General features: G+C 42.0%; 1 protein-coding gene across 1 annotated transcript; it reads right to left on the bottom strand.

Moving 5' to 3' along the window:
* Positions 1-31,683: 31,683 nt before the first annotated feature.
* On the bottom strand, positions 31,684-90,995 carry cd9a (CD9 molecule a). The gene is made up of 8 exons (XM_072241084.1): positions 90,609-90,995; positions 54,370-54,472; positions 43,141-43,238; positions 39,218-39,292; positions 34,359-34,460; positions 33,194-33,283; positions 32,355-32,438; positions 31,684-32,271 (listed from the first exon to the last, which is right to left on the bottom strand). The coding sequence occupies exons 1-8, from the start codon at positions 90,669-90,671 to the stop codon at positions 32,206-32,208; spliced, it is 681 nt and encodes a 226-aa protein (XP_072097185.1). The 5' UTR covers positions 90,672-90,995; the 3' UTR covers positions 31,684-32,205.
* Between the last annotated feature and the right edge of the window lie 53,184 nt (positions 90,996-144,179).

Here is a 144,179-nt window from a genome sequence, read left to right as displayed (position 1 = left end):
CATTAGATGCACTAAAATGACTCTTAGAAAGGCACATGGTAGAAAAACGGAGAGCGACGTGGGAGAGAAGGGCTAGAATGATCTTAGAGTGCGTTAAAAGGTCAGACAACATTGTGGGTTGAAGAGACTGCACAGCACTGTAGTGTTTTACATTCTATGCTCTACAGTGTTTAAATTGGAATTTCAAAATGATATCTCAAATGCTATGAGTAACCTTTGTATGTTCTTTGCAAATTTCCAAAGCTTTACCTATACATGAGTTTCCCTATTGGTAACTTCCCTGATAACATTTTTCTTACAATTTATCTCTGCATTCTCAGCTCCTTGTTTGTTTGAGAATTACAAACACAAATTTGTGTTGCATGGTGAAGAGGTGGAGCTAAGTGAAGATGGCGCTAAATGGCGACTCCTTTGCTTGCATCTTCGGAAACAGCTTTATTCCTTTTTTTAATGTCTCTTTTTTTCCCTTTCAAGGTTCTTTTGAAGACCCCTGACCTGGAGTTACACTCTGACTTCAGTTCTTTGCGGGAACAGGACCCGCTCTCAGGGCATCACAACTGGCCACTTTTCAGTATGCCAAGGACACGGCCTGGAAGGCTAGTGTACGTTCAGGGCGCCGGATTTTCATGGCTCTGGAGGCGGGATGATTCAAGGCTGGTGTCCCTGCCGGCGACTGATGCGTCGCGGAAGAACAAGGAAGATCGGAAGCAGCGATCGGCACAGAGCTCGGAAAAAGCTGCACAACAGACTTTTAACACCATAAATCGGTGAGTTCTTTTGCTCTGTCTCCCCTCTCGCTGTGAAACGGGGACACCTTATTAGGGAGAGAGGGAGAGCCTGTGGTATGTCGAATTACCGGGTGAATGAGTAGTCTTTGGGGTACTGAAAGTCTGTGTCTTTACTGATGCTTTTCTGCACGCTTGAGTGTTTGGTGGGAGGCGCCGATGCTTTTTTGCTGGTGGGGGAGGGGGGTGTGATTGCCTTATGTGGATGGAGTGAGTTGGAGGGGGGGCTTTGGGGTTCTAACATTTAATTGTCATTCATTCTTTGGGGCACTCCTCTGTTTTCATGGATGTTTGTGAAGAAAAAGAATTTCAGGATGTATGTTGTGTACATTTCTCTGACATTAAATGTACCTATTGAAACCTATGAATCTCCTGACGAGTTAAGAATATGATCAGCTGGAGGAGATAGTATTTCCAAATGGCAAGAAATCTGCCTGAGATTCCAGTGATTTGAGAGTGAATTCTGGTCCTTCACAGGCTATAATATGCCTACACCAATCACTGTTTCAATCTACCAGACCGGCATTTCTGCACCTTACAGTCAAAGTTCAAAGTAAATTTATTATCTAACTATGTATGCCACCTTCCTTTTTCTTGTGGGCATTTACAGGAAAGTAAAAAAAAGCAATCAACCATTGTGCAAAAGAAGACACATCATGCAAATAATAAAAACATAAATAAATAATGTGTTGGCGCGTGGCCAAGTGGTTAAGGTCGGTCTAGTGATCTGAAGGTCGCTAGTTCGAGCCTCAGCTGAGGCAGTGTGTTGTGTCCTTGAGCAAGGCACTTAACCACACATTGGTCTGCAACAACACCGGTGCAAAAGCTGTATCGGCCCTAGTGCCCTTCCCTTGGACAACATTGGTGTCATGGAGAGGGGAGATTTGCAGCATGGGTAACTGCTGGTCTTCCATACAACCTTGCCCAGGCCTGCGCCCTGGAAACCTTCCAAGACGCAAATCCATGGTATCACGAGACTAACGGATGCCGATATAAATAAATAATATTGAGCACATGAGTTGCAGAGTCCTTGAAAGTGAGTCCTTTAGTTGTGAGGTCAGTTCAGTGTTGGGGTGAATGAAGTTATCCATGCCGGTTCAGGAGCCTGATTGCTTAGGATAACAACTGTTTTTGAAGCTGGTGATGTGAGACCCAAGGCTCCTGTACCTCCAGCCAATGGTGCTAGTGAGAAGAGATATGGCCTGGATGGTGAGGATACTGATGACAGATGTTGCTTTCCTGTGGCAGCACTCCTTGTAATTGAGGGCTTTGCACTGTATCTACCATTTTTTCCGGATTTTTCCAATCCTGAGCATTGGTGTTTTCATACCAGGCCATGATACAACAGGTCAGGATAATCTCCACTGTGCATCCATGGAAATTTGTCAGAGTTTTAGATAACAGGCCAAACCTGCACAAACTTCAAAGAAAATCGAGCCGCTGACCTGTGGCCTGAAAGACTGCCGGTTCCCTGATAAAGACTTCAGCAACTCAGTTATCTCTGTTACTGTGAAATCCTTCAAAATTTTCATGAAACTGACTTCAAAAAGAAAAAAACTGACATGAATCCAGAATGTGAAATAACATTGGAAAAGAAAAGAAATTAAAACAAGAAGTTGTTGGCTTCCCATTCAGTTTCCTTCAGAGAATTACCAAATTGTTTCTGCTGCTGAACTAAAGTGTGCTCAATTATATCAGCACAAGAATTGACTTTGTGTGCATTCTGCGTGAGCATCTTCCCCACCCCTCATTTCCAAATTCCATCAGTACATTTTATATTATTCGCAATATTGCTCAGTAATTACTTTCTTTCTCAATCTTTTTATTAAGTTTCGAACAATAATAATGATACAAAGAGATCAGGATTACATTAATAATGGTTAAAGTATACAGACACAGACTCCGAGTAACATATATAATTTAAGCCTCCCAATCTCTTAATAACTGAACATGAAAAAGATTCAAAAAATTTTATACAAAGAAAAAGCCCCTCTACACTAAAACAAAACAAAACAAAACAAAGGCTGGGCTGGCATGCTTCATTGGTTAAAATCATTATTTGTCATTAACTCCGCTCCTCCATACACAAACAAAAAGTTATTGAAAAGGATTCAGAAGAGGTCAGCTTACATCATATGAAAATGTTGAATAAATAGCTTCCAAGTTTCTAGGCACATCTGATAAAATTAAGAATGAATGGGAAAGAGAACTTCTGGCATCTTTACCTATAGAGAAATGGGAGAAAATTCTCCAGCTAGTTAACACTTCTTCAACATGTGCTAGACACGCTTTGATACAATTTAAGGTGGTTCATCGGGCCCATATGTCCAAGGATAAGTTAGCTCGTTTTTATTGCTATATATATCCTGTCTGTGACAGATGTAATTCTCAGGTAACTTCCTTGACACATATGCTCTGGTCTTGCCCTCTTTTGGAAAAATATCGGAAAGACATTTTTCATTTTTTTCAGTAGTTTTGCTCAGTAATTACTTATCCTTAACTGGTTTTGAAATAATTCCTCAGATTTCTTTTGTGTCTCTCTCAACATTGCTTTGGTTGCTTAGTGTTGGTGGACTGGGCCATGTACATGGATTCAACAGAGGATCTGAATGAATTCACCGTGATTGTCATGGATATTATAAAGACACTCATGGGTGAGTGTGTCCGACTAACACATTCAGAGTCGTCCCGAACCAGAAGGTCTGAATGAACCAAGAGATCTGCAATCTACTGAGGGCCAGATCAGAGGTGCTCAAGTCTGGCAACCATGGAAAGAGATCCAAGTACAGTACAATCTCTAGAAAGCCATCGCACATGCAAAGCAGCAATTCCAGACAAAATGTCAATCACAGAAGGATACTTGACAGCTATTGCAGTGATTAAATACTATCAGCTCCTGCAAGATAAAGCAAGGAACATATGGGACAAAAAGGTTTCACTGATGAACTAAGTGCCTTTTACGCTCACTTTGGCTGACAGAACATGGAGGTACCTTTACAAACTCCCACAGTACCCGACAACCATGTAATTTCAGACTTTGAGTCTGACGAAAGAACATCATTCAAGAGGGTGAACTCACAGATAGCATCTGGCCCAGATGGTGTACCTGGCTAAGGACTGAAGACCTGTGCTAATCAATTCGTTGCAGTACTGAAGTACCACCTGCTTCAAACAGGCTGCAATTTTTTTGGTGCCCAAAAAGAATGTAATATTCTGCCTCTCCATCATCCAGTAGCACTTACATGTTCTGTGATGAAGCGCTTTGAGAGGTTGGTGATGAAACATATCAACTCATGTCCGAGGAGTGACTTGAATCCGTTCCAATTTGTCTAGTGTCACAACAGGTCAACAGCAAATGCCATTTCACTCAGACCTGAAACATCTGGATAGTGAAGATGCATACATCAGGACTACATTCAACACTAGCATCCCCTCAAAACTAATCAATAAGCTTGAAGACCTAGGCCTCAATACCTCCCTGTGCAAATGGATCCTTAATTTCCTCATTTGCAGTCCCCAGACAGTTCAGATTGGCAACAACATCTCCTCAACAGTCACCATCAGCACAGGTGTGCCACAAGGCTAATCCCCCACTGCTCTACTCACTGTGAGGCTAAGTACAGCTCTAATCCCATGTTTAAGTTTGCAGACGATATCATTAGTGTTGGCTGAATCAGAGGTGGTTACGAATCAGGAAGGAGATTGAAAATCTAGCCAAGTGATGCCATGACAACGACCTTTCACTCAAGTCCAAGGGGCTGATTATTGACTACAGAGGGAGGAAATCAGAGATCCATGAGCCAGTCCTTATCAGAGTATCAGAGGTGGAGAGGGTTAGTACATTAAATTCCTCCGTGTTTTTATTTTAAAGGATTTGTCCTGGGTCCAGCACTACAGAGAATGCACGGGCGCACCTCTACTTTCTCAGAATTTTGCGAAAGTTTGGCATGTCAACTACAACTTTGACTCACTTTTATAGGTGTGCGCTGGAGATTATGTTGACTGGTTTCATCACGCCCTGATATGGAAACACCAGTGCTCTTGAATGAAAAGTCAACGGAAGATAATGGTCACAACCCTCCCCACCACAAAGCACATTTGCAAGGAGTGCTGTCACAGGAAAGTAGCATCCATCATCAAAGACACCCCCCCCCCCCCCCCCCCCGCATACAGGTCACGTTCTCTTCTCACTGCTGCCTTCAGGAAGGACATACAGGAGCCTTGACTCCCACACCACCAGGTTCAGGAACAGTTATTACCCTTCAACCATCAGGCTCCTGAAACAGCATGGATAACTTCACTCACCACTACTCTGAACTGGTTCCACAGACTATGGACTCACTTTCAGAGATTCTACAACTCCTGTTCTCAATATTATTTATTTATCTATTATTATTATTTTGTTTTTCTCTTGCATTTGTACAAATTGTTGTCTTTTGCACATTGGTTGTTTGTCTATCTTTGAGTGCAGTTTTTCCATTGATTCTACTGTGTTTCTTTGTATTTATTGTGAATACTTGCAAGAAAATGAATCTCGGAGCAGTTTATTGTGATATATATGTACTCTGATAATAAATTTACTTTGATCCTTGAATCTTGGACATCATCCAAAAAGCCCATTTAAATGCTTCCTGTAGAGCAAAAATCAGTTCCATTTTCTTGCCACATACCTTGTCACACTCAGAAATCCTATCACCACCTCTTCACTCAAAGAGCTTACATTTTCAGATTCCTCTCACAACCACTGCCTCATCTTCCTTACTCTCCAAAACCTATGAGTGCACCATTGTCTCACAAATATAAGTTTCTTCTGTAGTTCCAGCTCTAATTTTTTTCAGTCCACTGACTACAACTGTCATCGAAGTCTGAGAATCATGGAGTCATAGCATTGTAGAACACAACATCAGGCTCTTCATGTCAATTGTTTTGCCCATCCACACTAATTCCATTTGCCCACAGTAAGTCTGTATCCTTCGATGTCTTGCCTATTTAACTACCTGTCTAAATGTCTCGTTTACATGGTAGTCATATATGAATCTACCGTCTCCTCTGACACTGAGTTCCAGATATCAACAATGTTTAAATGAACTTACCCCACCCCCCACAATGATTATAAAACTCTATTAAATAGTTTGTGATTTCCCAAAGTCAATCAAATACAAGATAATTACTGAGAGCTAATGTTGCAGCTATACAGGATCCTGGTCAGACACCACTTGGAGTACTGTGTTCAATTCTGGTTGCTTCACTATAGGAAGGATGTGGAAACTACAGAAAGGGTGCAGAGGAGATTTACAAGGATGTTGCCTGGACTGGGGAGCATGTCTTATGAGAATAGGTTGAGTGAACTTGGCTTTTTCTCCTTGGAGTGACAGAGGATGAGAGGTGACCTGATGGAGATGTACAAGATAATGAGAGGCATTGATCGTGTGGATAGTCAGAGGCTTTTTCCCAGGGCTGAGAGGGCATAGTTTTTTTTTGTAATTTAATTTTTATTGAAGTTCATCATCAGACAAATATTTCCATAAGATGTATTTCAGATATTGTACATATATATCATATAATCATATTTTCCACAAATCTCCACATCATATTTATCTGAGGTATACACCTATAGAAAAGAGAGGAAAGAAAGAACAAACAAAAGGAGAAAACTATGCACAAGTAGGGAGTGATCTTTCTTTTTACAACATATTCATTAATTTGTGAGAATAAAATCAGGCCTATGAGGTGTTATGTAGTTGAACAATTTTTCCCAGTATAAATCAAATTGTTCCAACTTATGATTAACAGATGCTGTTATCTTCTCCATTTTGTAAATGTCCATTGTAATTTCCATCCAGGTGTTTAAATTTGGGCTCTTCTGTGATAACCATTTCCTGGTAAGAGTCTTTTTACCAGCCACCAGCAGTATATTCATTAAATGTTTATCTCTTTTCAACCATTCTTGAGGTACATACCCAAAATATATGGTCTTACTTTCTAAGGGTATTTCACATTTAAAAATGTCTTGTAGGGCATTGTGTATCCCACTCCAATAGTCTTTGATAACGGGGCAATCCCAGAAAATATGATAATGGTTTGCATTTTGATTTCCACAATTTCTCCAGCAAACAGGGAAGTTACTATCATAATGGGATTTCTGAGAGGGTGTAATAAAATATCTTATTAAATTTTTCCATCCAAACTTTCCATTTCTGTGAACTGGTACACTTCCATTGATACCTCCATATTATTGTCCATTCTTCCTGAGATACCATTATCCCTCTTTCCTTCTCCCATTTGTTTTAATGTATGAAGTCGAATGTATTTTAAGTTTTGATAAACCCATACACGCCTGAAATGATTCTACTACCATTGTCTGAATTACATGCTTTTCTAAATAGCTCTATCAAACATGTACCTGCCTTGGTTACATTTTTAACCCTCCTATTAACATACTGTCGCATCTGTAGATACCGATAAAAGTCTTGTTTTTCTAATAAGTGGTTCTCTTTAAGCATTTCAAAACTGAAAAGTGTTCCTTCTTTCATTATATTGCAAAGAACTATTATTCCTTTAGCTGTCCAGTCCTTAAATCTAGCCTCCAGTTCATTCAGCGTAAAATCCGAGTCATATGCACACCATTTAAGAATTGCAATAGCTCCCTCTAGTTTATATTCTTTTTAATAGAAAGGGCATAGTTTTAAGGTGCTTGGAAGTAGGTGTTGTTCGTCCATCATCGTCAGTGAAGACCTCAACACCATTAATGATGATGATGGTGTTGAGACTAGCGTATGATTTGGATTTAAGTGAGGGAGAGTTGTGCAGCATCAGCCTCACTCTCTCTTCCCAATTCCCATCTGGATCCAGTGGCAAGACAAGAGTTGAGACGGCTGGAGATGTGTCTAGGCACAGTGGATGACCAGTACATCTTCTCTGTCTTGTCATTCTCTACGCGTTCCACAACGCTTGCAGAGACTGCCTTCTTGACTGTTGGACCTTCCATTGGTCTTGCTCGCTCAATCCGCTGGAGTCTGTCTTCACATGCTGGGATAGACAACTCCCTATCTTATCGATGGTTTGAGACCCGTCGGCTACCCTCACCTGGTTTAGCCGGCTTGTTGAGGCTGTTGCCCGAGGTGTGGCCGCTGTCACATGCAAACAGCTATGGGGAGCCACAGGTGAGAACTGAGTGCCAGGTGGGGACAAAAGGTGGACAAACCTCCTGAAAAGGACGTGACATGTTCCCCCACCAGAGGTGCTAACGCTCCCTCACATCTCATACACCCCTTGGGTACAGGGAAGTAGGTACAGAGGAGATGTCAGGGATAAGTTTTTTACGCAGAGAGTGGTGAGTGTGTGGAATGGGCTGCCGGTGGCGGCGATGGAGGCAGAAATGATAGGGTCTTTTAAGAGTCTCCTGGAGAGGTACATGGAGCTTAGAAAAATAGAGGGCTATGGGTAAGCCTAGGTAGTTCTAAGGTAAGGACATGTTCAGCACAGCTTTGTGGGCCAAAGGGCCTGTATTGTGCTGTAGGCTTTCTATGTTTCTATTAGTTAAAATGCACTGAATTTCAAAAGAAAGATTTAAGAATGCTTAGCGATGGAAAAGAATACAGTCAGCGTTTCGAGCAGAGACCCAAAACGTCGACTGTACCCTTTTCCATAGATGCTGTCTGGCCTTCTGAATTCCTCCAGCATTTTGTGTGTGTTATTTATATTTCCAGCCTTTGCAGATTTTCTCTTGTTTAAGGATGCTTAAGTTCTTGTTTGATTTAAACACCTAAGAGAAATTTGGATAGGTACATGGATAGGAGGGGTATGAAGGGCTATGGTCTGTGTACAGGTTGATTGGACTAGGTGGAATAGATGGGTTGAAGGGCCTTTTTTGTGCTATAGTGTTCTGTGATTCAATAATATTGGTGGGTGGCTGGGTGGAGATACGCCCAGACTATGAAAGGAGGTGTAAGGTGCATCTTCCCTTTGCTAGCCTGCAGGTCACTGTTGGGCAAGGTGTAGCACTTGCTTAGCAACCCCCTACCCCGGCCAAAACCACCCTCCCACCCCCGATCAGGGTCACGTGAAGCCATGGGAGCAGGCGGTCATTAGTCGTATGAGCAGCTGGTGCATCACACAAGTCCTGGTTATGCGACCACCAACGGTATTGATAATGGCTGGGGACACCCATTTTATAAAGACACTGCCCAGAAGAAGGCAATGACAAACCACTTCTGTTGAAAAAATTGTAAGAACAATCATGGTCATGGAAAGACCATGATCACCTGAATCATATAATCATAATGATGATTCATTCTGAGATTCATGCGACTGTGACACTTCATGATTGAATCAAGACATTTCTGTCTTTACCTACTGAACTCTGATTCTAATATAAATGAAGTAATATAAATTGAAGTACTTTGAGCTGTAAACGCCTTGTGTTCCACAGAGCATATTTCTACAGATTATAGAAAAAGGGATAATGCTGTCACATTTATTTTCACTGAACATACCTACCTGCTGGAATATGGGATTGGTAATCTAGCCTTTCATATTAGAACATCAGCTTTATATTTTTGTGCTGTGCTGATAATTAAACATGCTTTACAACTGACATAGCACCATGCTTTTGAAATTGTCCACAAATTCGTTAACCCAAGAGATTCTGCAGATGGTGAAAATCTTGAAAAATAGACAGAAAATGGTACAGGAACTCAGCAAGTCAGACAGCATCTATGGAGGAGAACAAATAGTTGACATTTTAGGCCTAGATCCTTCGTCAGGATTGGAAAGAAGGGGGACAGAAGCTGAAATAAGAAGGAGGGGGAGGAGGAAGGGGAGGAAAAGGTGGCAGATGCTAGATCAGACCATGTCAGGAGCAAGGTGGGTGTGTGGAGGAGGGGGATTAATTAAGAAGCTGGGAGGTGATAGGTGGGAGAGGTAAAGAAGAAGGCATCTAATAGGACCATGGAAGAAAGGAAAGGAGAAGGGGAACCAGAAGAAGAAGAGAAGAAGAGAAGGGGTAAGAGGGTAACCAGAATGGGGAATGGAAAGAAATTACTGGAAGTTAGAGGAATCTCCCCCTGTCCTTGAGTCTGGTGGTGCATGGTTTCAAACTTCTGTATCTCTGCCTTATGGAATGGGGGAGAATAGACCATGTCCAAGTTGGTGAGGTCTTTGATAATGTTGGCTGCTTTCTGAGGCAGCGGCACGTGTAAGCAGAGTCAATGGAGGGGAGGCTGGTTTTTCGTGACAGACGCCTGTGTTCAGAATGATGTAAATGATTTTGGTGACCATTTCACCTCATTTGGAAGCCTCATGTATGCAGAGAAATGTATCAAGTAGTGCTGGCTCACATCATTTACAATGAGCTCCACACTTACATGGGACTGGGACAGTTACTGACGATTACTGCACCCATCAACTCTGCATAGGAGTCTTGGCATGTATTGCTCATCATTTATTACCTTGTTTGAGGTCATCTGGCGATCAAGTTTGAGGTGGAATCCTTATCTGATTATAATAAAGATCACCCACTCACACTGCAGTATTTTCACTAGCATACTGTGATTTCCTGTTTCTTCAGCTCTTTTGCTGCCTGTACCTTGTGAAGGAAAAGAATAGGCTAAAAGATTTGTATTTTGAATATGGCCTATACATCCTTTAATGCCACTGAGAAGAAATTCATTTTTCCATTAGAACTTGACCTGAAACCAAATGAGTTAAGTTCAGACTTCTTATCGGGTTTCATTGCTCAGCCAACCAATCTCAACCCAGAGATAGGTTTGCCAGTTCATCCAGCCCAAATGAATCAATTGTTTAACATCTTGGTCACAGTGAGGACTTGCAAATACAATCAGTTTCAGTGCCTTGAGTTTTCTATTTGTACTTATATGTGGTCTTAAATTCCACTCCTTAAAAGGATCTTGCTCAAATTCTTACTGTAAACCTCTTTCCCCAAGACAGAGCAATGTACTACGATGTCTTTGCTAACTTCAAGGTTCACTAATACAGTTGCTTTGAAATCACTGCAATTTGAAATCATTCCAGCTTTTCTATCATTTTCCATTGTGTATATGTTACTGAAAGTACATTCTTTGTTGTCAACCATGTGTAGAGTGCTACCTCGCCATTGGTTACTTGATTAGCTGCCTGGGGCAAACCACAACCATTACGGCTGGTCTGGTTTTGTAGGTTAATGCTACAAGTCTTTTTGCAGTTAAAACAAGACTCTACCTTGTGTGAATGCAGTAGAGGTAAATAATTGGCCTTAGAACAGAGGAAGAATTTTTGAATTAAGCTATCTTATTCACTAAGGTAACCCTGGTCTAATGAAACAACAGCTGTTGATACGGTAGGCTGGGGTGTATGGGGTGTCAGGGAGGGGTAGCACCTCTGGTGGGGGAACACGTCGCGTCCTTTTCAAGGCGGTTAACCCACCTTTGGTCCCCACCTGGCACTCAGCTCTCACCTGTGGCTCCCCGTAGCTGTTTGCATGCAACAGCGGCCACACCCCGGGCAACAGCTTCGACAAGCCGGCTAAACCAGGTGAGGGTAGCTGACGGGTCTCAAACCCTCGGTGTGATAGGGAGTTGTCTATCCCAGCATGTGAAGACAGACTCCGGCGGATTGAGCGGACGAGACCAATGGAAGGACCAACGGTCAAGAAGGCGGTCTCTGCAAGCGTTGTGGAACGTGTAGAGCAGGACAAGACAAAGAAGACGTCCTGGTCATCCACTGCGCCTAGTCCCATCTCCAGCCGTCTCGACTCTGTCTTGTCACTGGATCCAGATGGGAATTAGGAAGAGAGAGTGAGGCTGACGCTGTGCAACTCTCCCTCACTTAAATCCAAATCACGCGCTAGTCTCGACACCATCATAATGGTGTCGAGGTCCTCATCGACGTCAATGATGGACAAACAACCAGGCTGGTATACTTTTAGTGTATGTATATCCTTTATTAGTGTCTTTTGTTGCCATGGCAGCAGTGTATTTACATAGCCCACCAAAGGTAAAATTCTTACAAAGGTTTTCCCTCAATATGCTCATTTGCATGTGCACACATAACATCCATTCTTCAATACCTGGTCCAAGCACATTCCAAAATTACAGGAATGTGCCAAATTCTTTGATTTGCTTATATTGTTACAGCTTATTTCAAAGCTCAAAGTGAATTTAATATCGAAGTTCAAACGCGTCAATATATTACCTAGAGATTTATTTTTTGCAGGTATTTACAACGAAAAGAGAACAATAGTATTTATAAAAAACTATACATAAACAAAGAATGACATACAACGAACATGCAAAAGAAGACAAACTCCAAATTTTTTTAAAAAACTAATAATACTGAGAACATAAATTATAGAGACCTTAAAAGAAAGTCAGTAGGTGGTAGAGTCAGTTCAGAGTAGTAGTGATTGAAGTTATCCATGCCAGTTCAGGAACCTTTCATTTAGTTATTGTTTAATTTACTTTTTGAGATACATTGTGGAGTAGGCCCTTCTGGCTTTTCAAGCCTTGGCGTCTAGCAACCCCTGATTTAACCCTAGCCTAATCATGGGACACTTTACAATGACTAATTAACCTACTAACCGGTACAGCTTTGGACTATGGGAGGAAACCAGAGCACCCAGAGGAAACCCACACGGTCATGGGGAGAACGTACAAACCAGACGAAGGGTCTCGGCCCAAAACATCAACCGTACCTCTTCCTAGAGATGCTGCCTGGCCTGCTGCGTTCACCAGCAACTTTGATGTGTGTTCCTTACAGGCAGCGGCGGGAATTGAACCTGGGTCGCTGGTACAGTAAAGAGTTGTGCTAACCACTACGTTACTGTGCTGCCCCAACCTGATAATGAATGTCCCTGAACCTGGTGGTGAGCAACCCAAGACTTCTGTATCTTCTCCTAGCAGTGAGCAGACGGCATGGCCTGGATGGTGCAGATCCTTGATGGTGGATGCTGCTTTCTTGTGTCAGGCCTTGAGGTGCAAGTGCCAAATTCACAATGCATAAAGATTTCTGATGGCACTGGATTGAAACAGCTGGAGTGCTACAGCTGCCACATTGAAAGATTCATTTGCAGGACAACGTTGAGTAAGTACTCAAAGCTAGTGATAGGTAGGCCATTCTTCATTCCTTACCGCTTGTATTAGCACTCTTGACTGCTACTTCTGTAGTACAGACACTGAGAAGTGTTTTGTGCACATGCTGAATAACATCCACAGTTATGTAACTGCTATGATAACATCATAGAAGTTGATGTGCCTAGTCTGAATCTGACTTGCCATTTGCTTTCTCACTTGCTGACACCTACATGAAATGCAACAGGTAATCTAAGCTGTCATAGTTGCAGTGGCCAATACTTTCAAATGAAACACCTTTGATTTTAATAGTTCTGGTCTATCTCAGATGAAGATTTACACAATATCAACAAGTTGGCTTGAGTCCTTACAGAAGTTAATTTTTCTGGCTCTTTTCTAAGCACACATTTAGCCCACAGAGTGGCTTTTGCTAAACAAAATCATGTGATACTCTTCACAACCTTTCTTCTTTGTAAGAACTATTCCTGTGTCTTGTTTTATGTACTTCAGAAAATTATGTTTCTTCATATTGGTCTAAAGATAAAATCATATTTTGAGGACATTCCTTCTGGTTTTGGAAAATAGCTAGATTAAACAACTGACAAACTTTATCCATATGTACAGAGGAAGTTGCTCCCATGGGCTTTATATATTTCTATTTGAACTTCCTTCTGTATCTGTTCATTCCAGACCTCTTGTGTGTGCATGGAAAATCTGGGTGTGGTGGCTGTAAAGAAAATTCAACAACTGCTGTTTACTTCTCAGAAATACCATAGGTTTTTCATTAACATCGCCTTCATCTGCTGGCTCAAATTCAGCTGGTTGTTGCTCTGTACAGTTCTACCCAATAACTATAATGAGCAGTTACTTAAAAAATACCTTCTGGAATAGAATAAGATGATATTAAGTATGACCCTGTTCTGTGTGCAACAAGTTGCATTAGGACAACAATTTTCATTTAACTGGAGTGTTATCCTCTGTTGCAGTTGATGGAGCCTTTATTTGATTTACTCCACTTTCCACATCAGATGGCTCTTCCACGTAAAACAGAATACCACCTCTTCGGTCTTCACCTTTCACCAACACCAGCCTCTGTGTGCAAGATGTTACCTTCACCACACCCCTACCACCAATGTACGTATCCAAACTTCTCTTAAACATTGAAATCGAGTTCACATGCATCACATGCGCTGACAGCTCGTTCCACAATCTCATCACCCTCTGAGTGAAGAAGTTTCGCTTCATGTTCCCCATAAACTTTTCACCTTTCACCCTTAACCCATAAACTCTAGTTGTAGTCCCACCCAACCTCAGTGAAAAAAGCCTGCTTGCATTTACCCTATCTATATCCCTCATCATTTTGTATACCTCTATCAAATCTCCTCTTAATCTTCTACATCTCAAAGATTAAAGTCCTAACCTATTCAATTCTTTACTTATAACTCAGGTCCTCCAGACCTGGCAACATCCTTGTAAATTTTCTCTGTACTCTTTCAACCTTATTGACATCTTTCCTGTAGGTCGGTGACCACAACTGCATATGTTACTTCAAATTAGGCCTCACTTCTGTCTTAGAAATTTCAACATAACATCCCATCTTCTGTATTCAATACATTGACTTATGAAGGCCAAAGTGCCGAAAGTTTTCTTTATGACTCTATCTTCCTGTGACATCACCTTCAATGAATTATGGACCTTGGTTCCCGCAACTCTTTGTTCTACCACACTCCTTAGTGCCCTACCATTCACTGTGTAAGACCTACCATTGCTGGTCCTACTGAAGTGCAACACCACACACTTGTCTGCATTAAATCCCATCTGCCATTTTCCCAGCTGGGCCAGGTACCACTGCAAGCTCTGATAGTCTTTCTCACTGACCACTACATTCCCAATCTTGGTGTCATCTGCATATTTGTTGATCCAGTTAACCACATTATCATCCAGATCATTGATATAGATGACAAATAACCATGGACCCAGCACCGACTCTTATGGCACACCACCACTCACAGGCCTCCAGTCAGAAAGGCAATCATCTGCTACTGCAGTCTGACTTGGCCCATAAGGAATCAGAATCAGGTTTACTGTCACCGGCATGTGACGTGAAATTTGTTAACTTAGCAGCAGCAGTCCAATGCAATACATAATCTAGCAGAGAGAGAGAAAAATAATAATAATAAATAAAATAAGACATAATAATAAATAAACAAGTAAATCAATTACCTATATTGAATAGATTTTTAAAAAGTGCAAAAACAGAAATACTGTATATTTGAAAAAAAGGTGAAGTAGTGTCCAAAGCTTCAATGTCCATTTAGGAATTGGATGGCAGAGGGGAAGAAGCTGTTCCTGAATCGCTGAGTGTGTGCCTTCAGGATTCTGTACCTCCTACCTGATGGTAACAGTGAGAAAAGGGCATGCCCTGGGTGCTGGACATCCTTAATAATGGACGCTGCCTTTCTGAGACACCGCTCCCTAAAGATGTCCTGGGTACATTGTAGGCTAGTGCCCAAGATGGAGCTGACTAGATTTACAACGTTCTGCAGCTTCTTTTGATCCTGTGCAGTAGCCCCTCCATACCAGACAGTGATGCAGCCTGTCAGAATGCTCTCTACGGTACAACTGTAGAAGTTTTTGAGTGTATTTGTTGACATACCAAATCTCTTCAAACTCCTCAGAAAGTATAGCTGCTGTCTTCAGTGGCGTATCTAAGGTATGGCAGGTATGGCTCGTGCCCTGGGCACCACTTGAAGGGGGGCGCCACTGAGCAGTTTCTATTAAAGTCAGACAAGCCATCCTCAGATAGTGACAAAAGAATTTTCTTCAGATGTATGATCTGTCTTTGATTATCATGGGTGGGAAGCACTAGGATGGCCTTATTTCAGAGAATTGTGTAAGAAGACCATGAAACATTTCTTCACGAAGAGGAAGGAAAGTGGATCTGAAGGACGGAAGAGACAAAAGTTGGAGGCAGAGGAAGCCAAGAAGTCGAGCAAGTTCTTCATGCCCTTCTTTGAAAAGCCCGGAACAAGTAGTTCGACATGTTCCATGGAGTCACCTGCGCCTGCTACAAGATTGTTAGTATCCGAAGGTGGATCAAGTACAAATGCGTCACAAGCCGAGGAGTAAGTCAAGTCAGGTAAATCCGAGTATGATGAGATTAAGAGTGAGGCTGCCACGGAGAATGTGGACATGACAGGAGGGGAAGACGATGGTGGTGGTGATGTTGAGTTTATTGACGAGATTTTACCTGACGAGATTGAAACTGACGACACTGAACCTGGTGAACTGGATGGAACTCGAACTGTCATACCAGAAGTGACTGAACAGCATGATATTGGACTTCTGAAGTTCGACAAGGATACTGGAAAAGCAATTCTGCCTGACGCGTTGAGAACAGAAATAATAAAGCCTGGTTCAAAGTATTTCCAGAACAGTGAGGGGCCTTTCCTACCAACAAATAACTGCTCAATGAACAAAACTTGGTTCAAGAGGAAATTGGGAAATGGTCATGGTGAGGAAGTGACTCGCTCATGGCTGGTCTATTTCCCTTCTAAATGTCTGCATTTTGTATCTGTTGTCTTCTCTATTCCCGGTCAGACCATCAATCCTCATTGGAGCAGGAAAGTGGATTCAACCAGTGGAAAGCACCGGAAAGGATTAGTGTTCATGAAAATGCCAATTTCATACAGTGGAAAGAAATGGAAAGAGATTTAGCTGGAAACAGAGGAATTATTGGTGCAGTTTCAGCCGCAGATTGAGAAGGAAAAGCAGAAGTGGCGTGATATCTTAATGAGAATCCTTCACTGCATAAAATTCCTTGCGACTCAGAACCTGGCTTTGCAAGGACACAGGGAGTCACTTCAGCTAGACGATGACTCCGATGTGGGAAATTTCCTTGGCTTACTGAAACTACTGGCCATCTTTGACTCTGTCATAAAAGAACACCTCACTCATTTGGAAAGTTATCCTGGATCCACGTCTTATCTTTCACCGGCTGTCCAGAACGATTTCATCCACATGATGGCATCCACTGTTCGCCAGAGTTTACTGAGAAGCATTCGTAAAGCCAAGTACTATGGTCTCATGTTTGACTCGACTCCTGATCAGGCACTCCGTGAGCAGATGTCAGAAGTAGTGAGGTATGTGGAAGTTGATTTTGAGAGGAAAACAGCCTGTGTTAGAGAGTCTTTCCTTGGTTTTATCCAGATAAGCCAGAAGGATGCTGAGAGCTTGGTTGAAGATATTTTGAAACAGCTTGAGAAAGACGAAATGAAGCTACGAGATTGTCAGTCACAGTGCTACGACAACGCTGCTGTGATGGCTGGACACAGAAGTGGTGTTCATCAAAGAATAAGTGAGAAAAACAACCTGGCAGTGTTTGTGAATTGCGACAATCACTCACTCAACTTGGTGGGTGTACATGCAGCCAAGCAGGATACAATGATGATTCTGTGTTTTGGAACCATTGAAGCTCTCTACGTGTTTTTCTCTCGTTCAACCCAGCGCTGGGAAAAACTCAAAAACGCCGTGCCTGTGGTTGTTAAGTCGGAATCCGAAAACAGGTGGAGTGCAAGGACAGAAGCAATGAAGCCTATCAACAAGTCCCTTGAGGAGATACTTCAAGTTCTCCAGGACATGATAGACAATGAAAACGAGACCAGTGAAACAAGAAGTGACGCAAGGCAGCTGTACAACCGTATGTTGAGTTATGATTTTCTGATTTTGCTAGGATTTTGGAACAAAGTACTCATTCTCATTGACCATATTCAAAAGAGGCTGCAGGATCCCAGCATGAACTTCCACGATGCTGCCCTGGATTTGAAAGCCCCCCGAGATCATTTTTATGATGAAAGAGATGTGTTGGTCAGTGAGTCGCTTGAAGAAGGAGTCGGTCTCTGTCAAGAATGGAATATTTGGAATATTGAAGTTGAAAGACATTAGAGACGAAAGAAATGAATGGCTGATGAGAACTCGAGAGACACTGGGTTAACAGCTGAGGAGGAAATGGAAAGAGTCATGAATGGAACACTCGACCATCTTCACAAAGAAATGGATGAAAGATTCGCTCGTTTACATGACACTGATGCCAAGTTTGGGTTCCTTCTCGATGTCGAGGGACTGTGTTACGGCACCGACAGTAACGACCTAAAGAAGAAGTGCGAAAATTTGGGCGAATTATACAGCTTTGATGTTGATGGACAGCAGCTATATGAAGATGGAGACAGATGTGAGAGTACGGAGGAACATCTGGAGAAACTTCTGAAATGCCCGCTTCGCTGCCGCTGCTACCGTGTGGTCTGGAATCTCCGGAGGAGAAGGCCCCGGAATCCTTGGCTTTGCTTGTTGCTCGGCGGCCGGGGCGAGGTTGAAGGCGCTCAGCAGAGGATGGTGCTCGGGAGGCTGTATTGGAGGGGCTGGTTGGAGGTTCGAATTTTTTGGACGGACGGACTCAGTGTCGGCTGTGGTCGGGTGCTTCCAATGCATCGGCAGTTGTCGGTGCCTGGAGGTTTATGGCAGGGAGTTTCTCCCTTTGCCGCCTGCTATCGGGGACTCAGAAGTCGATCGACTCGGGACTTTGAGACTTTTTTTTACCGTGCCCATGATCTGTTCTTTATCAAATTATGGCATCACTTTGCACTGCAGTAACTATATATTATAATCATGTAGTACTGTCAGTATTAGTCTTTGGTCTGTCCTGTTTTTCTGTGATATCACTCTGGAGGAACATTGTATCATTTCTTAATGCATGCATTTCTAAATGACTATAAACGAGGACTGAGTGTTCTCAGAATCTAAAAAATTTTGGATTACAGAATGTTGCTATCAAGGCGGATCAACGTGAAAATATCAAGACCTGAAGAGCTTTTTGAATTTATTGTTCAGTATAGAGATGAGAGCATCTTCCCCAATCTTCGCATTGCTATTTAGATAATGCTAACCATCGCAGTTTCCATCGCCAGCTGTGAGAGATCATTCAGCAAGCTAAAACTAATACTTTCATATTTGGGAGCCTCCATGGGTCAAGGCAGACTCTATGATCTTGCTCTGCTGAGTGTAGAAAGAGAAGAAACTGAATAAACTGACTTGGATCACATCATAGACCAATTTGCATTAGTGAAAGCAAGGAAGGTGCAGTTATAATTTTCATGTAGTGCCATAATTTGTTAATTAGAAGATTAACGAGCTTGACTTGTATTTTTGAGCTGATATTATGGTAAAGTTATCTAAAAGATGGGTGTCAGATGTTTGGACAGGGGCGCAATTTCAGATGCTTGCCATAGCTGCTATTTTCTGTAGATACGCCCCTGGCTGTCTTGCCTTCTTGTTTACTACACTGATATGTTGGGACCAGGTTAGATCCTCAGAGATCTTGACACCGAGGAACTTGAAGCTGCTCACTCTCTCCACTTCTGATCCCTCTACGAGGATTGGTACCTGTTCCTTTGTCTTACGCTACCTCGATGACTTCTATGCTCACTTTGACCACCAGAACAGGGAGGAACCATTGTGCACCCCCATGTCTCTGAATGATCCTTTGGTGGAATGATGGAGGAACTTAAGGTGGGGGCTTATATAGGAGGCAGGGTTTGAGGGTCTGCACAACATTGTGGGCCGAAGGACCTGTACTGTGCTGTACTATTCTACGTTCTATCCCTCTCACTAAAAAAAATGGAACCCCGGAATATTGAGCTGCAGGTTCTGGCCCTCCTGCAACCAAGTCTCACTAATGACTACAATATCACAATTCTGTGTGTTGATCTATGCCCTGAGCTTATCTGCTTTCCTAAGATACTTCTTGCACTGAAAGATACACAGCTCAGGACATAAGTTGCATCATGCTTATCTTTTGCTTCCTGACTTCACCTGATTTCTTAACAATGTGTGTCTCCACTACTTCTCCACTATCTGTTCTGGCACTCTGGTTCCCAGCCCCCTGCAACTGTAGCTTAACACCTCTCCCCCGTGCAGCACTAGCAAACCTTCTCACTAGGATATTAGTTCCTCTTCAGTTGAGGAGCAAACCATCTCTTCGTACAGGTCCCACCTTCCCTGGAAGCGAGCCTAACCATCCAAAAATCTGACACCCTTCCTCCTCTCACCAACTCCTTAGCCATGTGTTAAACTATAATCTTCCTATTTCTGGTCTCACTAGCATGTGGCATGGGTCACAATTCTGAGATCACAACCCTGGAGGTCTTTCCCTTTAACTTAGCACCTAACTCCCTGTACTCACTTTGCAGAATCTCATCACTCTTCCTACCTATGTCATTAGTACCTACATGGAACATGACCACTGGTTGCTCTTCCTCACACTTATGGATGCTGAGAACTTGATCCAAGACCCTGGCACCAGGGAGGTAACATCTTGTTCTTGTCCACAGAACCTCCTTTCTGTTCCCCTTGCGAAGGAAGTTATCACCACAGCTCATCCCTTCTCCCCACAGACCCTGACTCAGTGCCAGAAACACGATCACTGTCACTTTCTTCTCTTAGATCATCCCCCCTAACAGTATCCAAAGTGGTATATCTGTTGTTGAGGGGGATGGCCACAAGGGTTCTCCACACTGGCACCTTAACCCCTTTCCCCTTCCTGACTCTCACCCAGTTTCCTGTGTCCTGAAACTTGTAACTACTTTTCTATATGTCCTACATATTACCCTCCTCAGCCTCCTGAACGATCCAGGGTTCATCCAGTTCCAGCTCCGGCTCCTTAATATGGAGTGTTAGAAGTTGCAGCTGGAAGCACTTCTCACAGTTGTAGTTGTCAGGGACACTGGAGGTCTCCCTGCCTTCCCACATCCTGCGAGAGGACCATTGAACCATCTTACCTGGCGTCCCTGCTGTTCTAACTGACCAAACATAAAGAAGGACAAACAAATAAGCTGTGGGAAAAAGAAAATCTACCTACAGCTTTTTCATCATCTCCCACTTAAGCCTCACCACGCTGAAGCCCCAAAATCCCCACTGCAGCACTGTCCACTCCAACAATGTCCGCTCCAACAAAGGCTGCCTTATTTTAATATTGTCTTGCCAACCAATCATGATCGCTGACTGGCCAATGCTCAACACACCAAATTGTTGTGATTCGATGCCTTACGTACTCAATCTGCAAATCTGTATCAACTACGTCTTCTCACACTTCAGATCTCTGATTGGCCATTGCTTAAAAGCTCTGTCCCACTTTCTGCTTTCCAAAGGGATGACCCCCTCTGCGCTTCCCTGGTTCCTTATCCTTTTCCACCAACTCTCCACAGTATCCCTTGATACTTTCTCTTGCTGCTGTAGGAGGTAGAATATTTGCTCCAGTACCACCTCCACTATACTAGGACATAAACAGCTGTTCGAGGAAAGACAGATTTACATGCTTATCTTCCAGAGTAGTCCATTGCACTTGGTACTCATGACGTGACCTCCACTACACCGATGAGGGTAAGAAATCATTTTGCAGAACTCTGTCTGCAGCAGCCATTTCGAGTTTCCATTTGCAAGTCAATTATTTGCCACTACTTTGAATTTGAAGTTCTTATTTTTGTTCACCGTGCATCATAAGTCGAAATTCTGTATGGTTTTTAGGTAATGGCTGGAAAAGGAAAGAATGGCTGGGGATGTGGTTGGGGAGCCAGGGGGTTGTAACCCCAAAAGGTTTGGGAACGACTGTACTGAATTCATGCAGCAGTTTCTTTTTTGCAGCTAATTATGTTTGCTTGAACATCTGAAACAATGAATTTTTCACCTTCCACCGTGCAGCACCACCACACTCTTAACATGTCGGTGTGGATAATTGCTCTTAGAGAGGTATATGGGTGACAGAAAAAATGAAGCGCTATGTGTGTGGCAAGGGTTGGATTGATCTCGAAGTAAGTTGCAAGGTCAGCACAGCCTCCAGGGCTGAAGGGGCTGTTCTGTGCTCGACTATTCTATGTTCTATATCTCTGATGTGGAAATTAAACCCACATCCTTCTGCAACAGAGATATCAGTGTGACCCCAAACCAAGGCTGAAAACTTCTTAATTACACATTTAGAACAATAATCTCTGCTGGAAGTTCTGGATGCCAATGAAGTCAGTTAGTTATTATTAACTGTTAACACCATATTTATTACACCGATCTGAGTTTGCCCTAAATATTTTCTCAGGTTTGGTCACAAAGATCAAGCCATGCATTTTGTTTTTATTGGATGTTGACTTGGGCCATCTCTGCAAACACAATAACATAACCAGAGGGCAAAAGAACAGCATTCCCTCAAGATCTGAGTACTTGTATCATTTGTACATTCACTTCTCTACTCTCCAAGGGACAATACATGTCAAGACAAAGCTTGATATGAATAATCGAGCCATGAATATACAGAGGCAGAGTAAAGATCAGATTCAGGACTAGTAGCCACCCAGCTGGAAGTAATTCAAATATTATGAATTCTCTATGCTCGTGCGTGACCACACTTGACCTAAATTCACAGCTAATTCTACTTCATGACATGCTTTCCTTCGAAATTTCTGACTTCTGTGACTAGCTGCATTTTAGTGCACTTTTCTTCTTTGCTGCCGGTGGCCAGAAGAAGGGGATGGCTTGTCCTGTTAAGTAGTCAGAAGCAGGTCCCCATTACATTCTTGGGAACACTATGAGAGGCAGATCTTATATTTTATTTATTTGCCTCTCTTTCAAAAAAATAACTTGCAGGAGCATGTTCTTGATAAAGACAAGCAGGAGCACATTCTATTATCTCTGCGGTAGAAAGAACTTAAAAAAAATATGACTCAAGTTTAACACATTCTTTGACTGGCCTGAAAATAAATTACCATTCAAAAATACAGAAACTAGCTTAAAAAATTATTTTCTGCTGTAGAAGTTCTTGCATGCACAGGGAAGGTCAATATTAGATAATTAGGAGCCCCCTAAGAGAGAAATGATTGCATTGACTTCAGAAAGGACCAGCACACCTTTAATAAAACACTCACAACATGCTGGAGGAACTCAGCAGGTCGGGTCGCATCCATGGAAACGATGAGTCGACATTTCTGGCCGGGACCCTTCGTCAGGACTGTAGGGGGAAGGGGCAGAGGCCCTATAAAGAAGTGGGGGGGAGGGTGGGAAGGAGAAGGCCGGTAGGTTCCAGGTGAATAACCAGTAAGGGGAAAGATAAAGGGGTGGGGTAGGGGAAGCAGGGAAGTTATAGGCAGGAAAGGTTAAGAAGGAATAGAGGAAAACACAATGGGTAGTAGAAGGAGGCAGTACCATGAGTGGGGTAGTAGGCAGCTGGGGGAGGTAGGTGTTGTGGGAGGATGGGGTGAGGGCCGAAGTGCGGGAAATGGAGGAGATGCGGGTGAGGGCATCATTGATGAGAGCAGAAGGGAAACCACGATCCTTAAAGAAAGAGGACATTTGAAACGTCCTGGAACGGAAAGCCTCATCCTGGGAGCAGATGCAGCGGAGACGGAGGAACTGGGAATAGGGAATAGGGACCACAACAGGGACAGAGCTCCCCTTGCCCTCACCTACCACCCCACCAGCCTCCGGATCCAGCACATTATCCGCTGCAACTTCCGCCACCTTCAACAGAACCCCATCACTAAGCACATCTTTCCCTCTCCACCCTTCCCCACTTTCTGCAGGGATCAGTCCCTCCCCACGGATCTCCCACCCGGCACTTATCCCTGTAAGCGAAGTGCTACACCTGACCCTACACCACCTCTCTTACCACCATTCAGGGCCCCAAGCAGTCCTTCCAGGTGAGCCAACACTTCACTTGTGAGTCTGTTGGGGTCATCTATTGCATCCGGTGTTCCCGATGCAGCCTCCTCTACATCAGTGAAACCCGACGCAGATTGGGGGATCGCTTCGTCGAGCACCTCCGCTCCGTCCGCCACAACAGAAAGGATATCCCGGTTGCCACCCACTTCAACCCTGCTTCCCATTCCCATTCAGATATGTCCATACATGGCCTCCTCTACTGCCATGATGAGGCTAAACTCAGGTTGGAGGAGCAACACCTCATATATCGTCTAGGTAGTCTCCAGCCCCTTGGTATGAACATAGAATTCTCCTAGTTCCGGTAATTCTCTCCCCCTCCCTTCCCCTATCCCTATTTCACTCTGCCCCCTTCCCCAGCTGCCTATCACCCCCCTCATGGTTCTGCCTCCTTCTACTACCCTTTGTGTTTTCCCCTATTCTTTCTTCACCTTTCCTGCCTATCACCTCCCTGCTTCCCCTCCCCCACCCCTTTATCTTTCCCCTTACTGGTTTTTCACCTGGAACCTCCCAGCCTTCTCCTTCCCACCCTCTCCCCAACTTCTTTATAGGGCCTCTGCCCCTTCCCTCTTCAGTCCTGACGAAGGGTTCTGGCCCGAAACGTTGACTGATCATTTCCACAGATGCTGCCCGACCTGCTGAGTTCCTCCAGCATGTTGTGAGTGTTGCTTTGAACCCAGCATCTGCAGAGACTTCATGTTTACACCTTTAATATTTTAGGATATCATTTTATTTTAAGGTACTATTTTAGCTACTACTTGATGTCAAGGTGAACCCAGGACATTGCTGAACTATTATGATAAATAACTTATCACAAGGCCCAGTTTTACGCTGGCTTTCGTCTGTGCTACACTCAATTGCCAGTATTTGTCCCAATGCATTAATTGTGTTCAGTTCTGGTTGCCTCATAATAGGAAGGATGTGGAAGCTTTAGATGTGGGTGCAGAGGAGATTTACCAGTACACAGCCTGGATCAGAGGGCATGTATTATGGTGAGGGTTTGGGCGGGCAGAGACCTTTCTCTTTGGGATGGAAGAGGATGAATGGTGACTTGATGGAGGTGTGTAAGATGATGGAAGGCATTGATGGAGTGGACAGGTAGAGACTTTTCCCTTGGAGAAAAATGGCTGATATGAGACAGTCCATTTTAAGGTGATTGGAGGAAAATATAAGAGTAAGTTTATTATTATTTATTTACACAGTGTCGTAAGTGTGGTGGCACCAGGTACATTAAGGCCATTTAAAGAGATTCTCAGATAGGCACATGGATAAATGAAAAATGGAGGGCTATTTGGGAGGACAGGGTTGATCTTGGAGTGGGTTAGAAGATTAGCACAACATCTGAAGGGCCTGTACTGTGTTTTCATTGTTAACCATACAATTTGTACATACATTAAAAATAAGTGAAGCTTACACATTAGCAGTGACACCTGTGAGATTTTCACTCTTTTGGTTGGATCAAAGTAAGTGGGCCCATCATTTAAAGCAAGTAATTCCTACAGAAAATTTTAAGTGGAGAGGTTGACCCATGAGAAAATTTTCCATTAAGTGGATGCACAATTCTTATACATTAAGGCTAAATTCTCAGCCCCCTACTTACTTCCTAAGCATTCACACTGCATGGCCAGAATCTGTCCAAACCCCACCAGTAAGGTGACACCAGTATAGTGAGCTTGATCTCAAACCATAATGAGATAGAGTAGCTGCCTCAATATTTCTTCGGGCAGCTTAGTACATATACATATCGGTTGTGTGGAAAAAGTGTCTCTCAGGTCCCTATTAAATCTTTCCCTTTTCACCTTAAATCTATGCCCCTTCTTCTGGACTCTACTGCACTGATCTTACCAACCAATTTACCCAAGGCTCTCATCAATTTAAACATTTCTTTAAAGTTGTCCATCTTCTTAAGTTGTGAGGAATAATGGCTTAGTGTGGTCAACATTTCCCTTTAACTCAGGCTCTGCAGTCCTGGTAATATCATAGTAAATATTTTCTGCAAATATTTACAATTGTAAATATTTCCAGTTTAACCATAGCTTTCCAATAATGGTGCTCAATACTGTAGTCAGTACTCCAAGTGCAGTCTAATGACTGCAACATAATGCCCCTGACTGAAGGAAAGCACAGTAAGTGCCGTATTCGCCACCCTGTCTACATGTAATGTTGCTTTCAACAATCTATGCCTTTGAACTCCCAGTTCCTTCTCTTCCATTACTCTCCCTAGTGTTCTACCATTCACAAGTCCTACATTGGTTTGACTTTCCAAATTCCAATCACCTCACACTTATGTGTTGAAATGTATATTCCATTCCTCTGCCCACTTCCTTAACCGATAAAAATGTCCCTGTATATGGCAATCTCTTTCAGAATTACTGACACCTCCCGATTTTGTGTAATCTGCAAACTGACTCTTCAAGTCTTGTACATTTGTAGGCAGATCATTTAAATAAATAATTAACAAGGACTCCAACTTCTTTTTCTTTTTTAGCCTTTACGAACTACCTTTTTCTTCCCACCTCCATGCTAGTTTTGAACTCTAACTAGCATTTCCCAGATTCCACAGGACCTACCTTACCAGATCAGCCTACCACGTGAGACCTTCTCGAATGCCTTGCTAATGTCCAAATAGACAATATCCACAGTCCTTTGTAAATTGTGGAAACTTTATGGTACAAATTGGAACTACCATTCATAAGTCCTACATTGGTCTGACTCTCCAAATTCCATCACCTCACACTCATTCCATTCCTCTGCCCATTATAGGTTATTAAGTTGAAAATTTAAGTGCTCTAAATTTTGATATTTAGCTGCATTTCAAAATCTAGATTTTTACTTGCCATTCTTATACTGTATGCATGACTACCGGAAGGAAAAATATATTGAAAGGGTTATTTATTTACAAGGTTACTCTAAATAAAATTCAGTTGTTATAATTGTTTTAAAAGTTTATCTTAATTAATAAACAGCTTTCCTGGAGGAGGTTCTGTTCTTTTTAGCTGGAAGAGTGTGGCTGGATACTGAGAGTTTCAGTTCTTACCCTGCTGTCTGTCAATCAAAATAAATTCTGCAAGTTGTAGTTAGAATGGTTACGTAGGCAGATACATCAGGGATATTTTCAACTCAATTTCCTTGTTTAGCTAGGAAGCTCCATAAATTCTGGGCTCTGACTTCTCAGAAACATACACTGTAAAGGATAGATAAGATGCTTCATATCCTGACACACAGATACATACAATTATTTAAAATCCACATTTTCAGAGTTGTGCTATAATGTAACTGACTTGTTAGGGCATACAATTCTGATTTACAAATCTATTTTATGCTTTCATGAATGGTATGTCACTCTCCACACACGGCAATATGCACCAAGTGCTTCACCTGGCTCAATTTATGAAATTTCACTTAATGTTGCACAGAATGGAGGATATTGTAAATAGAGAGAAGACTATAATCCAGAGAGTTACAACTAATGATCAGTAAATAACTGGAATTTAATTTCAGTAAAGTATCTTTAATTAAAAAAAAATCTACTATCAGTAACAGTAACTCCCACTTACATCACTAATATCTATAGGGGATGGCAACGTGCCACCCTTGTCTTTTCTGACCCATATATGACTTCAAAAAGAAGCAAATGCTCCATCCTTAGCCCTCTTCTGAAGTGGCCTAGTAAGTTGTATCAAAATATACACGTAAAGACTAACACTATGCACCACCCTGCACTCAATTACTACATTGGGAAGAAAAGTACGACCAGCTAAATAGATTGAGGAAGTCCTTTCTGAGGGTCAAGTGTTTAATACTGGAAGAGCTGACATCAATCTATCCTTACTTTTCCGGACTTTGTCACCATCCAGCATCCTAAGCACACTGTCCAGGCAACAATCTATCAAAATGTCATCTGACAATGCTTCTCTATTAATGCTGCCTGACCCAAGTTCCTCCAGCATTTTGTGTGTGTGTTGCTCTGGATTTCCAGCATCTACAGAAACCCTTGTGTTAATTTCTTAGTAACATAGGAAATGTTGCATTCACTTTAGTATACCAAATCCATGCCCGCCATTTAGTTTCCTCCACAGAGTAGACTGTATTCAGATTGGTTATAACTCCATGGCACCCTTCTAGTCAGCAAAGATGTTTACTTTCAGTCACTTGTTATCTTAACCCCACATCTCACTTCCATTCTTTCTTTAAGGCTGATTTATACTTGTGCGTCAACTCGATGCCGTAGGTACGGCGTCACCGTGAACCCTACGGCATAGCCTGACGCGCACCTCTCCCAAAATGTAACTACGCGTCGCAGCAACGTAGACCACAACAGCTGTGATTGGTCCACCTGGTAGCATCGCATTTCCTCGTACGCTGCAATAGCTTCCCGTTGGCTGACTGAAGGGCAGGGAAGGAACTCTGGCTGCAATGTTTTCCATAAAGCTTTACAGACTCCAAAATTATGGAGGACACATTTCGCTTTTACGAAAAAAGACGCTCGCTTTAAACTTGTTTACCCCGAGAAAGACTACCATGACCATGAAGCCTTGCATGGGCAGGTGTGTGCACATGCACGACATGCCCGAATTGCAGAGCAATGCATATACACCAACGCACAAGTATACATGCTCGCAACGCACGTAGGCCACTTGCGTAGGCTATGGCGTCCATTTGACGCACAAGTATAAATCAGCCTTTAGCCTCCCTATTCCAACAAAGAGCAATTTACACTCAAGGATCTCACTGATGCTCAGTTTGGATTTTGGCAGGATAATATAGCTCCTCATCTTATGACAACCATGTTCCAAATGTGAACGACAGAGAAGAATTCTTTGGGTGAGGTGTTTTTTTCTTGACAGGGTGACAATTGACAATGTTTGACAGAGCGTGGCATTAAATTGAAAGCATTAGGCAAAGGAGAAAACATTCCACTAGCAGAAATCATGCCTTACACTGAATTGTGCTCGTCAGTGGTCCTACATCCCGGCCCCAGGACATTACAGCAGTTGTTTCTCAGGAAACTCTTCTAGAACCAGCCATCTTCACTTGCATCATCAGTGACTTTCCTTTACGTTGGGATGCTTACATTTAACTCGCGCTTATGAATGGAATTGCATGATCCATTCACAACTCAGTAAATGAACCAGGTCCTGCCTGCATGCAGGCAAGACTGGACAACACTCAAAGGCTGAAATTTGGCAAGGAAACACTCCTTATTTTGGCCAACACCGAGTAAAAGGAGCGTCACCAGGAGAGTACAAACTATCCTTCTAGATTCAAAGCAATTACATCAAGTACTCATTACTCTCAAACATAGGCATGGATTCCACTGAGGCTGTTTGAAATGATACCCGCCACTACCATTTCCCCAACAACGCAACAGCTTCCAAGTTTGTTTAACAAAAGCAGACCTATAGAAACATTCTGCTCCTTGGCTCTTGACAATGCAAGCACAGGCACACATTTCTGTTCTGTTGTTTCCTCTAGGGAAAATATGAAGTGATACTTGACGCAGACCTTGTAAGTACACTGATCCATGAATAGCAAGTCAGCAGATAACAGGGGTGTGGTCTACCACCGAATTCCTAGTCATCAACATGCTGATGAGGTTATCACAAACAAAAGCAATGATGCCATCCAGATCAATACAGCAGATATGGGAGCAAGTTGGCAGTTGGGCATCAGAACTGAAAACATCATCCTAGCCAAAAGTCTTTCTATGCCTGGATGACTGCAAATCTCAAAAGGACAGCTCAGCAAGTTGAACATAATTTATAATTTTAAAAATAAGATCACTGCAGCAAGTAACTGAGAGCTCTGTGAAATACCAACAAGTTTCCCTCCAAGTTCTCCTAAATCAGGAATAAATCAGCATTTTCTAAATATCGCTTCATCAAGCTCTCAGAACTTCATTGCAGGCATGCCTTCAAACACACTTGCATGGGTTTAAGAGGATAGTGCACTATCGCCACAAGGGCAAGTAGCTTCCGGGCAATAAATGCCAGCAACACCCACATCTGACAAAGGAACAACAAAACATAGCAACTTCTGGCCCATGCCAAATAAGAGTTTGAATTTGTTATTTAATACTGTAGTGTCCATAAAGTTATGATTACAACTGCTCTGTAATCAAATCACCATTATAAACAAAATAACAAAATTTAATTTTTATAATATTGTAATTTGTGGCTTAAATGCTGTGAGACTATTTGAAGGTCCAACTAGATTTAGAATTACTGCAGAATGACAATAGTAAACACTGGGAATGATACAAAAGTGGGAAGGTGCACAGAGCAGTGTGGAACACTACAGTTCGATACACAGTAAAATGAAAACAAATTAATACAAATATACATTCACAAACAAGAGTAAAACTGGTATTCCAGAATGCTCCAGACCTTGGTAGTCCTGGATCAGTAAATTGTCTGAACAGTTTGATGTTATTCCCAGTACATTTTAAATTCATTTTCTCGGTTAAAAACAACTCGACAGTGTAATAAACTTTAAGGTGAACCCAACAAGTTTCAAGGTAGGACAAGAAATACTGGCTTGCCAAGTCAGAATAACCCTTGGCAATTCTGGATATAATTATAGCAGATTGCTGGAGCTGTGCACAGAACTCTAATAGTCATATGCAACAAAGAACTCAGTAAGTTTAAATGTCTTTAGGAAGGAAGGAATTGTGAACCCAAAATATCGAAAACTCCTTTCTTCCTACAGATGCTGTAGAGTTCTTCCAGCAGTTTGATTTTTTTTTATTTCAAAATATACTTTATTCAAAAATAAATATATACAATAAACCATTCAATAACTTTTCATCCTTTACATACGTTTCCATTATACTCAGTAAAATATCCGTGTTTATAGCCACCCACGTGGCACTCCAGTAGTTCAGCTTAGCATCTCATTGTTGAGGGGTATACTCCTCGATTTTTACTCTGGTTTCCAGCATCTTGCATCTCCAGGGCTATGCAATTCTCCTTAAAAACCTCAACAATACGACCAAAGTATAGCATATTTGACTTGTGTTGCTGTTAAAAAACGGCACTGTTTTGGAGGTGGTAGTATAGGCTGGTGCAATAGGACAAACATGACACATATTATTATTGTGACTAATGGAATAGCATCTATTCAAAGTCAAATCTGCAATATATTCAAATTAAAATTGAACACAAATGTCAGTTTCCTGCAACTTCTTAGGACAGCTATGCAGAAAATTAGATTTCTCTTGGACTAGCTCAATGCACCGCTTTTCCGATCTACCAGGAATCTAGAATGAGTTCCATGATTTATAAAAATCCTTAATCACCACTCAGGCAGGCAAGGCTTGGCAGCAACACAACTTCGTCAATCATCCAAAAATCTCACAATAACTTTGCTAATATTTATGCATTTAAAATGTTGCAAAAATGTCTGTGAGGGTGGCGTTAGATTAAAGGGAAGACTACATCTCCCTCTTAGCTTCTTTCATTTCCATTCACTTTCAAAATCCTTCCAAACAGCTCATTTATTTGGCTAAGCTCTGCACTTTGCTGAGTTCCCCCCTCCCCCCCGTTTCAGACATTATTCTGAATATCTACAGTAATCATCTTTGAGTTTCTCAGTCATGCTTTTGCTTTTCCTACAAATTTGAAACCGATATCAAAATGTTCTTGTGAACATGACTGGAAGGATTATAAAATGCTAATAGAAATGATGCAGAAGCAAGCAAGCTTATGTGATTAGAATAAAAGACACCAAGCTCTTACAATTCACAATTTGTAACAGTTTGGTGTCAGTCAGGCTCAGTAAAAAGGAACATATATATTTGCTCAGAAACAACTGATGATTTTACTAATATTTAAAAATAGACAGATAAAGGTCAGATGAAGTCTCTCTATATAGACTTAAAAAATCAAATATTGAGGCATAAAATATTTCCTATGCTGTCAGAGGTTGATTGCATTAATCAATGCTCTAGATTTTTTTTGATCTTTGGAGCTCAAGGTGTATTAAGTCTCCAAGTAACTGAACAAAAGGACAAAAGTAATTATAGGCTAACTGATTTTAATAATGTTCCTATCTGCCATTCAAGCTTCAAAATGATACACACATTTTCTGGAAGTTCAAATTTAAACTTTATTTTCCTCAAAGGAACAAGTACATTTTGCTATCTACATGTTGCATCTCTTTCCTTAAGTTCCACAAAATATTTTAAAAGGTTTTATTAAATTCTGGTAAGGCCAACATTGAACATAACATATTACTGTTTCAAACATGGACTGACAATCATAACAGCTATGTAACTATATTGGCACTTTAAATTCAGAACGTAAAGTCTCCTCTCCTAGAATTTTCAATTTAAGTCAATATAACAGATACATTTAAAATTATTGAAAAACTTAAAGAAAACTTCAGATTAGAGTTTGTTGTTCTTTTCATCCAACTTATACAAAACATTAAACAAAATGTGAACTTGTTAAATAGATGGAAGTTTTATTTAAGATTAGGTTATACAGAGATTTTCGACTGAATAGGTGAAAAAAATGTTTATTAAAGTCAAGCCGTTAACAAATAGAAGCAAGTGAGGTTGAAAAATCCATTCCTTTGCTGAAAGGCATCACTTGACACATTCCCTAAATCATCTCCCTGTTATTACGGATGGCGCAGCACAACACCATGCTGAAAATCATGCCAAAGATCTGGGGAAAGAAAACAAGTTACAATTTCAATTCATAAATTAAAATTGACATTTTTAATCTCCCAATTTCAGAGCCTTACTTACCATTACAATTCCAATACCAATCCCAACTGCCCCAATGATGTAAAGCTTTCCATTGAATATTTCCTCAATTGCCTGTGGACATGACTGCAAAAGTAAAAAAAAAATATATTGCATAATTCAAACTCAAGTTCAATTGTAATTCATACATGAATACATGTGATGAGGCAGCACCACTATGGGATCAAAGTGAAAAACACAGTAACGACAGTGCAATGCTCAAATGGTATTATAATTAAAAGTTTAAATAAGGAAGTTGTTACTCAGTCTCACTAAACATTTGAGCAAAAACTTAGGTAACACTGAAGGTTTTAACTATGATAACAGGAAAAGCATGATTCAGAAATGAAATTCCGGGCTAATATCTTAGCTCTCAACTGAAGAATGAGATCAGAAGATCAAAAGGCTAGAATTTGACAAGCACAGAATTCTTGGGTGGGTTACGGGAGTGGATGTGGTTAAAGATAGGGATGGACACAGAGATTTGAAACTAAGATGAGGATTTTAAAATCAGTGCATTGTTTGAATAGTAGCAATTGCAGGCCAGTGTAATGCAAGGAGGACATGGCAGAAATATGAATAATCTGAAGTTTAATGAGGTTGCTAAGAGTCCAGGATGTAATAAAAGCATGGCTGAGGTTTTCGGTAGATGAGATGAAGTAGGGGCAAAGCTCAGTGAGGTTATATGAAGAGGGATGGCGCAGAAGTGTTAAATACTCTTGTGGTCCAATCCAGCAAGACTAAGAGTCTGCAATAGTTTTGGCTTGTTGGAGGGGCATCTGAAGAAACCAATGGCCAGAAAAATGCCAGGTGCTAGACTAAATCAAAAAGGGGAACAATACCTGTCTTCGAAACTCTTCCAAAAGTGATTTCTCGGGGCAAGTTCCTCGGATAAGTGGTTCCAAAGCGCCTCCCTCTCCACAGCAGTCCAGCTGAAATAAAAGAATTTTGTTAAACATTGGTTCATCATAAAAAAAACAACTTCAGTCCTGAAAATTAATACAAGTTAAAAATACTTCCAGTTGCATGCAAACAATTAAATAGCATTTTAGTTTCACGTTGAAAAATAATGCTACAGCAAAGGACTTGCATTCGACTTTCAACTACTGCGTTCTCACATTGAAAGGTCACCAGTGAACCTTATTGCTAGGTTGTAGGCTCAATGACTTGGCGCCAATAACATCTGCACACTTTCTTTAGATGGCCTCATTTGGTTTAACTGTCATATTACTCAACAATTATGGCCAGAATGCCAAGAAAGCCATGTGACAGCTCACTGGTAGTTCAAAAAGCAAGAAATTCGACTAAAAACATCTTATTTGAAGTAAATTGTGATAAATTATCACCGCAAACAATGGAGAAATAAGTGAGGGTGACAAGAGTTCAAGGGATAGTGCGTTGCAGAATCAACGCAGAGGGAGCGAGCCATACTAAAAGGAAAAGCTGAGACTGAGTTCCGGGAGACATAGAACTGACCTAAAGGTGAGGTTTTGATAATAAATGTACCTTGAAACTTTGAATTTACATTCTTTGTGTTGTTGGGGAAAATAGAGAAGCATTGAATGTTTAAAATGTCGTCTATAGTACCAATATTTACATTTTGAAATTTGTGAAGTGTGGGCTCAACTATACAGACTCAGGTCTCTAACGTTGCAGAGAAAATCTAGCTTTACTAACCAAATCAATGGCAGCACAGTCATGAGCTTGCTGTCTCAATTGGCCCAATGCGGAGGCAAGGAATTCACACACTGGTCTACAATTGGTGCCAAGTTAATTTCACACACAGGGAAAGTTGAATTCAGAGCTCAAAAGACTTCATCTCAAAAGGCAGCTCACGTCTGGGTGGAGCTTCAATGATGGGCATTAAACTTGTACAATGTCCATTCAAGGGTAGATAACACCGATAATTATGATACTATCACACAACAAATATTTTAAGCAACTTTCTCAATTGAACTGGTAGCTACATTTATATTACAAAAGGATTGGAGGAAATTAATAACTTACTCCCTTCTGAATTGCAATTAGAGCTGCTTTCTTGCTTTCCTCTTTATTAAGTAAGTATTCAGTATACAGAGAATTGTACACACTCTGCACTTCCTTCGTAACCTGTGGATACAGTGAGAAATTATTATTTATTTACTGGAACAGATTTAAGCAAAACAGATCTCGCAATTCAGATGTTATGAGTAGATTCACTGCTATGGGAACAAAGATCAAAATAGGCCACTTTCAATGTCTAAACACATTACATGAAGTCTGTTCATGATTGAAAAGCATTATTACTGAGTTACACATTTGCTGATAGTAAATGTACTGCTACACTAAGGATAGAGCACAACTGGCAGAAAATGAAGCAAAGGTTTCCTTAGGGACAGAGATGCATTTGTGTTCTGCCAGAACCAAAAGACGGGTGGCAAAAGGCACCAGCACCTGTCATTTTGCTGCTGGGCTTTCTGCAAGTTGGACTCAATCCCGACTTTGTGTCCACATAGAGCCTACATGCTCTCTATGATATGCTGCTTCATATTTGTGCTCCAGTTTGCACCCACATCCCCAAGGTGTGCGATTTGGTAGGTTAATTCGCCACTGGTGTGCTGGTAGAGATGCTGGAGTTGACGGGAACGTGAAGAGAATTAAATGGGACTTGTGTATTTGGGTGTTTGATGTTGGACATAGACCCAGTGGGCTAACTCACCAGTTTCTGTGCTGTGGACTAATGTTTTTAGTTCCTATGATCAGGGATTTTGAAACCTTGCAGGAATTGGAATGGCTTTCCAAGCTGCAATGCAAAGGCAATGCATTCAAACCCAAGCAGGATTTTGACAAGGAATTCAAAATAAACCACTGTCACTGGCAATCAGAATTTAAGATTCTTGAGAAAAGGATCAATCGAGAGGGGGAAAGGGGAGGGAGGAGGCCAAAAAAAAAAACAATTTTCCCTCAAATTATTACTTGCTTCAGGCAAATCTTAAAGCAGTAATGCTGATGCAAGTTTTAATCTCCTTTAGGTAGGCTATCAAATTAGAGGATGATTTGTTTCCGCTCCAGTTCCAAAGTGGCTGAAGACACCAACAGAGCAAATACAGCAGGAAGTGCCAGACAGAATAGTTAACTGGCAGTCTGCATGCTGGTCTGCTCCTCCTGCAACTTACACTAAGCATTTGAGTGCCCCTAATGCATGGACCCAAACTTTTTAAACTCATCCCAAATGTTCTTTCTTCACTTCAGGCAGCCATGGGCTAAAGTTTCTGGGAATTAGTGGAGATGCTGCATTTCCTGGGAAACATGAGCCCATCTTTAAATCTTTTCCTTCGTCTACCAGGTAATGTCATTCCAACAGAGCTCAGAACAGAAGTGTCTATGGTGGAAGCTGGTATCAAAAATACAAATGACATAGCCTACCCAACACAGCTCATAGCATGTTACTGGCTAGAGGCCTGGGAGAGGATACTGATGTTGGTTCACTTATCCTTCCTGTGAATTTGCTGCAATTATAAATCTTAAGGTACAAGGTATAAGGTAGCCAGGAAGAAGCTTGAGAACAGGAAGCTAGGGAAGAAATTGCAGTGCCTTTGTGATGACCTTTGTGTCAGCACTGGCCACAAGAGTAGCATCAGAAGATTGGAGGATGACGAATGTTATTCCTTTCTTCAAGAAAGGTAGTAGGAATAATTCTGAGAATTTTAAACCAGTGACTCTTACGCAAGTGGTGGGTAAACTACTAGACAGGATTCTTAAGAGATTTATAAGCATTCGGAGAAGCATAGTCTAATTAGGGGTAGTCAATGGCTTTGTGAGGGGCAGGTCGTACCTCACAAGCTTGACTGCGTTATTTGAGGAAGTGACAGAACAACTGATGAAGGCTGAGCAGTGGATGTAGTACACATGGATTTTAGGAAGGTGTATGACAAGGTTCCGCACAACAGGCTCATACAGAATGCCAGGAGGTATGGAATCCAGGAAAGCTTAGCTGCATAGATTCAAACTTGCCCACAGAACAGAGAGTGATGACCAGTGGTGTTCCACAGCAATCTGTTCTGGGACTCCTGCTCTTTGCGATTTGGATGAGACACAAAGGGACATTGGTAGGATACAGAGCTGGGCTGAGAAGTGGCAGATGGAGGTAAATCTAGAAAAGTGTGAAGTGATGCACTTTGGAAGGTAGAACTTGAAGATAGACTACAATGTTAAGGCATGGTTCTTTGCAGTGTGGAGGAACAGCGATCCATGTCCATATATTCCTTAAAGTTACTGCGCAACTTGATGGGGTGGGGGTGGGGGGGTTAATATGGTATATGATGTGTCAGCATTCATTACTTGAGGGATTGCGTTCAAGAATCATGAGGTAATATTGCAGCTCTATAAAACTCTGGTTAGACCACATGGAGTACTGTGTTCAGTCCTGGTCATCTATTTCATTACAGGAGGGATGTGGAAGCATTAGAGAGGGTTCAGAGGATACTTACAAGGATGCTACCCAAACTAGAGAGAATGTCTTATGTGTGTGTGTGCCCACTTATGTGAGAACATTAATGCCCATAAAGCACAGACTCATCTTCCTGGTCACATCAGCTGTTGGGTCAGCACCTTGCTCTGGTTGCAAAGTTATTCTACATTACAATAAATCATGGACAGGCAATTTTCACTCCATGATATGAAGTTCAGGATGTGCAATAGTTTGAGTGAGCTTGGAATTTTCAATTTTGCGCAGAGGGTGTGAGGTAGCTTGAAAGAGGTGTATAAGATTATGAGAGGCATGGATAGAGTGGACAGTAAGCACCTTTTTCTCAGGGTGAAAATGGCTAATATGAGGGGGCATAATTTTATGATTGGAGGGACATATAGGGGGGATTTTTTTTTCTTTAAACAGAGTGGTAGGTTGGTAGATCTGGCAAACATCCTGCTAGAGGAGGTGGTAAGGGACAATTAGGAGACTTTTAGATAGCCAAATGGATGAAAGAAAAAAATGGAAGTTAATGGGAGAGGGAAGGCTTAGATTGAGCAGGTTAAAAAGGTGGCACAATATCATGTACTAATTCTATTGATATCAACTTCCCAGGGCATTAACCCACTCTCTGCTGTGGGCCGCCCACTTGTAGGAGAAGGTGGGAGTGCAGGGATTACAGCTGCTCAGTTTATCATGAATTTTGTGTCAAATATTTCACAATTCTGCCGGATTCTGGAAGTCAAAAGTTTGAGAGATTGATGGATGCCATATATCATGGATGGTAAAGCACCCCATTTCTTCCTTTGATTATGTCTACTGTGAAGAACATAATCCACACTGTAATTAGGGGAACAGCCCAGACTATGAGGAGGCTGATCAGAGGAACTCATGGTACAACCCACAGTTAGACCCATTGCTTGTTTGAACATGACCATGTTTAAGACATCTTAAGATTCCCTGGTATATCTTATTCCTCCAATACATGGATGATGTTTTTTTCTTCCCCTGGCTTGTATAAAATAGTGCTGGTGAGAAATTTAATTACAATAAAATGTTATCAGACTGCTCATGGAAAATCAAGATCAACTCTATTAAAACGCAAGAGCCAGCATTTTGATCAGTGATCTTGCCATGAATTCATGTTTTGTTATTCTGATGAAACAGAGAACTCCTTATGCAGAGACTCTGCACAGAGTATGCTGTCAAAAGAAAAACATGCTAATCACTCTTAGCCCTTCCTCCTGATCATGACCATAGACAGTTGTGTTTGGTGCTGTATTTGCTCAGGATTAGTTTGCTCCCCTTTTGGTTGAGGAACAATCTTTTTCCCTCCTACCCCTTACTTACACTCCATTTCAGGTCACAGCAAGTCCTTCTTGATTCCACAGAAGCTTTCAGACTTGGACTGTAGCCACTTCAGCCCATGTTGGTTCTGTTTTTCGTGACGGTAAGGTCAAAATGCTTGCACCTTCTCTACAGCAGATTAAAAATGGCACTTTTCTTCTGGTTTACCCTTTGAAGTGTTGTATCTACTTTCAACCGGCCACCTCCTCTCCAGACTGCCCCACTCAATTGGGGGATAGCAATGCATTTGAGATTCTGAGGTAATGTACCAGAATGCGGTCCAGATTCACCACTGGAGGAACTGCTCATGTTGATCCTGGCATTACACATCCTGAACTTCATATCATGGAGTGAAAATTGCCTGTCCATGATATCTTGTAATGTAGAATAACTTTGCAACTCGAGCAAGGTGCTGACCCACAGCTGGTGTGACCAGGAAAATGAGGCTGTGCTTCACAGGCGTTAATGTTCTCACACAAGTGGGCACACACACATATGCCATCTGGCATGTAGACACTCTCAATAATGGTGGAGGGAGTTGGGATGTTGTGGCCACAGCGGTGACATTAAATACGGAGAGCTGGAGCCAGGACCATTAAGTATGTGGAGAGGAGAATCAGGGAAATCAAATATCCTGAGCAAACAGAAAATTTATAAAAAGAACATTTTTGTTTTCAATGTAATGTAACGTAATGGATTTTCTCATTGGATCCAAAGACCAACAAGAAGATAGATGAAGAATCACCAAAGGATTTGAAGTTCTCCAATGATTACTGACACCTGGCTCCAAATTCAGTTCAGACTAATAGTCTACTGTCTACACAAACCCCAAATGAGGAGGACTTTGATTGGCACTGCATACATACTACTCACATACCTTTCCAGTCTCATTAATTTCAGCTGGAGGCACATCAGATTGTTTGGGTGTAGGAACCAAACATTAGCACATGCCCAAAACAGGAACAAGCTGCATTGTTGTGGTAAGGTAGAGGAAGCAGAAAACATTTAACCTGGAAGTGCCAAGGAAAATAGATGGCCAAGAAATGTTAAAGCTCAATTCTTTAGTACCTACCTTATCTTTATTCAAAAAGCCCCATATTCCAGCTGCAATTTCGACTGCAAATATGACCAGAAGGAACATGAAGAACTGAAATAGAAGATTGTAAACTATGAACTATATTAATTCAAAAATCAGTTTAATTGAAAAAAGTCATTAATTCCAACGATGAATACATTTAAAGCAAAGCTTTAAAGGCAAACCACTGCAGGTACCAATCGAGTCAGACCCTGTCATGACCATAATGGACTAGCTCTTTAAAGGACATTCCCTCACCCTACTTCAATTCACAAATGCGTCACCTCGAATCACCTAATGAATATCCCATATTTTCATGTTGCTAATATGAAACCATACAACACTAAAATTAAAGAATACATTCACCAATTTTTTCTTTGGCTTGTATCTCCTAAAATAAAGCTGGTGAGAAATTTAACTACAATAAAATGTTATCAGACTGCTAATTGAAAATCAAGATTTATCAAGATCAACTGTATTAAAATACTTATTAATAAAAATATACTGTGGCTACTCAACCCCACCTTCGCCCTGCCCTCACTCATCATCCCAGATGTTACTCATTGGGAGTTAGGTGCAAAACAATGAAAGATTTCTTAATGAATGTTTATCAGTTTATCACATTAAGGAGTTTCTCACACTGCAGAGACTTTTTTTTGGTCTAAGATAAGCACATAGGAACCACATTCCAGGATTAGTCAGACTGGCTACTTTGGAGCTTAGGTGCGAGAAGGAAAGATACTTGTAAAACAGCAGCTTCCTGCTCCAACACCTCAAGCTCGTAGTTAGGAGTGAAAGACAACCCATCTCAGCCCTCTCAGAAATAGCTCATTGCAATTCCCATGAGCTACTTCTCAAACTTCAGAACATATACTTTCTATTGATGAAACCACATTGGGCCTATTTTATTCTTAGGCCAGATCACCATGAACTGTTCACAAGTGACAGACTAAATGCACCTAGAAACACAGAAAACATACAGCACAATACAGGCCCTTCGGCCCACAAAGCTGTACTGAACATGTCCTTACCTGTGAAATTGCCTAGGATTACCCATAGCCCTCTACTTTTCTAAGCTCCATGTACCTATCCAGGAGTCTCTGAGAAGAGCCTATCATATTCACCTCCACCACCATCACTGGCAGGCCATTCCACGCACTCACCACTCTCTGCGTCAAAAAAAAACTTACCCCTGACATCTCCTCTATACCTACTGTTAGAGTGATTTTTGGGTTTAGGTCATTTACATTTAGCAAATGGCTTTGGCTACCAGTCTTCAGTTCCTTGATAATGTATTGTGGATCTAATTTGGAACAATGCTTTTCCTAAAAGCTGTGGGTCCCAGTCCAGATGCTGCTGGCGCCAGTGGGATGGATGGGAATCAGAAGATGTGAAGTTTGTATGTAGCTTCAAAAGAAAGCATTGTCTATACTTCATAAATATGGAATTATCCTTTGTGTTTATCAAATAGATAGAGCCCCATGCTGGGCCAGCAGACCTTTCCACTAAAAGCGTTTCCGTATGATGCCTGCTGTACCTTATTTTGTTGAATAAAGAAACTGTTCTGTGTCTACCAGTAACTCTCTCCGGTGATTTTATCCACGCAACAACACCTACTTCCAAGCACCTTAAAACTAGCCATTTCAGCCCTGGGAAAAAGCCTCTGACTATCCACACAATCAATGTCTCTCATCTTATACACCTCTATCAGGTCACCGCTCATCCTCTGTAGCTCCAAAGAGAAAAGGCCGAGTTCACTCAACCTATTCTCTTAAGGCATGCTCCCCAATCCAGGCAACATCCCTGCAAATCTCCTCTGCGTCCTTTCTATGGTTTCCACATTCTTCCTGTAGTGAGGCGATCAGAAATGAGCACAGTACTCCAAGTGGGGTCTGACCAGGGTCCTATATAGCTGCAACATTACCTCTCGGCTCCTAAACTCAATCCCACGGCTGATAAAGGCCAATGCACCGTATGCCTTCTTAACTACAGAGTCAACCTGCGCAGAATCTTTGAGGGTCCTATGGACTCGGACCCCGAGATCCCTCTGATCCTCCACACTGCCAGGGTCTTACCATTAATACTGTAATTCTGCCATCATATTTGACCTACCAAAATGAACCACCTCATACTTACTTGGGTTGAACTCCATCTGCCACTTCTCAGCCCAGTTTTGCATCCTATCAATGTCCTGCTGTGACCTCTGACAGCCCTCCACACTATCCACAACACCCCCAACCTTTGTCTCATCAGCAAACTTACTAACCAATCCCTGAACTTCCTCATCCAGGTCATTTATAAAAATCACGAAGAGTAGGGGTCCCTGAGGCACCCCCGGTCACCAACCTCCTTGCAGAATATGACCAGTCTACGACCACTCTTTGCTTTCTGTGGGCAAGCCAGTTCTGGATCCACAAAGCAATGTCCCCTTGGATCCCATACCTCCTTACTTTCTCAATAAGCCTTGCACGGAGTACCTTATCAAATACCCTGCTAAAATCCATATACATTACATCTACAGCTCTTCCTTCATCAATGTGTTTAGTCACATCCTCGAAAAATTCAATCAGGCTCATAAGGCATGACCTGCCTTTCACAAAGCCACACTGACTATTCCTACTCATATTATGCCCCTCCAAATCTTCATAAATCCTGCCTCTCAGGATCTTCTCCATCAACTTACCAACCACTGAAGTAAGACTCACTGGTCTATAATTTCCTGGGCTATCTCTACTCCTTTTCTTGAATAAGGGAACAACGTCTGCAACCCTCCAATCCTCTAGAACCTCTCCCATCCCCATTGATGATGCAAAGATCATCGCCAGAGGCTCATCAATCTCCTCCCTCGCCTCCCACAGTAGCCTGGGGTACATCTCGTCCGGTCTCGGTGACTTATCCAACTTGATGCATTCCAAAAGCTCCAGCACATCCTCTTCCTTAATATGTACATGCTCAAGCTTTTCAGCTGTTTTAACAGCCATCTAAAGAATTATCTTGGCAGCAATACTTGAATTACACATAACTTGCTAGATTTGGTCATTCAATAACTGAACCAGAAAACCAACGGTACCCAGAGAGCTGTTGATGTCAGTCTGACTCCCAGAGCAACTCTAAAGAAGACAGCAGTTGCCAATATTATTGATTCATTCTCATTAGATTCACGCACTCTCATCAACTCGGCAAAATGCAGTGGAAAGTTTATTAGTGTTAGGGCATATTCTGGATTTGGGAGAGATTATAGCAAAATATTAACTGCAGAAACCAATCTTTAGACCTGAGCATGGGCTGCAGATTAAATTTAAAACGCAGCTCCAGACAATAGGTTCCCAGAGCTGTGAACAACAGAAAGGTGATTGATGTTCATTTTGGGTGTCTGGAATGTGGGTACGAAGAAGGTGGTGTGAAAATAATATGTAGTCCAAAGAAGCATTGTGGATAAATTGTAAATATAGATTTGCCCTTTGATCTTTAGCATATAAAACGTCATGAACTGTTGAGTCAAGCAGGTCTCTTCCTCTGGAAGCATCGCAATATAAGGCCTGCTGCTCGTTTTGGTTAAATAAAAGTCTACTTCATAGCTACCAGCTATGTCTCTCAACTTTGATCACGTTTCAACAAATAGCAATATGGTTAGCAGATAAAGATTTTGATCTTTAGCAGGAAGCATATTTCAACATTTCTAAGCCTTGGTCTTGTCACTCTCATGTATGCAAGTGGAATGCCTATGCAATAGGTACTGGACAAACAGAACTTCAAGCTCTGATTTTGACACACAAATTAAAAAAGTAAAAAGAGAAAGCATTGATGTAACTTTAATTTCTAGCATTTAACTTGCATATGCATCTGTAAAACAACTCCTACAAGAATGTCTTTGCTCATAGGACGGAGGTAGAAATGTAAAGTGTAAATGTTCTACTCACACATCCAAGCATGCAGGTGGATTCTTGAATTGCTCCACAGCATCCTAGGAACCCAACAATCATCATCAACGCACCAGCTCCAATCAAAATATAGACACCTACAAGAAGAAGAGGAGATTGCAAGTAGGATAGATAAAAGGGGATGCAGTGGATTTTGTATACTTGTATTTTCAGAAGGCCTTTGATGAGGTGCCACATATGAGGCTGCTTAACAAGTCAAGAGCCCATGGTATTATAACCATATAACAATTACAGCACGGAAACAGGTCATCTCAGCCCTTCTAGTCCTTGCCCAACTCTTACCCTATCCTATTCCCACCGACCTGCACTCAGCCCATAACCCTCCATACCTTTCCTGTCCATATATCTATCCAATTTAACTTTAAATGACAACATAGAACCTGCCTCAACCACTTCTGCTGGAAGCTCATTCCACACAGCTACCACTCTCTGCGTAAAGAAGTTCCCCCTCATGTTACACCTAAACTTTTGTCCTCTAATTCTCAACCCATGCCCTCTTGTTTGAATCTTCCCCACCCTCAATGGAAAAAGTCTAACCACGTCAACTCTATCAATCCCCCTCATAACCTTAAACATCTCTATCAAGTCTCCCCTCAACCTTCTACGCTCCAAAGGAACATTTTAGTAAACCTCCTCTGTACTCTCTCAATTTTATTGACATCTTTCCTATAATTCGGTGACCTGAACTGTACACAACGCTCCAGATTTGGCCTTACCAATGTCTTACACAATTTCAACATTACATCCCAACTCCTATACTCGACGCTCTGATTAATAAAGGCTAGCAAACCAAAAGCTTTCTTCACCACCCTATCCACATGAGATTCCATCTTCAGGGAACTATGCACCATTATTCCTAGATCCCTCTGTTCTAAAGAATTCTTTAATGCCCTACCATTTACCATGTATGCCCTATTTTGATTAGTTCTACCAAAATGTAGCACCTCACATTTTTCAGCATTAAACTCCATCTGCCATCTTTCAGCCCACTTTTCTAACTGTCCTAAATCTCTCTGCATGTTTTGAAAACCTACCTCATCATCCACACACCACCTATCTTAGTATTGCAGGAGAGTTACTAACATGGTCAGAGCACTGGCTGATTGGAAGTAGACAGTGAGTGGGAATAAAAGGATCCTTTTCTGGTTGGCTGCCAGTGAGTAGCGGTGTTCCGCAGAGGTCGGTGTTGGGACCACTTCTTTTTATGCCGTATATAAATGATGTAGATCAGCAGTCCCCAACCACTGGGCCGCAGACCGGTACCGGGCTGCAAAGCATGTGCTACTGGGCCGTGAGGAAACAATACGAGTCAGCTGTACCTTTCCTCATTCCCTGTCACGTACTGTTGAACTTGAACACAGGGTTGCCAACTGTATTGTATTTGCAGGGACATCCCATATATTGGGCTGAATTGGATTGTCCCCTATTTCCCCCGCTAAGGTAGAGCGTTCCTGTGAAACCTTTTGTGCTGAAATGGCGTGAAGCGAAGAAGCAATTACCATTCATTTATATGGGAAAAATTTTTGAGCATTCCCAGACCTAAAAAATAACCTAACAAACCATACCAAATAACACATAAAACGGAAAATAAATAACACTAACATAAAGTAAAATCAGGAATGATATGATAAATACACAGCCTATATAAAGTAGAAATAATGTATGTACAGTATAGTCAGGAAGATGAAGGCAAAACCGATTTCGGGGGGGGGGGGGGAGAAATCGGCACGTACGTGCATGCACACATCACATGAGCACGTCACGCATGTGCACACAGGTGCCCGCGGCAAGGCTTCATGGTCATGGTAGTCTTTCCTGGGGTAAAGTGTCCCAGGATTTGACTACTACTTTTGTCCCTTATTTGGAAGTGAGAAAGTTGGCAACCCTAACTGTAAAAGACATGTTGAGGTGAGTTTAACCCTACTTGAACACCCCCCAGTCACCCCCCCCCCAACAAAAACATTGTCAATATTAAACCGGTCCGCGGTGCAAAAAAGGTTGGGGACCCCTGATTTAGATGATGAAATAGATGGCTTTGTTGCCAAGTTTGCAGATGATACAAAGATTGGTGGAGGGGCAGGTAGTGTTGAGTAAATAGGTAGGATGTAGAAGGACTCAGACAAGTTAGGAGAATGGGCAAGAAAGTGGCAAATGAATTATAATGTTGGAAATTGCATGGTCATGCACTTTGGTAGTAGAAATAAATGTACAGATTATTTTCTAAACAGGGGGAAAACCCAAAAACCTGAGATGCAGAGGGACTTGGGAGTCCTTGTGCAGAACACTCTAAAGCTTAACTTACAGGTAGAGTTGGTGGTGAAGAAGGCAAATGCAATGTTAGCATTCAGTTCAAGAGGTCTAGATTACAAGAGCAAGGATGTGATGTTGAGGCTTTATAAGGCACCGGTGCAGCCTCACCTTGAGTATTGCGTATTGTTTTGGGCTTCTCATCTTAGAAGAGATCTGCTGGCATTGGAGGGGGTCCAGAGGAGGTTCACAAGGATGATTCCAGGAATGAAAGGGTTATCACATGAGGAACATTTGATGGCTCTGGGTCTGTACTTGCTGGAATTTAGAAGGATTGGGGGGGGGGGGAATCTCATTGAAACCTTTCGAATGTAGAAAGGCCTAGACAGAGTACATGTGGAAAGGATGCTTCCCATGGTGGGAGAGTCTAGGACAAGAGGGCACAGCCTCAGGATGGAGGGGCATCTATTCAAAACAGAGATGCAACAAAATTTCTTTAGCCAGAGGGAATTTGTGAAATTTGTTGCCACATTCAGCCGTGGAGGCCAGGTCACTGGGTGTATTCAAGGCAGAGATTGACAGGTTCTTGATTGGACATGGCATCAAAGGCCGGAGAGTGCGGTTGAGGAGGAGAGAATAAAAAAGGATCAGACGTGATTGAATAGTAGAGCAGACTTGATGGGCCAAATGGCCTAAATCTGCTCCTATGTCTTATGGTCTAAGAGGAGGAAGCAGTTGAGTCACAGTAGCACTACTTCCAAGTGTTATTGTCATTAGGTGTACATTAGAACCCTGTTATTGTCTGATGTTCTGCCTCCAACAACAATCTCAAATAACCAGATCTCCAAACACCCAGAATCTGCAAGAGGCTGCAGATGTTGGAAATCTGGAGCAACACAACACACACGGGGCTGAAGGCATTTAGCAAGTTAGGCAGCTTTTATGGTGGGAAATGAACAGTAAACATTTCAGGCCAAGATTCCTACACCTAGGGCTCGGTATTGGAATCCTTGATTATTTGACCAACAGATTTCTATCAGTAAAGAAAGGCAACACCCCCCCCTGTACAGTTACCTTTGACACCAGAAGACAGCCTACTGGCACAGTGACATGACAACAATCTTTCACTCACTATCAGCAAAACAAAGGAGATAGTCATTAACTTCAGGAGTACACACCCACCTGTACCACTGGTGTTGAGGTGCTTGAGAATGTCAAAGTCCAAGGAGTAAGTACCACCATCAGTTTGTCCTGTTCCAGCTACATGGATGCTATAGCTGAAAAGGCTCACCAGAGAAGGCGAAGGAAATTTAACATTTCCACCATGACTTTACCAATCTTTTTTGATGCATCACAGCTTGGGATAGGAATTGCTTGGCTAAGATGAGTAATTACAGAGATGTGAATACAGCCCAGACTAAACTCCCCTCTGTTGATTATCTACACTTCCCATTGGAAGGCTGCTAACAAAAGTCAAGGACCCCTCCCATCCCCATCACTCTCTCTTCTCCAATTGGGCAGAAGATACAAGAACTTGAGAGCACCTACCACCAGGTTCAAGGACAGCTTCTAGCCCACTGTAAACAGTCTGTACTTCACAATTAAACAAAAACGTCCATTGTAGAGCAAAGTGGTCATAGTGTTACTGTACTGAGATAGTGATTACAGTAACATTATGACAATTATGATTGCTTGAGGTAACCCAGAGGATGTTTGAGGGAATCATGCAAGTAACAGAATTGACAGTTCTTTGATCATGCGCAAATGATTCTGTCAGGGTGGCTATAATCTTGGCTGAACTAACTGAAACAAAATTTTGGGAGTGACAAGGAGTATTAGTGATCAAATATTTTGTTTTCGGGCAAGAAGAAAATATGCACAGTAAACCCCTCTAATTGATTTGGGGCAGCCGCTCTGCTGTAAAATTGGATTTGGGTATATGGAAGGTTGCAGGTTGGCCAAATCAATATTGGAGTGTGCAGAGTGGGGAAATGAGTAGGGGAGGCAGACAAATTAAAGGATGTACAATCTGATTCATTGTGGTGGGAAGAATGACAAGGTCATGTAAGTGGTGGAGTAGAGACGAATTACTTCAGTGGAGCAACTAGGATTGCAAACAAACATATTGAAATTTTGAGTGCGTCAGGCATTCTGTCAAGAAGAAAATGGACAGAAAACAACAGTTCACCAAAAGCATGCTCTGAGTGCTCCAGCACCCCGAGTGTGGCGTACAAAAATTACCAGCTACATCCTTTTAAATACACCAAAGCAGTGGTTTTTATTTCAAAAGTTTTGTGCACGGCTGAAATTGCAGTTCTTTTTCTTTGTACGGTGGGACTTACTCTTGATGACACCTTGAGGGCTTGTTGTTTTCGTTAACTGCAATGAGACGTCAAACAGAGCTGCCTTTTACAAGGAACAGGAAATGGTAATGCACATGAAGGATGGCTTTGTGGAAAATTTTAATCATTTACAGCAGTTGACAATAGTAATTTGTGTTTCGAACACAGATGTACATTCTGCAAGTAGCACGTTGTTTGGTTTCTGATGCCGTAATTTTAAATGTTTTTTGTTGAAAAGACTGAGATCAGATTAATTTCCAGCTACAGATTAGTTGATTAAATTGCTTGCTTTCTACGTCTTGTTATTTGATGGAAAACTACACCCAGACACTTAGATATAATAAGTGATTCATACAAAAATGCAAAGTTGCAGTTACCGCTTTCAAACTCATCTCACTGGAACTGTTAATTAGTAGCTTTGTCTAAACACTGATTATATGGACGCAAACAAGAGGAATTCTGCAGATGCTGGAAATTCAAGCAACACACATCAAAGTTGCTGGTGAATGCAGCAGGCCAGGCAGCACCTCTAGGAACAGGGGTACAGTCGACGTTTCGGGCCAAGACCCTTCGTCAGGACTAACTGAAAGAAGACTAACTTGCAAATCTCTTACTAGCTCTTCTTTCAGTTAGTCCTGACGAAGGGTCTCGGCCCGAAACGTCAACTGTACCTCTTCCTAGGGATGCTGCCTGGCCTGCTGCGTTCACCAGCAACTTTGATGTGTGTTGACCGACTATATAGAATTCAGCTGAAATTCAAGCATGTACACCTAGACTTTCACATACAAGTGTTAATAAAAAGTCAAAAACAAGTGGCTGAACTTTCCAGTAGGCGGCCTGGTCAATTTAAGTAAAAGGTTTTTAAACAAGTCAAACTCAAATTGCAGGTGCTACGTGGCTTTAGTTACCAGTTCAAAAAAGCTCTGAAGATGGTGGTTGCTAGCAATGGATAGTGCTTAGGGCAATGGGCAGATGGAACACAATGTAGGGATGTGCATGATTGTGTATACTTCAAACGTTGGTGTTAGCCTGCTTTTTGAGCTGAGGAAGTTTGTGCAATGTCTAATGCGTGAGCTATTGGTTTTATCAACGTCACTATAAAGAGCAGGCAGATCATGCCACACATAATTACATTTAGGAAGTTAAAGAATGCAGAATATAATGTTTTACTTACAGAGGACTATCAGGGCAAATAGGAAAGTAAGGCGCAAGGATACAGTGAAGTAGATTGAGAGAGTAAGAGTTTATCTTTTAGTGTATGAGAGATATTGGTGCATTATAGTCACGTGCACCAAAATACCGCGGAAAAACTAGTTTTGCTTCCTGTTCATAGAGAAAAAGAATATCAGCATAGGCATAAGATTAGCTGAATATCGGAGGCAAAGAAAGGGAATAAAAAGGGACTTTTTCTGATTGGCTGCTGGTGACTAGTGGTGTTTGGTGTTGGGTCCACATTGTATGATCATGATCTGGGTGAAGGATTTGAGGCTTTGCAGCCAAGTATGGATGATACAAAGATAGGTGAGAGCACGTAGTCCTCAGATTAGGAGAATGGCTAAGAAGTGGCAGATAGAATATAATGTAGAAAAGTGTATGATCATGCACTTTGACAGGAGAACTAAAGACAATTTTCTAAATGAGGAGCAAATTCAGAAATCAGAGGTGCAAATGAGCCTTACTGCGGTATTCCCTAAAGATAACTTAGAAGCTGATTTAGTAGTAAGGAAGGCAAATGCAATGTTAGCATTATTTCAGGAAGGCTAGAATTTAAAAGCAAGGATGCAATGCTGAAGCTTTAAGTAGTATTGGCCAGACATCTTTTGGAATATAATGAGCAGTTTTAGGCCCCTTCTTTAGGAAAGGAGATGCCAGCATTGGAGAAGGTCCAGAGTAGGTTCACAAACATGATCCCAGGAATGAAAAGGGTAAGGGATAAGGAGCATTTGATGGCTCTGGCCCTGTACTTACTGGAATTTAGAAGAATGGGATGGGGGTGGGGGGACATTTCATTGAAAACTAGTGAATATTGATAAGCCAAGATAGAGTGGACATAGAAACATAGAAAACCTACAGCACAATACTGGCACTTCGGCCCACTAGTTGTGCTGAACACGTTCCTACCTTAGAACTACCTAGGCTTTACCCATAGCCCTCTATTTTTCTAAGCTCCATGTAGCCACCCCGGAATCTCTTAAAAGACCCTTTCGTTTTCGCCTCCACCACCACTGCCGGCAGCCCATTCCACGCACTCACCACTCTATGTGAAAAAAAAACTTACCCAACATCTCTTCTGTACCTACTTCCAAGCACCTTAACACTATGCCCTCGAGTGCTAGCTATTTCAGCCCTGGGGAAAAGCCTCTGACTACCCACACGATCAATGACTCCCACCACCTTGTACACCTCTATCAGGTCACCTCTCATCCTCCGTCGCTCTAAGGAGAAAAGGCTGAGTTCGCTCAACCTGTCCTCATAAGGCATGCTCCCCAATCCAGGTAACATCCTTGTAAATCTCCTCTGCACCCTTTCTATGGTTTCCACGTCCTTCCTGTAGTGAGGCAATGAGAATTGAGCACAGTACTCCAAGTGGGGTCTGACCAGGGTCCTATATAGCTGCAACATTACCTCTCGGCTCCTAAACTCAATCCCACGATTGATGAAGGCCAATGCACCGCATGCCTTCTTAACCACACAGTCAATCTGCATTGCAGCTTTGACTGTCTTATGGACTCGGACCCCAAGATCCCTCTGATTTTCTACACTGCCAAGAGTCTTACCATTAATACTATATTATGACATCATATTTGACATACCAAAAGGAACCACCTCACACTTATCTGAGTTGAACTCCATCTGCTACCTCACAACCCAGTTTTGCATCCTATCAATATCCCGTTGTAACCTCTGACAGCCCTCCACACTAAACACAACACCCTCAACCTTTGTATCATCAGCAAATTTACTAACCCATCCCTCCACTTCGTCATCCAGGTCATTTATAAAAATCACGAAGAGTAGGAGTCCCAGAACAGATCCCTGAGGCACACCACTGGTCACCAGCCTCCACGCAGAATAAGACCCGTCTATATCCACTCTTTGCCTTCTGTGGGCAAGCCAGTTCTGGATCCACAAAGCAATGTCCCCTTGCAGCCCATGCCTCCTTACTTTCTCAATAAGCCTTGCACGGGGCACCTTATCCAATGCCTTGCTGAAATCCATGTACACTACATCTATGGCTCTACCTTCAATGTGTTTAGTCACATCCTCAAAAAATTCAATCAGGGCCGTAAGGCACGACCTGCCTTTGACAAAGCCATGCTGACTATTCCTCATCACATTATGCCTCTCCAAATGTTCATAACTCCTGCCTCTCAGGATATTCTCCATCAACTTACCAACCACTGAAGAAAGACTCACTGGCCTATAACTTCCTGGGCTATCCCTACTCCTTTTCCTGAATTAGAGAAGAACATCCACACCTCTCCAATCCTCCGGAACCTCTCCCATCTCCATCGATGATGCAAAGATCATTGTCAGAAGCTCAGCAATCTCCTCCCTCGCTTCCCACAGTAGCCTGGGGTACATCCCGTCCAGTCCCGGTGACTTATCCAACTTGATGCTTTCCAAAAGCTCCAGCACATCCTCTTTCTTAATATCTACATTCTCAAGCTTTTCAGTCCATTGCAAATCATCCCTACAATCACCAAGATCCTCTTCTGTAGTGAATACTGAAGCAAAGTATTCATTAAGTACCTCTGCTATTTCCTCCAGTTCCATACACACTCTTCCACTGTCACATTTGATTGGTCCTATTCTCTCATGTCTTATCCTCTTGCTCTTCACATACTTGTAGAATGCCTTGGGATTTTCCTTAATTCTGTCCACCAAGGCTTTCTCATAGCCCCTTCTGGCTCTCCTAATTTCATTCTTAAGCTACTTCCTGCTAGCTTTATAATCTTCTAGATTCCTATCATCACCTAGTTTTTTGAACCTTTTGTAAGCTCTCCTTTTCTTCTTGACTAGATTTACAACAGTCTTTGTACACCACAGATCTTGTACCCTATCGTCCTTTCCATGAATCACTGGAACGTACCTACTCAAAACCCCACGCAAATATCCCCTGAACATTTGCCACATTTCTTCCGTACGTTTCCCCGAGAACATCTGTTTCCAATTTATGCTTCCAAGTTCCTGCTTGATAGCCTCATATTCCCCCTTACTCCAATTAAACGCTTTCCTAACTTGTCTGTTCCTATCCCTCTCCAATGCTATTGTAAAGGAGATTGAATTGTGATCACTATCTCAAAATGCTCTCCCACTGACAGACCTGACACCTGACCAGGTTCATTTCCCAATACCAGATCAAGTACAGCCTCTCCTCTTGTAGGCTTATCTACATATTGTGTCAAGAAACCTTCCTGAACACACCTAACAAACTCCACCCCGTCTAAACCCCTCACTCTAGGGAGATGCCAATCAATATTTGGGAAATTAAAATCTCCCACCACAACAACCCTGTTATTATTACTCCTTTCAGAATCTGTCTCCCTATCTGTTCCTCGATATCCCTGTTACTATTGTGCGGCCTATAAAAAACACCCATTTTGACCCCTTCCTATTCCTAACTTCCACCCAGAGACTCTGTAGACAACCCCTCCATGACTTCCTCATTCTCTGCAGCCGTGACACTATCTCTGATTAACAGTGCCACACCCCCAACACTTTTGCCTCTCTCCCTGTCTAAAGCTTGGCACCTGAAGTAGCCATTCCTGCCCCTGCACCATCCAAGTCTCTGTAATGGCCACAACATCATAGCTCCAAGTGCTGATCCATGCTCTAAGCTCATCGCTTTATTCATGACATGGGGAGGAAGTTTCCATTAGTGGAAGAGTCTAGGACCATAGGGCATAAACTCAGAATACAAGGACTTCCTTTTTAAAACCTAGATAAGGTTGAACTTCTTTAGTCAGAGGGTGATGAATCTCTGGAATTTATTTCCACAGGGGGCTTGGAAGGCAAAGCCATAGGATATATTTAAAGCAAAGATTGATAAGCTCTTGATTAATAAGGTGTCAACGGTTACAGGGAGAGGCAGGAGAATGGGATGGAGAGGGAAAATAAATCATCCATGATTGAATAGTGGAACAGACGGCAATAGGCCAAATGGTTTAATTTTGCTCCTAAGTCTTGTGATCTTAACCTGTTTAAAAATATGTATGAACATTTGAAGATGTACCAACGGAATTGCCACAGAGTACTGAAGAACGCTAACCTTCTACCTGGTGACTGGAATGGGGGCAGGTAAATAGGGAAGTATGGGTTTAATTGAGCTGCCTTTGGTGCGGGGATTTCGTTTAAAGTAACACTGGTGACATGGCAAGACAGGGGTTAAGACAACCTTGTATATATACTGCTGCTCTCTGCCAAAGCTGGCTGGACAAGGCTGTGCAGGCCAGTACCAGGACAGCTGCATGTGATAAGCAACAATATGTCCTCTGTGTTATCTACCCATTTGGTTCTTCATTGAGCTCAAAGTTTCAGCAGCAACAATAAATTGGGAGTTTGCAGAGTTAATTGACAAGGGGTGGAATCAAAAGAAATTGTTGGGAGATAAAAGACAATGGGTCCACTTTGGAGATATCTCCAACAGCACCAGGAGGCACCACGGCCATGGATAATTCAGTATCAGGAATGTTGCTAGTCGGCCTTGCTGCAAGAGTATCGTTCTATGAGATACTATATTACCATCAGATACACGTCCTTCCTACCATCCTACACCAATTCCTCACATAACCCATCCACTTTTCTTCTCTTGCACATGGCCACTTTAAGCAACTTTGTTATATTTACTAGATTTAAATTGCTTTTTTTTCTCCCCAAACTTCTTTGTGTCTAAGATCTCATTCTTATCCCTCCTAGTTATTGTCCTGATGCTCCAGATCAAATACTCACAGGTACATATCCTGCCTTAAGGAATATTGTTTGGACTGCAGGCAGTGGCACTGGGCACCTGGTGCGACCACCTGCATTTTGCTGGCTCTCTGGCCACAGTGGTTCACTGGCAGCTCAGTGTGGAACGGCTGCCGGTGAGGGATGGTGTTGGGATGGTGAATGGTACGGTCACTCAGCACTGAGATGCGGGGCCTAGGTTAACATCCTGGGTAACAACCTGTGCGCAGACCTCTGGATGTAACTGACATGTGTCCAGCTTGTCTTCAACTGAGTGTGCATGGACAGCAGCACCAAAGAGCGACCTCAAGACATGAATGAGGCCCTGGTCCACGCCACAGCCAAGACCATGCAGCTTCCCCCACTGCCAGTCTCACCAAAGAACCAGTGAATTGGACTCACTATGTAGCAGGGTCTTGCAATCAGAACAAAAAATGTCCCAGACAACTATCCGCACTGAACAATGGACCACGCTCTATGCACTGGCAGAGACGCCGTTTTCCCTGTGTGGCTGAAGCATGCTGCAACTTGGTGCATGACAAGTGCAGATCTGTCACTATCTAACCACACACCTGTGGTGTCCACCTGTTGCTCTTGATAACCAGCAGTGTCTTGTGAATGTGGATGAACTCTACTCCTAACCTCACAGCCCCAAGCTTTTCCATCTTACCTGTGTAGAAAGTAGAAGACTGGTTTTCAAACTCAAATATGTGCTTTGTTGACTGATCAAAACGAAGCCATAATCCAACTGCCAGGACTGCAATACCTGCAAGCTGAAGAAGAGGAGAAATAATATTGAGTCACACGTCCAAAAAGAAGTTTTAGCACTAAACTTATCAGTCTGCAAATAATTTATCCCTTCTCTTTAATGGAGATGAAATAAAAAGCTGGTAAGCAGTGCAGTAGAAAACTCTTGCCTTCAGTTTGCTTTTCAACAGGAAATAATAAATTAAACAAATTATAAGTTAATAGATCTCTATGAGGAATCCATTTAAAAAAGATTTAATACATTGCAAGTGTTTTCATACTTGTAGATTGTCTTGCAGTCAACCTGAGCTCATTTTTTAAGCTCCTGCACATTTTCCAATACCTTAAGTAATACCTTACTTATACTTTACTTTATTGTCACCAAACAATTGTTACTAGAATGTACAATCATCACAGCGATATTTGATTCTGCGCTTTGCACTCCCTGGAGTACAAATCAATAGTAAATATTAAAAATTTAAATTATAAATCATAAATAGAAAATAGAAAAGGGAAAGTAAGGTAGTGCAATTTGGAGGGTACGGCCCAGATCCGGGTCAGGACCCGTTCAGCAGTCTTATCACAGTTGGAAAGAAGGTGTTCCCAAATCTGGCCATACGAGTCTTCAAGCTCCTGAGCCTTCTCCCAGAGGGAAGCGATACGAAAAGTGTTTTGGCTGGGTGGGTCGTGTCCTTGATTATCCTGGCAGCACTGCTCCGACAGCGTGTGGTGTAAAGTGAGTCCAAGGACGGAAGAGTGGTTTGTGTGATGTGTTGGGCTGTGTTCATGATCTTCTGCAGCTTTTTCCGGTCTTGGACAGGACAACTTCCATACCAGGTTGTGATACACCCTAGAACAATGCTTTCTATGGTGCATCTATAAAAATTAGTGAGGGTTTTAGGGGACAGGCCAAATTTCTTTAGCTTTCTCAGGAAGTAAAGGCGCTGGTGGGCCTTCTTGGCAGTGGACTCTGTTTGGTTAGACCAAGTCAGGTCATTTGTGATATTGACCCTGAGGAACTTAAAGCTTTTGACCTGTTCCACTTGCGCACCACTGATGTAAATTGAGTCATGCGGTCTGCTACTCCTTCTGAAGTCAACAACCAATTCCTTCATCTTGCTGACGTTGAGGGATAGGTTATTGTCTTCGCACCATGCCACCAGGTTCTTAATTTCCTCTCTGTACTCAAACTCATCATTACCCGAGATACGGCCTACAACTGTGGTGTCATCAGCAAACTCATATATTGAGTTTGATGGAAACTTGGCTACACAATCACGGGCATACAGTGAGTACAGCAGGGGCTGAGTACACAGCCTTGTGGGGCACTGGTGCTCAGAGTGATTGTAGAGGAGAGCTTGTTCCCTATTTTTACAGCCTGGGTCCTTTCTGTGAGGAAGTTGAAGATCCAGCTGCAGATCTGAGTGCTAAGGCCCAGGTACCAGAGCTTAGGAATCAGTTTATTTGGAATGATGGTATTAAAGACAGAGCTGTAGTCAATGAAAAGGAGCCTTACATATGTGTCTTTATTCTCCAGGTGTTCTAAGGAGGAATGTACGGCCAGAGAGATGGCATCTGCCATTGACCTGTTGCTCCGGTAGGCGAATTGCAAAGCGTCGAGGTTGACCGGTAGGCTGTGGTTGATGTGTGCCATAACCAATCTCTCAAAGCACTTCATAGCAATTGATGTCAGAGCCACAGGTCGACAGTCATTCAGGCATGCCATCTTGCTCTTCTTCGGCACCGGGATTATTGTTGCCTTCTTAAAACACGAGGGGATCTTAGATTGAAACAAGGAGCAGTTGAAGATGTCAGCAAACACTCTAGCTAGCTCACTTGCACAGGCTCGGAGAACCCGTCCCGGGTCGCTATCTGGGCCCGTCCCCTTCCTTGGATTTATCTTCAGGAAGGCCCTTCTAACGTCCTCCTCGGTGACGATGAATCTCGATGCCACCAGGTCCGGTTCATCCGGAGGGAGCGGGACACTCTTCTTCTGTTCAAATCTTGCGTAGAATATGTTAAGTTTGTCAGGAAGAGAAGTGCCACAGTTATTGATATTCCCAGCCTTTTCTTTGTGACCAGTGATCTCACTTAGACCTTGCCATAGTCTACTGACATCCCTTTGGTTAGCCTGGGCTTCCAACTTGGCTTGATATTGCCTCTTGGTGTCCTTAATGGCTTTCCTGAGTTCATGCCTGGATTCCACGTAGCGACTGGCATCCCTGGACCTAAAAGCCGCAGCTCGAGCCTTCAAAAGGGACTTGACCTCATAATTCATCCATGGTTTCTGGTTGGGGAAATCCCGGATCATCTTGTGATTCACAGAGTCCTCTGTGCATTTCCAGATAAAGTCCGTGACAGCTGAGGCATACTAATTGAGGTTAGCTGCCGAGACCTTGAATACTAACCAGTCCACCGATTCAAAGCAGTCACGGAGGACCTCATCCGTTTCCTCTGTCCAACGCCACACTACTTTTGACACCGTGACCTTCCACTTCAGTTTCTGTTTGTAAGCCGGGAGGAGGAGTACGGCCTGATGGTCTGATTTTCCGAAGTGAGGTCCTGGGACGGAACGGTAGGCATCCTTGACTGCTGTGTAGCAGTGGTCAAGTATATTTGGGCCTCCAGTGGGGCAGGAGGCATGTTGGTATAACTTTGGCAGCGTCTTTCTGAAGTTGGCCTGGTTAACGGCCCAGGCTGTACTGAGCAAAGCCTCCGGATACCTGGTCTCAAGTTCACTGATGTTGGCATACAGTATGTTCAGAGTACACTCCACGTCCGCCTGGGGGGGAATGTAGACCGCTGTCAGGATGACCAAGGTGAATTCCCGTGGCAGATAGTAGGGACGACACTTCACCAACAGGTGTTCCAGGTCCGGGCTGCAGGAGCTTGTCAGTGCCACTGTGCCCGAGCACCACACAGTGTTGATCAGTAGGCAGACACCACCTCCCCTCGTCTTGCCTGAAGACACCGTGCGGTCCATCCGACGGATCGAAAAGCCCTCCGGTCGGATGGCAGTTGGGGGTGGCAGGGGAGAGCCAGGTCTCGGTGAAACAGAATACACAGCAGTTCTGCATCTCCCTGCAATAGGTGAGCCTCCCCTTAAGATCATCCACCTTGTTCTCTATGGTTTGCACATTAGCTAGTAGGATGGTGGGCACAGGGACCCTGAAGCCCCTCAGCTTCAATCTGACCAGCAGCCCAGCTCTTTTCCCACGTTTCCTTGATAAGTAGTGCATCTTTCCAGGTTTCCATCGATGCAGTGTGTTGTTGTCAGCTCTGAGGTTGGTGGACGCGTCCCGTGGGGATCGATCGGCGGGTCACGTCATCCGACGCTCGGGGTCGGGCCGAGTGATGGGGGAGGCTCCGCTGCCACTTCCAGCTGCCGGGGGGCCTAGGCTGTCGATTGGGATGGGCCCCAAAGCCTACACTTAATCCCGGAGGGCCAGGCTCCTGGCTGATACAAGTCCGTGAGCTGAGTCACGGTTGCGGAGGCCTCCGCTCCAGCTGAGCCTCGAACTCAATTTCCGAGGTCGGCAGCGGAGGCCTCATTTCTGGCAGCTGTGGATGTCCACCAACAGGGCTCTACAGTGGTCACTCCGGGAAAGCGTCTGGGGCACCTTGAGGTCTCCGACGTCACTTCTTTTTGGTTATCTGCTCTGGAGAGGTGCTGGTCAGAATGGGCCGCGTCTCCAAGTGCTCCGGCACGGTAGCAGGCCGCGGGTCTCCAGGAATGTGGTGGGCCTCGCTGGTCGGGTCCAGGTGCAGTCCGGGGTTGAAGAAGCAATTCTGGCACAGTGATCTCCAGCTGGGTCAGTAGCTTCGCCAGGGTGTTGTTGATCTTGCTAGGTGTAGCAGATTGGAGGTGTAGAAGGGTTTCTAGGGTATAGGATAGTGGAGAGGGCAGTTTACTCGAGAGAGCACACGCAGAGTCGCCAGATACCGGCGCCATCTTGAAAACCGTTAATACAATCTATTGCTGATTGTGTAGTGGTATCTGCACCAAACTTTGGGACGAGTGGCACCGGGTTCAAATCTGGCCAGCTCCTTGCTCGTCTTCCATCTGTGCTGGGTTGATTAACATTTGTTTCACGAGGCTGTTAAAAGTGATGGGTAGATTGCTGCCTGATGTACTAAACAAGACATGGGGAGGAACTTACTTTTTTTTGAAAAAGTAATACAGTCCATTATATTAATAAATTCAATGCACTAAATGAACAAGAGTGACCAATAATGTACAACAGCAATAGAGAACATTGAAAATCGTATACAGGGACAAGAAAACTTGACAAAAATGAGATATCAAGGCTGAACAGAAGGGGCAAGGACATAATTAAAGACAAGAAAGCCTGCAGATGCTGGACATCCAAAGCAACACAAACTAAATGCTGGAGGAGCTCAGCAGGCCAGGGAGCATCGATGGAAAAGAACAAACAGTTGGTGTTTCAGACTGAGACCCTTCTTTGAAACTGGTCAAACCCCCTGGTTTCCTTGGCTCCATAAGTCTAGGGAAGACAACTCCCGGCCCCGCCAAACTCTTGGGGTTGAGGTACTCTGCCACTCACACCCGTTTGTGTGGATGCTGTGTAATTTGTTAACGTTACAAATTAGTGCCACAAACTAACAGATAGTACACCACATACCATTAAAAGATTAATGTTATGAATCTTAATTTGACTAAAAGGTTAGTAAAGAAAAGAACAAACAAAAGGGCCCATTTTAATGAAACAGTCAAATGTGCACAAGTTGGATCTCAAAGTTTCTCTATAGTCACCGATGCTCAATCAACCTCGCTCCGGGCTTCATAGAATCACGGTCCTGCTCCCGGTCATATCCTACAACCTATTCTCTCCTGTGTCTTCCCTCTTCATCCCCTCTCGAGCAAAAGCCCCAAGCCCAATCTTAGTGTCCCTCACCAGAGAAACCTCCCCTTAATTCAACCATCCTAATTGGATGGCACACATTTCTCCTCATCCTATATCTTCAACATTAACCCCAAAAAAGCTGAGAGTAGAACAGACTGCTCTTGCAGAACTGCTAAATGAAATACATACAGCATAACAGTAAGAATATGAACCAGGGCATTACACTGGAAAGGCAAGGGAGAATGCCAGAATTAAAAGGTGGGGGAAGATGGGAGAAGACGCTTCCTTCTCAATCCTGAAGGCGGCTCACGGCCTGAAACGTTGACTGTTTGTTCTTTTCCATGGATGCTACCTGACTTGCTGAGCTCCTCCAGCATCTTGTGGGTGTTGCTAAGGAAATAATTAAGTTAGGAAGAGAACCACCATTATCTTAACAAAGAGTAAGAAACAAAACAGCAACCCAGGCCATATGCAGACAAATAAGAGGCAAGACAGGATGAGAAAGAGTCAGAACAAGAGTAAACAAAAAGGAATAATGCCTAAGTGGCAGAACTGGTAATTATTCTGCTTTACTATTTGCTGAATAGATAGGTATACATCACTGGATAACAAAATTAGTAATTAAACAGATCCACCCCACATTACAACATCGTTCACTGAAATGTCACATCCCCACCCAGCGGAAGAATCCTGCTGTCCCACAGCAGTCAGCAAATCCAAACCACCACCCTCCTGAAGATGACAGAAAGCATGTGTGAGACAGCGAGATCCTTATTCTCCTGTGGTAGTGTAGCAGTTAGCATGATGCTATTACAGCTCAGGGGCCTCCTAAGTTAGACTTCAATTCTGGCACTGCTCTGTAAGGAGTCTCTGTACGTCATCCCCATGGAATGTGTGGGTATCCTCTGGGGCCTCCGGTTTACTCCCACAGTCCAAAGACGTACTGGGTAGATTAAAACTGGTCATTATAAACTGTCCCATGATTAGGTTAGGTTTAATAGGTTTTGTAGGGTGTTGCTGGAGCAGCATTGCTTGAGGGACCGAAAGGACCTACTCCACGTGCATTGCCTAAATAAATAAAAAGATCTTGTATAGCTTAGCACTTAACACTATTTCCCACCATTCCAATTATCAATCATCAATGGCTCACTGATATAAAACTGTGTTGTACATAATCTACCCATTTGATGTAATCTTCTCATGATCTGGTTGCCCCAAATTCTCACCCCTCCATTCAAGCTACATATTCCCAAATAAAACTGAGTGCCTTGTATTGTATTTATTAAAAAAAATCTCAATTTAAGGCAGAGCTTCGGAGGGCTAATGGCGCCTAACAACGACTCCTTCGCTTGCCTCTTTGGAAACAGCTTTATTTCTAGCTTTAATATCTCTATTTTTCCCCTTTCAGACCCTTTTGAAGACCCTGACCTGCAGTTACACGCTGACTACTGTTCTTTGCGGCAATGGGACCCACTCTCGGGGTTTCACAACTGGCTGGTGTTCGGCACGCCAAGGGCTTGCTCGGCCTAAGAGTTCGGCTCACCTTTGGAAGCCTAAGATCTCAAGGCTCTGGAGATAGGCAGCTCAAAGGTCAGAGTCACAGCAGATCCGTGTGTCATCAGGGGAGTCGGAAGATCTACGGCTGTGTGCCCAGAGACCGGAGCACAGTGCTCAAAAAAAAAAGCAACGTAACGGACTTTTAACATCGTAAACCAGTGAGTTGTTTGTTATGTCTCCCCTCTCACTGTGAAATGGTGACACCTCTTTCTCCCTTACTTGGAGGGGGGGAGAGGAGGAGGAGGAGAAAAGAGAGAGAGAGAGACACACACACACACACACACACAGAGCCAGCGGTATGTCGAATGCCGTGAGAACTATGTAGTGCAAGTCTGTGTCTTTACTAATGCTTTGCTCACGCTGGAGTGCTCGGTGGTGGGTGCCGATACTTTTTTTTGCTGGTGAGGGAGGGGGATTGTTGCTTGCTGCCGCTTACGCACGGGAGGGAGTGGAGCCGGGGGGGGTGGGGGTGGAATTTGGGGTTCTAACATTTAACTGTCGTTCATTCTTTGGTGCACTCCTGTGTTTTCATGGGAGGTTGTGAATAAAAAGCATTTCAGGATGTATATTGTATATTCTGACATTAAATGTACTTTTGAATTTCATCTTATTTCATAACTAAAGTGAACATCTGAGCTTTTGGCTCATCTTCCTCTACAAAAATATACAAAGAAAGTGAATGAATTGAACTGGAATTTTACAACAATAAAAACAAAAAGTTGGACCTTGCCATTCAGTTCCTTGTGTTGACATTGCTACTCATAAATACAGCTGCTCTCTTTAGCCCAGCGCCAATTTGCTGCACTAATCCCCTTTTTATCAACTGCAATAATATACCTACCCACCTGTCTGGAAAATACAGTCATTAAGCCCCCAGAGTCCACCGGAATACAGAAATTCCGAATGATTCACAACTCCCAGTTAAAAAAATCTTCCCATTTCAAATCTGCAAGGCTAGCAAACACTTAGTCCAAGACACTGCTATGAAGAGGAACAACATGTGTTTAACATGAACACTACTCACTCTCCTGTCAGATTCCTTCCTCTCCGGTCCTTTATCTTTCCTACCCACTTGGCTTCACCTATCACTTTCTAGCTATCCTCCCTCTCCCCGCCTCCCCGACCTTTTTATTCTGGCATCTTCCCCCTTCCTTTCCAGCCCTGAGGAAAGGTCACAGTCTGAAATATTGACTATCATTTCCAAAGATGCTGCCTGACCTGCTGAGTTCCTCCAGCTGTGTGTGTGCGCGCGCGCTGCTCTGAATTTCCAGCATCTGTAGAATGTCTCATGTTTATGATTCAACACTCATATTCCGCCCCCCCTCCCCCCCAAATTTGAGAAATTAAGCTTCATGTTCACATGCAACAAACCCACCATCTCAGGCTTCAATTTACTGAAACCTCTGATTATCAGCATAATCTCCCTCAGTTAGGAAGCTCATTTTAGGTGTTACTTCATCAAAGAGCTAAAGAAACCTCTGTTCCTATAACCAGATGTTGCTGGGTCTAGAGGACCCCAGTTACACAAGAAAAGATCAAACAGGTTACGATTTTATTCCTTGGAATGTAGAAGATTGAGCGGCGATTTGATAGAGCTATACAAAATTATGAGGGGTATAGATAGGGTAAATGCAAGCAGACTGAGGTTGAGTGACACTACAACCGGAGGTCATGGCTTAAGGGGAACACAAGGGGAATCTTCTTCACGCAGAGTCATGAGAACGTGGCATAAGCTGCCAGCACAAGTTGTGCATGTGAACTCTATTTCAATGTTAGTGAAGTCTGGAGAGGTACTTAGTTAGTAGGAGGTATGGAGGGCTATGGTCCTGGTGCAGGTTGATGGGAGTAGGCATGCTTTCATCATGGACTAGATGGGCCAAAGGGTCCATTTCTGTGCTATACTTTTTATGACTCACTGACTAAATCCTTTTGCAATTAAGGCCAACGTACCATTTGCCTTCCTAGATTCTCCTGAACATGGGTACCTGTCATTCCCAAGCCTCTCCTGATATAGACCATTTGTGGATGGCCAGCTAAAATCTGTTCAGAAATTTTGCATTGCTGTACCAATGCAATAAAAATAAAACTAATGGGTAATTAGTTTCAAAAGAACACATTAGAATTTGTTAAAAAAACAGAATCTACAAAAACAACAGGAATTCTGCAGATGCTGGAAATTCAAGCAACACACATCAAAGTTGCTGGTGAACGCAACAGGCCAGGCAGCATCTCTAGGAAGAGGTGCAGTCGACGTTTCAGGCCGAGACCCTTCGTCCTGACCCTTCACCTCTTCCTAGAGATGCTGCCTGGCCTGCTGCATTCACCAGAATCTACAAAACATAATTTTGTGGCTTTCATTTGACAATTTATTCCTTTTGTTACTTAATCACTTCAACTGATTCCTGGTTGCAACAGAAAGAGCATTAAACTGAAGCAAAATTAGTATTGATTGTAACCAAGTCTTGAATGTGTAATCAATTATGGGAATCCATTGTCCCAGTAACTCGTTACACATTGTACACATTTACTGTAGACCCCAGCACACAAGTACAAACTGACTGAACTCTTAAATGGGAACACACATAGTTTAGAAAGAAAAAAAGTTCAGAGTTCTGTGTGGCAAGTTATTTACAAAAATCAAGTTAATCATTAATTTCCCTCTGTAACAACCGACTCTGAAAGCATACTACATTATCTTTATCTTATCAAATATTTCCTCCATTTCACATTGGAGTTCTAGGACTATTTAATCTTGTCTTGTCCCATGTTAACAAAATCTCTGGCTGTTGTCCTATTCCAGTATCCCACTACTCAAGTGATGTAAGAAGTTCACTCCGCTGCCCTAGATTTTCCCACCATTTTGTGTGACCTCAATGATTCCAAATTGTGGAATCCCCTTCCCTTCTGTTATCCCCAAATTGCAGGAGAGTCCTTCTTAAAAAAAAGATTTTGCAGATGCTCTCAGTTCTTCCAGAGCAACACACACAAAATGCTGGAGGAACTCAGCAGGTCAGGCAGCATCTACAGAGAGAAATGGACAGTTGATGTTTCAGACTGAGACCCTTCTTCAGGATTGGAAAAGGAGGAGAAAGTCACTAGGGTGGGGTGGAGGGGCGAGAAGGGGAAGGATGACTAGCTATAGGATGATATGTGACGCCAGGTAGTGGAAAAGGTAAAGGTCTGGATAAGAAGGAATCTGGTAGGAGAGGGGTGTGGACCATGGGAGAAAGGGAAGGAGGGGGGCACCACGTGGACAGAGGTCAGAGTGGGGAATAGAAGAGAGAAAGGGGAGCAGAAAAACAAGTGGAAAGAGAAATCGATGTTCATGCATCAGGTTGGGAGTCTACCCAGATGTAATACGAGGTGTTGCTCCTCAACACTGAGAATGGGCTCAAGGCGGCAAAAAAAGGAGGCTATGGTCTGACATGTCAGAATAGGAATGGAGATTGGAATTAAAATGGTTGGCCACCAGAAAATTCTGCTTTTGGCAAATGGAGCAGAGGTGCTCAACAAAGCTGCCCTCAAATTTATACCAGGTTTCACCAGCATAGAGGAGGCCACATCAGGAGCAATGAATACAGTAGATGACCCCAATAGGTTCACACGTGAAGTGTTACCACAGCTGAAGGGACTGTTTTGGGTCCTGAATGGAGGTAAGGGAGGTGGTAAATAGGCAGGAGTAGCACTTCTGTCACTTGCACGGGTATGTGCCAGGAGGGATGAATGGACATGGCAATCATGGAGGGAATGATCCCTGTTGAGAAAGAAGCAGGGAGTTTAAAGCCGTCTTGATGGGGGATGGCATGTATAGAACCGGACAACAATGGTGAAAACGAGGTGATCAAGACCGTGGAAGCTGTTCAGGAGATAGAGGGCACATGAAGTGTCGCGAATGTAGAGGAGAAAAAAATAAGCCAAGGGGGATAGAATGGAGTCGAGGTATGCGGACGCGAGTTCAATAGCGCAGGAGCAGGTAGAGGGCAGTCAAGTTTGTGGATCTCAGGTAGGAGATAGAAACTTGCAGTGCGAGGTAAAGGTAGCAGTGGATGTGAGTTCTTTTTACTGAGAGAGAGGCAGACAGCTCCAAAGCCTTCTTGATGGTTTCTGTTGAGAAAGAAGTGGAGAACTTTAAGGCCTTTTCTTCTCAGTTACTGTGCACACACTTCATTCAATTTCAAACATGTGGCAAGAAACTCTTCAGAGAGCATACAAATATGACTCAGTTTACTCAGTAGTTGATTACTCCACTCTTGACTTCACAAGGTTCAAAATTATACACTTGTGTGCTCTGAAGTGTGTATACTACCCCAAAGCATACTCATGTTCCAGTGCCAAAAGACAGTCAGAACTGTACTTTAAGCCAATGATCTTGCCATATCCCTTGATGCCCTGACTGATCGGGAAACTATCAACTTCCACTTTAAATATACCCACAAACTTGGCTTCAACCGCCGTCTGTGACAGAGCATTCCACAGGTTCACCACTAGTCGGAGAGAAAAAAAATGCCTTACATTTTTTTTGTACAAGAGTGGTGAATCTGTGGAATGCTCTGCTACAGACAGGGGTGGAGGCAGGATTCCCCTCTCAGTCTAACACTGTGAAAAGAACAATGGACCAGAGTCTGCAGCTCCCCTGAAGGTAGCAACACAAGCGGATAGATGTAAATGAAGCTGCAAGGCATGGTTGTCTTCTGTCTGGGAATTGGAATATTATTGTTTGCATAGTGTATACAGATCAATTTATAGCACAGTGCACTAAGGTAGCACAAGGAAATACATTAGCAGAATGGAGAATAACTAGTAAAAACAAACAACTTCTAGCTCATCAGGAATTGTCTAATTTGTTTTCTTTCTCACAGACAGTGTTGCCTTTCCAGGAACGAGGTGGCATCTTACCAACATCATCCACATTGGAAACTGTGAGTCAATGTTACTAATGTAAATTACATGGATAGAAAGCAATGTTTCTATGGTATACAGTATTGTGCAAAATATTAGGTACATATCTATAGCTAGGGTGCCTCAGACTTCTGGACAGTACTGCATTTGCCAACGTGGAGTGGGCAGCGAGATTGTAAATCTGGTGGAAGCAAAGGACATTGGGAATGGTGAGAGTGGAACGCCACGGAAGGAGTGCGGGCCAGGTGAAGAGAAGGAGTGCCAGAGGTGGTGAGTGATGTGGGTGCAGTCTCTGTCACCTTCCCACAATAGAGACCCATATCAGAATTGGGTTTATCATCACACGTCATGAAATTTGCATTTTTATTGCTGTAGCAGTACAGTGCAATATTGAAATTACTACAGTACCTGCAAATGTCTTAGGCACTCTAGCTACATATATGGGAACCCAAGAAATTCTGACGATGTTGTAAATCCAAAGCAACACACACAAAATGCTGGAGGAACCCAGCAAGTCAGGCAGCATCTATGGAAAATAATAAACAGTCAACATTTCCAGCGGACAGCCTTCTTCAGGACTAGAAAGGGAAGATGCCAGAATAAAAAGGATGGGGAAGGAGGACAGCCAGCAGGTGATAGGTGAAGCTAGGTGGGTAGGAAAAGTAAAATGGCAGGAATCTGACAGAAGAGAATGGACCATGGCAAGAAGGGAAGGAGGAGGGGGGACAGACAGGTGAGAAGAGGTAAGAGGCCAGAGAGTGGAAGAAGAGGGGAGCAGGGGGTATCAAAAAGTTACCGGAAAGAGAAATTGATAATTACCATCAGATTGGAGGCTAACCAGATGGGATAGAAGGTGTTGCTCCTCCACCCTGCGGGTGGCCTCATTGTAGCACAAGAGGAAATCATGGACTGACATGTCAGAATGGGAATGAGAATCAGAATTAAAATATTTGGCCACTAGGAAGCTTCACTTTTGGTAGACGGAATGCTTAAGGAAGCAGTCCCTCAATTTATGAGGGGTCTCACCAATGTAATGCACTGGACACAGTAGAGAACCCTAGCGCATGTGCAGGTGAAGTGTTGCCTCACCTGGAAGGACTGTGTGAGACCCTGAACATCTCTGATGTCCTGGAAAGGAAAGACTCATCCTGGGAACAAATCTGTGGGTGGTGAAGGAACATTTTTACAGAAGACAGGGTGGGAAGAAGTTTAGTCAAGATAACTGTGGGAATGGGCAGCTTTATAAAATGTAGCGGTTGACAGATTGTCTCTAGAGATCGAGAAAGGGGAGGGAGGTGTCAGAAGTGGGCCAATGAAGGGCGGAAGTTGGAACCAAAGCTGATGAGCTCAGCATGGGTGCATGAAGCAGCACCAATGCAATCATCAATGTAATGGGGGAAAGAGATGGGGACCGTTACACAGAAGACTCAGAACTTAGACTGTTCTATGAAGCCAGTGAAAAAGGCAGGCATACATGTGGCCCATACAGGTGCCCAGAGCTACCCCTCGAGCCTGGAGAAAATGGAAGGAGCTGAAGGAAAAATTGCTGAGGGTGAGGACTAGTTCTGTCAGGCAGAGGAGGGTGGTGGCAGAAGGGAACTGGTTGGCTCTTTGATTAAGAAGCTGATAGCTTTAAGGCCTTCTCGATGGCAGATAGAAGTGGGACTGGAGTCCATAGTGAAACTCAGGCTGAACAAAGGGGGATAGAATAGAGGACACAAATTCATTGGGGCAGGAGCAGCAGAGACAATGAGCCTACCCAGACAGTCCTTTCACACCAGACCTTTACATTTCCTACCACCTGGCTTCACGTACCACCTTCCAGCTATCCTTCCTTTTTATTCCGTCATCTTGCCCCTTCCTTTTCAGTGCTGAAGAAGTGTTTCGGCTTGAAACTTCGACTGTTTCCATAAATGGTGCCTGACTTGCTAAATTCACTCAGCATTTTTTGCGTATTGCTATATATATGTGCCTAAGACTTTTGCACAGTACTGTAAGTGAGGTAATTTCATCTGGAAGAGCAGAACAAGGACTTTTGTTTAGTAAATACTGTAGTAGAGGTTAGACGATTTAAGGTTAAAGAAATATTTTCCAAAGAGTTCACACTTACTGAAATGGTGAATATCTGTTTACTGTGGGGGCAAGGCTCACAATCTTTGCAACGCATTGTAAATGGAATTTGGTTTATTATTGTCACATGTAATGAGATGGTGATAAAAACTCTTTCATATGCTAGCAATACAGGTCATTCCAAGTATCAGTACACTGATATAGCAAGAAAGGGGGAAGTCCATTACAGATGGCAGAATATAGAAACATAGAAATCTACAGCACATTACAGGCTCTTCGGCCTACAATATTGTGCCGACCATGTAACCTACTCTAGAAACTCTTGTCTCGAATATCCCTACCACATAGGCTCTATTTTTCTAAGCTCCATGTACCTATCTAAACGTCTCTTAAAAGACCCTATTGTATCCGCCTCTACCACTGTTGCTGGCAGTGCATTCCATGCACCCGCCACCTCCATTTTTAAAAAATCTTACCTCTGACATCTCCCTTGTATCTACTTCCAAACACGTTAAAGCTATGCCCCCTCGTGTTAGCCATTTCAGCCCTGGGAAAAAGCCTCTGACTATCTACACGATCAATGCCTCTCATCATCTTATATACCTCTATCAGGTCACCTCTCATCCTCCACTGCTCCAAGGAGAAAAGGCCCCAAGATCAATCAACCTATTCTCATAAACCATGCTCTCCAATCCAGGCAACACCCTTGTAAATCTCCTCAGCACTCTCTCTATAGTATCCACATCCTTCCAGTAATGAGATGACCAGAACTAAACACAGTACTCCAAGTGGGGTTTAACTAAGATCTTACATAGTAAATGTAATTTTGTGTTACATTTACAGAAAAAGTACAGTGTAGTTAAACAAATAAAGTGCAAAGGCTACGATGCCTTAGACAGGGATTAAGAGCTCATTTTCATCATATGAGCAGGTCTGCTTGAGTCTTATAATAATGGGATAGAAGCTCTTCTTGAGCTTAGTGGTTCAAGGATTGGTATTTTTGACCCAATGGAAGAGAGGTCAGGGAAAGAGAAAAGAGAATTCATGCATTGGGAGTGGTCTCTGATTACATCAGCTGCTTTCCCTAGGGCGGTGGTAGGGAGTTCCACAGATCAGAAGGGGTGTAAATTACTCTTTCGATAATCTTAATGAATTGGCCCTGCTAGCAAAGTCATGAACCACTGCAAATCCTTCCAGTGAAGGGGCTGTCTGTATTGCTGGATAGGGAGAATAAATGGCATTGTTTTACTGATGAACTCATTGTATTATCTGTGCACTGTTTACACACCAGCAGATCCTAGCTCTCAAAAGGCAAATGGAAAATTAACAAAGGCACCAAGATTTTAAAGATTACGAAAACAAGCCAAATCTAAAAAGTTCTCCACAATGCAGCAACACTTTAGCAGCTGCATTTCAAAGTTTCTCAAGAAATATTACATTTGATGAAACAGTCTTCAGTTATTGAGGAAACTGAAAGTAATGCAGGAGCCAAGAGCTGTATTTTGCTATCAAATTAAAAATAATATCAGTAAAATTCAAAAGCAACAGATATTCCTCCTAGAAACTGCTTTTCCAATATGTACCTGTTCCAGTCCAATATGGTACAGTTTTGCCTCCTTATAGCCAATGACATTATATAGATTTTGCAATCACCAGCTAAAGAACATTAAATTGATAGTGTTTAAAAATCTGTAAATTTATTCCACATTACCATTATTGGGGATCAGGGGTTAAGATAGAGGACGCTCAAAGGTTCGTCAAGCACGACTTCCCATTTACAAATGCATGTTGACTCCTAATCAAACTCTGCCTATCCAAATGCACATTGATCCTGGCTCTCAGATTCCCTTTAGTAGTTTTCCCACAGTTGATGTTAGACCCTCAGGCCTGTAGTTCCCTGGCTTGACCTTGCTACCAGTCTTAAAACAACAGAATGCAAGGTACCTTCTAGTGTTTGGGAACTTTAATAGTAGTAGCTAATGATGAAGCAAATACCTCCACAATTTCCTTTCTAAAGTCCAAGGATGCACAAGGTCAAACCCTCCTGGCAGTTTATACATTTAATATGCTGAAAGTCTGCAAATACCTCCTCCCCGAACAGTCTCTAAAATATCACCTGTTTTCCTGACCTATTAAGCAACCATAAGCTTACTCTCATTAAACACAGAGGAGAAATACTGTGTTCAAAATCTCCTGTGGTTTAAGACATAGAAGGCTCCAGTGATACCTGGAGGGACCTACTCACTCCTTAGTCACCCAATTATTCTTAAAACAGCTACAGAAACTCTTGGGATTTCCCTTAATCACACATGCCAGATCCATCTCATACCCTCTCTTTGACTCCTGATTTCCTTAAGATTATTCTTAACCTCTCGTACACTATGAGAACAATCTACCAGCTGAAAATCTCTGGCACAGAGGTTGACTCTGTGGCTGACAAGGGAGGGGGGAGAAAAGGAGAGCTGAGAGATTGGGAATTCAACAGTTAGCTGAACAGATGGGAGATTTTGTGAATGTGAATGTGAAAGTGATTCTTGGATGGTATGTTGCCTCCTAGGTGCCAAGACCAGGGATAATTCAGACTGGGTCCACAGCATTCATTAGGTGGGCGGTTAGCAGCCAGAAGTTATGGTACAAACGTACATATTGGTGCCAATGACATAGGTAGGAAAAGTAATGAGGTCCTTAAGAGAGAACATACAAAGTAAGTAGGATTCTATAAAGCAGGAACTGGGAATCAGAATGAGATACCACTGGCATGTATACAGTTAGTAAGTAACACAAAGAGAGGGCAAAACAAAGTGAGGTACTATTCATGAGCTGGTTCACTACCTGTTCAGAAACCTGACGGAAGAGGGAAAGAAGCTATTCCTAAAATGTTGAAAGCATCTTCAGGCTCATTTACCTCTTCCCTGACGATAGCAATGAGAAGAAATTACGTCTGGGGGTCCTTAATGATTGTTTCCCTTTCTTGAGACATCGCCTTTTGAAGACATCCTCAGTGCTGGGGAGGTTAGTGCTCATGGAGCTGGCTACATTTGCAACATTCTACAGCTTTTTTTCTGATCCTGTGCAGTGGCTCCTCTATACTGGACAGTAATGCAATCATTTAGAATGCTCTCCACAGTCTTTTGGTGACATACCAAATTTCCTCAAGCTCCTAATGAAATATAGTGGCTGTCATGCCTTCTTTGTGATTGCATCAACATGCTGGGCCCATGTTACACGTGCAGAGATGTTGACACCTAGGAACTTGAAAGTGCTCACCTTTCCCATTGCTGATCCCTCAAATTCCTGAAGAGAACAATCAATTCCTAGTTCTTACTGACGTTGAGGCAAGACTAGTGTTGCGACACCACTCAACCAGCTGGTGTATCTCACTCCTGTATGCCTCCTCGTCTCCCTCTGAGATTCTGCTAACACAACTGTGTCATCTGCAAACTTATAGATGGTATTTGAGCTGTACTTAGCTACATAGTCGTGGTTGTAGAAACAGTAGAGCAGGCCTTAAGGTGCATCAGCGAGGAGATGTTATCTGTAATTTCTACCGAATATCCAGTTGCAGAGGGAGGTACAGAGGCCCAGGTTTTGACATTTGTTGATTAGTACTGAACCTATGATAGTGTTGAACACTGAGCTATATTCCACAAAATTCAGCTTGATGGTGGCACTGCTGTTGTCCAGGTGGTTCAACAGTTGCAGAAAGAGAGGACATCATGAAGTGATCATCTACTAAGTCAGCATGGGTATCAGTCATAAATGGGAAGCAAGCAATTATTCTACTAGGAGCATTCTATGGACCATCCTCCCCAGAAAAGACACTGAATTGCAGATTGATAGGTAGATTTTGAAAAGATGCAAAAATAATGGGGCTGTTGACACGGTGGACTTCAACTTCCCTAATACTGATTAGCACCTCCTCAGTGGAAAAAGGTTTAGATGGAGCAGAATTTGTTGGGCATGCCCTGACCCAATATCTATGTAGATAGGTTGACTGGAGAAGCCATACTGGATCTGGTACGATGCAAAGAAACTGGTCAGGTGACAGATCTCTCAGTGAGTGACCAGTTCGGACCCAGTGATCACAATTCCCTGACCTTTGCCATAGCTTTCTAATAGATAAGAACTGAAAGTATGGTGAAGTATTTAATTTAGGGAGGGTGAATTATGATGTAAATAGGTAGGAACATGGGAGTGCAAATTGGGTGCAGATGTACTCGGGGAAATGCACAACAGAAATGTGGAAGTTGTTTAGGGAGCACTTTCATGGGGTTTTTGACAGATTTGTCCCATTAAGGTAAGGAAAGGAACCATGGTTAACAAGAGGAAGAAACAAACATTCTTAAGGCTTAGAAAACAAGAATCAGACAGGGCCCTAGAGAATTACATGTAGCTAAGAAGGAACTTAAGAATAGATTTAGGAGAGTTAGAAGGAGGCATGAGAAGACCTTGAAGAGTAGGATTATGGAAAACCCCCAAGGCATTCAACAAGTATAGAACGAACAGGAGGATGATTACAGTGAGGTTAGGATCAATCAAGGATAAAAGAAGTAACATACAGTACTGAGCAAAAGCTATATATAACTAGGGTGCCTAAGATGTTTGCACAGTACTTTATTTGTCAATGTGGAGCTGATAACAAGTTTCTAAATCTGGTGGGAGGAAAGGATGTTGGGAAGACCAAGGGTGGAATGCCATGGGACAGTGTAGGACAGGAGGCAGAGATGGAGTGCCGGGGCAGAGGGTGGTGCAAGTGTAGACACACCCAGCTCTGATACACCAGGCTAGGTCACTCGATTCCAAACAATTTGTTTACTGATCATGTCATAATATCTCTCTGGTGCTTCCCGATCCTTCCCTCCCTCTACCCCTTTTCCCAACCGTGATTCCCTTGTCCCTGCCCCCTTCCCACTCTTGGTCCACAATACAGATCCATATCAGAATCAGGCTCATCATCACTCACTTGTCATGAAATTTATATAATTTTTTTGCAGCAGCAGTACAATGGAATACATAAAATCATTAACAGTACTGTGCAAAAGTCTAAACACCATACATAGATATACTGTATACATGTGCATACAACTTCTGCACAGTACTACACGTCTACAGATAGAAAAAGATAGGGGAAGTCGTTAATGAATACCTTGCCTCAGTATTCAGCAGTGAAAGGAACCTTGATGAATGTGAGGTCAGCATAGAAAGGCTGATATACTGGAACATGTTGACATTTAAAAAGATAATGTACTGAAGCTTTTGAAAAACATTAGGATAGTTAAGCCTCTGGGGCTAGACAGTATATACCTCTGGTTACTACAGAAATTGAGGGAAGAGATTGCTGTATCTTTAGCAATTTTTTTTGTCCCTACTGGCCACAGGAGTAGTACAGTAAGATTAGAGAATGGGAAATAGTATTCTTTTGTTCAAGAAAGGTAATAGAGACAACCCTGGCAAGCATAGACCAGTGTGTCTCATGTCGGTGGTGGGGAAACTTCTGGACAGGATTCACAAGCATTTGGAGAAGCCTAGCCTGACTAGAGACAATCAATATGGCTTTGCAAGGAGCATGCTTCATGAGCCTGATTGAATTCTTTGCGGAAGTGACAGAAATTGATGGAGGCAGAGCAGTGGGTATATTGATTTTGATAAGACATTTGACAAGGATCCCCATGGTAGGCTCATTCAGAAAGTCAGGAGAGGTCAAGTGGAAAGATTAAATGAAATTTATTATCAAAATCACTATATGTCACCATATACTATCTTGAGATTTTATTTTCTTACAGGTATTCACAGTAGAATAAAGAAAGAAGATCAATTTAAACTTGGCTGCGCAGATTCAGAATTGACTTGCCCACAGAAGACAGAGAGTGGTAGTAGACGTGGAGGTTGGTGACCAGTGGTGTGCCACAGGGATCTGTTCTGCGATCCCTGTTCTTTGTAATTTATACAAATGACTTCGATGAAAAGTGGAAGTGTGGGTTAGTAAGTTTGCAGATGACTAAATTGATGGTGCTATGGATTATGTAGCAGATCGTCATACATTACAATGGGATAATAATGATTGGCTGAAGAGCTGGGCTGAGAAATGGAAATGGGAGTTCGATCTGGAAAAGTGTGAAGTGATTCACTTTGAAAGGTTGAATTCAAAGGCAGAGGACAGGGTCAGTGTGGAAGAAAGATCTGGGGTCCATGTCCACGGACCTCTCAAAGTTGCAGCACAAGTTGATACAGTTAAGGAGTACAGTGTGCTGGACTTGATTAGTCAGGGTTCAAGAACTTTAAAGTAATGCTGCTGTTCTTTAAAAAAAAAAAAAATTTTGGTTAGACCACACTTGGAGTACTCTGTTCAGTTCTGGTCACCTCATTATAGGAAGAACATAGAATCTTTAAAGAGGGTACACAGGAGATTTAACAGGATACTGTCTAGATTATAAAGCACATCTTAACAGGATTGGCTGAGTGAGCTTAGGCTTTTCTCTTTGGAGCTGAGGAAAAAGAGAGGTGACACTATAGAGGTGTACAAGATAATCAGAGGCATGGATAGAATGGACAGCCAGAGATTTTTATCTTGGGGCACGTAGTCTGAAAATCCTCTTGGAATGGATGCTAGGACCTTGTTATTCATTAAATTTTGTAAATGATTTTGATGCGAAGGTAGAAGGCTTCAGTAAGTTGTGGATGATATGAAATTAGGAGTTTTTGATAGTGAAGAAGGCTACCATAGATTATAGGTGGAAATCGATCCGTTAAGGATGTGGACCAATAAAAGGCAAATGGATTTCAGTGCAGGTAACTGATTTTGAAAAGACAAATCAGTATAGGACTTGTACTATGAATGGTAGGGCACTAGGGAATACAGTACAAGAGAAGGAGCTAGAAATACGAGTGCATAGTTTACTGAAAGCTGCACAAGTAGACTGTGGTGAAAAAGGTGGCCTCCATCGGTCAGGGCATTTAGCAGCTGGGACATTCTGTTGCAGCTGTACAAGTCATTGGTGAAGTTGCACTTGGGAGCACTAGGTACCTCTGCTTGGTATCTCTGTTATAGCACAGCAGTTAAACCAAAAACAGTGCAGAAAAGATTCATGAGGATGTTGACAGGACTAGAGGCCCCGAGTTATAGGGAGAGGTTAACCGGGCTAGGTCTTTACTACTTGGAGCAGAGGACAATCAGGGATAACCTTACAGAGGTTTAGAAAGTCATGAGGGACATAAATAAGGTGGACAGCAGCAGTCTTTTCTTTAGAACAGGGGAGTTAAAAAACTAGAGGGCAGAGATTTAGCATGAGTGTCAGATTGCCAATAAGTTGTAAGAGTGGGCTCCCTCACCTCCAACCTTCTGACTCTCAATACAGGAGCCCCTCAGGGCTGCGTACTGAGTCCCCACCTTTGCTCCCTGTATACCCATGACTGTATCACCACCCACATTATCCAATCTGCTAATTAAATTTTCCAATGGCACTACACTGATTGGCCTTATCTCAAACAATAACAAGGTGGCCTACAGGGAAGAAGTCATCTCTCTGACACAGTGTCAAGAAAGTAACCTCTCCCTCAATGGCGCAAAAACAAAGGAGCTAGTTGTAGATTACAGGAGGAATGGAGATGGGCTAACCCCTATTGACATTAATGGATCTGGGGTTGAGAGGGTAAACAGCTTCAAGTTCCTCGGCATCCACATCACCGAGGACCTCATGTGGTCTGTACACACCAGCTGTGTGGTGAAAAAGGCAAAACAGCGCCTCTTTCACCTCAGACAATTGAAAAAGTTTGGCATGGGCCCCCAAATCCAAAGAACTTTCTACAGGGGCACAATTGAGAGCATCCTGACCGGTTGCATCGCTGCCTGGTATGGGAACTGTACCTCCCTTAATCGCAGGACTCTGCAGAGAGTGATGTGGACAGCCCAACACATCTACAGTTCACATCTGTAGTTGTGAACTTCCCATGATTCAGGACATTTAAAAGGACAGGTGTGTAAAAAGGGCCTGTAGGATCATTGGGGACCCAAGCCATCCCAACCACAATCTCTTCCAGCTGCTACCATCTGGGAAGTGGTACCGCAATACAAAAGCCAGGACCAACAGGCTCCGGGACAGTTCCTTCCACCAGGCCATCAGACTGATGAACTCACGCTGGTTTGAGTGTACTATATATTACAATGACTGTTCCATTTATTATAAATTACTATGATTGCACATTGCACATTTAGATGGAGATGTAACATAAAGACTTTTACTCCTCATGTATGTGAAGGTTGAAAGAAATAAAGTCAATTCAATTCAATAAAAATAGACCCGAGGGGCAACCTTTTCATGAGGGTACACGGACTAAACTTCCAAGGGAAGTAGTTCAGGCCAGAATAATGGCATCATTTAGGATACAGGGGCAGGGCTTAGAGGATGATGGGTAGGTTCCATTGTTGGCATGGACTTAGTGAGCCAAAGGCCTTATATTCATGTGGTATTGCTCTATAATTTGTATCTGCAGTAAAAACCACCACGATTATAGATTATAGACCTAGCCCGGTTAACCTCTCCCTATAACTCGGGGCCTCTAGTCCTGTCAACATCCTCATGAATCTTTTCTGCACTGTTTTTGGTTTAACTGCTGTGCTATAACAGAGATACCAAGCAGAGGTACCTAGTGCTCCCAAATGCAACTTCACCAATGACTTGTACAGCTGCAACAGAATGTCCCAGCTGCTAAATGCCCTGACCGATGGAGGCCACCTTTTTCACCAGTCTACTTGTGCAGCTTTCAGTAAACTATGCACTCGTATTTCTAGCTCCTTCTCTTGTACTGTATTCCCTAGTGCCCTACCATTCATAGTACAAGTCCTATACTGATTTGTCTTTTCAAAATCAGTTACCTGCACTGAAATCCATTTGCCTTTTATTGGTCCACATCCTTAACGGATCGATCTCCACCTATAATCTATGGTAGCCTTCTTCACTATCAAAAACTCCTAATTTCATATCATCCACAACTTACTGATTGAAATGCTATCTCATGTTGAAATGCTATCTCATGTTGAAATGCTATCTCATGACTGAGAGGGTCTTGAGAAGATCGCCAGTGCATGAAGTAGTAAGGAAAGAGTAGACAGAGCCTGGTAGGTGATAAGGAGCCAGGGATGGAACCAGGTTGGGGAAAGTGAACCAAGAGAGCAGAAACCAAGGTGAAAAGGGATGTGAATGATGGGCAGTTTGAACTAGGTGTGACAAATGTAATGTTTCTGTAATGGCTGAGGGGGGAGGGGCACAGATGAAAAAGATGGACAACCTGGGTAAAGGGAAGGAGATGCAATACTTGTCCCTTGACTTACTTCCTCACCACCATATAATGAACTAAACAGCTCTTCAAAGTGAGGCAATTGTGTGTATTCTGGTTGAATGTATTGGGTGCTCATGATTTTGTCTCCTCTACATTGAGGAGACCAAGTGTAGACTAGACACCTGCACTCAGAGCCAACTTGAGTTTCCAGTTGCATACAACTTCAATTACCCTTTCCACTCCCACAGCGACCTGCGCATCCTTGGCATTCTTCACTGCCATTGTGAGGCGAAGCACAAACTGGGACAGTATCACCTTGTCCTTTGTGTGCTCAACAATCCAATACCATGAACAAGGAGTTTTCCAATTTCATATAAACCAACTTCCTTGGTGTTCCTTTCCCACCCAGTGTCTCTTCCTTTTGTAACCTTTTCTACCTGTACCCCTTATTACCTAGACCAGGGGACTTCAACCTGGGGTTCACCTTTTCTATGCCTTCTCACCCACCTGCTCAACATCCCTCATTTTTCTCGTTCTAGCTATCACTTATCAGTCTGCTTCAGCCCTCCCCCTCAGTTCTAAATCTGGCCATCTTCCCTCTATACTCACAGTCCTGATGTAGGGTCTTGACTGAAATGATGACCACACCTTTGCCTTCACAGATGCTGCTTGATTCACAGAGTTCATCCTGAAGTTTCCTTTCTATTGCAGTTTTCACTCTTAGTTTTCCACTCAATTCTGCTTCTTAACCTTACCATACTATGCACACTTTATGGGCAGGAAATGCAAGGATAAAGGGCAAGATAAGCCTGTCAGCAATAGTTTGTACAAATACAGTAAAAAACTTCGGTAACTTCTGACCCAACTATTCAGAAATCCTTAAGAATTAGCATCTGGCTCATCACGTGTTATTTGTCGTGTTTGCTTTCCACTCACCAGGATCCCATTTCTCATGCTCCCTTTAAATTTACCTGGCTCACTGGAAAATTATAAGCTGTGTAACTATCAAGAAAACTGAATTAAAAGTATGCTAGGGAATTAACAGAAATAACATCCAGTACTCTTGAAAATCCAATAAAATTTGAGCGTGCAGCATTACTGAAGTTTTATTACAGGGGTCGGCAACCTTTTTGCCTCCGTGGGCTGGATCACGTATTAGTGAGCAGACGGTGGGCCAGATAAATGCCATAAAAAACTTGAAATATGGGAATTATCCATTTAAATACATCTAGTTACGTTTTGCCCCAAATTAATGAATAGCGCATGCTAGAAAATCATTCGTGCTTAACGTTGCCTATCCTCGTTTTATTACATGTTGGTAATCATATTTTGATTAATAAATCATCAAATCAATGCAGGTCATTGTCGTAGAGCACTACAGCACAGAAAGAGGCTGTCTGGCTCATCTAGTCTGTGCCAAACTATGATTCTGCCTAGTTCCGTCAACCCACTGCTGGATTACAGTCCTCCATATCCTGCCCCCCACCAATCCACGTACTTATCCAAACTTCTCTTAAATATTGCATTCTAGTTGTAGTTACACCCAAAACTCAGTGGAAGATGCCTGCTTGCATTTACCCTATCTATAATTTTGTGTACTTCTAGCAAATTGCCCCTCACTCTTCTACACTCCAGGGAATACAATCCTAACCTAGTCATCCTTTCCCTACAACTCAGACCTTCAAGTCCTGGCAACATCCTTATATATTTTCTCTGTTCTCTTTCAATCTTATTGATATCTTTCTCGTAGGTAGGTGACCAGAACCGCACACAATGCTCCAAATTAGGCCTCACCAATGTCTTCTACAGCTTCAATATAATATCTGGCTCCAGCTGACAGTACCCGGTATGGGCCCCTATCCAGGGTTACGGATCCCACTGCCTTGTGGGTATCTTCGGGAGAAGAGAAGGCTAAGGAGTAAACCCTACACAAATCCGGAGTGGAGCCCCTAAGGTGGTTGGATGACGTATCTCGTCAGCTCCCGGCAGCTCCTGCAGCCAAGCTGATACCAATGTACTGCTTCGCATTCCTTTGGACCACATCCGCAAGGCCGAGAGGGGGATCTTGATGTCTGGGCAGCCCAGTATCTCCATATTCATTGCCCAGGTCTGCGCCCCGCAGAGGTCACTCCGATGCTGCTGCAAAGCGGCAAAACTAACACAGCCCCCGAACAGGTGCTGATTTGCCAGTCTGCCTGCTTCAATAGGTGCTTGGAGCTTAGATTTGCATCAAAAAGTAAGATCGTTAACAATACACCAGGCAAACCACAGAAGAAAAAAAAGAGAGAAGGAAAGCTGCGGTAGTGACAACCCAGCCGCAGCCATCAGCCTTCATGTGAAGCAGCTGTGCCAAGGACTGCCGCTCAGGAATCGGCTTATTCAGCCTCAGCCAACACTGTTCCACACCCAATTGAGTCCTAAACCGGGCGCATCTATTATCTACTTAGACAGACGGAGGCATTATATAGTTATAATATCTAAGCTCCTCCATGCAGAACTCTGTCAAAATCCTTGTTAAAATCTATATAGACAGACCATCTCCACTGTCCTTCCTTCATTAACTTTCCTGGTAACCTCCTCAAAAAAAACCTCTAAGAGACTAGTCACAACCTGCCACACACAAAGCCATGTTCACCATCCCTATTCAGTTGCTGTCTAAGTAAATACTTCTATACCCTACTCCTTAGGATACCTTTCAATAATTTACATACTACTGATATGGGCCTCACAGGCCAATAGCTTTGCAGTTTATTCTTAGAACCTTTCTTGAACAGAATATTAACTATCTTCTAGCACCTCAACTATGGTTTTAAATACCACTGCCATTGACCCTACAACTTCTACCCTAGCCTCCCACAAGGTCCTAAGAGGCAGTTTGTCAACCCCTGGGGACTTTCCCCCCTAATTTACCTCAAAATGTCAGGCACCTCCTCTTTTCAAAACTGGATATTGTCCATGACCACACTACTGTTTTGCATTAGCTCCATAGATTGTATCTATCTCCACAGTAAATACAGATGGTTTTCAGCTTCCTACCCAACTCCCCAATAATCTCTCTTCAAGACCTTATCCCTTTTCCAATCCAGGTCATTCTACTAATATCTACTAGGACCTCTGGCTGTTCACCCACCAACTTTAAAATGCTGCAGACTCGATTTGAGACAACCCTGATCCTAGCACTTTGGAGGCAATATATCATCTGGGAATACTATCCTCATCCACACAATCTCCTGTCTGTTCAATGAATCCTCCACCACTACTGCTCACCTCCTCCTCCCCACCCCCACCTTCCCTTCTGAATTTCAGAAATTTCTTCAGAGCCATTTTGTTTCATCATTTTTCCTGCCTATCATCTTCAATTTGTTTTTTTAATCTTTTAGAATGACACTTAATTATGCTTAAGGTTCTGAATTAGGAGTTTCACAGATGTTTCGGTGGTTCCTATAGCGAGTGGGTAGTGTGAAAATAAAAGCAAGCGTTGAAACTTGATATTCAAGTTATTTTCATACAAACAGTAAAAACAAACTATTTTTGTAGCTTCCAGAGAAAAGTAGGACAAGGGAGACAGATCAATACTAATGCATTGGCACAGGACGGGATATTCTGTGGTGCATTAATCAATGACAATTTGAATAAAGTTGATTGACCCAAAACACTCTAGCAGATCTCATGCTAGAGTTAGCTGGTTGACCATATTCTAGCCCCAGTCTCTGCCAGCATGGAGCGAATGTTTTCGGTGCCCAGTTTCCCGCACACGAGAGGCCAGAACAGGCTCTCTTCTGACACCGTGCCCAGAACAGGGCTGACAGGGCAATGCCACAGCTTCTTGCAATCGGTCCCACTTGTCAAACTGCCACTTTAATACACGTAAATCTCTTTATCTGGAGCTGAGTGTGAATATTGAAAAAATTAAATTCTAAAACAGCAAGAGAAAACATAAGATAGTGGTGCAACTGCCAGACAGCCCCATTGATTCAGATCTGATTTTAGTCTGAACTAACGCACATACAATGCTGGAGGAACTCAGCAGGTCAGGCAGTATCTATGGATAAGAATAAACAGTTCACTATTTGGTCTAGGATTAATGACAGGAGTCAGTAGGAGAACAAAGGTGTGAAATGCAAATGAGAGTTGACGCAGAGAATAGAAACAATAGTTATTAAAGTGCAATTCCTCAGGCTTGGGTTGAAACAGTGGAGTCCACTTTGGGAACCTTTGTCTAGGTCACAGGAGTGGGGAATGAGGAATTAAAGCAATAGGCAACCGGGAAAGGAGACTGATCAGAAGTGTTCCTTTTGGCATTTACCCAATCTGTCACTGTTCTGATGAAGGTCCCTAAACTGAAATTTTGATCATTTCTCTTCCTAAGCTTGACTTGCTGAGTATTTCTAACATTTTATTTTCACCCATTCTGTGTTTAGTTTTTTTTTATACCGGGAAGATACCTAGGACACCAAATGCAATACATGATCTTGGATGGGTATATTGCTGCTTTACCTGGAGGGCCCATTGGATTCCTGGATGGAAGAGCTGAGATAAAAGGGAAGGTGTTACAGCTCCTCCAGTTGCAAGGAAAAGTGACATATAAAAGGACTGGTAGAGATAGAAAATTGAACCAAAACTGCTGAGGAAGGGAATATGCACCCAGCAGTAGCATCACAATGAACAAGCTGGAATTTAAAGGACAATCCATTGAATGTGGAGGATGGTAGGATGGAAAGGGAGAAGGAGGAGTCTATCTTTGCTTTGCCTTGGAGAAGGGGATGAGAACAGCTATGCAGAAATGCAGAAAACAATGTTGAAAGATCAACCAACAATGGCACAGGGTAAGTTATTAACATGCAAGAACTTGACCAGGCAACACAGCTTAGACTCTTGTTACTTTCACTATTTCTCATTCTAGCTTGTGCTTTTGCTCTAAACTATTTCAATAAAGATCACACACATTTGAGGAAAAAGATCTTCTGTGAGGATTCAATATAGAATTCCACATTTTCAAATTACCAGCTCATGCTTCAGAACTAAACAACTTTGATAAAAAGGTCTTTCACTTTAATTCAGTTTATTTTTTCCTCAGAGGCTCCCTGAACTGTTGGCAATTCCCAGCATTCCCTGTTTTGCTTCCAATTTTCCAGCAACTACTCTATATCTCAGTTTAACTGCCGTCATTTATCTGGGAACAAAACAATTCCGACAACAGTGTCACACCCATCTCCACCCTAAAGCAGCCATTCCTTTTGTTTTCTCCAATACAGACATTTCTTCCTTCACTTCTTTTGATGAAGCATCACTGACCTGGAAACATTAACCATTTTGTTCTCCAGAGACCCCTCCTGATCTTCTGACTATTCCCAGTGCTCTGTTTTGATTTTATTGGAAACTTTTTTTGCAGCAGCAGCAGCTAATTTCTCCCATTGCTTTCAATGTCCTTTTATACTTGTCCCAGATAAACTCAACAGGCAAATTTCCTAGCCTGAGGGCTGGGAAACCTGAGAGGTCTGCCTTACCTAGAGGCAATGCAAAAGTCATACAGCTGAGGAAATCTGCACTGCTGGGTAGTGGCTGCATCAGCTTTCAGCGACCAATCTCAAAGAGAAAGCAACCACAGCATGTAGCAGAAAAAGTTCCGTTTCCAGACTGGTACAACCAAGCATCCAGCCAGCTTACTGTAAATGGAAACCAAACATACAAGTGTACAGCACTGAGAACAGGACCTTTAGTCCACCATGTCCACACTGATCATGACACCAATCTAAACGATAAGAGGCATAGATTGAATGGACAGCCACAGACTTTTTCCTATCAGTGGCTGCTACAAGGGGGGATTGTTTTAAGGTGATTGAAGACATGTACAAGTACTGGAGGCATATCAGTGACAAGGTTTTCTTTTATACAGAGAGTCTTTCTGGTTTAAGATGGCACTGGTGAAACACATGAGAACAGATATTTCACTGTGGACTGGGATAAATTGCTGCATAATATAAACAGTGTTATAATACATTATATTCAATAAAAAAAATCTAGAGTGAAGTATTTTACTCAGTAATCTTCCCCCATCCAAAAACATTTCCTCATGGACTGAAGTTCATTCCTATAACTGGGAGTCATCAAGTCAAATTTATTTATATAGCACATTTAAAAACAACCCACGTTGACCAAAGTGCTGTACAGATCAGAGCAGAACAAACGAGAAACACAGACTTAACCAACAAGGCAAACAGCTTATAGGCACAAAAGAAACAACACAAGGCGCCAAGGCACAAGCCAAAAATCAGCCACATCAGGAGGACTCGAACGCTAGTGAATAAAAGTAAGTTTTGAGCCTGGATTTAAAACAGTTGATGGAGGAGGCAGATCTGATAGGGAGGGGATTGCTGTTCCACAGTCTAGGGGCTACAACAGCAAAAGCACGGTCACTCCCTGAGCTTAAGTTTAGATCGAAGGACAGCCAGAAGCCCCAAGTTAGCCGACCTGAGGGACCTGGAAGTAGAATAAGGGGTTAGAGGGTCTGTGATATAAGGGAGAGCCAGCCCATTTAGGGCTTTATAAACAAACAGGAGAATCTTAACATCAATTCTGAACCGTACTGGCAGCCAGTGGAGGGAGGCCAGGATAGGAGTAATATGGTCCCTCTTCCGGGCACCTGTCAGGAGCCTGGCTGCAGCATTCTGGACCATTTGCAGACAGGACAGGGACAACTGACTAATCCCAGTATACAGAGAGTTGTTCAAGTGGGAGGATATAAGGGCGTGGACGACTTTCTTGAGATCTTTGAAAGAGAGAAACTGCTTGATTTTGGCAATAGTATGAAGCCGGAAAGAACTGGCTTTTACTACTGCATTAACTTGCTTGTCAAACTTAAAGGTGGAATCAAATATCACACGAAGGGATTTAACATGGGGTTTGACAAGGGTGGGCAGACTGAGTCAGGGGGGCTAAATAGCAGCTTTAACTGATTCCTGATATTTGCGAAGATCGTTTCTCAAAATTTCAAAAGAAATTTGAAGCTTATCACACTTTCACTTTTGTTCGGATATTCTACACTTCCTCCTCAGGGTTCTGGTGGTGTCATTACGCCAAGGCAAACCTTTAGGCTTAGACATTTTCAATTTCAGGGGAGCAACAGTATTCAGAATAGAAGAGAAGTTCCTCAGCACTGAGATGGGGAGGAGAATCCTCAATAGTGCAAGTGTTGGGAGCAGCTATGAGAGCCTCAGAGAACTTACTGGCAGTCGAAGAGTTAATATAGCGGGAATAACTTACAGGAAGATGAGGTTTAATAGAGGAAAAAGGCAGAGATACCTCAAACATAACAGTGCTATGTTCTGACAGACAAGCATCAATTATTACCATATTGCAGATCAGGAAACCAGATGACAAGACTAGGTTGGGTGTACGGCCTAGCTTGAGAGTGGGTCCAGTGATAAGCAGAGCAAGATTAAAAGACTCAACCAGATGCATAAAATCACTTACGAGAGGGTTAGTGTGACAGCAAACATGAATATTAAAATCACCAAGAATCAGAACTCGATCAAAGTTGGGCATAGTGTTTGAGAGGAAGTCCAAAAAAGGAGCAATAAGATCTTTACGTATTTTTGGTGGACGATACACAAGAGCAATTAAGAGGGGACTGACCAGGCCCACTTTAATTAATTGCATCTCGAAGCTAGAAAAATAATCAGAGTTCAGTAGAAGGCAATTAAAATGTTTTTTTAAACACAGCAGCTAGACCCCCTCCGCAACCAGAGGGTCTAGGCGTGCTAAAAAATTTACAGCCATCTGGAGATATTTTGGGTTTGGTTTGTAAGGTCTGCCAAGGAAGCAAGTACAACCAGAGACTGGGATTGGCTTGCCAGACAGTCGGCAACAAGGCCGTGAACCAGAACACTTCAGTTGTACAGTCCATTGTGGTACAAAGCTGGTAGAAAAAATCTGTAACATTGAAAATAAGATAGGGCCTTAATGGCCAACTGTCTTCCAGTGTTTCTCAGAGGGACCTCAAGACAGGAATGAAGAAAATAAACTTAGCTGATGTATCCAAAGGAGAGTGAGAGTGCCACAGAAATTTAAGGAAAGAATTCCTCAGAAGACCAGTGAGTGCAAGGCACTGCTGCCAATGGGGAGGTGGAGGGGGCTGGAAGATGCACAAAGGTCTGATGGAACACAATTCTTGGCAGCTGCAGAATTGCAAGCAGGAACATTTTTAACACATTCATGGAAAATCAGAAAGCTGAGCATGGATGGATCTGGACTAATGCATCAACAAACAGAGAGGTGGAATTTGGTCTGGTTTACAGTGAGGGTAGTCTGTTAGGATGACACTGAACAATTCATTCATACTTTTAATATCAGTCTGAAGAGTTCAGCAGAGGCAAAGTCTTACAGCACAGGAAGTGGCTCTTCAGCCCATTAAGTCTATACTGACCATCTAGCAAACATTCATGCTCATCTTATTTTATTCCCTCATTCCAACTTCCCTCTCCTCCTCCATTTCCTTTAACTCTGCAAGTTCTCCTACACCACCAGAGACAATTACAGTAGCCATTTAATCCAACAACCCAGATGGCTGAAGAGGTCAAATGTAACTGGTTATGAGGTGGGTTACACCTCAACTCAAAGAGAACCAAAATCCTCGAGGGCATGTTTGCTGGAGCAGTTCAGGGAGCCTAAACTAGGTTCACAAGGGAATGGGAATCAGAGTAATAGGTCAGAGGATAAAGCAGTTAGTGGAACAACAGATGCAATGTGTAGAGAGACTGTGAGGAAGGACTGGCATTGGAAAGGACACAGTTACAGTCAGTAGGGTTGAAATGTGTCCATTTTAAAGTGAGAAGTACCAGAAACAAGGGTGATGAATTTGGAGCATGAGGAAATTGTGGTCAACTATATTGTGATCAGTATATTATTGCAGTTGTAGTCAACTATATTGTGATCAATATGTTATGGATGTTGTGGTCATTACAGAGTCTTGACTATCACAAAGGCAGGACTGGAAGTCCAGGGTTTACATATTTCAAAAGGGACAGGGAGGGATGCAAGAGGTGGGGGAGTGGTACTGGAAATCACAGCTGCAGAAAGGGAGGACACAGTCGAGGAATTGTCCACTGACTCACTGTGGGTAGAAGTCAGAAACAGGAAGTGATCAATCATACTACTGGGAATATTCTACAGTCTTCCTGAGAGAAACAGATATACCGAAGAGTAGAATGGGAGGCAGATTTTAGAATGATACAAAAATAACAGGGTTGTTATCACAGTTGACTTCAACTTCTCCAATGCTGATTGGCACCTCCTTAGTGCAAAAGATTTCACTGCGGTGGAATCTGTGAGGTGTGTCCAGGAAGGATTATTCATACAGTATGTAGACAGGCTGACTGGAGGATAGGCCATACTGGATTTGGTACTGAACAAAGAAGCTGGTCAAGTGACTCATCTCTCAGTGGGTAAGCAGCTCATCGACAGTTGATCACAACTTTCTGACCTTTACCATACCCTTGGAGAGGGTCAGGAGCAGACAGCCTAGAGAAGTATTTAATTGGAGAGGAAGAATTCTGATAATATTAGGCAGGAACTTGAGAACATAAGTTAGGAATAGATGTAATGGAAATGCACAACAGAAATATGGAAGCTGTTTAGGGAGAACTGCATGGGGTCCTAGATAGGTTTGTCCCATTGACGCTGGGAAAAATGGTAGGATGACAGAACCATGATCGACAAGAGATAGGGAACATCTAATCAAAAGGAAGAAGGAAGCATACTCAATATCTAGAAAGTAAGTAAGTTAGGAAGGAACTTAAAAAGGGACTTGAGAGAGATAGAATGGGACAAATGAAGGCTTTAGTGAGTAGGATTAAGGAAAATCCCAAAGGCATTCTACATTTGAGAGAAACAGGAGCATGAATCAAGTGAGGATAGGAACAAACAGGGATAAAAGTGGAAACAAGTGCCTAGAGTTGGAAGAGGTAGGTGAAGTTTTAAATGAATACTTTTCTTCAGTATTCACCAATGAATGGGACGTTAACAAATGCGACAACAGCGTTGAACAGGCTAATATCCCAAATATGTCAATGTTAAGAAAGAGGATATGCTGGAACTTTTGATAAACATTACAATACACAAGTCTCTGGAGGCCAGATAGGCTATACCTCTGATTCCTACGGCAAGCAAGGGAAGAGATTGCTGTAACTTTGGTGATGATTTTTGTGTCCTCACTAGTCAGAGGAGTAGTACTAGAAGACTCAAGGCTGGCAAATGGTATTCCTTTGTTTAAGAAAAGTATTTACTAGGATCTGAGAATTGTAAGATTCACCAGTCTATGTCAGTGGTTGGCAAACTCTTGAAGCGGATTTGTAGAGGCAGGATTTACAAGTATTTGGAGAAGCACAGGCTGATTAGGATTAGTCATCATGGCTTTGTGACAGGGAGGTTATCCCTCAGCAGCCTGATTGAATTCTTCGAGTGGGTGTCAAATGGATGAAGATAGAGCAATGGATGTTGTGTACATGGATTTTTGTGAGGTGCTTGACGAGGTTCCCCATGGTAGGCTCAAACAGAAACTCAGGAGGCATGGGACCCAGGCTACCTAGAATCAAAATAGGGCTTGCCCACAGAGGGCAGATGGTGGTAGTAGATGGTGCATATTCTGCCTGGAGGTCAGAGGCCAGTGGTGTTCCAGATCTGTTCTGGGACCCCTATTCTTTATGATTTTTATACATTACTTAGATGAGGAAGTGGAAGGAGGGTTAGTAAATTTGCAGATGGCACAAAAGTTGGAGGTGCTGTGGATAGTTCACAACAACTGGACATTCATAGGCTGCAGAACTGCGTTGATAGCGTTCACTCTAGAAAAATGTGTGGTGACACACTTTGAAAGGTCAAACTTGAAGGCAAGAGTTATGGATTAAAGGCAGTATTACTAGTATTGTAGATGAATCAGGGATCTAGGGGTCCAAGTCCACAGATCCTTCTCAAGATTTTAGGATGTTTAAAAAGACATATGGTGTCTTGGCTTTCATTAGTTGGAGGATTGAGTTCAAGAGCCATGAGGCGATGTTGCAACTCTAAAAACTCTTGTTGGACATCACTTGGAAGTATTGCATTGAGCTCTGGTTGCCTGATTATAGGAAGGACATGGAAGCTTTAGAGAGTGTAGAGGAGATTTACTAGAATGTTGCCTGATTTAGAGATCATGTCTTATGAGGATAAGTTAAGTGAGCTAAGGCTTTCCTCTTGGTAGGGAAGGAGGATGAGAAGCAACTTGATAGAGGTGTACACAAGACTCATTGATAGAGACAATAGCCTACACCTTCATCTGCGGGAAGAAGTGCCTAATATGAGAGGCCTCAATTTTAAGGTGACTGAAGGGAAGGTGGGGCGGAGGTGGTGTTCAATTTTTTTTAAAAATCACGTTGGGTAGTAGGTGTAAGGAATACACTGTCAGGGGTCATGGTAGAGGCAAATGCATGAGAGATATTTAAGGAATTCTTAGACATATGAATAAAAGAGAAAGTGGAGGGCTATGTGGGAGGGAAAATTTCAATTGATCTTGGAGTAGGTTAAAATGTTTGCACAGCATTATGAACTGCAGGGCCTGCACTGTTCTATGATCTACAGTATTGTGCTAAAGTCTTAGGCACATCTATATGCACAGTATTGTATATGTCAACAAGGAATGGAGAGCAAGTTTGTAAATCTGGCAGGAGCAAAGGATAAATGAAATGGTGAGAGTGGAGTGCCATGGGGGGGGGTGTGGGACAGGTGGCAGATTTGGAGTGCTGAGGCGGGGGTGGCACGATTGCAGACACACCCATCCCTGACACAACAGGCAAGGTCATTTGATTGCAAACAACTGGTTTATTGATCACTACAGAATGTCTCTCTGGGGCTTCCTGCTTCCTCCCCTCTCCCTTATCCTTTCTCCCCCAATCATGATTACTCTTTCCCTGCCCCCTTCCCATTGTCAGTCCTCAAAAGAAACCATATCAGAATCAGGTTTATCACTCACATATGTCGTGTTTTTTTTGCAGCAGTACAGTGTAATACATAAAATTACTACAGTACTGTGCAAAAGTCTTTGGATATGTGTGTGTGTGTATATATATATATATATATATATATACACACACACACACACACACACACATATATATACATATACACACATACATATACGCATACACAATATATATACACACACTCTTTTTTTAAAAACAGGAAATTAACCTCCTGGTGGTGGAGAAGAAGAGGTAGACTTAAGCAGCACAAGAGATATAGTAGAAGCAGACTGGGAGCTTATACTTACAGTTAAGAGGACAGTTAATAATGGGGGAGGGGGGCTAAAATGGCAAGAACACGGAACCTTGGATGACAAAGGATTGACCAAGACTTGATCAGGGACAAAAAGGGAATGATGGCAGACACAGGCAACTAGGATTGAGGAAGCCTTGAAGAACATATAGCATTTAGGTGAGATACAACTTGAAGAAATCAAAAAGGAAAGTGGGGGGGGGGGGTCACAGGGTATCAAGGGGTCATGAAAGATATTTTAATGACATTTAGACAGGCACATTAAGTGCTTTCAAAGAAGATTAGTCTATTTAGGTACAAAGATCAGTAATGACTGTTGAACAATTCTGACTCTTGAACTCTATTACGTGACCTTCTTGGTGAATGCAGATGCAAAGTATTCATTTAGGACCTTGTCTGCAACTCCTGACAAGTTTATTACTCTAAGGGTAATAAAACTTAAGTGCAACAGGACCAGAATCTGCAGCAAGATCCAGCCAAGGTTTGCATAATAATACCTCGAATTTGCTTTCTTCAATGGAGGAGTGAAATTAGATTACAGATGCTGATATTTGGAATTAACATGTCAATGATTAAACAGCATACTTTTGCTTAAAATCACAGTGAGTGGCAGAAATTTACAAGAGAGTTGTTAATTCATACCAGTATGGCACCTCTAGGCAAAACAACAATTATGGCTAGGCTTAGTTAAGAACTTGCAAACCACAGAACCAATAAACATTTTGCAGAACATCCCTACACAACCAACCAGAATCTTCCATCTAAAAACAGGTATTCCTTCATTTTTCAAATTGTTGAAGGCAGCTATTTTTTTCCCCTTACCTGAAGATCACAGGCCACACAGTCATAAACTCCACCTTGCAGGCAGAAAGCCACGAGGCGGAGCTGTTTTAGATATTTTTTCCCCAATATTTTCCCGAAACGATACTTTTTAAAAAGGAGAGACGCTTCATGAAAATGTTACATATCTGAAAGGATTACACATCCAGTTTACTTTTTTTAAAAAAAATCTGATTTAAAATTCCAGAGGTTTAAGTTCAACAGTTTCGAATAACCCCAGCGTAGAATACAATCTTTTAATGATTGGACTTTAAATCCAAGACAAACAGCTCTTTTATTTTCCAGAGAAGCCACTACGAAGAAAACTCTAACGTTTAACGCAGTATGTGTACGCAAATCCAGCACTTACCCAGAACAAGAAATTAAAGCCAAACAGCAGGTATTTAACGCACTTCATTCCACCTTGCACCATTTTTGATGCTAGAAAGTAGACACTTTTTAGAGATTTTCAGCGTCCCAGCTGCGAATAAAATTGCCGATCAGTTTTGCGCTGCTCTGCGCCGATTCCGCGAGTGGAGGAATGTGCGCACGCGCGGAATGCGACCTCGCCCTTTTCGACACTGGTTACAGGTGCAGTGAGCGCTGTGTCGAGCCAAACCAGGTCGGGTCGGTTCAATCGGAGGGGAGTGGATTGCGTGAGAGACAGCGGAAGGGTTTGAGCTACCGCATAGCAGGTAGCGACGTGCCGCGATGCTGAATGTTTCTCTCTCTCCCTCGCTCTCTCTGAAATGGGAACGTGGTCTCGGCGCTGACTGTTTAGCCGGCGAGTCAGAGATTAGTTTCCATGGAGATGCAATTCTTATTTTGGTTCTCAGGCGTTCTGGGAGGCGGGCTGACTGTGGGCAAACTGCAAGGGCTGCCATGTTTTGTGTGGCGGTGACAGTAAACGAAACCATGCAGAGTCACAGAGGGAGAAAATCCTCAGAAAGAGTATGTTCGTAGTACGTTTATCCACTAAATACATCCGAGGATACCCACATATCCCAATCCCAGACCTCTCCTAAGTGAGCGTATACTTTTATTTAACCACTTTTTCTAATTATAGCCGTCATTGCGCGAGGGAATGATAATCGCATTCCCCCCTCCCGCCCCCCCACACACACTTTTTAATAGGAAATGCGGCTAGTTCAATGCACCTCTGCTCTTTCCCTTCAAATGCAAGACGTGTAAATATTTGCCCATGTTGACTAAATCAAATTGCTAGACACAAGTCAGTACTATATCGATGAAGGGTCTCGGCCTGATACGTCGACTGTCTGTTCACTTCCATGGACGCTGCCTGACCTGCCGAGATGCTCCAGCATTTTGCGTGCCTCTCTACTGGAGGTACTGGGAGTACTGTACATCGGCCAGACGGGACGCGCGGTGGAAACCCGCAGGAGGTGTGTCCGTTCGGGTTACCTGCAGACATCGGCGGTAGGAGAACAGTGTGTATACACTGGCCACAGCATTGATTTCGACGGCACAAAGCTACTGTGCTGCGCCAGTGGGTCCGCCCAGCAGAGGAAACCACTGAACTAAAACTAGATTTTACAAAGACCAAGGTCTCGGTCGACGTAAAATTTGGAATTTCATTGTAAACAAGGTGGGAGAGCGGAAACCTGATTGGTTGGAACTTATCCAATCAGGAGGGACAGACTACGGGGTGTAATTACCACCGGCCTAGCTATGCCCGGGCATCATCCCTGATGAAAATGGCGGAGTTTGTTACCAAAAAGTGTGTTGTAATCGATTCCTCTACCTGGCTGAAGGCCGGAGAAGAGTATATTCGTCATATATGCTAGGAAAGCACTAGATCCTTTAAAAAAATCTTGAATACTTGTCTTAATTGAACATGTTCTGGCTAATCAAATATGACTCCAAATGTAATCTTCCCCACCCAAAAAAGGCTTTATTTATTAATATACATTCACTTACAATATGCCAATGTCATCTGTGTTTGATCTCTAAGAATTCTAGCAGTAAATCATCTGAGAGATAGATAAACAGGGTCTTAACGTTGTCCAGTAATAAGAGGACCCAGTGACGTAATCTTTGCATGAACACTCTCAAAAACCACAAAATGTGTTTCTATAACTTCCTAGCAAACCGACAGCCCGCAAGGAGGTGAATAACCATCCGCTGCATACCCAGACAGCTTGAGGACATCCTGCAATGTCCCACAAAGTCTCTGCCTCATCTACAGTCCCCCACAAGATGTGCCACGCAGACTACTGCCTGGCTGATTTGTGTCTTTCATCCAAATGTGTTTTTCTTTGGGTATTGTTTGCCAGACAGGTCAATCACCTGTTACATACAGACTTTGTAACTTTACAGAGTTACTGAATTCTCTAAAGTATGAGTAATTGCACATTCCATTCTCATGCCAATTCATATTTTATTTATTAGTTCCATCACCACATGTCAAATTGAAAGGGTTCTATGTATTAATGTGAGAAAAACTTTATCTACATAATATGGATATTAGAAATTCAGATAAAATCTTTCTCACATGAAGATAAGGTAGCATATAATTTTTAGTCTTCCACCCAGTAATGGAAACTGCCATGTACATCTGGTGCTTCATCTTGGATTACTCTATGAAAGATCATTCAAGCATTAATTAGAATTAATGTTTTCACAGTATTGCATTGCAACATGGGTGAAATTAGTGATCAGGAGAAAACTATTAACTAGCTGCATTTGTTAATGTTTCAATAAATATAAAAATGTGAGCAAGTTAATACATCAAAGTTTTTGCATTATTAAATAAAGTCAATATACTTTATAGTAATTATGATTTATTGGTAACAGGTTTAAGAAACAAAGCGTTTAAAGTTTATGATGATTTTGAAATAGTATGGATTCTTTTGGTTTCTAATGAGATTTAGGGCATAAGTTCAAGACTATCATTCCTTGGCAAGGTTATTTTCCTCCTTCCTATAGTTGTACTGTAAATCTGTACCCTTCATGTATTCAAGCAGAGCTGTAATGACATGAGTACAAATATAGATACTAAGAACTTACTGGGACCTGCTCTGTCATCTTAAGTGCAGTGAATGAGAAATTCCAGTTGGAATTGGTAATTAGTTTATTAATGTGATAAACTTTGGTTTGTTTGCCCTCCATACAGGTAATTTCATCGTGTCAGAACATCGAGTTAATACAAAGGAAAATCAATAACAGAATGCAGATTATAGTGTTACAGTTACAGAGGCAGTGCAGGCAAACAATAAGGTGCAAGGTCACATTGATTCAGAGTACATTTATTATCAAAGTATGTATAAATCATACAAGCTTGAGATTTGTCTGCCTACAGGCAGTCACAAAGTAAGAAACCCGGAAAAAAACTCAAATAATAAAAAAAAGACCTACTCTCAATGAGCAGAGATCAAGAAAAAAAACACAAATGATGCAAACTGCAACAGCATTCCAAACCAAATTGAGTCTTTAGATCAAAATACACAGAGTAGGCTAAAGCCTCAGTAGTCGGTTCATCATATTAGCAAGGCAATTCATCACAAAGTTCACAGACACGAAGAACAGCAGCTGGAGGTAGTCTCACAGCCTCAACGTTGCGAAGAGAGGAGCCCCCCCCCCCCACCGTCTATCTGGGCCCGCATTAAAATTGTCCGAACAGCGGTTCGTACTTCACATTCGGACCCAGGCTTCATGCTGCGAATCAATCCAGGCCTAGAACTCACCACCCAGCGATTCACTTCGGACATTGATGTAGATTATTTGCAAGAGACTGAACTGTCAACAAAGCTGATGGTTAGTTATCTTACTGACTGAAATAACTAGATTGGGAAAACACAGCAGTCTATTAACATAAACAACAGGAATTCTGCAGATGCTGGAAACTCAAGCAACACACATAAAAGTTGCTGGTGAATGCAGCAGGCCAGGCAGCATCTCTAGGAAGAGGTGCAGTCGACGTTTCAGGCCGAGACCTCCCCCTCCCCCTCCAACTTTCAAATCCCTTACTCACTCTTCCTTCAGTTAGTCTTGACGAAGGGTCTCAGCCTGAAACGTCGACTGCACCTCTTCCTAGAGATGCTACCTGGCCTGCTGCGTTCACCAGCAACTTTGATGTGTGTTGCTTGAGTCTATTAACATTATGTTTTCTCCTGCAGGAAAAATTAGCATACAGCATTAGGAAACATCTGGCTGCGGAAAGGAAAAAATTCAGCATAGTTGGTTTCTGCTGCCTTTTGGCAATTAAGGTGGGGGAGCTGTTGTCTTCACTGGACCCTTTAGAATTTATCTGAAAATGAGAATGATTCTGTAGACACTTCAATCTCCTGAACAGTGAAGATTTTCAATTATGAAGCAGTTGATTCTGATACCCAGTACATGGTACACAGAAGCTGTCACTGTTTTGTTTTCCTGTTAGGATTGCTTGGTTCTGGAGTCATAGAAGAATACAGCAGAAAAACAGGCTGTTTGACCAATCTAGACTGTGCCAAACCATTTGAACTGCGTACTCCCATCAACCTGCACTTCCATAGGCCTTCCATGTACCAATCCAAACTTATCTTAAATACTGAAATCAAGCTCGCATGCATCACTTGTGCTGGCAGCTCATTCCACACTCTCATGACTCCCTGTGTAAAGAAGTTTCCGCTCATATTCCCTTTAAACTCTTCACTTTTCACCCTTAACACATGACCTCTAGTTGTGGTCACACCCAACCTCAGTGGAAAATGCCTGCTTGCACTTACCCTATCTATACCCCTCATAATTTTGAATAACTCTATCAAATCTCCCATGGATGTTCTACATTCCAAAGAATAAAGTCCTCATCTATTCAATCTTTCCTTAAAATTCATGTCTCCAGCCCTGGCTACATCCTTGTTAATTTTCTCTGTATTCTTTCAACTTTATTTACATTTTTCTGTAGGTGGATGACCAAGATTGCACATGATACTCTAAATTAGGCCTCACCAACGTCTTGTACAACTTCAACTTAATCTCATCAACTGTACTCTACTCAATATTTCAATTTTTGAAGGTCAATGTGCCAAAAGCTTTCTTTATGACATTGTGCCATTACTTTCAATGAATTATGGACTAGTATTCTCAGATCACTTTGTTCTACTATACTTCTCAGTGCCCTGCTGTGTAGGACCTACCCTTGTTGGTCATACTGAAGTGCAAAACCTTGCACCTGCATGTATTAAATCCCTCCTTCCATTTTCAGCCATTTTTCTAGCTGATTCAGATCTTGCATCAACCTCTGATAAGTCCTCATTGTCCACTATACCCCCAGTCTTGGTGTCATATGCAAATTTGCTGATCCAGTTAACCACATTATTCTCCAGATCATTGATATAGATGACAAACAACAACGGACCTTGTGGCACTCCACTAGTCATAGGCCTCCAGTCCGAGAGGCAACCATTTACTACCAATCTCTGGCTTCTCCCACAAAGTCGATGTCTAATCCAATTTATAATCTCATCTTGAATGCCAAGCGACTGAACCTTCTTGACCAACCTCCCATTCTGGACCTTGTCAAATGCCTTGCTAAAATCCATGTAGATCATATCCACTGCCTTACCTTCATCAGCTTTTCTGGTAAGTTCCTCACAAACCTCTTATCAGATTGGTTAGACATGACCTACCACACACACAGCCATGCTGACTATCCCTTGTCTGCCATGTCTGTCCAAATACTCATATGTCTAGTCCCTTAGAATACCTTTCTTACTACTGATGTCAGGCTCACCAGCCTATAATTTCATGGTTTATTTTTAGAGCCTTTCTTAAACAGCAGAACAGCATTGGCTATTCTATAATACTCTGGTACTTCCCCTTTCGCTAATGTGATTTATGTATCTCTGCTAGGGCCCTTGCAATTTCTGCACTTGCTTCCCATAGGGTCCAAGGGAACACTTTATCAGACCGTGGGGATTTATCCACCCTAATTTGTCTCAAGACAGCAAACAGCTCCTCCCCTGCAGTCTATATAGGATCCATGACCTCGCTGCTGTTTTGCCTCACTCCTATGGAATCTATGTCAATCTCCTGAGTAAATAAAGATGCAAAAAAAAATTCAAGATCTTCCCCATCTCTTTTGGTTCCACACATACGTTACCACTTTGGTTTTCCAGAGGACCAATTTTGTTCCTTGCAATCCTTTTGCTCTTAAAATATCTGTAGAGTCCCTTAATATTAATACACTCAAAAACTTCTGTAGTTGTACTGTGGAGAGCATTCTGACAGGCTGCATCACTGTCTGGTATGGAGGGGCTACTGCACAGGACCGAAAGAAACTGCAGAAAGTTGTAAATCTAGTCAGCTCCATCTTGGGCACTAGCCTACAAAGTACCCAGGACATCTTTAGGAATCGGTGTCTCAGAAAGGCAGCATCCATTATTAAGGACCTTCAGCACCCAGGCATGCCCTTTTCTCACTGTTACCATCAGGTAGGAGGTACAGAAGCCTGAAGGCACACACTCAGCGATTCAGGAACAGCTTCTTCCCCTCTGCCATCCGATTCCTAAATGGAGTTTGAAGATTTGGACACTACTTCACTTTTTTAATATACATTATTTCTGTTTTTGCACATTTTTAAAATAATCTATTCAATATACGTATTGATTTACTTGTTTATTTATTATGTTTTTTTTCTTTCTCTCTGCTAGATTATGTATTGAATTGAACTGCTGCTGCTGTGTTAACAAATTTCACGTCACATGCTGGTGATAATAAACCTGATTCTGATTCGGAGTCTCCTTCACTTTGTCCACTAGGGCAACTTCATGCCTTCTTTTAGCCCTCCAGATATCTTTCTTAACTTTACTTGTACATTTCTTTTACTTCATAAGTACCTTTTTTATTCCTATCTGCCTGTGTCTGCTATACACTTCCTTTTCTTTCTTAACCAAGGCCTCAATATCTCTTGAAAACCATTGTTCTCTAAAGCTGTTATCTTTACTTTTTATTCTGACAGGCACATACACACTTTTTAGATTATGAGGACACACAGTCCTCTTTTATTATCATTTAGTAATGCATGCATTAAGAAATGATACAATATTCCTCCGGTGTGATATCACAAAAGACAGGACAGACCAAGGCTGAAAAAACTAACTAAACCACATAATTATAACATATAGTTACAACAGTGCAACAATACCATAACTTGATGAAGAACAGTCCATGGCACAGTAAAAATTTCAAAGTCTCTCAAATGTCCCACATCTCATGCAGACGGGAGAAGGAAGAAAACTCTCCCTGCCATGCCCGACCACAGTCCGACTCTGAGTCGTCCAAAAACTTCAAGCTCCGATCAGCCCTCTGACACCGAGTACTGAGCACCATCTCTATCCGAACAATTTGACCTCAGTCTCGGTCGCCAGCAGCAGGCAAAGCTGGGGACCTTGGGGCCTTCCCTCTGGAAGATTCTCGATCGCCCAGTAACAGCGGCAGTGAACCGGCATTTCAGAAATTTCTCCAGATGTTCCTCTGTGCTTTCACGTCTGTCTCCATCAAATCAGGATTGTCCACAGCCCCTGTGTAACGGATACAATATCACTTTCACCGGAGAGCTGTGTGCACGCGGTGTGCTGCTATCTTCTCCTCCCGCCTTAATCCTGAAAAATTCTGCAGATGCTAGAAATCCAAAGCAACACACTCTAAATGCATAAAACGCTTGAGGAACCCAGCAAGTTAGGCAGCATCTCATCATCGTCTTCAGATGCCGTGCCCAATTTGAGCTTTGACTGCCATGGCCAACACACTCCTGTTTCAGGTCAAGTGGATCAACTCATTGGTATTCATTTCCAGTTCTCTGGCTGCTGTCTCCATCATCATTTGTCTTTGCCTTTCTCTTGCTTTCTTCCCTTCAATCTTTCCCATAATTACCGTGCATTCTAACTCCTCTTTCCTAAGCACATGTCCAATGAAGTTACATTGCCTTTTCATGATCTCATACATATTTTCTCTTTTTGTGCTTGCTCTGTTCATGACATCCTGGTTAGATATTCGTTTCGTCTAAGATAGTCTTTGCATCCTCCTCAAAAACCACATCTCTGCTGCTTCAATTTGTTTCCTCATGTTACCAGATATTGTCCAACATTCTGAACCATATAACTGGATAAACGTAACATTTCAGTACTCTGAGGCGGTTTGTCGTGCTTAGTTTAGTGTTGGTCAGTATATTCTTCATTCCCATAAAGGTGTCTTTTGCCATCCCTATTCTTCTTTTGATGTCCATGTGGCACCTGCCATCTGATGTCACTCAGCTTCCTTAGTAGCAAAAGTTCTGTACTTGTTTTATGTTTTCCCCGTTTATTCTCAGCCTGCAGATAGGATTCTCCTTTTTGGATATCACCATACATTCTGTCTTTTTGCAATTGGTAGATAGTCCCATTTTTGCACTTTCTTCAACTAATATCAATTAAGTTTTGTAGTTCTTCCTCCGTACTTGCAATTAACACAGTGTCATCCGCATATCTGAAATTATTGATGTTTTCACCGCCAACTTTGATTCCCAGGATGTCTCTTATTTTTTTGTGATACTGTTTCACTGTACACATTAAACAAACCAGGGGAGAAAACACACCCTTGTCTAATGCCCCTCTTGATTTTCATAAACTGACTCACTTCTCCATTTATTCTTATAGTGGCAGATTTCTGAGTAGGCGGAGGTCTTTTGAATCTAGATCTAGAGTTTCCTGTAATTTTTCAAATAACTTATTGTGCTTCACTTTATTAAATGCTTTTGCGTAGTCGATAAAACAAACAAATCTTTTTGCATTTGACTAGCTCGTTCTGATAGTATCCTTAACATCAATATTGTGTTTCCTGTACCTTTGTCTTTCACAAAACCACATTGTTCTTTACCTGTTTCAGCTTGTATCTTACTTTTAGCTCTTGTCATCAAAATTCTTTGAAGTATCTTGGTGATGTGACTCATTAAACTTATGGTCCTATGTAATTCACATTCTATCACTCCAGGTTTCTTAGGAAGAGTGATAAATACTGACTTTTTTTCATCTCTTCTGGTATTATTCCAGTCTCATAAATGTCATTGATTAAATCAGTAAGTTTTGCAATTCCATAATCTTCCAGGATGATAATTTGTTCTATTACTAATTCCTCAGGACCTGCTGCCTTTCCTTTCTTCATTTTATTTATTGCATTACGAACTTCAGATTTTAAAATACTTGGACCTTCAATGTTCTTCTTAATTTCTGTTTTTTTGCCTCGATCACCTTCAAACAATTCCTGAATATACTCAGTTCAGCTGTTCATAATCTCATCTTTTTCCATGATAATGGTACTTTCCTTTGCTTTCAAACATCCACCTGAAGAACAGAGGAGCTTTTTACCAGTGATATTCTTGACTTGTTGATGTAACCTTTTTGGATCAGTAATAGGGATTCTTTCTAGTTGGTCACATTCCTAGTTTAACCATTCTTCTTTGGCTTTTTGACATAAGCTTTTAACTTTTTTAATCTAAGGATTTATATTCTATAGGATTTGTTTTCCTCCGTCTCTTTTCTTCCATTAGATTTTTGATTTCCTCTGTCATCCATTTATTCTTTGTGCTTTTTTTTAGAAATCACTGACTTTGCTGATTCTACCAAGGTATCCTTTAGAGAGTGAAATTTCATTTCTGCATGATTGCTATCATCTTCCACAGATTCTATTTCTAGACTTCGAAATCTATTCCTTACTTCAATTGTAAATGTTTGTCTTAAGTTTTCTTCTTTAATTAATTGCAAGTAGTCAAGGGATTATTCAGGTTTTTGCTTCTTTAGTTTTTTAAGCTTTACTTTTACAAGACATATTACTGGGTTATGGTCATTATTACAGTCTGCACCTGGATATGTTTTGCAATGAGCGACTGAGTTTCTAAATCTTTGGTTTATAGTAATAAAGTCAACTTGATTTCTAGTGTTATCACCTGGACTTTTCCAGGTCCACAAGCGTCATAGATGGTTTTTTAAGTAGGTATTCATAATGACCTGATTATTCATCTTGCACCATTCTACCCATTTCTCACCTTGTTCATTTCTTTCCCTGAGTCCAAATTTTCCTATGGTATTTCCATCAGCACCTTGTCCTACCTTAGCATTTAGATCTCCCATGACAGTAACAATATCCTGAGATTTGCATTCATTCTTTGCTTGTTCAAGCTCTTCATAGAATTTATCTATATCTTCATTTGTTCCATCTGTTATTGGTGCATATACCTGTATAATTGCTAAATCAAATGGTTGTCCTCTGAATCTAACAAGGAGCATTCTTTCTGATATTGCCCAACATCCTAAAACACTTTTTGCCATGTTTTCATCCATAAGAGTTCCTACTCCATTAGTATGGAATGTTTCACAAGAATAAACTAGTGTTTTATTTCTAATCTGACATGATCCAGCACCTATCCAACGAACTTCGCTAATTCCCATGATGTTAACCTTTAGTCTTTCCATTTCATTAATCACATTGTCCAATCTTCCTGCTTGATATAGGTTCTTACATTCCAAGTGGCAATAATTTTCTTTTGTGTTACTTGAATTTTATGAGCAGTAGCTTGATGACGGTCGGGGATCCCCTGCTAGCCAGAATCAACCCTACCGAGCAAAACATCTTCAGAGTTGTCTTGAAGATCCTCTTGATGCCGTTGTGTGATACATTTTGTGAGTTTGGCCATGGTTTTCTTAGCAAATAGATTCTAGGAAACCTAGTATCTAGCAGCGGTGGTGTGCTATTGCCTTCCATTGGGCAAACTGAAGAAATTGCCATTTCTCTTCCAAAATGTTCATCTGCCTGTACTACAGCCATTGTCATTTGAGGTCGTAGCTCATCTGCCATCTCCGTCATAAGTTCAGTTACTGAACCTGCTGGATCTTCCATTGGCCTTCGCTCGTATCCTGAGTAGGAACCCTTGCAGGTGCTACTGTTCCGGGTCAGAGCGGCCCTGGGAGCAATGAATGACTAAGGGGTAACTCCATTTTCCCCAAAGCTCTGAAAGCCCCCAATCAGAGCCTCATCACCGGTTGCTGTTTAGAGTCATACCCAGGACTCGAGGCAGCATCTAGGAAATGAATAAACAGTTGATGGTTCAGGCTGTGACTCTTCTCAAGTTGTGAATGTCATTGAGCATTTCTGGAAAATTGAAAAATTGCAAATGTCACTTCACTCTGCAAGAAGGGAGAGAGGCAGAAGAAAGGAAATGATAGGCCACTTAGTCAGACCTCAGTGGTTGGGAAGATGTTGGAGTTGATTGATAAGGGTGTGGTTTCGGGGTACTTGGAGGCAAATGATAAAATAGGCCGTACTCAGCATGGTTTCCTCAAGGGAAATTCTTGCATGACAAATCTGTTGGAATTCTTTAAAAAATAATAACAAGCAGGAAGGACAAAGTAGAATCTGTTGATGTTGTGTATTTGAATTTTCAGAAGGCCTTTGACAAGGTGCCTCTCATGAGGCTGTTTAATAAGCTACGATCCCATGGTATTACAACAAAGATTCTAGCATGGATAATGCAGTGGCTGATTGGCAGGAGGCAAAGAGTGGGAATAGAGGGAGCCTTTTCTGGTTGTCTGCTGGTGACTAGTGGTGTTCAAAAGTGGTTTGTGTTGGGTCCAATTCTTTTTATCTTATATTTTAATAATTTGGATGTTGGAATAAATGGCTTTGTTGCAAAGTTTGTGGAAAATAGGAAGATAGGTGGAGAGACAGGTAGTTTTGAGGAAATAGAAAGGCTATGGAAGGAACTAGACGGACTAGGAGAATGGACAAAGAAATGGTAGATAGAATACAGTATCAGGAAGTGTATGGTCATGCTCTTTGACAGAAGAAATAAAAGAGTTGACTGTTTTCTAAATGGAGAGAGAATACAAAAAAAAATGAGGTGCAAAGGGACTTGGGAGTCTCTGTGCAGGATTCTCTAAGTGTTAATTTGCAGGTTGAGTCTGTGGTGAGGAAGGCAAATGCAATGTTAGAATTCATTTCAAGAGGTCTAGAACATAAAAGCAAGAATGTAATTTTGAGACTTTTATAAAGCACTGGTGAGGCCTCACTTGATGTATTGTGAGAAATTTTGGGCCCCTTATCTGAGAAAGGATGTGTTGAAACTAGAGAGGCTCAAAGGAAGTTCACGAAAATGATTCCACAATTGAACAGCTTGTCGTATGAAGAACATTTGAAGGTTCTGGACCTGTATTCACTAGAATTCAGAAGAATGAGGGGTGACCTCATTGAAACCTATCAAATGGTGAAAGGCTTGATAGAGTGGATGTGGAGAGGATGTTTCCTATGGTGGGAGAATCTAAGACCAGAGGTCACAACCTTAGAATAGAGGGGTGACCTTTTAGAATGGAGATGAGGAGGAGTTTCCTTGGCCAGGGAGTGGTGAATCTGTGGAATTTGTTGCCACAGGCAGCTGTGAAGAACAAGTTTGTATGTATATTTAAGGCAGAAGTTGGTAAAATCTTGATTGTTCAGGGCATGAAGAGATACAAGGAGAAGGCAGGAGACTGGGGCTGCACAGGGGTGTATCTACGGAAAATAATGCCTATGGCAAGCACTGAAATTGCGCCCCTGTCCAAACATCTGACACCAATCTTTTAGATAACTTTAATATCAGCTCAAAAATACAAGTCAAGCTCGTTAATCTTTTAATTAACAAATTATGGCACTACATGAAAATTATAGCTGCACCTTCCTTGCTTTAACTGATGCAAATTGGTCTATGATGTGATCCAAGTCAGTTTATTCAGTTTCTTCTCTTTCTACACTTAGCAGAGCAAGATCACAGAGTCTGCCTTGACCCATGGAGGCTCTCAAATATGAAAGTATTAGTTTTAACTTGCTGTATGATCTCTCACAGCTGGCGATGGAAACTGCGATGGTTAGCATTATCTAAATAGCAATGCGAAGATTGGGGAAGACGCTGTCATCTCCACACTGAACAATAAGTTCAAGAAGCTCTTCAGGTCTTGATATTTTCATGTTGACGCACCTGATAGCAACATTCTGCAATTTAAAATTTCTTCATATAGCTGATGTCCATCAACATCAGAGTTGTACAATTTGCCCAAATTTTCGCACTTCTTCTTTAGGTCGTTACTGTTGGCGCCATAACACAGTCCCTCGACATCGAGAAGAAACCAAACTTTGCGTCAGTATTGTGCAAGCGAGCGAACCTTTCATCCATTTCTTTGTGAAGACGGTCGAGTGTTCCATTCATGATTTTTTCCATTTCCTCCTTAGCTGTTAACCCAGCGTCTCTGAATTCTCATCAGCCATTCGTTTCTTTCGTCCCTAACATCTTTCAACTTCAATATTCCATTCTTGACAGAGACTGACTCCTTGTTCGAGTGACTCACTGACCAACACATCTCTTTCATCATAAAAATGATCTCAGCGCTTTCAAATCCAGGGCAGCATCGCGGAAGTTCATGCTAGGATCCTGCAGCCTCTTTTGAATACGGTCAATGCGAATGAGTACTTTGTTCCAAAATCCTAGCAAAATCAGAAAATCATAACTCAACATGCGGTTGTACAGCTGCCTTGCGTCACTTCTTGTTTCACTGGTCTCGTTTTCATTGTCTATCATGTCCTGGAGAACTTGAAGTATCTCCTCAAGGTACTTGTTGACAGGCTTCATTGCTTCTGTCCTTGCACTCCACCTGTTTTCGGATTCCGACTTAACAACCACAGGCACGCGTTTTTGAGTTTTTCCCAGCGCTGGGTTGAACGAGAGAAAAAACACGTAGAGAGCTTCAATGGTTCCAAAACACAGAACCATCATTGTATCCTGCTTGGCTGCATGTACACCCACCAAGTTGAGTGAGTGATTGTCACAATTCACATACACTGCCAGGTTGTTATTCTCACTTATTCTTTGATGAACACCACTTCTGTGTCCAGCCATCACAGCAGCGTTGTCATAGCACTGTGACTGACAATCTCGTAGCTCCAATTTGTCTTTCTCAAGCTGTTTCAAGATGTCTTTAACCAAGCTCTCAGCATCCTTCTGGCTTCTCTGGATAAAACCAAGGAAGGATTCTCTAACACGGACTGTTTTCCTCTCAAAATCAACTTCCACATACCTCACTACTTCTGACATCTGCTCACGGTGTGACTGATCAGGAGTCAAGTCGAACATGAGACAATAGTACTTGGCTTTACGAATGCTTCTCAGTAAACTCTGGCGAACAGTGGATGCTATCATGTGGATAAATTCGTTTTGGACACCCAGTGAAAAATAAGACGTGGATCCAGGATGACTTTCCAAATGGGTGAGGTGTTCTTTTATGACAGGGTCAAAGATGGCCAGTAGTTTCAGTAAGCCAAGGAAATTTCCCACATCGGAATCAGCTGAAGTGACTCCCTATGTCCTTGCAAAGCCAGGTTCTGAGTCGCAAGGAATTTTATGCGGTGAGGGATTCTTGTCAAGCTATCATGCTACTTCTGCTTTTCCTTCTCAATCTGTGACTGAAATACCGCGTCAATAACTCTTCTGTTTCCACCTAAATTTCTTTCCATTTCTTTCCATTGTGTGAAGCATTCCTGATGACTCTTGGCATTTTCATGAACACTAATTCTTTCAGGTGCTTTCCTCTGGTTGAATCCACTTTCCTGCTCCAGTGAGGATTGATGGTCTGACCAGGAATAGAGAACACAACAGATACAAAATGCAGACTTTTTAGAAGGGGAATAGACCAGCCATGAGCAAGTCACTTCCTCACCATGACCATTTCCCAATTTCCTCTTGAACCAAGTTTTGTCCATTTTTCGGTTATTTGTTGGTAGGAAAGGCCCCTCACTGTTCTGGAAATACTTTGAACCTAACTTTATAATTTCTGTTCTCAACGCATCAGGCAGAATTGCTTTTCCAGTATCCTTGTCGAACTTCAGAAGTCCAATGTCATGCTGTTCAGTCAGTTCTGGTATGACAGTTTGAGGCTCTTTGACACCATCCAGTTCACTAGGTTCAGTGTCATCAGCTTCAATCTCGTCAGGTAAAATCTCGTCAATAAACTCAACATCACCACCACCACTATCGTCTTCCCCTCCTGTCATGTCCACGTCCTCTGTGGCAGCCTCACTCTTAATCTCATCATACTCGGATTTATCTGACTTGACTTACTCCTCGGCCTGTGACGCATTTGTACTTGATCCACTTTCCGATTCTAACAAACTTGTAGCAGGTGCAGGCGGCTCCATGGAACGTGTCGAACTACTTGTTCCGGGCTTTTCAAAGAAGGGCATGAAGAACTTGCTCGACTTCTTGGCTTCCTCCGCCTCCAACTTTTGTCCCTTCTGTCCTTCAGCTCCATTTCCCTCCTCCTTTGTGAAGAAACTTTTCATGGTCTTTTTACACAATGCTCCGAAGTAAGGCCATCCTAGTGGTTCTTACCAATTATAATCAAAGACAGATCATACATCTGAAGAAAATTCTTTTTTCACTATCCGAGGATGGCTTGTCTGACTTTAACAGAAACTGCTCAGTGGCGCCCAGGACACGAGCCATACTTTAGATATGTCACTGGGGCTGAGAGGAAAAATGGATCGGCCATGTTGAAATGGTGGAGCAGACTCGATGGGCCAAATGGCCTAATTCTGCTCCTATGGCTTATGGTCTTGCAGTCTTAACCTCAAATGGCAGTGTCTTTTTAACATTGTATTTGTCCCCGGTTGACCTTTGTCACCTATGATCGTGGTTTATTTTGTGATTCAGTTTCTTGCTCATAATTTCTTGTCATTCACAGAGAATTGTGTGTACCACTGCCCATTGCCCTCCAAATATTTATACAAACTGAAATCAATACATTCATTCTTCTATGGTTGTTCTTCACCATTTAACTATACCCACTGATCCAAATTATTGGAGTTTTGTCAAGGATGAAATGATGCTGCCACAGATCCCCATAGCCATTGTCTAATAGCTGTAACCTGTCTCTGCATGCTAACCGGTTTTTAGAAGTGCCTTGCTCTTTACTACCTATGGCATAGCCACCATGTCATGTGCGAGCCATGACTGTGCAGACAATTCAGTGTCCCTGATCACACCAGTAATCTTGACAACCCATGCTTCTGGGGAGGGAGGGTTGTATGGGGCTTCACCAGCTGCCAAAGGGGTCCTTAGTCCTTAGTCTATGCCGGGGTGGTCAACCTTTTACATTCCATGCGTCAATTTTTTCACACACAAGTTCAGATGCACTATACAAGTCTTGTACCCCCATTCAATTCTTGTAAAAAATATGTTAATATAGAACTCGTGCATGAAAAAATTGCATCTGAACTCATGTGTGAAAAAATTGAGGCATGGAATGTAAAAGGTTGGCCACCCCTGGTCTATACCAACATGTCAATGCCATGAACTGCAACAGAACAAGCAGTACAGCACAGAAACTTGATTTTAGGGCCACAGAGTCTGACCTATTGCTGGACTTGTGTTTTTTGAAATGAGGTTACCAGAGCAGAGTGTGTGTCCAGTCTGTAAATACCAGGAACCTTTTAGACTCCTTTTGGTTGCTGTGTTTTAGAGCTGAGATAGGGCACTGACAAAGTGATGTCCATTCAATGGCGCCCTGTACTATAGGTTCTTTATTAGGTTCTTAATTAGTCAGGCCATCAAAAGTTATAGGGACAAGGCAGGAGAATGGATTTGGAAAGGATAATATATCAGCCATGATGGAATGCTGGAGATGACTTGATGGGTCAAATGGCCTAATTTTGCTCCTAGGTGTTACGGTCCATATGGCCATACTACTAAGATTAGATGTGGTAGCATAGGAGAGAGTGCAGAAGGGATTCACTAGGATGTTAGCTAGTTTGAAGGATGTTAATTATGCCGAGAGATTAGGTTGGCTGGGTTGGTTTTCCCCGGAGTGTAGAAGGCTCATGGGCGATATTAGAGCACTATAAAAACACACACCGGTCTTCATTGAGAGTTCAGAAGTGGAAAGATTGAGCAATTTCAAGTTCTTGGGTGTGACCATCTTTGTGGATCTGTCCTGGAACCAATATATCGATGCAATTACAAAGAAGGCATGACAGCGTCTATATTTCACCAAGGACACGCAAATTTCTACAGATGCATTGTGGAGAGAATTCTACCTGGTTGCATCACCATCTGGTATGGAGAGGCCGCTAAGGAAAGTTGTAAATTCAGTTACTCCATCATGGGCACTAGCCTCCCCAGCATCTAGGGCATCTTCAAGGAGCGATCATTAAGGACCTTCATCATCCCAGGACATGCCCTCCTCTCATTTTTACAATCAAGGAAGAGGTACAGGAGCCTGAAAGCACGCATCCAATGATTCAGGAACAGCTTCTTCTCTTCCGCCATCAGATTTCTGAATGGACATTGAGCCTATGAACACTACCTCACTATTGTTTTCTCTTTTTGTACAACTTGTTTAATTTAACTTTTAAAAGATATAGATACTTACTGTAATTTACAGTTTTTATTATAACGTATTGCAATGTACATAACAACAGATTTCACATCTTAACCTGGTGGTATTAAACCTGATTCTGATTCTGAATTATGGAGACACCGATAGGGAAGATAAACATTTTTCCTCCGTTGTGGGGTTAAGAAACGAAAGAAGACATAGATTTAAAGTAAGAAATGGGAGTTTTGAAGGGTTTCTGAGAGCAAGTTTTTAAAGTTACATGGTTGTGCATTTATGGATGAGATGGAATCAAATATAATTACTGTGCTTAAGTGGAAATTAGACAGACATTTAAATAGGTCGGGCTGAGAAGGAGATGAATGTATTGTGGGCAAGTTGGATTTATATGAATGAGCTCAAAGGTTGGCTTTGACATGCTGGGCTGCAGAGCCTCTTCCTGTGCAATGCAAATTTATGGCTGTATGATTATTGCTCATTTAGCCCACTTGTACTGATTTCATTGGCCACCCTCTCAGCATTATGACCCCAAGGCCAGACCTACGTCCTTTCACCCCTGGCTTTTTGAAAGGGAAATCTTATCTCTCAGATCCAACAGAAGTTTGAGGAAAAGACAGACACTCTTTACTTTTGAATGGGAAAGTATCCTGGTTTGCTAAGAAACTGATCCATTCATGCCAATAAAATTATTACATGTTTCAGTATAGTTTTTGGAACTAATTTTCATTAACTTCAATTTTGGTTACTCATTATTTTTTAAAAACATTATTCATTACAAATAATGTCAAATCTAAACTTATTTTTAAAATTTTAAAAACTACACCTGGTTACTACTTTTAAGTACAGATGCTGGAAATCTGCAATATAGACAGAAAGCACCGGGAATACTCAATCGGATGAGGCCCCATCTAGAAGAAATACGAACATTTCAAGTTGGTTACCTCATGTCAGGATCTTACCTCGAACAGTAATTTTCTTTTACCTTGGCAAGAACACCTTTTATTGCAAAGAGAGAAAGACAATTATTCTGCTTCCTGGTCTGGTTTCACTGGTTCCTGTAAGATTTCCATAAGTACAAAAAACTGAGGTCTAATCGATGAACAAACTTGACCTTGCTTAGGAAATAAGAATGAATCATCACATGGAAGTGAAATTGGTTATGACAGTTCAATTCCACTTAAGTTGCACTTTTCTAACTGCATCTTGTCTGAGTTCACTGGAAGTTGAAGTTTGAAGAAAAAGACCTGTCCTGGGCTTAGTGGACTGTGTATGTGCATGCACGGGCGGGAGTAATGGGGCTTGTTTTGCTGTTGTTGTGTCGTTGCTTATTGTGTTCTGTATTGTACTGATGAGCAGTGTGAGCATGCGGGATGCCCCCAGCACACCCTTCATTGTGTTGGTTGATAACCCAAATGATGCATTTCACTGTATTATTGGTTGGAAGTACACATGATAAATTAACCTGACTCCTGAATCTTGAAGTTGACACTGATCCTGTAAGAATGGCGTCAAATGCATCTTTGAAGTAGATGTAGAAAATTCTGGGATTGCCCAATGGGTAGATCAACATCCTTCAATGCAGAAAATACAAATTCATATCAAGGATATTGCCACGGCCAATAGCTGTGGGATCACTTTTGATCAACGTCAGAGAACAGAAGTTTTAGAAGGTTTGGAAAATAGTGGAAGATGAGAGTAATTAAAACGATACCTGGATAAAGCCATCAAAACAATGTTCTGAATTGTTACATTGAATTGTGAGAATGAGTCAGCTATATTCTGACTGAAACTGCTTAAGCATTTCTTAGTTCCGGTATTAAGTCTCTACAGCTTGCATTGAAATAATTAACATCCATTTTTAAAACTGCCATGGATTCCTGACAGAGACATATGATGTAATGATGCAGTTTTAGCAAATGCATTGCCTCAGAATTCAACGTTCAAAGTAAATTTATTATCAGTGTATGTATATGTCACCTCATACCACCTTGAGATTTTGCAGTCATCTGCAGGAAAACAAAACAATTCAACAGAATTTATGAAAAGCTATGCATAAACAAAGACTGATCAACAGCCAATGCACAAAAGAAGATAAATTGTGCAAATAAAATAATAAATAACTAGAAAAATAGATTAATTAATAATACTGAGACCATGAGTTGTAGAACCCTTGCAAGTGATTCTATAGGTTCTAGAACCAGTTCAGAGTTGAGTTGAATGAAGTTATTCAAATTTGTTCAGGGGCTTGATGGTTATAGGGTAATAGTTGTTGCTAAACCCTAAGGTTTTGGACCTATGGTTCCTATACCTGCTGCCCGACAGTAGCAGCTAGAAGAGAGCATGGCCTGGGTGGTCGGGTTCTTGATGATGGATGCTGCTTGTTTGTTGCAGTGCTCCCTGTAAATGTGCTCAGGAGGGCTTTACCAGTGATACACTGGCTTTATGCACCACTTCTTTGTAGTCTTTTCCATTCTTGGGCATTGGTGTTTCTATAGCAGGCCATGATCCAACTGGTCATGATACTCTGCATTGTGCATCTATAGAAGGTTGTCAAAGTTTTGGATGACATGCCGAATCTACACAAACTTCCAAGAAATTAGAGGCACTATCATGAATTCTTTAGTACTGCACTTACATATTAGTCTCAGGACAGATCCTGATGATAGAACCAAGGAATTTAAAGTTACACACCGTCTCGTCCAATGCCCTAATGGACCTCTGGCTTCTTCCTCCTATACTTAATAATTAGCTCTTTGGTTATATGAATTTGAATGAGAGTTTATTGTGGCATCATTTAACCAGATTTTCAGTCTCCTTCCTTTATGCCATTTCATCACCATATTTGATTGGCCAACAACAGTGGTGTCATCAGCAAGCTTAAATATGACATTAGAGTGAGACACAATCATTGGTATAAAGTGAGTAGAGCAGGGTCTAAGCACACAGCCTTGTGGTGCACCTGTGCTGATGACGATTGTTGCCAATCTGTACTGACTGTGGTCTGCAAGTGAGGAAATCAAGGATCCAGTTGTACAGGGAGGTATTAATGTATCGGTCTTGGAACTTTGTGATTTGCTTCAAGGGAATGATTTTGTTGAATATTGAGCTGTAGTCAATGAAGAGTATCCTAATGTAAACAATCCTCATTTTCCAGATGTTCCAGAGCTGAGTGAAGAACCAACAAAATGGCATCTGCTGTTGACCTGCTGTGACATTATGCAAATTGGAGGAGATCCAAGTCTCTCCTCAAACAGGAATTGATATGGTCCATGACCAACTCCTCAAAGCATTTCATCACAGTGGATATAAATGCTACTGGATGAGAGTCATTGAGGCAGGTTACCTCATACTTCTTGGGCACAGGTAATGATTTAATCCTGATTGAAGCAGATGGATACATCAGATTGCTGAAGCAAGGGATTGAAGATGTCAGCAAACACTCCAGTCAGTTGATTAGTACAGGTCATCAGTACTTGGCCAGATACACCGTCTGTTCCAGATGCTTTCTGTGGGTTCAACCTCTTGAAGGATACTCTGATGTTGACTTCAGAGACCGAGGGTTTTCAGTAACTGTTGTCAATTAGGCTTGTTATAGATATCCATTTTTGAAGGTTTGGTTGCCATTATAATTCATGGATTATAATTCAAAAGGAAAGAACCAAAACCCTGTAATAGTTGTTAAGAGGACATCATTTTTACTTTCCTTTTGTAGACATTTTTGATTGGAAACAAACCAAGATAATAGGGACCTAAAAATAATGGACAATATACTGGAAAAAGTGTTTAACTTTAAAAGATGCGCAGGATTCTGGAACATCTAAAGCCTTTCCAATTAAATTGAACCATAAGCTTTTGAATTACTTGTTAAGTCTTCTGCAATGACGTTTGCTGATTGTTGTCCTGCTGCATTTTCAGCATGATTTCTCCTATCTGTATGTCATCAGGATCACCTTGCAAGGTGAGAAACCTACTAAGGTCTTGTTATAAACCTCCTCTTCTACTGCCCAACCAGAGATGTGCTAGGTTCATAGAATACTCGACTGTAGGATGTGGTAAGAAACAGCAGTTCAGGACTCTTGAGAACTTACCCTAGCTGTTACAACCAATGCCCTTGAATGGAAAAAGCCTACAAAAAAGTATTGGATACAGCCCTGCCCATCATGTGTAAAGCCCTTACCAACACTGAGCACTTCTCCAAGGAGTGCTGTCGCAGGGAAGCAGCAACCATCATCAAGGACCCCCACCATCCAGGCCTTGCTCTTTTCTTGCAGCTGCCATCAGGAAGAAGTTACAGGAGCCTCAGGACTCACATCATCAAGTTCAAGAAAAGTTATTACCCCCTCAAACATCAGGCTCTTGAACCAGAGGGGATAACTTCACTCAATCTCACTCAACCCAACACTGAACTATTCACGCATCCTATAGACTCAATTTCAAGGACTCTTCATTTCATGTTCTCAATATTTATTGCTTATTTATTCATTATTATTATTTTGTATTTTTCTTCTTTTTGCTTTTGGACACTCTGTGTTTTTTGCAGATTTGATATCTGTCTTGTGTGTGTTCTTTTCATTGATTCTAATGTGTTTCTTTGTATTTACTGTGAATGCCCGCCAAAACGGATCTCAGGGTAGTATATGGTGACATATATGTACGTTGATCGTATGTTTACTTTGAACTTTGAAAAAGCAGGCTGTATATGAAAGTTTGGGAAAACAATGTAGTAGTCTAGACAAAGATGAGGGCTTGTGGATTGGAGGAAGTCACTGACTACAACGAAGCAAGATGGAGGTTGTAAGCCATAGGGGCAGACCGAGTCTATGGGAAGCATTTGTGTTTCTCACGCTCCATAAGAAGAAATAGAACTGTTGGTGTAGACAACTTGTGCCTCCGCTCTGGTATCTGTTTCTGTAAGCAGCTGTGGGGAGAGTCAGTAAATGCCTCTCCCTACAGCTGCCTACGTGACAATATTTAAGTTTAAACTTGTCTTCAAGTTGAACAGTAGGTGATTGATTTAGAGGTATTACTGAAGTCTGTCATTTTTCAAAGGAGCATCCATACACACATCAAAACAGACGGACAGACCTCTCCTACTTATCAGGGGTTTATCAGGACTTGATATTTGTATAACTTTCAAACAATGTAAAAATGTTGGAGGAAATGTATAATTGCTAACAGTTGAAAGCAGAATATTACTTTCACCTTCTATTTTCAAGAACAGAAGATCTGCTTGCAATTGAATCAAACTTTTATTCGCCAGAAAGAAGAACAGTGGCAGATATACAGTCTTACCAATTTTCTCAATCTCTGCATGGGGATAACTGGTATTATTTACAGGAAAGTCATAATATTAGTGTTATTTTCAGCTCCCAAGTTTTACTATATAAACATGCTTTCCAAAGGTGCAAGTATAATTTAGGTGATGCATTTGTTTATGCAGAGAGTACAAGACCGATGTTACTCAAAAGCATCCTCGTAAACACCATTCACTGATGTTGTTTTAGAATAACCCATTCAATTAAGCCTGGCAGGAATTAGTGCCATGCATAAAATGCTGGAGGAACTGAGCAAGTGAGGCAGCATCTATGGAGAGGAGTAAACAGTCAACGCTTCAGGCTGAGACCCTTCATCAGCACTGATTAAGTTCAGATGAAGGGGCTCAGCCTGAAACATCAACTGTTTACTCCTCCCCAAAGATGCTGCCTGACTTACTCAGTTCCTCCAGCACTTTGTGTGTATGTTGCTCAATATTTCCAGCGTCTGCAGAATGTAATGTGTTTAGGAATTAGTGTCAGACCTTACCTAGAGGCACAACAGCCATTTTGATTTTGATGAATCGGTTCTTTACACGGAGCAGGCTGAAGGTCAGAGATCAATGTCATGTTTTACACGTTCAGCAAGGAATTAAAGAAATAATGATGGTTCCACAGACGGTTTGCAAAATCTAGTAACGACATCCTTCACAGGAAGTGAAATTTTATTTATAACCATTCTGAGCAGTGAGTTTTAAGTGTAGTGGTTAGCACAACACTTGACAGTACAGGCAACCTGGGTTCAGTTCCCGCTGTTGCCCATAAGGAGTTTGTATGCTCTCCCCGTGACTCTGTGGGTTTCCTCCGGGTGTTCTGGTTTCCTCCCACAGTCCAGAGAGTTAACGGTTGATAGGTTAATTGGTCCATCCTCTTAAGTTTTGTTTTATTGTAATTCAAATTGTCCTGTGATTAGGATAGGAATAAAGTGGGGATTTGTTGGGTGGCGAGGCTGGAAGGGTTGTGCTGTATCTCAATAAGTAAAAACAAACAAATAAATAAATAAATAAACTTACAGATCAGAAAAGTTGGGTTTAGTTATGAAATATTATATTATAGTACATTATACCTGCAGTAAGTATCGCCAGTTAGTTGTAGTTATACTACAGGTTTGCTAAATCCCGTGTTTAGAAACAGATAAATCAGTCTGTTGGCCTGGGATTTGGAACCTTATTCATCTATATTGGCAGTGAATAGACCCTGCTTATCATCTCGTCAGGAGCTGGTCATGTGAGTGTGAGCTACTAGCTACCCTCATTCAGTTACCCAGACCCAGATGCAGTATCCACCTCCACTTAAGTTTGGAGATATCAAATAAAAATCATTGGCCTTAACACTTAATCATTGAATGCTGTTTTTTGTTGCATGCCATGCCCATACATGTAGCAAGTTCCTAATACACATACTGTAAAAGTATTCCCATTCTGACATGTCGGTCCATGGTCTCCTCTTCTGCCACGATGGGAGGAGAAGCAACACCTCATATTCCATCTGGGTAGCCTCCAACCTGATGGGATAAATATTGAAATCTCCTTCCAGTAACCTCTTCTTACTTTCTGTCACCTCCCTCTGGGGCCCCTTCTTCCCTTTCTCCCCTAGTCCACTCTCCCCTCCTGTCAGATTCCTTCTCCAGCCCTTTCTCTTTCCCACCCACCTGTCTTCACCTATTACCTTCTAGCTAGTTCTCCTCCCCCAACATTTTTATTCTGGCTTCTTCTCCCTTCCTTTCCCATCCCGAAGAAGGGTCTCGGCCCGAAATGTTGACTGGGTTATTCAGCTCCATAGATGCTGCCTGACCTGCTGAGTTTCTCCAGCATTTTGTGTTTTGCATACATAAATGTAAAGTTGATCTTTGCTTGTTGTTTGTGGGCATAACCTAGTGGCAACCAACACCTGAACGCTGACTGTTTTGCCATTTTCAGATTGCTCTTAGTCGGAGGTTGGTATATGCAAGTTGGCTTCTGTGTTTCCCATTTTCAACAATGACTACTATTCAATAGTACACCATTGACTATTAATCACTTTGACAAACCCTGAGGCCAGGAAAGCCTTTCCATTAATACAAACATTATTTTCTGTGTGTGAACTGTTGCTAGTGATAAGCAGTTAGATGATTCCAACCAAAGTGCAAGAATAGAATCTCAGACTTGCAGACTTATTATTGAAATTTAGTCTGGTGGAAATACCCATTTGTTGCGAAATGGGCTGCACTCTACTTCCCAGTGATGTAGACAGAAATTGTATCCTCTTAAGTTTTGTTTTATTGTAATTCAAAGTGTGTATGACCTATCTTGAATCAAAACAGAATGTGTTGATAGTATTCTAGATGAATGCATTATATTTGCAGTTTTAATCTCAGTGGCTAAGCTTACATTTCACTGGATAAAAAAGGTTTAAGTCTTTGAATGTTTGGCTCTGGTGGTCTCATGTGGCTTTTTAGAATTTTATACAAAGCCACAGATTCTTGATTAGCACAATAGACACCACACTCAATGCCAGGAGCAGCTTTAACTGTGTATGGGCATACTTACACTACTAAGTATTCCTGGAATCTCTTCTCTCAGTTCAGAGTGAAATAGTTATTATGACCTTGTGGTGTACTCTCTTGAAACAAGAGCTTTTGTTGTTGCAGGCGTATAGCAGTGGAGTATGAGCCAATTCTGATTTTAATAGAAAACAAAAACAGTGAATGCTGGAAACATTCAGCAGGCCAGACGACACATGTGAACAGGGAAAAGAAAGTGCTGTTTCAAGTGCAGTACTCTGTGAAGGAGAGAAAACAAGTTAACTATCAATAACGCACAAGGTTGTGGAGCAGGATTGGAGTGGAGCAAAGGGAGTATCTCTGTTTTGGTGACAGTAATGTAGACATTAAGGAAGTTAATGTGCCATAATGTGGTTTCACCTTATCAGAGACATTCCCTTTCTTCCAACTATCCCACCCCTTTGTCTTCTCTGCTGTCTGACTAGTTTTTTTCCTCTCTTTCCAGGTTCAGACAAATGGTCTTAGACCTGAAATGTTAACTGATTCTCTTTCCACAGATACACACAGTAGCCGCTTTGTTAGGTACTCTTGTACACTTCACTAATCCAAATATCTATTCAGCCAATCACATATCAGCAACTCGATGTGTATAAGCATGCAGACATGGTCATGGGGTTCAGTTGTTATTCAGGCCAAACATCAGAATGGGGAAGAAATGTGGTGTAAGTTACTTTGGCTGTGGAGTGAATATTGGTGCCAGATGGGGTAGTTTGATTATCTTAGAGACTGCTGATTTCCTGGAAATTTTTACACACAACAGTCTCTAGAGTTTACAGAAATAGGTACAAAAACAGATAACATCCAGTGTGCATCAGTTCTAAAACACCTTAATGACAGAGGTTAGAGGAGAATGGCCAGACTGGTTCAAGCAGACAGGAATGTGACAGCAGCGCAAGTAACCACGTGTTACAACGTTAGTGTGCAAAGGAGCATCTCTGAACACACAACACGTCAAACCTTGAAGTGGGTGGGCTACAGCAGCAGAAGGCCATGTGCATAGACTTCGTGGCCGCTTTACTAAGTTTAGGAGGTACCTAATAAAATAGCCACTGACTGTAGTGTCTGTCTGGGTGACTTTTCCCAGCATTTTTCTGTTCTATTTCAGTTTTACAACAATTGCAGGCTTTTAGGTTTCGGATTTTAACAAGCTATACTTTCTGCCCATTATGCTGCTGGTGTTTAGGCAGCAATGAAGGTCCTCCATCTCTGTCTGTGCCCTCAGGTGTAGAAGGATTCTTCATTGCTGTTTCCATAACAGTTATGTTTTACCAGTCAAGGTTGTCAACCCTGAGCTGAACCCTCGAAACTGGAGGGCCAGTGGAGCACTCTTAGTCTGGCATCTACCCTTTGACCTGTCTGGCTTGGGTGACCCTACCAAGAGGAATAGCATAAAGACCTGCCTCCAGTCAACATGGCTCTCCAGGTCTTTGAGCCACACAAGCCTCCAAACCATGGCAAGGTTGTGGTCCTTTTGGGGGTTTAATAAGCCAGTATCCATTAAAGATGAGAATATTAATTTCATATCTCTGGATCCTACTTTGTCATCTCTTTCAAATAAATGAATTGCTTCTCCCCATCAAAAATCCTCTTCTCACCTTGTAGCTTGCAGCTGTGAGGGCTAATATGTTCCAAACATTCCCTCCTCTTGCGGAACCTTTACAAATGCTATTCAGTATGTGTTTCCTCTCCCTGATGGAATTAACTTTACTGCACCATCTATGTCATACTTCCTTTAGACCTCAAGGCTACAGATCTCTTAAATTCCTTAATTCTATGTTCGCATAAAGTATTTGTAAACCAGAAGTTTGCATTATCTCACCAGCACATTGTTGATTAATCTAGTTTTTGTTTATCTCCGGTGGTGATGTCTGTTATTTATCAAGTAGGGTGCCGTGCACAATCCTGATTTGATGGAGACAGACGTGAGAGCACGGAGGAACATCCGGTGGAACTTCTGAAATGCCTGCTTCACTGCTGCTGCTACTGTGGTCCAGAATCTCCAGAGCAGAAGGCCCCGAGTCCTCGGCTTTGTTTGTTGCTTGGTGGCTGGGGCGGGGTCGAAGCGCTCGGCAGAGGATGGTGCTCGGAGAGCTGTGTCGGAAGGTTGGTTGGAGGCTCGAAGTTTTTGGATGGACTCAGAGTCCGCTGCGGTTGGGTGCTTCCAATGGGGCTGTATCAGCAAGTTTGCGGCACTTGGAGGTTCTTGGCAGGGAGAGTTTCTCCCTTCTACCGTCTGCGTGAGATGATGGGGCTATCGGGACTTCGAGACTTTTTTTTTACCGTTCCCATGGTCTGCTCTTTATCACATTACATTATTGCTTTGCACTGTTGTAACTATATGTTATAATTATGTGGTTTTGTTAGTTTTAGTCTTGGTTTGTCCTGTGTTTCTTGTGATATCATTCTGGAGGAACATTGTATCATTTTTTAATGCATGCATTTCTAAATGACAATAAACTAGGACTGAGTGTCCTCATAATCTAAAAAAAATATAGTTTTCAACACAATTGCAACATGGAGTAAGACTTCAACACAAAAGAACACAAAATTTAGCAGTATGTAAAAGAAACAATTTGCGCAATTCTAATCCAGAGCAGCCCTTCTTTAAAGAATGACAATGTATCAGTACAGTAAGGTGCTCAGCCATCCTTCTTATGTTATGGTTTTCTATGTTTCTATTGGAGCTTAGAAAAATAGAGGGCTATGGGTAACCCAAGGTAATTTCTAAAGTAAGTACATGTTCGGCACAGCATTGTGGGCCGAAGGGCCTGTATTGTGCTGTAGGTTTTCTATGTTTCTATTTTTTTTTCCTCTTCTGTGCATTCGGGATGCTACTTTTAAAACAATGAGAAAGATCTACAGATTTCTGGGGCAGTTCTGACTTGACATTAAAAGAAGTCTTATTATTCTTCCGTACTTCATGCAGAGTTAGCAGCCAGGTACTTTGTGAATGATTCTCTTGATATGAAGTGGGAAAAAAAAATCACCACTGGAACTGCCTGAAAGATGATTCTCTAAAATTGCAATGACGCCTATGAACTACTTGCAATTGCAATACTTCTACGGTGCCTTACTTGCACTCAAATATTTGTAGTTAGTGTTGTTAGCATTTGATATATACATGAAGAAAGTTTATAAGCTATCCCAGCATTTATTGAAAGGCACAGGTACAGCTTTTATTTCCTTTCTGCAAACAGTCTCGCGTCCAGTATCATGAAACTCTCCACCAATGTTAAGTTCGTTCGTACATTATGCTCCATGTCGTATGACATGGGCGATCATTAGAGTTGTAAAATTAGTCAGTATCATCATGGGTACTAGCCTCCATAGTATCCAAAATATCTTCAAGGAGCGGTGCCTCAGAAAAGCGGCTTCCATCCTGAAGGAACATCATCACCCAGGATACGCCCTCTTCTCATCGTTACCATCAGGAAAGAGGTACTGAAGCCTAAAGGCACACACGCAGCTATTCAGAAACTGCTTCCTCCCCTCTGCCATCTGATTTCTAAATGGACATTGAACCCATGAACACTATCTCACTACTTCTTTAAAAGTTTCTGTTTTTGTACTACTTGCCTTAATGAAATTACTTAAGATACATATATTTTATATATATATATACACATACACTCACACACACACACATTTATATATATAAAGTAAATATATATATTCTTACTGTGATTCAGTTTTTTTTATATGTCTATTATGTATTGCATTGTACTGCTGCTACAAAGTTAACAAATTTCACAACATATGCCGGTGATATTAAACCTGATTTTAATTCTGACCAAGATTGTTTTCGGCAAATTTTTCTACAGAAGTAGTTTGCCATTACCTTCTTCTTGACCGAGTATTTACAAGACAGGTAACCCAGCCATTATCAATACTCTTCAGTGACTGTCTGCCTGGTGTCAACGGTCGTGTAATCAGGACTTGTGATGTGCACCAGTTGCTCATACAACCATCCACCATGATTGAGAATTACTGGATTGTTTGACCATAGGGAAAAGAGGCCAGTTCCAAATTGTCACTAGCTTCAGCTCAATTGGAATAGGTTACACACAGGACATCTTCAAACTTGATATTAAAAAAAAGAACCTAAACAAAAGATGAGGCAACATTCTGTGACTCTAAGTTTGTAATAATAACTCTTAGCTATGCACTGTTAATACTTTCTGAAATTGCACTTGAAATTGTGCAGTTACTTCAATAGTCCACTGTACAAATAAATACAAATTGGACACATTGGTTTCACTGATATCTCTGATCCATTATGATATTTATTGTGAATTAGATAATAATCAAACTGTATATAGTATTTTTCTCTTCCACCGTAGATGTTTACTCCTTAAAGAGATGGTGTTTTATTGAGTTGTATGATCAATTAAACAATAGTCTCTTTAACTGTCCCTTTTGGGGAAAGAAAGCAAAACTATTTCTCTAATTTCAAAGCTCTACATCACACATAAGATCTAGGCTGACACTTTAGTACAGTACTGTAGTTCATAACATTAGAGTTGCTGTTACTTTGAATGAGAATTAACTTGAGGCCCAAATGCCTTAATACCTAGAAGTGAAGGTTCCATGGTGGATTTGAGTGAAAAGATTGGCTATGATTTGATTGAATGGCAGTGCATGCAAGAGGTATCATTGCCTCTTTCCTTTTTTCTTCTTAAAGCACCAATAGAAACTGAGAATTAAGAGATCGATCTTTGTGCCACTAGATCTGGTAAATTTAGGGATCTCACTGTACAATTCAGCTTATGTGTTTCTCTATACCAGACACTACACTTGAAAAGCATTTAGTTGCCTACAGGGTGGGGTTTGGCATCTTAACAGTATGGAATATGGTGTATGATATTTTAAATTCTGGCAGTACTGTGTGTACTTGTGACTCGTTTGCTGGAAGCATTTAAGTTAAGCAGTAATGCAGAGAGCTCGTCTGGTGTTAAGTTAGACCTGATTCAAGAAAAGTTATCTATTTTTTCCTGATTCCACTCAACCTGTCCATCTTTCTTCTGCATGCCTGTCCATCCAACTTGAATCCTTCAGGGCTTTGAACCTTCCAGACTGAACCATTGCTGTTTTTATTCATTTAATTTCTTCCCCTCCTTTCCAATTATTCTTTAGCCAGCTGTATGATTATTCTAAACACTGGTGCTCCACAAGTTTGCATCCTGAGCTCCCTACTCTATCCTTGGTACATTCATGGCTGCATGGTCAGAGCTCGCTCTATTTCCATCTAAATGTTTGCAGATGATGCCACTGTTGTGGGCCACATCTCAAATATGTAACTATGAGTCAATGTACAGGAAGGAGAGAGAGAGAGAGAGAGCTTAGTGACATGGTGTTATGACAACAACCTTTCCCTTAATGTCAACAAAACAAAAGAGCTGCTCATTGACTTCAGGAAGGGGGGAAGTGCTCGTGCTCCTGTCTACATCAGCAGTTTTGAAGTTGAGAGCTTCAGGTTTCTAGATTTGGACACCACCAGTAACCTGTCCTGGTCCAATCATGTTGGCTCCACTGCCAAAAAAGCTCACCAGCACTTCTACTTTCTCAGGAGGTTCCTGTCAACCCTTACCAATTTTTATTGATGCACCATTGAAAGCGTTCTATCTGAATGCATCACGGCTTGGTATGTCAACTGCTCTGCACGTGACCACAAGAAACTGCAGGGAGATGCGGACACAGCTCAACTCATTCCAGGAAGCAGCCTCCCCTCCATGGACTCTGTCTATAATCCTTGCTGCTTCATTAAAGCAGCCAGCTTCCCTGGACATTCTCTCATTTCCCATCTCCCTCTGCGCAAAATATACAAAAGCCTGAAAGCATGTACCACCAGGCTAAAGCATAGCCTCTATCCCACTGTTATCAGCCTCTTGAATGGACCACTTGTTCAATAAGATGGACTCTTGGCCTCACAATCTACCTTACACTTTATCGTTTACCTGCACTGCATACTTTCAGTAGCTTTTAAACTTTATTCTGCATTGTTATTTCTTTGCCATATTTTAGCTCAGTGCATTGGGTGATGATTTAATCTGCATAAACAAATTGCCAGCCAAGTTTATCACAACAGTGTATCTTTGTATGTGTGATAATAATAAATGAACGGAATTACCAAGACATCATAATCTTGAAATCTATGTATTGCTGAAGATCTCCAGCATCTGCAGAATTTCTTGTGTTTATAATGCGAAACATGTTGCTTTGTGGTTTCCGGCCACGTCTTGGTCCCATGTTTTAGCTTTAGTCAGTCTCAGCCTTATTTCACAAGCAGTCTTCTGCTTCCTGTCCCTTCTGTTCAGCCTCACCCAGCCCTTCAAACCCCTTCTTTAATATTTCACAGTCCCATTCTCAATTCAATTCCAAGTACATTTATTTATTATCTTACTTTTGCGCATCAAGTGTTGGTTTTTAAATTGGGTTCTTATAAGTTTCTTGCTACCTGTGAACAAGCAAATCTCAAGGTTGTATAGTTAAACATTATACAACCTTGAGATTTGCTTGTTCACAGGTAGCAAGAAACTTATAAGAACCCAATTTAAAAACCAACACTTGATGCGCAAAAGTAAGATGAAAAAAATCAAGCAAACAATTGAAGTGAACAGCAGCATTCTAAACCAAAACTGAGTCCTTGGATCCAAACCCTAGAGCAGCCTAGAGTAGGCCCAAAGCCTCGCTTACCAGTTCATCATATTAGCGGGCACGGAGTACAGCAGCCAGGCAGTCTTGGTAGCCTCAGTGCCGTGGAGATGACCATTGCTCTCACCTCGGATCCTGACACCCTACCTGTTCCGGCATTTAAATTGACCCAACAATGGAGAGCGAAAGGCTCCGGCACCTTGGAGAGAGGAGTGAAGGTCATAGAGAGTGAGCTAAATCAGGTCTCGCCTCCGATCTTAGCCGGCGAACTAAATCCAACTCTAATCTCAGTTCGACGACCTCATTTCTGTATCTATTTGGTGTTAATGCTTATCCTCAGCTGGTCAGTCCTTCTGTCTCTCCTACTCTCCCTCTCACAACTGTTACCTTTCGACCCTTTACCCAAATCAGGACGCTTCAATTTTCCAAAACTCTTCCACAAACACCCTCAGAAATTTCAGCCTGAAATTTGAAGACACATTTATACAATGATTTCTAAGCCTCAAGACCACCAAACGCACCATGCCAGATATATATCAGAAGTCAAATAGCTGCAATTCTGAAATTTAAAAAAAAAGTTTAAAATTTTAGAAACACTCAACAGGTCAGGTAGCATTTGTAGAGAGAGGAGGAAATAAAGGCAACGTTTCAGGGTGGAGACAATTCATCAGAATTAAGATAATGTTGAAAGCATATATGAGAAAGGGGGAGGGGTAAAATGAGTGAAGAGTGGGAATGTAATGAAAAATGGAAATGGCACTGGAGAAACAGAGAGTGGGTGGTGAGGACTTGGTGTTATAGCTGAGCTGACAAGAGGGCAGATGTAATGAAATAGAGCAGATAAGTGAGGACTGAGGAGAGGCAAAAAAAATAAAAAGAATACTGAAAATATCCAGGAGATTAGGCAGCAGTTGTGGAGTAAAAATCTTTGATCAGAACTGGACAGGTCTAATGTAGACTGGAAAGTCTGATTTCTGATTTTGCTGAGTTAATTATAAAGTACTGGGTTGAAGAACCAAATGCTGCTTTTTGAACTTCATTGCAACTGTGTGAAATCCTAATAGTTTAAGTTAAAATTAAAAATGTAAAATATCTTAGAAATCTGGTATCTTATATAATGTTTGAGCTAATTTAATTGAAGCATAACTCACAAGCAGAACAGTGACAATAATTATACCAAAATAAATATTGGCCAGAATATCAAGGAGGAACTCTGCTTTTCTTGAAAATTATGCGATGAGGTATTTAGATTATGAAGACACGCAGTCCTCTTTTATTGTCATTTAGTAATGCATGCATTAAGAAATGATACAATATTTCCTCCAGTGTGATATCACAAAATACAGGACAGATCAAGACTGAAAAAACTAACAAAACCACATAATTATAACGTATAGTTACAACAGTGCAACGATACCATAACTTGAAGAAGTCCATGAGCACAGTAAAAAGTTCAAAGTTATGATCACTTGAGAAGATTTACATTTCAGATGGTGTCTTCGACAATGCTCTGAACAATATCATAAAATATCTTACAGTTTTTAACACAGGTAACACCTTAATTTTTTTTTTAGATGTAGTCATTGTACCGGTCACTGACAAACTAGCATTTACAAAAGCAGCTTTTCATTGTAGTTTTCACAACCCACCTTAGGCCTGGCACATTGCTAGGGTCTCAGAGCCAAGATCCCATCCCTGTTTCTGTAACTTGCATTCTTCCAACCGAGAGAGTGAAGCAAGAGCCTACTTGTTGAATGTAAGATCTCCTAGCAGACCGAGCATCAATACAAGGGGGAAAAGAAGAGTGCTTAGGAAGAATGAAAAGCAGAGGAAAGTGTGGATTAGGAGAGAAAGGGAAGAAGAAGGAAAATAAAAAGAGAGAATGAGTGAGTCCCAATATTAAGAGCAATAGAAGCCTCTGCCTTGACATCCCATTTATCTCTTGCTCGCTCCTCGTTCTCCTATTTCTCAGACAGTTTGTGGATCTTCCTGGTTCCATACTGTCTTCTTGGGATTCTTGCTCCTCTTACCTCATCCAAAAATAAAATCTTATCAGCAGTGAGTGTATCCTATATGATAATAATCCTCGTAGTTGGTTGCCAGTTGTCAGGCAAAGTAAATTGGGGTTGTACAAAAGACCAAACCTGATAAAATGCAGAAATGTAAAGGTTGTGGGACAGGAACAAATTTCAGAAACAAGGCAAGCCCATAAAGGCATTTAACTACTGTACAATAGAAAGTATAAATTAAACCATTGGATGTGATTAAGACAAAGCACATTCCATTGGATAATTCAAAATTAATGTCGGAGTGCTTTTCTTTAGGCAATGGGCTTCAGTTAGCCCACTCTCTCTGCTCCTTTCTCTCCTGATGTCCTAGCTTGTCCCATCCCAAAACTGGTTCCATCTGCCTGACACCTACTCACCACACCTTCTGGTCCTCCTACCTTCTTCCCCAACTTATTCCATCTGTCTATCATTCCTCCCTTATCTAGCTCCACTTACCACCTTCCAGGCTTGTTAAATTCCATTCCCCCTTTCCCCATCTGTCTCTTCTTGTCTCTACCAATCACCCTCCAGATGTAGTCTCCCAACTGCACCCCTTCCCCTCCTGGCTTCATCTGCCTATCAAACTCCTCCATACCTGGTTCTATCCAGCCCCTGTCTCAATTCATACTCTTTCTTCTTTATATTGAGTTTTTTCCCTCTTTATTTTTTGCCCTGGTACAGGATCTCAGCTTGAAATGTTGACCAACCCTTTGATTCTTCTGATGCTACCTGACCTGCTGAATTCCTACAGTAGTTTGTTTTTTATTTCTTCCAGCATCTAGTCTTCGAGGCATTTTCCACTGAGGTTAGGTGGGACTACAACCGGAGGTCATTGGTTAAGGGTGAAAGGTGAAAGGTTTAAGGGGATCATGAGGGGTAACTTCTTCTCCCAGAGGGTGGTGAGTGTGTAGAATGAGCTGCCAACACAATTTGTGCATGCAAGCTTGATTTCGATTTAAGAGAAGTTTGGATAGATATATGGATGGTAGTGGTATGGAGGGCTATGTTTCTGGTGCAGATCGATGGGGGTAGGCATTTTAAATGGTTTGACAAGGACTAGATGGACCAAAGGACCTGTTTCCTGTGCTGTACTTTTCAATGGCTATGATTCTAGGAGCGTCAATATAAAGGATAAGTCTCTAGTCTTCAAACTAGATGATTTGTTGTACAGTCGTAGAGATAATACAACGCAGAAACTGGCCCTTTTTCCCATTGAGTGTGTACTGGCTACCCATTTGCAATAATCCTATGTTAATTCAATTTTTTATCCTCTCCACATTCTCATCAATTCCTTCACTGAACCTGCAACGTAGCTACACACTTGGGCCATCCCGGACATCTTCAGGACATAAAACTGCATGAAATCCATGTGGTCACAGGATAATTTGCAACACTCATGTTTTATCTTCTTATCATGTTCGGTTAGAATTGCTTGAATATCTTCTAGTTTCGTACCTATTTGTTTAATTTCAGCGCTGATTTCTTTTCTAAACTGTTGAAACTCCTCAGTAAGCTTTTGAATTGAATTCGTAATAGCTTCCAAAGCTGTTTTAGTAGTCATATTAAAATAATATCCCGTTTAATAGTAGTATTTCAAAAGGTTGGAAAGAAAAGTAAATAAATTAGGAGCAGCAGTAAAGAGCTATTACTCCATCAGCAGCCAGCAGGCCATCCCCCACTCATGTTTTAAATGGAACACAGATTGGGTTGATCAAAAGAGTGAAAGTAAAGCAAATGTTCCGGAGGATGGTGGGACCAGAGAAGATTATAGAAAGGGGGAGTAGGGAAGACATTGTAGGTCAACAAACAAATGTATAAAGGATGGATTGGATACAGTTATGTTTTGGATAGGCTTTGGTTTACAGAAATTAGAATCAGGGTTGCCAAGCTTTGGCAGTAAAGTAGCTGTGGGAATTACTCACTGCTCCTGCCTCCACACACCTCCCCACCCTCAGAGGTGGACGGACTGCACTTACAGTATTATGAGCAGTTCTGGGCCCCTTATCTAAGAAAGGATGTGCTGTCATCGGAGAGGGTCTAAAGAAGGCTCATGAGAATGATCTTGGGAATGAAAAGGTTAATGTTTGAGGAGTGTTTGATGGCTCTGGGCTTGTACTCACTGAACTTTAGAAGAATGAGGGGGAGGATCTCATTGAAATCTATCAAATATTGAAAGGCCTAGAATGAGTGGAAGAGGAGAGGATGTCTCCTAGAGTGGGACCAGAGGGAACAGAATATAAGGCTATCACTTTCGAACAGAGATAGTGAATTTCTTTTGCCAGAGTGTGGTGAGTCTGTGGAATTCATTGCTATGGATGGCAGTGGAGGCCAAGTCATTGGGTATATTTAAATCAGCTATAATGGAATGGTGGAGTAGAATCAACGGGCTGAATAGCCTAATTCTGCTCCTTTGTCTTACTGTCTTATGATCACTTCTATTTCATACAAACTATGTTTCACTGCAATTTATACTTAGTGTTTGCAACGAATGCTGAACTTTGTACTGACAATAAGGAAATAACATTTTTGATAGGAGCAAAAGTGCAACGTCGGCTAAAGGCTGACTTATACTTCCGCGTCAGATGGATGCCGTAACCTACACAAGTGGCCTACGCACGTTGTGAGCATTTATACTGGTGCGTTGGTATGTCTGTGTCGCTCTGCAATTTGCGCACGTCGCGCATGCGCACATATCTGCCCATGCAAGGCTTCATGGTCATGGTAGTCTTTCTCGGGGTAAACAAGTTTAAAGCGAGAGTTTTTTTCGTAAAAGCGAAATGTGTCCTCCATAATTTGGGAGGTCTGTAAGTCTTTATGGAAAGCATTGCAGCCAGACTTCCTTCCCTGCCCTTCAGTCGGCCAATGGGAAGCTATGGCAGCGTAGGAGGAAATGCGATGCTACCAAGCGGACCAATCACAGTTTTTGCGGTCTGCATTGCCGTGACGCGTAGTTACATTTTGGGAGAGATGCGCATCAGGCTACGGCGTAGGGATCTGCGTAGGGTTCGTGGCGACGCCGTACCTACGGCGTTGATTTGACACAAAAATATAAATCAGCCTTAAGAGTAAGAGTGGAAAGCTACTTGATGGAGGATTTAAGATGCTTATTGGGAATCTCATGAGTTAGCTACCAAACCTGGCAGAATCACTGAGCTGCTGCACATTCACTATGTGTCACTGGGTTGATATTTATTTAATATTCTCCAATCCTTTCGCTAGTTTGCTTCAATCACTACCACTGCCCAACTGACTGCCTCTATGAGCTTCTCAGTGATGGTAGCCTGTAGACAGAAGGCTTTTGTACACGTTTATAAATCCTATTACATACAATGCCTTAGGCCTCATGTACAATAGGATGTAATAGCTAGGCAGGATTGTGGACACTGCACAGGACCCATGCAATGTAGACCTGCACTCTTTCTTGCCTGCTAGCTCTCGGGAAAGTATGTTTGGAGAGAATATGATGAAGCGTGCACCAAGATAATCACCGTATGCATGATTTAGAAGCCAACTCACCCTTGAAGGTTTATTGCACCGAAAATTCATGCCCTCTACATATGTAATTCAAAAATACATTTCTTAAATAGATGAAATGTATATATGTATAGTTTTTCAAACAAATGGATAAGCTCACAAGCTCCACACTCCTGGTGACTGTGGGTTGGAAAATTTCCTGAGAAGACATTTAGAGTTAAACATGGCTTTAGATGAGTTTCATGTAATGGTTGCTACCAGAACTCCCTGTCCATTTGGCAGCCAGCTTTTCCTCACTGATTTGTTGTTATTCAAAATAAATGAAGATGGAATTTCACTTCTGTCATGGAAACTAACTGTAGTTGATCAGGTGACTGTTGCATATCCAGCAGGATTGGATAGGAGAATTCAGCCACTGAAAAATGGGCAATGTTAGTTTCACCACTTTGGCAATAGTGATAAATCTTCCATTTATTGCTGAAATGTGTTGTGTCTTTACCAACTGTACAGGCAAATGGAAGTAATAGTCCGTGTGTTTGATTGAGCTTTTCATGCCGGAACTAAAGTACTTGCTTAACGCGGTCCATTTGCAGAGGGGACTCATCTAATAGAGGGGACAATGAAAACCAGAAAAAAAGCCTGCAGCTTCTGGAAATCTGAAATTAAAATATAAAAGCTCAGTAGACCAGAAAGCATTTGTGGGAAGGAAAGAGCAGTTAACATTTTGGGTCAAAGAGCCCTCACCTTGAAATGTTTACTGTTGCTTTTTCCCCAGAAAGTACCTGCCAGGCTGAGTGAAGGACTCAATTCAGCTTGTGTAGAAATGTTGCTGAGACAATCTTCAGAATCAACTTTAATTTGGCAGTCAGTGGATGAAAGTTTGCCTTAATGAATAATCTGGTTCGGGGACTGTGCCGTATTCAGAAATTGTTCCTATTTGTGTCATTCAAGAATATGTGTCTTCAATAGCCCATTGCTTACTTGTTACCAGTGGCAGCTTGGAGCTGTTAAAGAAAACTAGTCCTTTGGCAGTGATCAACTGAGGTCAATTTTGAGAAGGGTGGTAGAACCTGAATCTGTAGAGACAACGAGACTGGCAGAAATTGCAAATGCTACATTCATTGTTTAGTGCTGCAGGAAAAAATAAGTTATGAACGGGACTATCACTTCATAATTCTCTCCCTCCCTCTCCCGCCCTCCCTCCCACCCCCATTCAGTCAACCCGATCTCCTTTCATCCCATGTTATCATCTTCCCCTTCCTTATTTTCTCATCTTCCTATGGAATACTTCATTGCATTTTCTTCCTACAGTCATGTTCCTCACTACGTATTGCTGTTTTCAAAACTTTTTCACCTTCCTCCTTTCTTCTGGTTGAAAGGCTTGTGTCGATGCAGTCACTGATGCCTTGGACTCTAACAAAGTTTCAAATCACTGTAACTGGAACATCAGTCACATCACTGGGATAATACTATTCCATGAGTAATTAAATTGGATATTAAGGTAAAATGTACCATGATGGTTTCTTGTGAAGAGCAATGCCAGCACTAATGCTCCTTTCTCAACCATCAATGCCAAATAGGTGATCAGTTGACAGAATCTTTCTCCCTGCAGGTTGGCTGTCATATTAACCCGTGCAGTAATATTAACAGAAGATGTAATTAGGGGAATTGTGATTAGGTACAGTACAGAAGCATCTCTTTCCTTTTAATGCCCTGTAAAAATTGCCTGTGAAAAAATTAATAGCAGACCATCTAGAAGATGGGCATTTCCCATCACTTATCTTCGAATTAATTCTCCATACTCTTGCTTTCTGGCATCCTATCTCATGACTTCTGCCAACTAGCCATCTTAAATGTGTGCTGGAGGAAAAGATTTTAAATGCAAAATGTGTATAAATGCACAAGTGTAATTGCCACTTGAGCAGAATTAACTTACAGGAAGATGTTTCACTTATCTGGTTTCACTCTACCTGATCTAGTTTACCTTGACACATTTCTTTAGGTGAATACTTGGCATGCTTGACTCTAGGGAATGCAGGTACAGCACCTTTAAGTGGACGAAGTTCGCCCATCACTGGAACAGTGGGAGGAGAGGAGGGCTTCAAGCCAGACTAAAGTGTCAAAGTGTAAAACTTCCTCTACCTAGCACCTTGTTAGCAAATATACAGTCACTGGAGAGCAAGGTAGAGGGCCCAAGGGCAAGACTGCTGTATTGGAGAAAAGAAATGAGGGAATGCTGCATTCTCTGTTTCACTGAGACATGGCTCACTCAAGACAGGTTATATATGGTGACCAAGCCCAAGAGGTTCGCAATCTACTGGATGGATCAAACTGCAGAACATTTGGGCAAATTAAAAGATGGGGTGTGTTTCATGATAAACTTTCAAAGGTGCCTGGAAGTCGTGGTCTTGTTCCACTCTTATGCTCCAGGTCAGGAGCACCTAATACGTAAGGACTGACCATTCTATTTATCAAGTGAGCCCTTCACAGTGATCCTAATCACAGTTTATATACCACCAAAGGCAGCTGTTAAGCAAGCACTCAATTTATCAAGTGCCACGATTAGCTATCAAGAAACTGCCTACCTACGTATTTCACATAATTGCCAGAGACTTCAGTCAAGCTTGTTTGAAGAGCTTCTGTCCAATTATCATCAGCATATTACCTGCAGCACCAGGGGTCCCAATACTGTCGACTGTTGTTACACTGCAAACAGGCATATCTACTGTTCCATCCCTAGACCATATTTTGGCAAATCAGATCATCTGGATATCCTTCTCCTTCCAGCATATAAGCAGAGATGAAAGAGCAAGGCATCAGAGGTAAGGTCAACAAAGAAGTGGCCGTGGAAGGCAGAGGTGCAGCTATGGGATTGCCTTGAGTGGGTGAACTGAATCAAATTCAAGGACTTAGAGGATCTGAATGAATGTGCTATGGTTGTCACAGACTTTATGTCCCCCAAAATCATTCAGTCCTCCCCAACCAGAAGCTCTTGATGAACCAAGAGATCTGCAGTCTGCTGAGGGCCAGATCAGTTGCATTCAGGTCTGGCGATCAAGGAAGGTACAAGCCCTGGAAAGCCATCTTACATGCAAAGTGGTGATTCCAGACTAAATTTGAATCATAGAAGGACAACAGCTCTGGCAGGGCTTGGATGCTATCACCTCCTAGAAAGTAAAACCAAGAGACATTTGTGACAGCAAGGTTTCACTCACAGGAGAGCTCAATGCCTTTTACACTCGCTTTGACCAACAGAAACATTGAGGGAGGCATCTTCACAAACTCTCACAGCCTCTGATGACCATGTGACTTCAGTCTCTGAGGTCAACGTGAGAGCATCCTTCTGAAGTATACAAAATTATGAGGGGACAGATAGGATAAATCAAGCAGGCTTTTTCCACTGAAGTTTGGTGGGACTACTACCAGAGGTCATGAATTAAGGGTGAAAGGTGAGAAGTTTAAGGGGACCATGAGGGGAAACTTCTTCACTCAGAGAATTGTAAGAGTGTGAAATGAGCTGCCAGGACTAGTGGTGCAAGCAAGCTCGATCTCAATGTTTAAGAGAAGTTTGGATAGGTACATAGATAATAGAGATATGGAGGGCTATGGTCTTGGTGCAGGTCGATGAGGGCAGGCAGTTAAGATGGTTTTGGCATGGACTAGATGGGCCAAAGGGCCTGTTTCTACGCTGTACTTTCCTATGACTCTATGAGGGTGAACACATGGATAGCATCTGGCCCAGACAGTGTACCTGGCCGAGTACTAATCGAATGGCTGGAATGTTTACTGATGCCTTTATCCCCTCACACCCGCATTCTGAGGTACCCACCTGCTTTAGGCAGGTTTAAATAGTACCTGTGCCCAAGAAGTACATGATGGCCTGCCTCAATGACTATTGTCCAGTAGCATTTACATCAACTGTGATGAAGTTCTTTGAGGGGTTAGTGATGAAACTTATCAACTTCTGCCTGACAAGTGACTTGGATCCACTCCAATTTGCCTACCGTCACAACAGGTCAACAGCGGGTGCCATTTCATTAGCCCTTTACTCAGCACTGGAACATCTGGACAGTGAAGATGTTTACCACAAGATGCTCTTCATTGACTATAGCTCAGCATTGAACACTATCATCCCCAAAAAACTAATCAATAAACTCCAGGACCCAGGCCTCAATGCCTCCTTGAACAAGTGGATCCTCAATTGTCTCACCTGCAGACACCATTCATTTTGGATTGTCAACAGCATCCCCTCCACAGTCTCCATCAGCTCAGGTGTACCACAATGCTGTGTGCTGTACACTGTGCTCTGTTCGCTTTATATTTTTGACTGGGGGGCCTAAGCACAGCTCCAATACCATTCTCAAATTTTTTGACAACATCAAAGTCATTGGTCTAATCAAAGATGATGACCAATCAGCATATAGGAGGGAGACTGAAAATTTGGCTGAGTTGTGCCACAAGAGCAGCCTCTCACTCAATGTCAGCAAGACCAAGGAGCAAATAATTAACTACAGGTGTCAGAAACTGGATGTCCATGAGCCAGTCCTTATCAGGGGATCAGAGGGAGAGAGGATCAGTAACCTTAAATTCCTTGGTGTTACCATTTCAAAAGATCGATCCTAGGACCAGTACGTAAGTGCCATTATGAAGAAGGCACGGCAGCAGCTCAACTTCCTTAGGGGTTTGCAATCATTCAGCATATCATCTAAAACTTTGACAAACTTCTATTGGTGCATGGTGCAGAGTGTACTGACAGGTTAAATCATGACCTGGTATGGAAACACCAATGCCCTTGAACAGAAAAGGCGACAAAAAGATACTGGATACAACCCAACCCATAACAGGGTAACTGAGCACATCTATAAGAAGTGCCGTCCCAACATCCAGGACTTGTTCTCTTCTCGCTTTTGCCCCAGGAAAGAGGTAGAGAAGCCTCAGGACTCCACACCACCAGATTCAGAAACAGTTATTACCCCTCAACCATCGGGTTCTTGAACCAGAGTGGATATCTTCACTCACCCCAACACTGAACTGATTCCACAATCTATGAACTTGCTTTCAAGGACTCTACAATTCATGTTTTCAATACTATTTTTACTTATTTACAGTATCGATTATTAATTCATTTTTCTTTTTGTATTTACATAACTTCTTGACTATTGTACATTTTTTGTCTGTCTTTATGTGTAGTTTTTCATTGATTCTATTTACTTTGCATTTACTGTGAATGCCTGGACTGGTCAAAGAACACTGAGGCTGTCTACAGGAAGGATCAGAGCTGTATCTATTTCCTGAGGAGACTGAGGTCCTTTGACATCTGCTGGACGATGCTGAGGATGTTCTACGAGTCTGTGGTGGCCAGTGCGATCATGTTTGCTGTTGTGTGCTGGGGCAGCAGGCTGAGGGTAGCAGACACCAATAGAATCAACAAACTCATTCGTAAGGCCAGTGATGTTGTGGGGATGGAACTGGACTCTCTGACGGTGGTGTCTGAAAAGAGGATACTGTCCAAGTTGCATGCCATCTTGGACAATGTCTGCCATCCACTACATAATGTATTGGTTGGGCACAGGAGTACATTCAGCCAGAGACTCCTTCCACCGAGATGCAACACTGAGCATCATAGGAGGTTATTCCTGCCTGTGGCCATCAAACTTTGTAACTCCTCCCTTGGAGGGTCAGACTCCCTGAGCCAATAGGCTGGTCCTGGACTTATTTCCTGGCATAATTTACATATTACTATTTAACTATTTATGGTTTTATTACTATTTAATTATTTATGGTGCAACTGTAACGAAAACCAATTTCCCCCGAATCAATAAAGTATGACTATGACTATGACTAAATGAATCACAGGGCAGTATATATTGACATATATGTACTTTGCTGGTAAATTTACTTTGATTTCGACTACAGAACCACTAACTCAAGCAGATATATGGAAGACTTATTTACACTTGATTTATTGATTCTGTGCTTTAAAAGAAAGCAACTGACTTCTACCATCAAACGTACCTACCTTCTCAATGGCTCTAAACTAGTTTGGCCCATTTTGAAGTCCTTTCAGAGAGTTTTCTGTGCTTTGTTCAAAAACATTCATTGATAGCTGTTTTGAAGCAACATTCTCAAACTGATTTCATGATTTCCTGTTTTTAAGCAATCTGTTATGCAAGCAAGCAAACCGAGGTCCTCTCTATCAGCTTTTACAAGTTCCCCCCATTCTCCCCTACACATTTCTAGGTCCTAGAAAGTTTATGCCACAGTGACCTATGTACGTTACTTAAATTATGTTTGGAACATTGATTAACATTCCTTGTACCTTGCTAATAGCTACACCACAGTGACTGAATGCTTTGCCAATTCTTCCAGATTTAAAATATCCTGAGCATCATCCAGTGGAATTTCACATAATGCCCAGCACTCAGATTTACATTTTCAGAACTTATTAAGGTTTGGGTGAGATGCAATTAACTCTTTTCCACTAATACACAGGTTTGATAAAGTCATAGAATTAATTAAAGAAAACTACGGCACAGAAACAGGCCATCTGGCCCACCTAGTCCATGTCGAACCATTTAAACTGCCTGGTCCCATCGACCGGCTGCCAGACTGTAGCCCTCCATACCCCTCCCTTCCACGTATTAGTCCAAACTTCTCTTAAACATTGAAATGGAAATTGCAACCACCACTTGCTCTGGCAGCTTGTTCCATAATCTCACCAAGCTCTGAGTTCAGTTTCCACTCATGTGCCCCTTAAACATATAATCTTTCACCCTTAACCCATGACCTAGTTGTAGTCTCACTCAACCTAAACGGAAGAAGGCTGCCTGCATTGACCCTATCTATACCCCTCATAATTTTGCATACCTCTATTAAATCTCCCCTCAATCTTTAATGTTTTAGGGAATAAAGTTCTAACCTGTTCAATCTTTCTATATACCTCAGGTCTTCCTGTCCCGGCAGCATCCCTATCAATTTTTTTCTTACTCTTTTAATCTCTTACAATCTTTCCTATAGATATGTGATAAAAACTGCACACAATACTCCAAATTAGGTCTTACCAACATCTTATAAAACTTCAACCTAACGCCCCAACTCCTGTACTTACTACTTTGATCTATGAAGGCTATTGTGCCAAAAGCTTTCTTGACGGCCCGCTTTACATGTGACAATGAATTACAGACCTCTATTCTAGATCCCTTTGTTCTACCACACTCCTCAGTGCCCTACCCTTCACTGTGTAAGACCTATCCTAGTTGGTCCTCCCCAAGTGCAACACTTCGCACTTGTCTGCATTAAACCCCATCTCCCGTTATTCAGTCTATTTTTCCAGCTGGTCCAGATCCCACTGCAAGCTTTGATAGCCTTTGTCCACGACAGCCCCATTCTTAGTGTCTTCCGGAAAATTGCTTGTCTGGTTAACCACATTATCAACCACGTCTTTGATATAGATGACAAACAACAAAGGACCCAGCACCAATCCCTGTGGCATTCCACTATCCACAGGCCTCCAGACAGAGAGGCAACCATCTACTACCACTCTCTGGCTTCTCCCACAAAGCCAATTATCGTCATCAGGTGCCATGCCCAATTTGAGCTTTGACTGTTATGGCCCACACACTTCTGTTTCGGGTCAGGTGGATCAATTCATTGGTATCCATTTCTAGTTCTCTGGCTGCTGTCTCCATCATCATTTGTCTTTGCCTTCCTCTTCCTTTCTTCCCTTCAATCTTTCCCATAATTACCGTGCATTCTAACTCCTCTTTCCTAATCACATGTCCAATGAAGTTATGTTGCCTTTTCATGATCTCATACATTATTTCTCTTATTGTGTTTGCTCTGTTCATGACATCCACATTAGATAATCATTTTGTCCATGATATTCTTTGCATCCTCCTCAAAAACCACATCTTTGCTGCTTCAGTTTGTTTCCTCATGTTACTAGATATTGTCCAACATTCTGAGCCATATAACATAACTGGATAAACGTAACATTTCAGTACTCTGAGGCGGGTTGTCATGCCTAATTTAGTATTGGTCAGTACTTCATTCTCATAAAGGTGTCTTTTGCCATCCCTATTCTTCTTTTGATGTCCCTGTTCCACCTGCCATCTGACGTCACCCAGCTTCCTAAGTAGTAAAAATTCTGTACTTGTTTTATGTCTTCCCCATCTATTCTCAGGCTGCAGACAGAATTCTCCTTCTTTTTGGATATCACCATACATTCTGTCTTTTTGCAATTGATAGGTAAACCCATTTTTGCACTTTCTTCAACAACTGTATCAATTAAGTTTTGTAGTTCTTCCTCTGTACTTGCAACTAACACAGTGTCATCTGCATATCTGAAATTATTGATGTTTTCACCACCAACTTTGATTCCCAACATGTCTCTTTTTTGTAATATTGTTTCACTGTACACATTAAATAAATCACCCTGGTCTAACGACTGTCTTGATTTTCATAAACTGACTCACTTCCTCATCTATTCTACAGTGGCAGTTGGTTCCTAGTACAGATTTCTGATTAGGCAGAAGTCTTTCGAATCTAGATCTAGAGTTTCCTGTAATATTTCAAATAACTTATTATGCTTCACTTTGTCAAATGTTTTTGTGTAGTCGATAAAACAAGCAAACAAATCTTTTTGCACTTGACTAGCTCATTCTGATAGTATCCTTAACATCAATATTGCGTTTCTTGTACCTTTGTCTTTCACAAAACCACGTTATTCTTTACCAATTTCAGCTTGTATCTTACTTTTAGCTCTTGTCATCAAAATTCTTAGAAGTATCTTGGTGATATGACTTATTAAACTTATTGTCCTATGTAATTCACATTCTATTGCTCCAGCTTTCTTAGGAAGAGTGATAAATACTGATTTTTTTCATCTCTTCTGGTATTATTCCAGTCTCATAAATGTCATTGATTAAATCAGTAGGTTTTTCAATTCCATAATCTTCAAGGGCGATAATTTGTTCTATTACTAATTCCTCAGGACCTGCTGCCTTTCCTTTCTTCATCTTATTTATTGCATTACGAACTTGACTAACAAAGTCAATATCTAATCCAATTTACCACTTTTTCTTGAATGCCAAGAGACTGAACCTAATTGACCAGCCTCCTATGTGGGACTTTGTCAAATGCCTTACTGAAGTCTATGCAGACAACAAGCACAAGTTGCCTTCATCAACTTCCCTGGTAACTTCCTTGAAAAACTCTATAAGATTGGTAAGGCATGATCTGGCACACACAACGCCATGCTGACTATCCCTAATATGAATATTCCAAATGTTCATATATCTGGTCCCTTAGAATACCTTTCAATAACTTTCTCACTACTGATGCAAGGCTCGCTAGTCTATGATTTCTTGCCTTGTTTTTAGAGCCTTTCTTGAACAGCGGAACAACACTAGCTATCCTCCAATCCTCTGGTACCTCACCTGTCACTAAGGATGATTTAAATATGTCTGCCTAGGGCCCCTGCAATTTCTGCACTTCCCTCCCACTGGGTCAGAGCGAACGTCATGTCAAGCCCTGGGGATTTGTTCACTCTAATTTGCCTCAAGATAGCAAACATCTCCTCTTTTGTAACCTGTTTAGTTGTCCATGACCTCGCTGCAGCTTTCCCTCACTTCTATAGACTCTGTGTCCATCTCTGAGTAAATGCAGATGCAAATAAATGCATTTAAGATCTCCTCCATCTCTAATGGCTCTCTGCATAGATTACCATTCTGATCTTCTAGAAGACCAAACATGAGAGAATCTGCAGATGCTAGCGATCCAAAGCAACACACGGAAAATGCTGGAGGAACTCAGTAGGTCAGGCAGCATTTATGCAGAAGAGTAAACAGTCAACGTTTCATGTTGAGACACTCCTCAGTCTGAAATAGCGACTGTTTATTCTTTTCCATAGATGCTGCCTGAACTGCTTTGTTCCTTCAGCATTTTGCATGTGTTGCTTCAAGAGGACCAGTTTTGTTCCCTGCAATCCTTTTGCTCTTAACATATCTGTAGAAGCCCTTAGGATTCTCCTTCATCTTGAGTGCTAGAATAACTTCATGCCCTCCTGTTTTCTTTCCTAAGTGTTCTCTTGCCTTTCTTATACGCCTCAAGTACCTTATTTGTTCCTACCTGCGGTCCACCTCTTTTTTATTAGTCAGGTTCAGTCTCTTGGCATTCAGTCCCTTGGCTTCAATATCTTTTGAAAACCAAGGTTCCCTAAACCTGTTAACCTTGCCTTTTATTTTGACAGGCATATATAAGCTTTCTACTCCCACAATTTCACTTTTGAAGGCCTCCCACTTACCGAGTATACCTTTGCCAGAAAACAGTCTGTCCCAATTCACACTTGCCAGATCATTTTTGATACCATCAAATTTGGCCTTGTTCAAATTCCGAATCTCAACCTGCGGACCAGACCTATCCTTTTCCGTATTTACCTTGAAACTGTTGGTATTATTATCACTATATACAAAGTGTTCCCTTACACAAACTTCTGTGACCTGGCCTGTCTTATTCCCTAGTAGGAGATCAGGTATTGAACACTTTCTTTGGGACTTCTATGTACTGATTAAGGAAACATTTGACAAACTCTATCCCATCTAGTCCTTTTACAGTACGGGAGTCCCAGTTAATATGTGGAATGATAAAATCATTGAGGTGGGGGTATATCTATAATATTGCCTCATTAATGTTGTCATACCTTTCTTATTCCTCAGTTCAACCCATAAAGCCTCACTAGATAAGTTCTCCAATCTGTCCTCCACTGAGCACCACGTGACATTTTCAGACTAGTAATGACACCCCTTCCTCTTTAATCCCACCCACTCTATCACGTCTAAAACAATGGAAACCCAGAATATTGCCTGTCTTGCCCCTCCTGCAACCAAGTCTCACTAATTCTGCAATATCTTGCTTGCTGTCGCTTACGCGTGGGAGTGGGGAGCTGGGGTGGGGGGAGGACTTTGGGGTTCTCACATTTAACTGTCATTCATTCTTTAGGGCACTTCTCTGTTTTCGTGGATGTTTGCGAAGAAAAAGCATTTCAGGATGTATACATTTCTCTGACATAAAATTGTGCATTTGAATATCTGAATTCCAGGTGTTGATCCATGCCGAGGTTATCTGCCTTTCCTACAATACTTTTTGCATTGAAATATACGCAACTCAAAACATCAGTCCCTCTGTGCTCAACCTTTTAATTCTTGACTTTGTCTGAGACCTTAACAAGATCTGTCTTCACAGCTACTCCACTAACTGTTCTGGCACTCTGGTTCACATCCCCTTGCAACTCTAGTTTAAACCCTCCCATGCAGTACCAGCAAACCTTCCCGCGAGGATATTAGCCCCCCTCATTTTAGGTACAAACTGACTCTTCTGTACAGGTTCCACCTTCCCTGGAAGAGAGCCCAATGATCCAAAAGTCTGACACCCTCCCTCCTATGCCAACTCCTTAGCCACATGATAAACTGTATGACCTTCCTATTTCTGGCCTCACTAGCACGTGGCATGGGTAACAATCCTGAGATCACAATCCTGAGATATACCATCCAGAAATCTCATTCCCATCCATAGAACCTCCTTTCTATTCCCCCAACGAATGAATCCCCTATCACCATAGCTCACCTCTTTTCCCCTGCTTCCCTTCTGAGTCACAGAGCCAGACTCAGTGCCAGAGAACTGACCACTGTGACCTTCCTCTCCTAGGTCATTCCCCACCAACAGTATCCAAAGTGGTATTCCTTTGTTGAGGAGGCTGGCCACAGGGGTACTCTGCAATGGCTGTTTAACTCCTTTCCCCTTCCTGACTGCCACCCAGTCTCCCGAGCCGTGCACCTTGAGTACAGTCACCTCTCTATCATCCCCTCAGCCTCCTGAATGATCTGGAGTTCATCCAGTTACAGCTTCAACTTCTTAATGCAAAGCTGGAGTACTTCTTGCAGGTGAAGTCATCAGGGAAACTGGAAGTCTCATATCCTGCAAGAGAAGCATTCAGCTATACTACGCAAACACGAGGAAATCTGCAGATGCTGGAATTTCAAACAACACACATAAAGGCTGCTGGTGTATGCAGCAGGCCAGGCAGCATCTCTAGGAAGAGGTACAGGCGATATTTCGGGCCGAGACCCTTCGTCAGGACTAACTGAAGGAAGAGCTAGTAAGAGATTTGGAAGTGGGAGGGGGAGGGTGAGATCTGAAATGATAAGAGAAGACAGGAGGGGGAGGGATGGAGCCAAGAGCTGGACAGGTGATTGGCAAAAGGGATATGAGAGGATCATGGGACAGGAGGCCCAGGGAGAAAGAAAGGGGGAGGAGAGAAACCCAGAGGATGGGCAAGGGGTGTAGTGAGAGGGACAGAGGGAGAAAAAGGAGAGAGAGAAAATGAATGTGTGTATATAAATAAATAAATAACAGATGGGGTACGAGGGGGAGGTGGTGGTGGTGGTGGTGGTGGGGGTTTATATAAATAAATAAATAATGGATGGGGTATGCAGGATCTCCCAGTGGCCACACATTTTAATTCCATGTCCCATTCCCATTCTGACATGTCTATCCAGGCCTCCTCTACAGTCAAGATGAAGCCACACTCAGGTTGGAGGAACAACACCTTATATTCCGTCTGGGTAGCCTCCAACCTGATGGCATGAACATTGACTTCTCAAACTTCAGCTAATGCCCCACCTCCCCCTTGTACCCCATCCGTTATCTATTTATTTATTTATTTATCTATCTATCTATCTATTTATTTATTTATTTATTTATTAATTATATATTCTTTTTCTCTCTCTCACCTTTTTCTCCCTCTGTCCCTCTCACTATACCCCTTGCCCATCCTCAGGGCTTCTCCCCTCCCCCTTTCTTTCTCCCTAGGCCTCCTGTCCCATGATCCTCTCATATCCCTTTTGCCAATCAACTGTCCAGCTCTTGGCTCCATCCCTCCCGCTCCTGTCTTCTCCTATCATTTTGGATCTCCCTCTCCCCCTCCCACTTTCAAATCTCTTACTATTTCTTCTTTCAGTTAGTCCTGATGAAGGGTCTCGGCCCGAAACATCGACTGTACCTCTTCCTAGAGATGCTGCCTGGTCTGCTGCGTTCACCAGCAACTTTTATGTGCATTGCTTCAGCTATACTACCTGGCTTTACTGCTTTAACTGCAATTATAAAAAAAGGGAACAAGAAAATGGAAAAAAAAACTACCTGCAGCTGTGGTAATCCGAGAAGAAATATTTATTTATATTTCTTGGACATTGTGATCATACTGGCTAACTGCAATAATCATAATAAACAGCATTAGCATTTTTAGGAATAGGAAATATTCCACAATTTCTGATGATTTACAGTACTTTATTACTGTTATCTCTCAGATGGAGAGGGTTCCTTAGTTATGTAGAGGAGTTAGTTAAGTTACTGAAGTAATCCATTAACAAAGCCAAGTGATTCCTTGAATTGGTGTTACTGATATTGGCATATCCAGAATAATTTCAGTTTTGAAGATTGTAGTGTAATTTGGTCTTTGAGGAACATTTCCTAATTTTTGATATGTCATTAATGAGTATTTTGTGATATAGACATTCACAAAATGGGAGTTTGGACATCATACAGAATTAGAATTTTACAGTTACCAGCACTCATAAATGATAGGTTCAGCAGTCAGTTCCTAACCCGAGATTATAAAACATTTAGCTATTAGCTAGTAATCAGGGATAACCATAAGACCATAAGATATAGGAGCTGAATTAGGCCATTTGATCCTTCGATTCTGCTCCGCCATTTCATCATGGCAGATTCATTCCTCCCTCAGCCCAGTCTCCTGCCTTCTCCCCCGAATCCCTTCATGCCATGACCAATCAAGAATCTATCAATATCTGCCTTAAATGTACCGAAAGACTTGGCCTCCTCAGCTACGTTTGGCAATGAATTCCACAGATTCGCCACTCTCTAGCTAATGGAATTCCTTCTCATCTCATTCTAAATGTACATCCCTGGTAAACCTTGACTGCACTGTAAAAATTGTTGGATGCTTGTGCTGAGAGGTTACAACCATATTTCTGCATAACATGAGCAAGGCGATCTCTTGGTGAAGCTCCATATTGGATGAGCCATACCAGTATTGAGGTATATACAATTGCAAGTAAAAGTTTGTGAACTCTTTGCAATTACCTTGTTTTCTGCATTAGTTACTTATAAAATGTGGTCTGACCTTCATCTAAGTCACTATAATAGACAAACATAAACTGCTTAAACTAATAACACACAAGCAATTGTACTTTCATGTCCTTATTGAAGATATTGTTTAATCAGTCGAGGCTAAAAAAAGTATGTGAACCCTTGTATTTAATAATTAGTTAGCACCAATAACCCCCACCAAACGCTTACTGTGGCTGCTGATCAGACTTGCACAATGGCGAGGAGGAACTGTTTCAATTCATCAATATTTCTGGGGTACCTTGCATAAACAGCCGTCTTCAGGTCATGCCACAGCATCTCAATTGGGTTAAGGTCTGGACTCTGAATTGGCCATTCCAAAACACGAATTTTCTTCTTTTTAAACTATTCTGTTGTCGATTTACTCTTGTCTTTCGGATCATTGTCTTGTTGCATCGTCCAACTTCTATTAAGCTTCAGGTGATGAACCGCTACCCTCATATTCTCCTGTAAAATGCCTTGATACAAATTTAAGTCAATTGTTCATTAATGATTGCAAGTTGTCCAGGCTTTGAGGCATGATGCTCATTCCACCATGCTTCACAGTTGGGATGAGGTCTTTGTGTTGGTGTGCAGTGCCCTTTCTCCTCCAAACATAGCGGTATGCATTTTTGCCAAAAAGTTCAACTTTTGTCTCATTTGTCCACAGAACAGAAAATTGCTGCTCATCTCAAGTTTGCAAAAGACTTCCTGAATGTTCCACAACATTCAGGAGGTCTTCTGCAAATTTGAGATGAGCAGCAATTTTTCTTTTTTTAGACAGCAGTGGTTTCCCCTGTGGTGGCCTTCCATGAGCACCATTTTTGTTCAGTGTTTTTCTTACAGTGGACACAGGAACAGAGACCTTATCAAGTTCTAGAGATTTCTGCAGGTCTTTTGCTGTTATCGTGGGGATCTTTTTCACCTGTTTCAGTATTGCATTTTGTGCTGTTGGTGTGATCTTTGCAGGATGTTCACTCCTAGGGAGAATAGCAACAGTACTGAGTTTCCTCCATTTGTAGATGGTTTCTCTTGCAGTGGGCTAATGAACACTAAGTTCTTTAGAAATGCTGTGGTAGCCCTTTCCATACTTAGGCATCTCTACAATTCTTCTAAGGTCCTCTGAAGGTTGTTTTGTTTGAGGCATGGTGCACATAAACAGATCTTTCTTGAGAAGAGCAGGCTCTGTCAGTAACCGGACTTTGTGTGTCTTTTTTATAGGGCAGGGCACCTCTTCAACCCACACCTCCAATCTCAGCTCATTGATTGGAATATCTGACTCCAAATAGCTTTTGTAGAAGGTAGTACTCCAGAGGTTTGCATACTTTTTTGAACTTAGACCAGGAGCAATGTGAAGCGGTCTGTAAAGGCTGCCTATTCGCAAGGCTCTTTGGATATGTGAGGAAACTTGAGCACACAGCAGAATCCCACACAGTTACAGCAAGGAAGTCCACATGGACAGTACTCGTGGTCAGTTTTGAGCACAAGCTTCCTGTGCCGCGAGGAAGAGGCTTTACCAGCTGCATCATGGTGCCAGCCTGTATGGTGAATGAACATTGTTGCAAAGACACAAAATATAGCTTGGGTTCATCATAAAATGGTTCAGAAGAACCACCACCAAATTGGTTGGCATAAACTCAGTGGCCAAAGATCCTGTATCCATATGCTATTTTGCCCTCTGACTGTAAATAAACTGGCCAAGGTCCGAAAAGAACAATTACCCAACCAGGTCAGTGGCAGGCGGAAAGAGCAAATTCAGGCAATAATGTCCTCAATTTCAATTTCACTAATCAGTCTGATATGCAGTTCTTCATGACAACATGGCTACAAGTGATCAACATACCATTCGGGTAGGTCCTGCCTTCATACTGAGAATATCCTCCACCGTGCTGGGTGGAACATTCTTGCTAATCACCACCTTGCTAGTTTACAATTGATCACAGAGTAAATGAAGGTACCATTACTGGTGCTATCAAGCAGCACCTGATAACAACAAATGCTCAGTTTGGGCTCTGCTCAGAGCATTACAAACCTCACTGCAACACTGGTCTAAGCATTGACAAAAGGAGTGTGTTTCAGAAGTCAGGTGACATCAAACCAGCATTTGATCAAGTGTAGCATCAAAAAAACCCATTGAAGCCAATGGAAATGAGTTGAGAAACTGTCCATTGGGTTGAAATGCACCATGTGCAAAGGCTGGTGATTGTGATTTTTGCGGGTGATTAAACTTGCTTCCAAATCTTTGGGCAAAGATCGTAGGGTCATTTTGTTTCAACCACTTCATCAATTGCCTTCCCTTCATCATCATGGGAGATAAAGGGGTTTGGGTACAAAGTTCCTCAGGTAATT

The sequence above is a fragment of the Mobula birostris genome, chromosome 23, assembly GCF_030028105.1.
Source record: "Mobula birostris isolate sMobBir1 chromosome 23, sMobBir1.hap1, whole genome shotgun sequence".
Classification (NCBI taxonomy): domain Eukaryota; kingdom Metazoa; phylum Chordata; class Chondrichthyes; order Myliobatiformes; family Myliobatidae; genus Mobula; species Mobula birostris.
Note: the sequence above shows the minus strand (reverse complement) of the source record. Positions and strands in the feature narration are given on the sequence as shown.

Excerpts from the sequence above, each read along its gene's own strand:
- cd9a (XM_072241084.1), bottom strand. The coding sequence starts at position 90,671 with ATGGTGCAAGGTGGAATGAAGTGCGTTAAATACCTGCTGTTTGGCTTT. Across the intron at positions 39,293-43,140 it reads CCACCTGCATGCTTGGATGT|TTCTTCATGTTCCTTCTGGT; the intron begins GTGAGTAGAACA and ends CTTCTATTTCAG. Across the intron at positions 32,439-33,193 it reads TGGAAGAGTTTCGAAGACAG|TCATGTCCACAGGCAATTGA; the intron begins GTATTGTTCCCC and ends TTACTTTTGCAG.